The sequence below is a fragment of the Balaenoptera musculus genome, chromosome 19 (genome assembly GCF_009873245.2).
Source record: "Balaenoptera musculus isolate JJ_BM4_2016_0621 chromosome 19, mBalMus1.pri.v3, whole genome shotgun sequence".
NCBI lineage: Eukaryota > Metazoa > Chordata > Mammalia > Artiodactyla > Balaenopteridae > Balaenoptera > Balaenoptera musculus.
This window is the reverse complement of record NC_045803.1, coordinates 6,471,376-6,607,286: the sequence shown is the minus strand read 5'-3', so window position 1 is coordinate 6,607,286 and position 135,911 is coordinate 6,471,376. Positions and strand designations below refer to the sequence as shown.

At 50.4% G+C, this 135,911-nt stretch overlaps 11 protein-coding genes, 1 non-coding gene and 1 pseudogene across 18 annotated transcripts in view; 1 reads left to right on the top strand and 12 right to left on the bottom strand.

The window, feature by feature from the left end:
* Positions 1-8,742: 8,742 nt before the first annotated feature.
* KLK1 (kallikrein 1) lies at positions 8,743-13,358 on the bottom strand. The gene is made up of 5 exons (XM_036833503.1): positions 13,271-13,358; positions 11,337-11,496; positions 9,811-10,097; positions 9,528-9,664; positions 8,743-8,938 (listed from the first exon to the last, which is right to left on the bottom strand). The coding sequence occupies exons 1-5, from the start codon at positions 13,314-13,316 to the stop codon at positions 8,783-8,785; spliced, it is 786 nt and encodes a 261-aa protein (XP_036689398.1). The 5' UTR covers positions 13,317-13,358; the 3' UTR covers positions 8,743-8,782.
* Positions 13,359-14,852: 1,494 nt separating this feature from the next.
* Positions 14,853-20,509, bottom strand: KLK15 (kallikrein related peptidase 15). The gene is made up of 7 exons (XM_036834044.1): positions 20,423-20,509; positions 19,935-20,006; positions 16,649-16,797; positions 16,355-16,358; positions 16,095-16,290; positions 15,837-15,973; positions 14,853-15,187 (listed from the first exon to the last, which is right to left on the bottom strand). The coding sequence occupies exons 1-7, from the start codon at positions 20,507-20,509 to the stop codon at positions 15,035-15,037; spliced, it is 798 nt and encodes a 265-aa protein (XP_036689939.1). The 3' UTR covers positions 14,853-15,034.
* Positions 20,510-26,497: 5,988 nt separating this feature from the next.
* On the bottom strand, positions 26,498-29,945 carry KLK4 (kallikrein related peptidase 4). Its single transcript, XM_036833551.1, is given in 8 exon segments — positions 26,498-26,970; positions 26,973-26,991; positions 27,613-27,749; positions 27,837-27,914; positions 27,917-28,086; positions 28,510-28,537; positions 28,540-28,671; positions 29,885-29,945. Coding segments are annotated over 8 exon segments (756 nt in total). The 3' UTR covers positions 26,498-26,839.
* A 21,062-nt stretch (positions 29,946-51,007) lies between these two features.
* KLK5 (kallikrein related peptidase 5) lies at positions 51,008-57,247 on the bottom strand. Its single transcript, XM_036834043.1, is given in 6 exon segments — positions 51,008-51,510; positions 54,498-54,631; positions 54,764-54,790; positions 54,793-55,017; positions 56,230-56,564; positions 57,228-57,247. Coding segments are annotated over 6 exon segments (897 nt in total). The 3' UTR covers positions 51,008-51,354.
* A 3,999-nt stretch (positions 57,248-61,246) lies between these two features.
* On the top strand, positions 61,247-61,319 carry TRNAG-CCC. The gene has a single exon. It is a non-coding gene; the product is annotated as a tRNA-Gly (tRNA).
* Positions 61,320-63,843: 2,524 nt separating this feature from the next.
* On the bottom strand, positions 63,844-71,780 carry KLK6 (kallikrein related peptidase 6). Of its 6 annotated transcripts, none has more exons than XM_036833511.1 (7): positions 71,697-71,780; positions 70,536-70,664; positions 70,086-70,133; positions 69,453-69,609; positions 66,490-66,737; positions 65,258-65,394; positions 63,844-64,476 (listed from the first exon to the last, which is right to left on the bottom strand). In XM_036833511.1, the coding sequence occupies exons 3-7, from the start codon at positions 70,129-70,131 to the stop codon at positions 64,324-64,326; spliced, it is 741 nt and encodes a 246-aa protein (XP_036689406.1). In that variant the 5' UTR covers positions 70,132-70,133; positions 70,536-70,664; positions 71,697-71,780; the 3' UTR covers positions 63,844-64,323. The 6 variants fall into 6 exon arrangements, with proteins under 6 accessions (XP_036689406.1, XP_036689407.1, XP_036689408.1 ...); XM_036833512.1 differs by having other exon boundaries at positions 70,536-70,566; XM_036833513.1 differs by lacking the exon at positions 71,697-71,780 and adding an exon at positions 71,587-71,687 and having other exon boundaries at positions 70,536-70,566.
* A 4,495-nt stretch (positions 71,781-76,275) lies between these two features.
* On the bottom strand, positions 76,276-79,669 carry KLK7 (kallikrein related peptidase 7). The gene is given in 6 exon segments (XM_036834041.1): positions 76,276-76,431; positions 78,112-78,248; positions 78,474-78,563; positions 78,566-78,705; positions 78,966-79,122; positions 79,597-79,669. Coding segments are annotated over 6 exon segments (753 nt in total).
* Positions 79,670-88,070: 8,401 nt separating this feature from the next.
* LOC118885405 (kallikrein-8-like) lies at positions 88,071-94,462 on the bottom strand. The gene is given in 9 exon segments (XM_036834040.1): positions 88,071-88,223; positions 89,357-89,490; positions 91,374-91,633; positions 91,838-91,997; positions 92,481-92,526; positions 92,529-92,560; positions 93,806-93,879; positions 94,110-94,241; positions 94,323-94,462. Coding segments are annotated over 9 exon segments (1,131 nt in total).
* Positions 93,543-101,940, bottom strand: LOC118885126 (kallikrein-9). Its single transcript, XM_036833516.1, has 5 exons — positions 100,071-101,940; positions 99,733-99,889; positions 96,518-96,783; positions 95,288-95,424; positions 93,543-94,874 (listed from the first exon to the last, which is right to left on the bottom strand). The coding sequence occupies exons 1-5, from the start codon at positions 100,111-100,113 to the stop codon at positions 94,722-94,724; spliced, it is 756 nt and encodes a 251-aa protein (XP_036689411.1). The 5' UTR covers positions 100,114-101,940; the 3' UTR covers positions 93,543-94,721.
* Positions 101,941-104,426: 2,486 nt separating this feature from the next.
* LOC118885119 (kallikrein-10-like) lies at positions 104,427-108,508 on the bottom strand. Of its 2 annotated transcripts, none has more exons than XM_036833497.1 (6): positions 108,371-108,508; positions 107,831-107,935; positions 106,947-107,130; positions 105,957-106,231; positions 105,636-105,769; positions 104,427-105,067 (listed from the first exon to the last, which is right to left on the bottom strand). In XM_036833497.1, exons 2-6 carry the CDS (start codon positions 107,919-107,921, stop codon positions 104,915-104,917), a joined length of 837 nt encoding a protein of 278 aa, XP_036689392.1. In that variant the 5' UTR covers positions 107,922-107,935; positions 108,371-108,508; the 3' UTR covers positions 104,427-104,914. The 2 variants fall into 2 exon arrangements, with proteins under 2 accessions (XP_036689392.1, XP_036689393.1); XM_036833498.1 differs by lacking the exon at positions 108,371-108,508 and adding an exon at positions 108,228-108,369.
* Positions 108,509-110,777: 2,269 nt separating this feature from the next.
* On the bottom strand, positions 110,778-114,794 carry LOC118885147 (annotated as a pseudogene).
* LOC118885128 (kallikrein-12-like) lies at positions 112,227-121,189 on the bottom strand. The gene is given in 8 exon segments (XM_036833519.1): positions 112,227-112,359; positions 114,805-116,150; positions 117,083-117,216; positions 118,095-118,354; positions 119,220-119,278; positions 119,281-119,384; positions 120,527-120,582; positions 120,772-121,189. Coding segments are annotated over 6 exon segments (750 nt in total). The 5' UTR covers positions 120,564-120,582; positions 120,772-121,189; the 3' UTR covers positions 112,227-112,359; positions 114,805-115,994.
* An 11,238-nt stretch (positions 121,190-132,427) lies between these two features.
* KLK13 (kallikrein related peptidase 13) overlaps positions 132,428-135,911 on the bottom strand; it is a 7,606-nt gene continuing 4,122 nt past the window's right edge. Inside the window, 2 exon segments of the mRNA XM_036833494.1 lie at positions 132,428-132,819; positions 134,387-134,523. Coding sequence (XP_036689389.1) covers positions 132,655-132,819; positions 134,387-134,523 — 302 coding nt within the window. The 3' untranslated portion in view covers positions 132,428-132,654.

Below are 135,911 nucleotides of genomic sequence, written 5' to 3'. Positions count from 1 at the left end.
AAAATTAAAAAATCTGGTATTGGGGAGAGAAGGCAGACCCAGCTACAGCTCAAGAAGGGCTCAGGAGAGGTCAGCAAGGGTGCAAGCATCCCAGAGAGTGTATGCTGCCTTTCCAGTCAGAAGTGGGGATTTTCCGAACTGTTGTCTCCTTCATCCTCTCCTTTGGCTTTAGTGATGATCTTTTGGAAAAAATAAAACCCCGTAAACTTTTATGTCTTTAATTACATGAATATCCATTTAACTGCTCTGTACCTCTGTTTCCTCATCTGTGAGAGGAGACAATGATACTTCAGAGGGTTGTTACAAGGATGAGATGGGTTGATCACATGCAAAAGGGCTCAGAACCCATTGTAAGAAAAACCTGTTGAATTTTTACATTTCATGGGTATTGATTCAGTCCTAAAAGTTTCTTTCTCCATCTCCCAAGCTCCTTCCTGAGTTCCAGACTCAGAGACCCAACTTCCTCTGAAATCCACGTTGATATGTACCTCAGAAGAAGAGAAGGGAATGACTATTACTGGGTATCACTAATGCATCCATCCCTTCATTCATTAATTCATGCATTCATTTATTATTCTTTTTAGTTAACAAAGAGCAAAGGCTCTGTACCAGGCAATAGGGATGCAGCGGGAAATAGAAGAGATTGGTTCCCTACCCTCATGGAAGACTGGCAGGGAAATAAATAGTGAAATAATAAATCCCAAGTCTAAGGTGTGCACGTACGAGAGAATTGCACATTGTACTGTGAGAGTGTTTAATGGGCAACCTGGCTAAGAATTGAGCCTGGGGGTGGGGTAGGGCTCAGGAAAGGAGATGTGGAGGAAGTGATATTGGAGGTGAGAGTGATTGGGGCAGTCGGGCCAAGGTGGAAGACTAGTGCCCCAGGTAGAGGGAGGAGCATGAATCAGTGCATGAACTCAGGGTGTAGAGGCCCCAAGGTAGCCTCTTGGTGTGCGGGAGGGACCCTGTGAAGTCCAGCGTAGCTGGAGGTAAGTGAGCAGTGCGGGGTCAGGGTCCCTGCCAGCTGGAAGGTTGGCAGATCACAGCCCTTGGTGAATGTCGGGTGCACCACCCGTGTTCACTCTTTGGGCACCATGGGTCTTGGCCTCGTGAACACACTTTGGAACCTGTGTCATAGCTGTCTGTGTCCCGGGTTGGGATATGTGACAGGGATGGAGAGAAGGGGATGATGTTGAGAGTGGAGATGGAGCTGGGCTTTGCGGAATAGGGAGCAGAGGAGGAGGTCGGAGACAAAACAAGTAGGTCTGGGTTTAGGATGGGTAGTGGGTGGGAGAGGAGACGTGCATTAGGGCTAGAGATGGGAATGGAGTTGTGTTCGGGGTTTAGGACAGGGAGAATATTGCGGATGGCACGGGGTTGTGGATGGTGCTGGGATGGCACAGGAAACAAGAGATGGGGATGAAATTGGGATTGGGGTTTGGGTGGGGATGGGAAGATGGCTGTGGGTGGAAGGGGATTGAGAATGGGGTAAAAGGCAAGGTTAGGGTGGGGGTGGAGACGTGGCTGTGTTCGAAGATGGAGACTAGGACGCAACCGAGTGATGCAGGCAGAGCCAGGCCTCCAGAACTCTATTCTTTCCCAGCGGAACAAGCCTCTGCCTGGGAGGAGGACCGCAAGTTTGTCCTGCGGGGCTGGTGTCTTGTCTTCAACATCCTGGCGACCCTGATGCTGTTCGGCATGTTGGATGGGCGTATGGCCTACCTGCAGGGCTCCTACACTGCCTACCTGGGCTTCTGGACCAACTGCGGGAAGCACAAGTGCGCCAGCCTGGGCCAAGTCACCCGTCAGTAGGAGCCTGGGCAGGCTTTGGGATGCTCTGGGGGCGGGGTGGTCTCTGGAGATGATCCGGGGAGACAACCTCTGGGGGAATCTCTTTGGGTGTTCTTGGTTGGGGGGGGGGGAATCTTTAGAATTCTTGAGAGGGTCTCTGGAGATCCTCTGAAGGCCTTATGAGGGAGCTACCTGGAGATATATGTGGGCTTATGAGGAAACAGGACTGTCATTGCTCATGGGAAAAAGAGCGTTACACTTGGCCAGAACCCAATCTGCCTCATGACTAGATGGCTAGACACCTTCATTCTCTCTCTCACTCTTTTTAAAATAGTGTGTGTTTTTTTTTTAAGATAACAAGAGCCTTCCAGCTCCTTCGGAAACATTTTGCCTCCTTGTAGGTCTCCGCGTTTCCAGTGCTTTCGAGCATTGCCCCAGAGGCAGCCCAGACCCTGGAGCCAGAGCTCTGGGTTTGAATCCTGCCTCAGACGCTTGGTAGCTGGGTGATCCTGGGCATATTACGTCACCCCTGTGTGCCTCAGTTTCCTCGTTTCTGTAATGTCAGTGATAGTAGTACCAATTCATGGGCTGTTTGAGGAATACGTGAGTTAAAACACGTAAAGGAATTAGAACAGTGCCTGGCACATAGTAAGTGCTACCCCCAGATTTCTTCTTATTATTATAAGGATCCGCCACCCCACCAGCCAATGCACCTACCTTCATTTCAGATCTCAAATAAGTGCTCATAAAACTTCCAGAATATTGTGTGGTATTAATCTTATTTATTTATTTTGAGTTATCTCTTTCTCTTATACCTCTCAAACTCAAGCTGGTTTCAAGTTATGGAAAAGTCTGCAGGCATAAATTGTCCCTGCTTCGGGATCCAGGTGTTCAAAAGGTATCTGTCTCTTGCCATCTCTCCTTGAAGGATTCTTTTGTGTTGGGCCCTCAGGCAAGCTGTGCTCATACAGTGGCAATGGGGCTCTCAGCAGCTCCCGGGTCCCATTTTTTTCCTGTAAGCAACGATGAAGAAAAGAGAATACGTTTTCTTCTGTGGCCCTCACACAAAGGTCTCAGGATTAGCTCCGATGGGATCAGATTAACTACCCTGGGATTTCTCACTCCTCCCTGAATCATTTGCTGTGGTCAGGAGGACGTCATGCTGTGTCTGGCTGGGTCTGAATCACATGCTTTTCTTAAGAGTCAACGGAGGGGGTCATTTCTGTCAGAATCACAAGGACAGAGGGTGGGCAGAGAGTTCCTCTGAACAATATCAAGTTGCTCTTCCCAAAAGAATGGGAATGGATGCTGGGTAGGCAAAAGCAACTGTGCACAATTTCCCCCTCTATTTACATTACTTTCTTTGAGCATGACTCCTTTTGGGGGATGTATTCCCAAGAGCAGAATAGCAGTGCTTCAAAAGGGCTGAGGAAATTTTGTAGGGCTTTGATATACACTCCCCATATGGAAGTCAGGATTCTCATGACAAGCAGCAGAAGCCAATTCAAGCTGGTTTAAGCAGAAAATAGACTTACACAGGATATTGCGGAGCTTATAGACTCTCTGTGAGGCCAGGGAACTGGGCTCCAGGGACTGACTGAGTGATGAAGACTGTGCCGAAAGAGTCCTGAGGACTGGCTGACTGGTCACACACACTGTAGCCTGACGTGTGGACCCCAGTCTCTCCAGGCCTGGACTCCACTGGGGAACCTCTTTCTCTGCTGCCCCAGGACCCCGGAGGTAGTTGCAGCCACCCCGACTAGAACAGAGTTCACGGTTATTTCTCCTGGCTGCTGATTCCAAGTTTAGCGTGGCTCTATTTTATTGGTGGAACCTGGTCACATGCTGAGGTCCTAGCAGTAAGAGGCTGGTTTCCTTGCTGGGAAGTGTGGATACAAACATTGGGAAATTCCCCAAACATAGGACTGGTGTTCAAAGGTGCTGGGAAGACAAAAAAGAATGGCGAATATTCATCACTTTCCTCATTTGTTCTAAAATGTTAACTCTGTGTGATTTTATTTGATTTTACTGTATTTTATTTGATTTTACTTTAGTTTACTTTATTTTATTTTATTTTTTGGCTGCACCACGCGGCTTTTGGGATCTTAGTTCCCCCACCAGGGATTGAACCCTGGGCCCTTGGCAGTGAAAGCGCAGAGTCCTAAGCACTGGACCGCCAGGGAATCCCTCTGTGTGATTTAAAAATTTTTCCTTCTTTTAAAATTTAAATGACTTTTATTTTATTTGAACAGGTAATACATTTACGTGGTTCAACATTTTAAAAAATGCAAAAGTCTCCCTCTCATTTTTGTCCCCCGTCCCTCCCAGCTCCCCTTCCTGGGGGCAACCGATGTTACGAAGCCATTTTTAAGCTCTTGTGTGTTCTGCTAGTCAAAGTCTCTGCATATATGAGAAAATGGCTATGGTTATATACACATAAGACTATATATACATACACACACATATATAGGTATGTATTTATTTATATTTCATTTAAAAACACACATGGCAGTGTTACAGTTCTCGTTTAAAGGTAAATCACCATTTATTGAATGCTAAGAATATACAAAGCTTTGTGGTTGGCATAAAGAAATAACAAATAGGTTGTGAAGGTTTTAATTATTTTTTAGGTGCAGAAATTTAGGATTTTTATGTAGTCTAAATTCTCCACCTTTGCCTCTGTGACTTTACCAACTGCTCCTCAGCTTTGGGGAGTTCTTCTCCTTCTAGATTTTTGGTGAACATTCAATTATGGTTTTATGTGTGTGTGTGTGTGTGTGTGTGTTTTAGGGTTTGACTGTGATTTTGGTGGGTGGTATTCAGGCAGTACTGAATCCTGTGCTCCTTGCCAGGAGCCTACAGAAGGGACCTGAATCAGTCATAAGTCTTTGGATCACAGGTGGTAGAAACTCTAACTTGAACTAGCTTGAGTGAAGGAATTTACAGGTTCACCTAAGTGAAAAAGTATGGGGGTAGAAATGCTTTCAGATATGGCTGCATTCAGCGGTCCAAGGGACTGCATCAGACATTACTGTCTGTCTGTTTCTTGGTTACTTACTTGAGTGGGCTTCATTCTCAAGGCTCCATGTAGTGGCAAGGCAGGATCCAGTTAGGAAAAAAAAATCATTCTAGGTGCTTCAGAGGGAAGTAAATATAGGGAATTGGTTTCATGGGTAATAGAAGAGCTGAGAAGCCGAGTAGGAATGGTGAGGCAAATCAGGGATTAGCAACTCAGGAAGCTGCTAGGCCCCTACGCCAGAAGGACACAGGGAAGAAGTAGTATTACTGGAGCCTGGAAGTCGGAGCCATCTGGAAGGCACAGACTCATGCTGGGATTTGCTTAGAGGTGGCTACAGTCACAGAAGAAACGCATCGATGGCTGAAGACACCAACTGAGGCAGAGAGAGAGGAGAATAAAGACCCTGGCTTGTCCCCTCCCGCTAGAGCCAGTCTTCTGCCAGTGCCTCCCGTGAGCCAAACAGAGATAAGTCAGTGAGCAAGGGAGGCTGGGAAATGTAGTCCTTGTAATGCAGAACAGAGAAGGGTGGGGAATGAACCTGAAAGCAGACACACAGAAGAATGACTGGCAGAACTGCTAACAACTCAGACCTCAGGTCCGGCAGGAAAAAAAAGTGCAGAAATTTCCTGCAAAAGTCCTGTGTGACTGGGTCACAAGGTACCCCCAAACCAAGCATGGTGGCTAGAGCAATGCAACGTACTGACTGGCTTATAACTGGGACTCCAAGTGAGGAACGGCAGGAAGGCGAAATGCATGGTGCGGAGGTAAGCTGCAAATGCCCATCCCTTCTGACCAAACCACAAAGTGGGCTTGTCTCTGGGATGACAAGAGCCAGGGACTTGAGTGTCATCCCAACTCTCTTTCTCTCCTTCTCTTGCCTGCTTTTTCTTCTTAGTTTTACTCTCTCAGTTCTCCTGTCACCTAGGAGGCTGGGTCCAAGGCTCAGGCAGCTCCAAGCTCATAATCCTCTTGATTAGAGAAGAAAGAGCTGGCCCCTGACAGCTTCAGTTAGAAAAAGTCCCTGGGAAGAGCTTGATTGGTTGGCTTTGGTCATGTGCCCATGTTTGAGCCAATCACCACTGTCTGGGTCACGGGGCACTGTGATTGGCTCAGCCAGAGTCACATGACTACCTCTGTGGCCCCAGAGGGCAGGGTATGTCATGAAAAACTCTCAACCAGGATTATGTGATTGATCCTGAGAGCACTATTGCTATTTTGTAATATGTGCAGTTTGCCAGAAACAAAGCAAATGGAGTCTTAGCTCATTTGGCTGAAATAGTCTTGTACTGTTCAAAAGCAGGCAAAGTAGGAAAGGGCTAAAAGGGAGAGATGTAATTCTCAGAAGGAGCCGAAACTCTTGTCATACTGAAATGCAAATTGGATAAATATCAATCTTAAACTGAGTGTGATTACGTCTTTTAGGTACTTTGGTTTTAGAGTATTTGGAAATTTTCTTGTGTGTACATCTGTGTGTGTGCTCTGGGGGATGTCAGGAGGGTGATTTGGCAAATGTCTGTGAGGGGCTCTAGGGTGTGAACGGGGGTGACATTGGGATACCTGGGGAGGTCTGGGGGTGTGAGTGGGGTCATTAGGGAAACTTGGGGTAAGAGTGGGAGAGAAGTAGCGTGACTTTAGAGGTGATTAAAGTGACTAAGGGTGCTATTGGGAGTGCCTGGGATTGGTATGGAAGGTATTAATGTGATTTGCTGTGGGGCATCTTTTGGGAGAATGAATAACTTTAGGGGTGACTGTGGGGATGACTCTAGAAATAATAGAGATGATTCTGTGGGGTGAACTTGAGGATGTGAGTGGGGGTGACTCAGGGGTCATCTGTGGGGTGACCTTGGAGGTATGTGTGGAGTTGATTATGAGAGTGTCTAGGATTGACTTTGGGGTAAGAGAGGGTGGTTTGGGACAACTTTGAGGGTGCAAGTGGCGATGACATTTTTCAAAATTGAGATATAGTTGACTTATAGTATTATATAAGTTTCAGGTGTACAACATAGTGATTCACAATTTTTAAAGAAAGTGGGTTTTTAAAGACTTTGGGTTAACTTTATGGGTACGTGGGGTTGACTTTGTGAGAGTGGGAGTCATTTTGGGGTTTCAAGGAGGTGACTTTGGCGAGGGCAGTGGGGGTGATTTTGAGGATGTCTGTAGCTAAACTTTGGGGGTGTCTGTTGGGGATGTTGCTCAGGGCTGTCAGTGGGGATGAGCTGGGAGGGTGACCTTGGAGAGTATCCGGGGGTGACTCTGGGGCATTTCCCCCTTCCCTTCCAGTTCTCATCCACATGAGCATGGGCTTCATGATCGTGGCCCTCATCCTGTGTCTACTCCTCCTCCTGGCCACGGGCTTCTCCTTCCGGCCAGTGTTCCGCCAAGTCGGGGTGAGTGTGCTGGGCCTCTCACTCTCTTCCTGTTTCCCCCTCTTTCTTTCCGCCCCCTCCTGGCATCTTTGTGTGTGTGTTTGCGCGCGCGCCCTTGTCATGGAGGGTGGGAGAGGATGTCTCTCTTTTCTCTTTCTGGGGGCCTCGGGGTCCCTGTCCAGCCTCGTGTCCATCTCTGGCCCCACCCCAGTGCAGGGCTCCTGGTTGTCCTCAGCCTGACGCTCTTTGTAGCCAACTGCGAGACGCTCCAACCGAGGCCACAGGTATCCTACCTGGTGACCACCTACCTGTGCTGGGGCGCCGGCGCCTTGACGCTGTGGGCCGGTGAGGGCGGGGCCTCGGGAGGAAGGGGCGGGGTCTCGGCAGGGGGCGGCACCCGGGGAGAATACCAGGCAGGGCTTCTGGCCAGATTGGGGCGGACCCCCGGGGAGGTCAGCCTCGAGGGAGAGGGCGGGGCCTAGGGCGGGGCCTAGGGCGGGGTTCGGAGTCCAGCAGCCCATCTGGCCCCCACCCCCAGGAACCCTGAGCTACTTAAACTACGTGGGCATGTGGGGCAAAAGGGGGCCCTCCACGGAGCTGCGGGTGAGCCGCCGCCGGTGCGTCTCGCAGCAGAGCACCCTGAAGTCCGAGTCCGAACAGCAGCAGTCAGACCCGGACTCCAAGAGCACCGAGGAAGAGCCCACGTCACTTCCCCCCCAAGAACCCCCGTCTAAGCCTCTCTAAGCAATTGCACCCGAGCTTCTCAGGACACTGACGCCTAACCGCCGCCAGGTGCCGGGCCCACCCATTTCATCTTGGCCACGCGCCCGAGATTAGACTTCCCTGGAGGTCCCACGCCCTAAGAACCCTCCGAGAACAGGTGGCAAAGCCCCACCCCTCGAGCCAGGGCCCTCCCTTTGCGGCTCTGTTCCCGCCCAGAGTCCTCCCCCTGCCCCCACCCCGGAAGTCCAACACCGCCCCCTCCAGTTCCGCCCTCCGCCCGTGCTGAGTGGCCTGTTGGTGTGGCCCCGCCCCCGAGCCCAGCTAGGCCCCGCCCCCAGGCGTCCAGCCCTCGCTGGCCGTGGCCCGAAGCCGCACTTCATCATAGGAGTTCCTACCCCTCCGAGGGCCAGCACCGCCCCAGGATGTCCAGTCTTGCCCGGGGCCGACACGACACTGCCCAGCATTTGATGTAGCCCCGCTCCTCGGCGGAACAGACCCCGCCCCAGGGAGGCGTGGCTTGCAATTACACCCCCCGCCCCTCCCTGGCTTCCCTGCCACAATAAAACGTGGGCCCTATCTCTCTGAGTCCGAGCCTCCGTTCCGTGCTCTCCCCCAGGGCAGAGTGGGGCTCAGAGTTCTTGCCTTGTCCTTTGGGGTCTGAGCCTTTCTCTGCCTCTTTGTCCACACCTGCCTCTGACCCTTCCTTTCCCCCCTGATCATAACTGCACATCTCCCGCCGAGAGAGACCGGGAGGGCTGGGGAGGCTCTAGTCTGGGCCGGATGGGTCCCGAGTTCCCAGGTGTCTAGCGTCTGGAAGGGCAAATGACACCAGGAGTTGATGCATATTCGATTTTACTGGGGGTAAGGGACAGGGCGGGGGCATTCAGGGGTTGTCAGCCATGGTCTTCTTGATCCAATCCACATACAAAATCACTTTGGTGTAGACGGAGGGCTTATTGGGGGCACCACACGGGATGTGGCCCCATGACGTGATTCCCTGAAACATACCCTCGCAGATCAGCGGGCCCCCTGAGTCACCCTACAGCACAAGGGGGAGGGGGAGAGTGTGAGAGAGGTTAGCTGGGCCTGGGGGGCTCCAGCACTTGGACCTGGGTGCACAGATCCAGACAGCGACTCCCCATCTCTGGGGAAAGAGACAATTGTCTCCAGAGTCCCCTCCCAGAAGAACATCAGCGGGGATTCCAACAGAGGGGACAGTGGCTTGAGTCCTGCCAATGGGGATGGGACCTCAGGGTCCAGTTTCTTCCCCGGGGTTGGGGGGGGAGGGAGGATCCAGGAGGAGGATGGTTCCTGCAGACAGATCAGTGGGGAGGAGGAGCGGGACCCATCTATAGGACACTCCCGCCCTCAGGGCTCGTCTCAGATGTCACCTCTCCGGAGAAGCTTTCTCTGACCGGAGAGTAAGCATGTGTTAGAGGAACAGGCGAATTAGGATGTGCAGGAGGGAGATACCCAGGATGCCGGGATGGGGATACAGGAAGGAAAGGGGGCAGAGGGCTACAGCTGCGAAGCTATGGAGACAGGTGCCTGCTTAGCTCTGAACCCCAGTCCAGAACCTGAGTCCCCTCCCCCAGCACTGCAAGGCTCCGGGGGACAGACTGGCTCACCACGCAGGTGTCCTTGCCGCCCTCCAGGTGTCCAGCACACAGCATGAACTCTGTCACCTTCTGGGGGTGGGCACTGGCACACATCTCATTGGGCAGGACAGTAAGGTCCACACACTGGAGGTCATCTGGGTAAGTGACTACGGGCCAGGGAGAAACACGGCTGTGGCCAGACCCCACCCCCTCAGCCCTCCTCCCCCAGACTCCGGAGTCCAGGTCCCCAGCCCCCTCCTCCCTTACACCCAGGTGCCTGGGCTCCAGGCTGCAGGGTGTGGCCCTGGCATACACTTATCTGGTTCGATGCTGCCCCAGCCAGAGGCATAGCAGGTGCTCTCCAGCTGGGGTTCCTCGGTGGGCAGCTCCAGGACCTGCACGTCCTCTGTGATCTGGACGGGCTCCTCCAGGCGGAGCAGCATGAGGTCATGGCTGTAGTCCTCCCCTGGGGGGAGGGTGTCGTTCTTCAGGAGGCTCAGGTCGAAATTGGGGTGTGGAAAGTCCTTACTGACATGGGCAAACTGGGCTGTGTCTTCGTCCTCAAACAGGTTGTGGCGACCCAGCCAGAGCTGGTAATTGCTGGTGAAGGAGAAGATGGAGACGATGAGAATGAGAGAGGAGGTAGAAAGGGAGGGCGTGAGGAAGGGTCCAAAATGAGAAAGAGAAACAAGAAGGGGGGGGGGGAGAGGGAGAGAGAGAGAGAGACCGAGGAAAGATACAGAGTCACAGAAAACAAAGAGACTGCGAGTAAATAGATGAAAGAATGTGACAATGTCACAGACAGAGACAGACTGAAATGGAGTCAAAGAAGAGCTTGGAACAGTAGAGAGGATGGGAAAGATGGAGGGGAGACGGTGCGATAGAGGGAGCACATAGTGGGCAGGAGGAGGAAGAGACAGAGACCGTGAGGAACAGACTAAAGAAAGAGGAAAAGAGGGAAAGGACAGAGCGAGGCAGGAGAGTGAGAAACGGACCAGGTGAGGAAGGGAGGAGGAAGGAAGAAGAGAGAATGAGAAATAGAGACAGAGGAGGCAAAGGGGTGAGAGAGTGAGAGAGAAAACGGAGGAGCACGGGAGGGGGGGGAGGGGAGGGGAGGGGGCGGGGCGACCAGCTCAGCCGCAGCTGGGGCTGCGGGGCTGGTTCCCCAGCAGGCGGGTGACCTGGCCCCCAGCCCAAGGTCGGCGTCCCCTTCCTGCCCCAGCTCCCTCTCTCCTCTTCTCCTTCCTCCTTCCCTCCACTGCCCCCACTAGACCTTCTCTGTGTCCCCCTGGAGTGGATGATTGGCGTGGAGGGAGGGGCTGCCCAGGGATGGATAATCTCTTCCATTTCTCTGGGGTGGAGGTGCGCTCAGTAGTGATGGGAGAGGGAGTGAGGCAGAGACCCAGAGAGAGACAGAGAGACAGGGCAGAGAGTTGGAGGATGAGACATAGGTGACAGAGATGGCAGCAGAGACTTGAGATAGGCAGAGACAGGGAGAGACACAGAGAAATGGAGACAGAAGAGAGAGGGAGAGAGAGACCAATCATAGTCACACAGAGAGACCCACAGCAGAACCAGTTACTGAGACACACACAGAGATAGGACAGAGGCAGACAGAAAGAGAGACAACAGGACTGACCCAAGAGACCCAGGCAACCATGGAGAGGGCTTCCCTGGGGTCCTCCAGTCCCAGCCCTGCCCCTCTCCTTGTGACCCTGGACCACAACCTTCCCTCTCTGCCTCAGGTCCCCCAGCCTCCCCTGAGGTTATCCGAGGGGACAGTGCTGGCTGCTTGATCCTGTGTGTGCCCCCCTCTCCAGATCCCCTGCCCCTACTCACTCACTCCTGCAGTGAGCAGCTGTGAGCACCCACTGGGGGTCCACCAGGACACCGCCACACTGGAAGCTGCTGAAACGGTACAGAGCCACCTGCCAGGGCTGGGAATGCTTCTTACACTCGTGGCCTCCTATGATCCGGGACTGGATAAGGGGCACTGCACCTGTGGATGGGGGTGCTGGGTCAGGTCGGGTGGAGTTAGCAATGGGGCTAAGAGACGGGGCTAGGAGAGGGAGCTGAGCTGTGTGATTGGAGGTTCATGGGGGTAGAGGACCAGAGCTGGGGGTCTGAACATGGGCCAGGGGTGTTGGGAAGGGCCTGGAATTCTGGAGCCATCCCTGGGATTGTGGGGTGGTGGCTGGTCCTGGGTGTGGAGAATAGGCTGAGTGCAGAGCTGACCCCCGGGATTAGGGTAGGGAACAACAAGACAGCATCTGGAGCAGGCATCTGGTGAGGGGGTTGGGTGATTTGGGTTCTTGGACTGCGGGACAGGAGGCTATGGGTTCTGAGAGGGGAAACCAAGGATAAAGGCACCAAGAGACGAGGTCAGAGGCTGCAGGAGGAAGGATTTGGAGGATTAAGGGGCTCTCAGGCTGATGAAATGGTTAGGGCTTGGGTTGAGCTTTTGGGCTTCTGGAAAGAACGCAGATTTGGGCAATTAGGTTAGAGGGGCCAAGAAGAGCATCTGGGGAACTTGGGGGTTCCTGGAATGGAGCTGGGAGATTTGAGAGAATTTGGGGTTCCAGATCAAAGAATGAATGAAAGGATTAGGCTGGGAAAGGGGGTCCTGTGATGTAGCAATGGCATTCTAACAAGAGTGAGGGCCCCGGGACCAGGTTGGGGTCAGACTGGGAGGGAGCTCAGGAGAAGGGAGAGCGGAATAACAGTCATTCTGGGATCGGGTGATTCTCATGGGGTTGGGGTTCATGGGCTGAGGCTACTGGAGGGATCTGGGGTTTTCTTGGGAGCAGTGCCAGGACAGGAATGGAGGAGGAGGCATATCAGGGGCCAAACAGCTGTGGGAACACAGAGAGAACTCACTTGATGTGGGGTTTTAGAATCAGATGTTGGGGTACCTAGGGCAGGACGGCTGGGCTGGGAAGGTACGTGTTGGGATCCTGGTGGGCGGGTTCCCAGAAAACCAGAGCTGCGCAGGAGGGATTCCGGTTGGTAAAGGGCTGGAACTTGGGGAAGGATGGAAATTCTCCAAGGAAAGGAGCATGTGATTGTGGGTTCTGGATATTTTTCCTGGGGGGAAAAGGCTGGGGTTGCGGGATGTGGGGTTCTGGAGCAAAGAGATGAGGAAGAGACATTTGCAGAACCCACCCCCGATACCAGATGGGAGGCCTACTTAGTCACAGACCAGAAAGTCTGTTTTTGAAGAAGTATAGGTGTCTAGTGAAATTTGGGGTCCTGGGGGGATGGCGGGGGACCAGATGTCAGGACTGAAGGAGCTAGTTGAGAGCTGACAGCTGGATGGGGAAAATCACCAGGGTGTGGTAGGATTTGGGGCCTCAAGAGCCGGACCACTGGGCCATAGAGAACTAGGGATAGGAGGGGGTGATTAGGGTCCCAGCATCTGATGGGACTGGGGGGGCTCCGTGGAAGAGACAGACAGAGATGGCCCAGGATCTGCCCCTTTAGTAAGGTGGGTGGGGGCAGGGATCTGAGAGGGGAAGAGGAGAAAAGTCTGGTTATTCCCGAGGGAGCAGGGACCTAGTGCAAGCAAGGTGACACTGAGGAGGGGCCAGGTTGGATTTTAGGGTGGGGCTGGGAGAGATAAGAGAGAGCCTGGTGTCCTGGTCTGGGCTAGACGGGGTCGCAGGGGTGCAAGCTGCGGTGCCATGTGGGAGGGGAGGGACTCATGGAGCGGGGCCGGGGGGGCAGCATGAGAACCGGGGCCCGACCGCCCTCCCACATCTTTCCCACTGTCTCACCAGTCCCTGCCAGGGACAGGGCAAGGCACAGAACCGGGAAGCACATGATGACAGAGGTGTCCAGGGGCAGGCAGGCTGTGAGCTTGGAGCTGGGGAGCCCTCCCCGAGGAGCCTTTTATAGCCCTCATCCCCCCAGGGCCCCACCCCTGCCCTGCTGGCACCCAGATGCTGGCCAAGGCCCTGCCCCTGCTTCCTGGGGGCCGGACAACCCTCTCCCATCCCCAGCGCTTGTGGAAGGGGCGGGAGAGCCAGCAGCTGTTGTTCTGCAGGCCCTCGGTCGCACTGGAAGCCTTCCTGGGGCCTGAAGCCAGACAGGGCAGGGCCTGGAGCTCCTGGGACCTTGCTCTTGGGGACAGAGCCAGCGAGGGGAGGTGGAGGTGGGGCAAGAGGAAGCAGAAACAGCAAGGTGGGAGAACCATTGACCTCCAACACAAAACCCCATATACCTTAACCCCACGTAAGGCTATGTACCCCCAAGACCCAATATACCCTCAAATACCAGCAGTGGGGCTCTGATTCCTTTCTCCCTGCACCACTTCTAGCCAAAGATACCAGCTTCTCAGCTTCTAGAACCCCCTGAAATGTAAGCCTTTGCTTTCAGAATGCCCTGACTCTTGCACTCCTAGATTTGGGATCCAGGCCCCTAAATCTACTCTTCCTTTCATAATACAATCTTAGGCACCTCCCCTCACCAAATCCTAGCATCCCCAGATGCAGGAATATGAAGTTTCAATGGTTCCCAGGGTAAATTTCCTAGCATTTCAAAATCTAATGCCCCCCCAAACAATGTTGGGACCTAATACCTACCTCCTCCTTGTTCCCCAAATCTGGATGCTCAAGGTCATGTCCTCCAAAGTCCCAAAGATCCTGGACTCCTGCCTTGCAGGGTCAAGAGATCATCTCTGCAAATTCCAATCCACCCTCCCCTCCATAAACTATTTAGGTCTTAGGAGCCAGGTTCCTGTGCCTTGACGTTCAGTGACCTTGAAACATCACATTTTTGGGGTCAGGAACTAGATTCCTGCAGCCTCAATGATAAACCCAATCCATTTCTAAGGTTCCCAACCCATTCTCTTGGCTCTTCAGTAAAATCAAAGCAGCTCATGGGGGCCCAACCTCTGCTGTAGGTCAGGAACCTGCCTAAGGAAAAGAGAGTTTTTGCCTTTTTGCCATGGCTACCAGGAAGCCTAGAACTAAATCTTGAAGAAAATGAAGTCATTCTTGAGCATCTAGTGTGTGCTGCGTTCTTTCACTGGGGTCCAGAAATACAGAGTATTTTCTCAGTGCCAGGCACTATTCAAATCAGTTCATATGAATCACCTCATTTAATCCTCACAGCAACCCTCTGAGGAAAGCAATATGAGATGGGGGAAACCCAGGCTGACTGAGGTTGGGTCTTTTGCTCAAGATCAAATAGCTGATCCTAGGTGCTGAATGAACGTCAGGGCAGTGGGTGAAAAGGAACAGTATATAGTGGCTGTGAGTTCCCCACCCAGTCTGTGGCCCCCATTTCCCTTCATCCCCAGAAGTAAGTTGCAGAAACTTCCACAGAGAAACTTGCATCAGTGTTTTCTGTTATTCTGGTATCAAACAGGTGACCTGGAGCACCAGCTCTGGTCTCAGATGGGCAAGTCCTTGGCTAACCTCTGGGTCTTGGACAGGGTCTTGGGGGATGGCCCAGTTCTGTTCCAGGTCAAGATGGGGCTGCTGGCCAGCCATGGGGGCTTCTGTGTAGTCAGGGACACAGGTGGTAGGTCAGAATAGTCAGTTCCTCTTCATGGTTTCCTTGATCCACTCCAAGTAGCTGCAGACCTTGGTATAGACACTGGGCTTGGTGGTTGTGTCGCAGGGGACATCACCCCAGGACACAATGCCCTGCAGGACATCCCCACAGACCAGGGGTCCCCCGAAGTCACCCTGTAGGGAGAAGGGGAAGATTGAGTGGGAACCTTCTGGATCCAGTGCCCCCATCCCCATCCTAAACACCATTCAGAATCTCAATCAAAACCCAATCCAACCCCACCCCAGGCCAACCCACCCCAACTCAACTCAATACAACCCAGTTTAATCTAAATCAATCCATCCTCACCTCAACCCAACACAGCTCAATACAACCCACATCCAATCCCACCTTCCCACAACCACAACCCAACCTGACCCCCACATCTTTCCTATTCAGAATCTAACCTAACCGAGGCCCATTCTCATTCCAACACAACCCAGCCCCGATCGTCATGTCTCTTGCCCCCCAAACAAAATTTACCCCCATCCCCAGTTCAACCCTGACATATTTCCCATCTGAGATCAAACCAAACTCATATCCATTCTCAACGCCAGCCCATGCCGTCCCAAACCTCATTGCCTCCCCAAACACAACCCAAACCCATTGCCTCTCTAACCCCAACTCCAACCTCACCCCCATTCTAACTGCCCTTCCTCCTCCATCCCCAAAAACGCTCCTTAACATCTTCTCTGGCCCAAAGCAAGCAAAACCCTGCCCCATTCCAACTCCCAGACCTGTTCCCCTCTCTTCCCCCTCCTTCCATGGCTCCCTGTCAGCTCTGGCCTCACGGGAGTCCGTGCCTCTGCCCTCCACGCCCGCACACACCGTGGTGTTCACCAGGCGCCCTGCATAGTCCTTGTTACAAGATGTGGTCCAGATAATGCTGATGTTGGCCCAATGCAATGTATCTGGGAGTCTCACTGGGGAGGACAGTAGAGTCGGAGCGATTCCATAACATTTCAGGCCCTCGTTCCCTCCGCCCAAGAGCCCTGGACAATACGGTCCTCGAGCCCTGACATCCAGTTCCATGTTTCCACGCACCTTGTGACACGGGGCTCCCTGTGGCCCCAGGCTTGTTGTCGGACACCAAGCCCCAGCCAGACACCACACAGGCTTCGCTGGGCTGGGGGCAGCGCGTGGGCAGCGGGACCCGGGGCACTTTAGTAGAGACGCGCGCGGGCCGGGTTAGACGCAGTAACGGGATATCATGACGGTGGCTCTGCGCTTCGTAACGCGCCTGTGGGACAGTGAGAGAAACAGCCCGCAGTTGCTCCGGGCCATCGCGCTGGCGCAGCTCTCACGGAGCTGTGCGGGCGAGTGGTTAGCCGTAAGCGGGGTGCGGAGCAGACAGAAAGATCAAAGAGTGGGCAACTTTGGGTCCCCTGACCCTTTGGGAATCTGGAGATCCCATCAGCCTTTCCGCAAGGCCCCCGAAGCCAATAGTTTCAGCCTCTGCCTCTCAGAGACCAAGGTGCCAAAGTCATGCGCACACCTGGAACTCAGTCCCCAGGCTCCGGCTCTTTTCCTCAGAATCCGTGATTCTCAGATCCCTAGACCCTCCCGCCACGCCCCCTCAGGACCCCAAGCCTTCATACCGAGATTGGCAATGGGCTGCAGAGAGCACCCAGCGCGGGGAGATGAGGGAACCACCGCAGTTACAGCGTCCATGCTCGAAGAGGGCCACCTGCCATGGCTGGGAGTGGGGCTCACACTTATCACCCCTCAGCACCTTGTCACTGTCGTCCTGGGCCACTGACAGAGGAGACAGAGGAAGACCCCCTAGGACAGGGTCCTTTCCCTTGCACCCTACGCCTTCCTTGTACCCTGTCCTCACTACACATTTTCCACCTGTGGCCTTTCCCCAACTTCTTAAGATGTCCCTGCTGTTGATTTTTAAGCACCGCCTTCTCTCTAGCTTTTACAACCGCTGCTTGTTTTCTCCAGAACTGTCCCTCTGCCCTCGGCCCCCACTCGTTTGCTACAGGACTCCGGGAGAGAGAGGACAGGGAGAGGACCAGAGGGCAGGAAGTCCTCTGGGATTGGGAGTAGAGACAAGGACAGTGGATACAGGTCTGGACAGATGGTCACTTGGAACCAGCCATTCAAGGTCACCGAGCTGTCACAGACACCAAAAGGGTGTGGCCACTCGATCTGTGTGGCACACATTCTTGGCTCCAGAGTCTGGACATCTCAGCCAAATGCAGTATCTTACAAGGACACAGATGTAGCCACAAAAGGTCATGGGCAAACATAAAGGCACAACCAGTCTTCCAAACTTAGGAACTGATATGGACAGCACTTTCAGCTGAAATTCATTTGCATGTACATGGGTTGCAGCTTCAAGAATCACAGCACAGGGCTTCCCTGGTGGCGCAGTGGTTGGGAGTCTGCCTGCCAATGCAGGGGACACGGGTTCGAGCCCTGGTCTGGGAAGATCCCACATGCCGCAGAGCAACTGGGCCCGTGAGCCACAACTACTGAGCCTGCGCGTCTGGAGCCCGTGCTCCGCAACAAGAGAGGCCGCGATAGTGAGAGGCCCGCGCACCGCAATGAAGAGTGGCCCCCGCTTGCCACAACTAGAGAAAGCCCTCGCACAGAAACGAAGACCCAACACAGCCAAAAATAAATTAAAAAAAAAAAAAAAAAAAGAATCACAGCACAGAACTTCATATGTGTATGTGAATAAGGATAGTTAAGGCATGAGCATGTGTGTGTATATGTGTGCACACACACGCATTCACAGACACAGGTTTGGACATAGAAGCTCAGACCTAAATTTACAGTCTCCAGTGTGGATCTGCATATACTAGGCCACAGACTTGCAGACTTGCACACGGGGTCTGAACAACAAGGTGAGGTCCTTAATAAGGGTACACAGGGAGAGACACCGATACACACTCAGGTCCCAAAAGACTTGTCACCAACATGGGTCTATAGTGTAGTGGTTAAATCTGAAGTGATAGAGTAAAAAATCCTGGATCCAAACATATTATCTGTGAGACTTTGAGCAAACGGACTTTTCTGTGCCTCTATTTCCTCATCTGTATAATGGGATTGTTGTAAGAATTAAATGCGAAAGAGAGCAAGAGAGAGAGAGAGTGAGAGAGTGTGTGTATGATGTCTGGCATATTGTAACTGCTTTAAAAATATTAGCTATTTTAAACAAAGAGCATATAGATTTATTTATGTAGACATATGTGTGGATGTTCAGGTTGTGGACACAAATTTAGCCAAAGTAAGCCAGACGTACGTGCAGACCCAGATAAAGATTGTCAAGGTCAAAACTGTTATTCATTCCCAAGTCACTTTGTGGAGATTCAAAGTTATAAAACCGACCCAGAGGGCCAGAGCTCAGATGTGGACCCACTAGATCAGACCCAGGGAAACATGGGACACAAAGGTGGCATTCAAGGTCAAAGACACATTGCTCAAGACACAGGCAGCCAGGTCAGGACATACTTATCCATCTCTAGATCAGCCCCCAAGTCACTCACTTGGTGTTCAGGGTCACTAATTGAGTTTCACAGTTGGGGACCTGGTTCTGACATGTGGGCAGGATGTAGACACAAAGGACTTTGCACACACACACGCCCCTTACCCACACTGCACCATGCACGAGGACATGCACAGGGATGCGTCAAGATCATAGGACATGACCCCCTACACTGGGCAATGTGGATATGTCCCCTCAAGGTCACAGCCAGGCACACAGACACCCGCACTGGGGCAAGATTTGCACAGCCACTCCAAATGCCCACACTCTACCTGCCAAGGTCAGGAACTGGGCCAAGGGCCCTGGCAAGGCGGGGGGAATGCGGATGTGGTGGACAAGGGGCTTAACAAGGGAAGGGTGGGGTCGTCCTACAGAGAAGGACAGAGGGCACGGGTTGAACAGCTGGGCACTGAGGCCGCCCTTGGCCAGTCCAAGCTGGAGGAGGGCGGAGGCCCTAGCTGGGTGCAGCGGGCAGGTGGGGGGCAGGGAGGAGAGAGCACAGAGAGAGCCTGAAGGGAGGCTGGCAGCAGGGGGGAGGTCTGAGGGGCCCCCAGAAGTGACGGTCATGCGGGGGAGGGGGGCGGTTAATAAAAGTCCACCTTCAACTTCTCCAGGGTAGAGGTATCAGGTTACAGTTAATTTCTCCACGGGTCGTGGCTGAACATAGTCTGGAGCTCTCCTGCCACCTGGGGTCACCTTGACCTAGTGGCTGCCCCTCTCTGAGCCACAGAGGACGAGATGAGTGCTGGGCGCTCTGCCTGGAATATACCAAGTGCCCAGCAAGGCTAACACACCTTGACGGGGCGGTACCCCGGGCCGGGACCACATTTAATCCTCACAACAACCCTGTGAGGGAGCATCTGTTGTTATCTCCATGGTACAGTTAGGGAACCTGAGTCACAGAGACGTTAAGTAACTAGAAAGTGGCAGAGGCAGGATTTGAACCCAGAGTCTGTGTTCTTGAGCTTCCCAGCATGTATTTAATGCTTAGTATAAGCTTTACCTACATCGTGCTATTGAGCCCTTACCATTATTGTTGCAGGTAGGTGCTGTCTTCTAAAGAAGGCGCTTAAGGACCAGAAAGGTGAAGTAATTTCCTCAAGGTCACACAGCAAGGAAGGGGCAGCCCCAGAACTCGAACTCAGGTCTGTGTCACCCAAGGGCCATGTTCATTGTCATGGAGACTCCAGAGCAGCCCCAGGCCCCTGACAGCTCTTGGGGTAGGGTGAGGACCCAGGGGTGTCAGCATGTGGCGGGGGTGGGTGTGGGGGAAGGATCCTCAGATGGTCCCCAAGTGAGGGAGGCGCTGGCAGACTGCAGGACCCAGATAGGCTGGGGGGATTAGGTGGTACTACACTCCCACAGACCCGGACCTGACCTGGGCCCACCTCACCTGCACATGTCAGCAGGAAGGAGAAGGTGAGGAGAAGCCACGTTGCGAAGGAGGGACCAGGGCTCTGCTGATATATGGGGAGGGGAGAGAGCGAGCGGGTGTGAGGTTGGACCCTCCTGCCCCCACCTGGATCCCTCCAGACACAAACTCATCCCACCTGCTCTTAAGAACCCCCTTTTCACCATCCTTGTTCCCCACCCCAACCTGCTCTTCCTCCCGGGCTCCCCATCTCCCAAGGGTCTGCTGTTTCTCCAGGCACTGGGACAGACTCCCAGGTACACCCACAGCCTGGCAGAGCCCAACACCATCCACTTATCCCAGAGCTTTGGCTCAGGATACATGCTTTCCCCAAACCCCATACCAGCCTCCTATCCGGCCTCTTGGGTCCTCCTCTCTAAGCCCGTCCCTCCACTCAAGTCCCACTCCCCTCACAGCCTGTACCCCTACCTGGCTCTACAGGACCCCCCTACACCCGGAGCTGACCAGGTCCCTTTTCCACTCACAGCTCTCGCAGACCCCTGGCACCCCCAGGATAAAGTCCCGGTCCCCCAGCCTCACTTGCGAGGCCATGAGTGGCTTCTCCCCTTCTAGCCCCTCCGGCCGGGTCTCTCCTGACCTTGCTCGTCTAGGCTATTTCTTCCCATTTTCCTTCTTGCAATTTCATGCCTCCACACTTCTGTTCAGGCTGTTCCTCCTCCCAGGTATCCCGGTCCCTTCAAGGTCCACTTCCTCCTGGAGGCCTCTTCTGACCTCCCTGAGTCAGTGGTGTCTGCTTCCCCTTCCAGACCAAGAACTCCCTGAAGGCAAGCCTAACCTGACTGGACTCTGGACCCCAGCACTGCCCAGAGCTAGGCAAGCTTTGGGCTTGAATTAAAGCCCTTTTCCCCCGCATCTTCCAAATTCCTATTTGTCCTCTGAGGCTCAGCCCCCACCTCTTCCGGGAGACCCTGATACCTAACAGGTATCTCTTCTGGGGCCTATAGTGCCTGTTCTGGTTCCATCCCCAGGAATGCTCAGGTCAGGTCCTCTCCGTGTCCCCAGCACTGCCCAGCCAGGGGCCCGGCACACAGGAGGCCTCAGGGAGATTGTGCTGAGCTGACCTGCACCCATGATAACTCCTGACCTTGTTCCTGGCTCCGGTACAAGTGCTTTAGAAGACGTCCTCCTGATTTACTCCATCCCCTCCCCCATCTCACCACTGCAGCTCCCTCTTGCATCTCCAGGACATTTTCTTGGTTCAGGTTCAACTCGGTGCCTCAGTAAACAACACATGGACCTACCCAGGTGCCCTTGACATGCAAATCCCTCAGGGCAGTCCATGTCTGCTCCCTGGAACCAGGGCATCCCATGTCTCCCCTAGACCAGCGAAGACCTGTGTCTCTCCTCACTCCAAACCCCCTGCCCCATCTCAAAGATCTCACCCCCTCCAGATCCTCCAGCAACATCTGGGGTAGCTTGGAAGCCAGAAGAAAGCGAGCAGGCACATGAATGCCTGAATTTATAAGCTCCCAGCCCCACCCGGGTCTTGGGGGAGGGGGATAGGGTGAGGTGGGGAGGAAGTGGCTGAGAGGTTTACAGGCAGGGATGCTTAAGTGGCTGGTGGGGTGGGGGACAAGACCTACTGAGCATTTATTAGGCTGAAGCTTTTGTCTGAGTCTGTGAGGAGGAATTTCCCTACCAAGGGCAGTTTGTCAAGGGGGAAGAGACAGTAGGGCAAGAGCAGAAATTTGGAGGAGATCAAAATATAGAACCAGGAGTCTGGAGCATGTAACCTGGAATTTGGGGTCTGGAGTGTAGAAACTGGATTCTAGAGTCATACTTCTTGTGCCTGGATTAGGGGTCTGGATCTTGGATTCTGGAGCTGGACCAGGATCCCCAATTCTGGATCTCTGATTCTGGATTCTGAACCCTCTATTCTGGATTCTGGATCTTGGATCTCTGATTCTGGACAGTGGATTCGGGGTCTAGATATCCAATTCTGGACCTTGGATTCTGGATATATATCCCCAATTCTGGATCTTGGAGTCTGAACCTCCCAATTTTGGATTCTGGATCTTGGATTCTTCATCTTTGATTCTGGATCTCCAATTCTGAATTCTGAGTTTGGGGCCTAGAATCGGGCACTCATGACCTGAAGCCGGGAGTGGATTTTGGAATGTGACTTCTGGAGTTTGGGTCTGGAGTCTGGATCCTGGACTCTGGCCTTTGAGTGACAGGTCTCAGTCTTGGATTCTAGATCCAGGGCCTCTGAATCTAGAGTCCAGACTAAGAATCTGGAGTCTGATGTTTGGAATCTAGGACTTGAGGTTTTGGGGCCTGGAATATGAATGATAGATTTTGGATTTTGAGTTATGGGGCCTGGATTCTAGAGTCTGGGTCTAGACTCTGAGGGTTCATGGATTGACTTTGGAATGTGAAGTATGGAGTTTCAAAGCTGCATTGTGGGGACTTCCCTCGTGGTCCAGTGGGTAAGACTCTGTGCTCCCAATGCAGGGGGCCTAGGTTCGATCCCTGGTCAGGGAACTAGATCCCGTATGCATGCCTCAACTAAGAGTTCGCCTGCTGCAACTAAGACCTGGTGCAGCCAAAAAAACAAAAACAAAGAAACAAAAAAACCCCCAGAAAACTGCATTGTGTATTTAAGCGGCTGGACTAGGAGACAGGGGCCTGGCTTCCATGATTCTGAGATTCCTAGACTCTTGACTCTAGAGCATGACTTTAGAGACTGGGAGACTAGAGTCTTTATTCTGGATCTTGCAGTCTTCATTCTGCATCCTGAGCCTTGAAATCTGGATTCTGTTTTCTGGAGACCAGAGATCATCATTAAGATGACCCAAAGCTTTGGGAATTTCAATTTGTTTTCCAGTGTCTCAGGACCACAGAGGGCCCTGGGAAATTGTCTAGAGTCTATCGTGGCTTGTTTAAATAATGAGGAGGCACAGGTAGAAGGAGATACTGACCTCAGATCACCCAGTGAAAGATGGGACCTATTATAAGCATAGTTTCTCCCTGTTTCTGGAAATCCATCACATATATAGGAAGGGGTTGCATGATTGGGGCTGACTGTTAAGGACATCAGTGGCCAATGCTTAGGGGTCGCTGACCCTTGATTTCCACAGAGATAATATGGGAGAATGATGGTGTCTAAGCCCCCAGATGTCTTTCAGACATTCCAGAACCATAGACCCTTAGTTATTCCAGAATCCTAGGGTCTCAGTCATTCTAGAACCACAGACCTTCAAAATCTCTAGAATACCAGACTTTCAGATTCTAGAATAGAAGGGCCTGAGATATTCTGGAAATCTAGGTCCTCAGATGCTCTAGAACCCAAGATGGTAAAATAGTCTAGAACCACAGATCTCTAGACATTCTAGAACCCTATCATCTTCAGATGTTCTGGGACCCCCAGAATAGCTAGAAGCTATTCTAGAACTACTTTGTCCCTTCATTTTGCCACAAATTCGTGCTCAAAGTCTTTGGACTCACAGTGGGCCACAGCGTCAATTGAGCGGTCTCTGTTTATGGAGTGTTGGCCTTGTATTATCTCATTTATCCTTCTGACAGCCCTGTGAGATGGCTATTATGGATGGCTTCCTCCTTTTTTTTTTTTTTTTTGGCTGTGCCGGCATGTGGGGTCTTAGCGCTGGCACGTGGGATCTTAGTTCCCTGACCATGGATCGAACCTGCGCCCCCTGCGTTGGAAGCACGGAGTCTTAACCACAGGACTGCCAGGGAAGTCCCTCCTCCTCAATATAGAGGAGACTGAGACCCAGAGAGGGGCATCACAGCAAAGGTCACGACAGAGGGCGGGAAGAATCCAGTGTCTGTCTTTGGGAACACCTAGTTGGTCTGTTCATCTCCACCCCTGGAGGCACCTCCCTCTGTTGGAGCTGGGTGGTGGTGAGGGGTAATCGTAACGAGGGCTTCCCGGGCGCCAGGCTAAGCGCTTTCCATCAAGATCACACATGCTCCTCCCACTAGCCCACACAGGCGGGTACTGTAACCGTCTCCGTGACGCAGATGGGACTCTGAACTCAGGCCAGAGCGCAGCCCAGGCTCTTACCTGACTTGTGCGCAGGATCCGCGGGAGGGTGCCGCGCCTCGCCTCGTCCCCGACACGGTGATGTCAACGCCCCTCCCCGCACCGCCCGCCCACTCTGGCCGAGCTAGACTTGGGTGATCAACGTCCTCCTGGGCAACTCCCCAGACGTCCTTCCCCTCCACTAAGGCCTGCGTCCTGCCCTCTTCCTCCTCCTGGGAACACTCCCTAGAGTCTTTCCTTCATCAGCTCCATGGTTCAGCCATCAACCAAGCAGTTCTTCTCCGTCCGACCCTGAATTCCAGCCTCGGGCAGGCGCCTGCTCCTGGGAGGCACCCACCCCGGCCCGGGCTCTCCAGATCCCTCTCACTCACTGTGACCTAACACGTTTCTGTCTTTCCCCAAACTCCCCTCCTCCTTCCTCCCGTGTTTCCCATCCCAGGGGCAGCCCCCACTGTCCACTCAGTCATGTGGCCAGATCCCCGAGGGTGCTGTCTCCACCCCTTCCCTCCCCTCATCCCCTACAGCCCAGCGGTGCCCAGCCCTGTCCCGCTTCTCTGTCCCCTCGGTGTGGCTCAGGTGCTCCCCTCTATTCCTGGACCCTCATCCCAGCCTCCACCGCGGCCTCCCACCCTCCAGTCTGTCCCCTCCTGCCCATCACCAGTTGGCTTCAGAGGGTCTCTCTATACACTCAGAGCTGACCCTGCCCCTTCCCTGCTCACAGCCCGTCCATGGAGACTCACCATCACCCCTGGGCAGATGCCTTCGGCCTGGTGTTTGAGCCCCTTTGGATCCGCCTGAGGGAACAAGCCTCATCTGGAACTCCTGCCCCAGGGAGACAGTCACTGCATCCTGCCCACCCCGGGAGGCGGATTGGCCCCCTTTTTTTTTTTTTTAATTTATTTATTTTATTTATTTTTAAATTTTTTGGCTGCATTGGGTCTTCGTTGTTGTGCGCGGGCTTTCTCTAGTTGCGGCGAGCGGGGGCTACTCTTGGTTGCCGTGCGAGGGCTTCTCACTGCGGTGGCTTCTCTTGTTGCGGAGCATGGGCTCTAAGCGTGCGGGCTTCAGTAGTTGTGGCCCATGGGCTTAGTTGCTCCGCGGCATGTGGGATCTTCCCGGACCAGGGCTCAAACCTGTGTCCCCTGCGTTAGCAGGCAGGTTCTTAACCACTGCACCACCAGGGAAGCCCGGGACTGGACTCCTGATGCCCCAGGGAACTCCTCATGTAGTGTCGGCCCTCCTCTAATTTCATCTCACCACAACTCCCCCTCCCCCTTCATTATGGAACCAGTCAAAAGTGGAGTTTCAGGGTCCTGGGCTCAGACCCCTGCTCCACTACTTGCTGTTTTGGAAATTCTGGTAAGTGCTTTCAGTTTCTCATCCTTAAAATCAGATAATTTTATTTAATAATAATCAGATAAAGCCACAGAATTTTGCAAGGAGTAAGAGTTAGTGCGTAAGGAGCTAAGAGCACACAGTAAGCAATTCCACACTCACGAGCAGACGGTGGGGAGGAGAGAGCAGGCAGTGGGGAGGAGAGAGCAGACAGTGGGGAGGAGAGATGCTCAAGCTCATCCAGGCTGCAGAAGTCTGGGGGGAGGGACAAGAGAATGGTCCGGGAAGTCCTGTGGCTCCTTGGGTGTGAAACATCACCTCTCTGGTTATCAGTGTGCACCTGTGATGGGGTCTTAGAGTGGGGGAGGAGTGGAAATGGGTGGGGTTGGACGAGGTAATATGCACAGAGCAGGTGCGTAAATCAAAATTAGGCCGGTGCGTGAAAGACGGGTTAACACAGGATGTGATTCAGACGCGGACTCTGGCTCCGGGCAGCCAGGTTCGAATCCTGCCTCCAACACATAATGTTGTGTGTCTTTAGGCAAGCCACTTGGCCTTCCTGTGTCTCCGTTTCCTCATCTGTAAGATGAGAATAATAATTGTTTCTGCCTCGTAGGAGTGTTTTGAGGCATCAGTGCCTGAAATTCGTGCCTGGCACTTAATCAGTGCTGAGTAATCCCAGGCCATTATCAGTCCTGTTTTCCCAGAATGCTGGGGTGGGGTGGTTGTGGGGTCTTTCTCAGAGGACACAGTCAGGCAGCTGTAGATCAGGACTTGACGAAGCGAGGGCTCTCCACCTCTCAGTTTTGGCATCTCTCTCTGAAACCCCTTTATCAAGACCCCTGTTTTACAAATGGGGAAACTGAGGCCCAGGGAGAGGAAACAGATGTGTGAGGCCCCAGCTTGAGAGTGTGACATCGAGTCCCAAATGCATGCACCCAGGTAACTCTCAATCTTGTCAAATTGTAAAAAATTTCAGCCTACTGTATAGCACCGGGAACTCTACTCAATACTCTGTAATGACCTGTATGGGAAAAGAACTTTAAAAAGAGTGGATATATGTTTATGTATAACTGAATCACTTTGCTGTAAGCAGAAACTAACACAAATTTGTAAATCAACTATACTCCAATAAAAATTAAAAAAAAATTTTTGGTCATGGGGAAACTGAGGCACAAGGAGGGAAAGCTATTTGCTGGAATCCCTTGGATGGGAGGGGAAGTGAAGAGGAGAGTCTGAGCCGAGCCCGTGCTTCTCTTAGACTTTATTTCTGGGCTTAGAGGAAGGGACAAATGACGGTGAAAAACCAACTTTCTCTACTAATGGTAAGGCGGGGTTAACACTGTGCCACTAGGGGGCACTGTGTACAGGAAGATATTCTTAGCAGAACTGGACTACTGGGGATGGGGGAGGGGGTCTAGACTCCTGGGTCTGAAGGAGGAAGGCACTGGGAACCCAGATTCCTGAATTCCTTCAGCAGCTTATATTTGGGGGTTCAGTTTCATGGGTCCCAGTTCCTGGAGTTAACTGGCCTGGATGGTTTTCTGTATCCAGTCTGTGAACTTGCAGAGGTTGGTGTAGACGCTTGGCACGTTGGGCTGGTCACACGGGGATTGTCCAAAGGACACAAGGCCCTGCAGGGACCTGTTGCAGACAGGGGGCCCCCAGAGTCACCCTGTTGTGGAGAGACAGAGAATGAGAATCCAAAACACAGAGAGATGGAGATAGATGTGAGATCAGAAAGGAACCAAATGAGTAGAAGCAATGGCAGGAGAGGGGGAAAAAAGATAGCAACGTATTCCTTAAACGTTCCATTCTAGAGCCCTGACCGCACCAATTCTGCTCCTCTACATCCTAACAGCTGGTAGATTCTCTTGGGTTTATTACTGTTCTGTCTCTGTTTGTGTCCCTCCTTCTTTTTCTCCCCCTGTAGCTTATTTCTCTGTCTCAACGACTCCTGGAGTCTCTGTGCCTCTCTGCATCTCTTTATATATTTTACTTTTGTTTTTTTTCCTATTTCACTTGGCATTTCATCTCTATGCGTCTGTGTATCTGTTTCTCTCTGGGTGTGCGTGTGTGCATGTGTGTTTCTGCCTTACTGAATCTGTCTTTCTCTATTTCTGTTTCTGTCTTTCTTTGCTTCTCTTTATTCCCGTGTCGATTTCTCTCTTTCAGTCTCTCTCCCCGTTCGTCACACTATCTTCCCGTATCTCTGTTTCTCACCACGGGTCCCTGTCCCCTCCCTTCTCCATCTCTCCCTGGATCTTCTCCCCTCTTCCCTTCTCCCATCTCTCACATGGCAGGAGTCCTTTTGGTCCTGGGCTCCGCCAGCGCAGAACATGCTGGGGTGGTACACGGGGGCGTAGAGTTCACTGCAGATCTCCTCCGACACCACTGAGATATTCACGCACTGGAGCACTTTGGGCAGTCGGCCTGAGACGCAGAGCATCGGATCAGCCTCTCCGGCTGGGCAGAGAACCCCCTCAGAGAGGCCGGACACACCCACACTCCCGAGCTCACCATTGGCTAGCCGACCCCAGCCGGAAACGAGGCAAGAATCCCCAGCGGTCGGGCACTGTGAGGCGACGCTGACGTGCTGATGGTGTCAGACTGGGGCACCAGTTCTTCCAACTTGATGAGCATGAGGTCGTTGGCAAGAGATGGTCTGTTGTACTCGGGGTGCTGGATGGAGAGGTGAGCCGCCATCATCCGACCGCCTGGCTCTTGGTCGTCCTCGAGACTGTGCAGGCCCAGCCCGATGGTACAGGAACTGAGGGCCGCAGGGTCGGGGTGGGGTGGGGACGGAATAGCTTTGTGGCTCCTACACCGTTATCTCCATTCTCGCCTTCAAGCACAACCCCACCTCCAGCCCCTTACCCTGGCCCCATCTTCCTTGCTAAGCGCCGCGCTAAGAGCTACCCAACCTAAGGCACGATCAATAATCCAGGGACAAGAACTTGCCTTAAGTCCCTAGTAAGTCAGCAGTTGAGCTGGGATTTCAACCCAGGACTCTTGAGTCCTTCCAAAGCAACACATAGCTCCCGCCTCCCTCGCAGAGCCTTCCTTCACGCCGGTTTTCACTTTTAGTGCCCAGAGATTGAACCTATTAAGCGCTTCCCCGCAGCTCACCATACATCCGGGTCCTCCCTAGGACCCAGGCCCCGCCCCCGTCCCCGCCCCGCCCTGCACTCACTTCTGGAAACAGTGCGCGGCTGACAGCACCATTGAGGAGGCACCAGGACGCCCCCGCAGAAAAATTCCTTTTCCAACAACAGTGCCGCCTGCCAAGGCTGCGAGTGCGGGTGGCAGTCCTCGCCGTTTATGATGTGGCTGCCGCCACCCCAGGCGAGGGATCCTGAGGGCGGAGTCAGGGCTGGGGGCGGGGCTCGGTGCAGGGGCGTGGTCAGGCCTGGGGAAAAGGCCCAGAAGGCTGGACACTTACTCCTGGGGGCGTGGTCACGGCTTTTGGGGGGCGTGGCCACAGTGCAGGGGCGTGGCCACGGTGCAGGGGCTCGATCAGGGCTTCCGAGGTCAGGGGGATGGGCTCAGGGTGGAACCAGGGCTTGTGAGAGCTTGGTGGTAGGGGGTGGGGGGAACCTCGGTCCAGGGGGGCGTGGTCAGGGCTGGGGGACAGACTCAGGAGGCAGGACTAGGCCACTTGGGGGCGGGGTCACAGTGCAGGCGGTGTGGTCAGAACCGCAGGGATGGAGTCAATTCCTTGGGGTGGGTTAGGATTCAAGAGGCGGAGATCAGGGTATAGGAGGTAGGGTCACTTGTCAAGAGGAGATTTTCAGCTGTGTGTCACATCGATCTCTGGGACCCACATGTCACCTCTCTCGCTCTCTCTCTCTCTCTCACACACACACACACACACACACACACACACAAGCGCCACGACAGGCTCGTGCACTACTGGGGCTACCACCCTCCCAGCACACGTAGACCCCCTCACACAAGGTGGCAGAGGCAAGGGCGACACAGCCAGATACTCGAGGCAGTGCCACACTCTATGGCCCTCAGAGTCTCTCCTTCCCTGGCTCAGCCTCCCCCATAGCAGCAAAAAGCCGGCTCACACAGAAACCCTATCACACCGTCCCATGATGTGGCTGGCTGGGGGCCCAAGGATCGGAGACCCAGGAAGCAGGCACAGACTGCCAGCGATGGGTGACTCCCCCAGAAACACCATCTCCCTTTTAGCGGCACCCCAGGCTCCCCAGGTCCTCACAGCATTGCCACTCTGCAGGATATTCAGAGGCACAGACTGTCAGAGTTGTTCACCCAATCACGCACCGACTCTCACGGGCATGACCACGCACCCTGTCATACTATGTCACACACAGAGGCATGCAGAGCCACACACACCGAGTACACAGGCGGCACACATGCAAACTCCCTGTGATACAAGGAATCGCAAGTGTGCATCTGGAGAGCAACGGTCACACGGTACTGTCACCCACGCAGCTTCAGGCACATCCAGGAGGACACTGAGTCATGCCTGCGCTGTAACAAACGCTGTGCCTCAGGCACAGACAGAGGCAAAGACCACACACACACACACACACAGATACCTGTGGCACTGAAGAGGAGGTGCCCCAGGAACCAGCCCCAGGGGTTTCCTGCCATGGTCATCCTTCAGCACCTGCATGAGGGTCAGCCTCAGGTGAGTCTGGGGGCCCTGCATCTGTCTCTTTCTTTCTCCATTTCTGCCCTCCCGGGATATTATTGGGCAAACAAGGACCTATACCACCCCTCCCCCGACACACACAGGCCATAGGGTCTGAGATCATGGCCCAGAGACCCACAGCCTAGAGAGAATTAGAGGCTGAGAGAGAAAAAGAGAGAGGGAGAGTGAAGTGGAAAGAGAGAGAGAGAGAGAACTAGGTGGAGAGGAAGGGATGGAGAAGGTGTCTCTCCATCTATAAACTGGGCGAGGTAGGCGGATGGAGGAGACTGGAGTCTCAAGGATGGAGGGAAGAAGGAGCACGTAAGCGAGATCATCAGAGACAGACTGAGAGGCAGAGTCAGGGAGAGAGAGATTCAGGGAAATAGAGAGACCGGGGGAGACAGAGGGAGAACTGGAGAGACACTCCTAACTAGAGACCTGTTTGGAGAAGAGACCTGGAGACACAAGGTCCGGGTGCTGGGTATCACAGGGACACGGAGCTGTAGAGACAGTGGGTCACAAAGACTGCATGCTCTTAGGGGGCGGTGAGTGGGGACCTGGGGGCCACTCACCTGGCTGTCTCTGGGCTCCCAAATCCTGCTTTGGGCTGAGCTCCTGCCTGCTACGTCCGACAGGGGCCCCAGTGGGGCTTATAAGCATCCCCAGCTGGGCCGGCCTGGTCCCCAGGGACACATTCCTGGGGTCAGGTGCTCCCAGCTTCCAGCTCAGCGCTCTCAGGCTGCCTTGTGCCCGGCTGCGGTCAGGGAGCCAGAGGGGCTGGGAGACCCTGGCCTCACTCCCCCCTTCTTTCTTGGTTCTCTGTCAGGTTTCTTCTCTCTCTCTCTCTCACACACACACACATTCTATCTCTCATTTTCTTTTTCTCTTATTCTCTCTCTCATTAAATCTCTCTCATCCTCCCTCCCTTCCTCTCTCCCGACTGTGCTTCCCCAGCAAAACTCCCCGGATTCAAATCCCAGCATCACGTTGTACCTTTGGAACCTTGGGCCGGTGACTGCACCCCTGTGAGCCTCCGTTTTCCCATCTGTAAAATCGGGGTAACCATTTTCCCTCTCTCCCAAAATGCATCCAAAGAGATAATGCAGGGAAAACGCCCGGACAAGGTGCCGGGAGTGTCCTAGGCGCCCAGGCAGTGGGCGCAGGGTGAAGTGTTGGCTCAACAAAGAGCTCCTGTCACGCTCTGCTGTCCGCACTTGAGATTCGGGAAGGGACAAGCAAATTCCGGTGCTGCTGGGGCTCACGTCCCAGCGGGGGAGAATGACGAACAGAAACACTACAGGGACAAGCAAATATCTGGTAGTAATGTGTGTGCAGAGAACGCGGGTGATACTAGAGAGTGACCGGGATTGGGTGGGGTGACTGCAGATGAGGGCGTGGTCGGGGAGTCTCAGAGCAGTCGACTTTGAGGCTGAGAGGCAGTGAGCTTTGCAGGAAAAAGAGAGAAGTTGGAGGAACTCCCTGGAGGTCCAGTGGTTAGGACGTGGCGCTTTCACTGAGGTGGACCCGGTTCAATCCCTGGTCGAGGGAAATAAGATCCCGGAAGCCTGGGGAAGAGGGGGGAGAGAGAGGGAGAGAGAGAGAGAGAGAGAGAGAGAGAGGGAGAGGGAGAGAAGTTGGTGTGTACGAGATAGAGTAAGGCGAGGAACGGGGCAGCCTGTGCAGGGATTTGCATGCCAGGGGAATGAGTTTGGGTTTTCAGTGCAATGGATTTTAAGCACGAGGTAGGAGGGGCACGATCTTATTTATGTTTCAAAAACATCCCGCGTGGAGAATGATTGTAGAGGGTGAGATGGAAGCAGAGAGACCAGGGCGGAGGTGGGAGGTGGCAACAGCCTGGGTGGGGGATGCTGTGGTCTGAGGAGAAGAGAAACACATACGCCCAGGGCTCATGTGGGGGAGGGCCGGGGAAGTCAAGTACCAGCCGGTGGGTGGAAGGTGGGGAGGGAGGGAAAAGGAGGTAAGGATGGTGTCTCGGAGGCTGGGTCTGTTGGCGGCTCCACTTGTGGCGCCATTTGTGCGGAGGAGCGAAGAGGTGTGGGGGGAAGGGCTGAGCTGGAGGCGCCCATCAGGAGGCAAGTGGCTGAATGTGCGAGCACCACGGGGCAGACGGAGGTCAGGGCTGGTGAGAAACGGTGGGGAGTCGTCCTAGGAGACGTTGTGTCTAGAGCCATGGGGTTGGATGAGATCACCTAAGGAGCAGGTGTGGACGGCGCTCATGAGGGGCTGTGGGGACAGATGACGGTGCTGCTGAGGGATGAATGTCTGTGTCTCTCTCTGGCCCTGTTTCTCTCTGATTTCTCTGTCTCTAGCCCTTTCTTAGTGTCTGTCTGGTTCTCTGGCTCGGTCTCCATCTATCTGCCTGCATTCAGTCACCTGGGGGCACAGAGACCCTTGACCTTGCCCTGCTCCTGGGACCTGCAGCTCTGACCATGAAGATGGAGGAGGCCAGGAGGAGGGGTAGGGGTGGGGTGTAGAGTGGGCTCAGGCCTCACAGCCGCCCAGACGTGACTTAGGTCTGGACACTGGGAGGAGGCAGGTTGGGGCCAGAGTGAGGGACAGGGCTGGGGCGGCTGGAATGAGGGAGAAGGGAGTGGACATGGCATTCCTCCACCCTGTTCTGTGGCCTCACCTATGTCTTATGCTGCTCGAGGTTAGGCAGACGTGTCCCAGTTATTTGGGGATGAATCCAAGACAGAGTGTGTGTGTGTGTCACGCCATGGAGATGCTTCCAGCCTGGCAGGTAGGAATGACCCCAGGAGTGGGGATTTGAGGGTGAGAACCCAGGCTGGGGTGGGGGATGGAGAGAGGCAGAGACCAAGAGTTACAGAGATGGGCAAAGAGATTGGGACCAGAGACAGAAATAAAACCACAGAAGGATATAGATAGAGACACAGAGAGAGAAGAGGGAAAAGAGATGAAGACAGAGAGATAAGAGGCAAAGAGAGACACAGAGAGAGAACAGGGCAAAGAGACGAAGACAGAGAGAGATAAGAGACAAGGAGAGACACAGAGAGACAAGAGACAAAGAGAGACAGAGACACAGAGACAAAGAACAGAGACACAGAGGTTGACAGGAAGAAGACAAAGACAGAGAGAGACAGAGACCAAGGGACAGAGACCCAAACTGAGGCAGACACAGACAGACTGGGACACAGAGGGAGACAGGGAGATAGAGACACAGAATAGAGGACAGAGAGATGGGCACAGACAGAGGCAAAGACAAAATGACACACAGAGAGATTATGTAAGCATTCTGGAAGTCATTTTTTATTTTTTATTTATTTTTAAAGTTTTTAAATTATTTGGCTGCATTGGGTCCTTGTTGCTGCGCACGGTGGAGGGTGGCAGCCCGCTTAGGAATGTCATCTGCCCTAAGGCCCAAGGTGGCCCTGACCATGTTTCCAGGGGTGTCTGACCCAGCCCTTAGGGAACTGACCCCTGAGTTCTACCTGGTAAACTCAGGAAATGCCTTCAGGCTGGGTTTGAACAAACTTGAGGCTGGGGGTAGTAGCTGCCCCTATATCACTCAATAACTAAAGCTACTTTGGGATAGATTATATTACCCGAAGAGAAGCGTTTTCTTTCCTTATTAAGGGCAATGGGGATTCAGTAGGAAAACTGCCTACTGAAGGCATGTCCCCTTCCTTCTCCTCTCCCAGGGGATAGAGAGGCCAGCACCAGGGGGTCCGCCCAGAAGCAGTGACAATGGAGAGAAGGACTTGGGGAGGGGTTTTTACTGGAGAGAGAGAGTTGGAGCTTACTCCAGCCTGGAGAACTACAGGGAACACAGTCTGACCACTTGCGAGCTGGGAAAATGGCTGTGGGCTGTGGGGACCACTATGGGGACATCTCCTAGCCACTTAACAGGGTTTGGGGCTGGGGGGAGCCTCAGCAAATATCAAAGGAGCAGAAGTTAGGGTAGTAGACCCCATGGACCAAAGCCCTGGACATTCCCTCTTTTTTTTTTTAGCACCAAGCTGAGTTATGTCATCACCCTGCAGAAGAAGATGGGACCCTCTAAGTGGCAGACAGTTTCCTGTCAGACTGGAGGGGGTGGGGGTGGGGTGGGGAGAGGACCAGTGGATTTGGAGCAGATTAAAATCCACTTAAATCTTCACTGTCCAAACAGCAGAAACCATGGGTGGCTATTGAGCACTTAAAACGTGGCCAGCGTGGTTGAAGAACTGGCTTTTACTATTTAATTTCATCTAAGTTAAATGTAAATACCGACTCTTGATTCAGTTATTGGGAAAGTTTTAAGTTCCTTGCAACCATCTGGGTACCTGAATCTACCTTTTCAACTCTGAGTTTTATAGGCTCTAAAATAAAGGTCAAGAATTCCTGATGAAAATTTAGCATTCTAATGGAGATGCTGCTGGAGGTGTGAAATAGTCACCAGTTTTTTAAGGCTTGGTATTAAAAAAAGTAAACTATCTTTTTAAAAAAAAAATTTTTTTTTTATTTAGTTATTTTGGCTGCGCCGGGTCTTAGTTGCTGCATGCAGGATCTTTAGTTGCGGCATGCAGGCTTCTTAGTTGTAGCATGCAAGCGGGATCTAGTTCCCTGACCAGGGATCAAACCTGGGCCCCCTGCATTGGGAGCGTGGAACCTTACCCACTGGACCACCAGGGAAGTCCCCAAAACAGTAAACTATCTTATTAATAATTTTGTATTGATTACATGTCAGAATGATCATAATTTGAATATATTGGGTTAAAATAAAATATATTACTAAAATTAACATTTTACTTGTTTCTTTTTCCTTTTTTTAATGTGGTGTAAAAAATTAATAAACAGAAATCCCCATTAAATAACGTCGGGAGACCAGAAGGGGGAGCTCTCACCCCCTGTGATGATAGTAGAGCCCAACAGGAAGAAGAAAGACTGCTCTTCTTTCCTGGCAAGGACTCAGCCAATGAAAAGTCAGAGACCCTTTGTTTACTCTAGCCCCTAACTTCCTTTTCCCCTCTATAAAAGCGTGCTCCTTCCCTTGCCGTGGGGGGACTTGCACATGGCTCTCCATGGTGGCCGACTCCAAGTTGCAATTCTCTGCTGATCCTGAGTAAACATATCTTTGTTGGAAAAATATCTGGCAGTCGATTTGTTTCAGGCCAACAGTGGCTACCAGAAAAATTTAAAATACGTATGCAGCTCCTGCTATATTTTGATTGGGCAGTGCTAACGTGGAGGAAATAGGAATCAAAGATTAGCAAAACAAAAAAGCTTAAGTGGTCTTAAGTGGAAACTGCCAGAAGCACTTTGTAAACTGGTGTGGCAGGGGACCAGGGAGGGTACTTTTTTTCCCCCTGCTTCTCTTGGCACCCAGGAGTGTCACTGATCTTGAAAAAGAGCTCTAGAAATAGCAGATCTTTTGTCTGGGCTGATCAGCAAATAGCCTTCAGCTGTAGGAGAGACCTATTTAACATGTAAACCTGATCTGAAAGACTTCTGATCACCTTCAGAGTAGAAATTAGAATCCTCACCATGACCCAAAGGCCCACACACAATCTGTCTCCCTTTGTTCCTGCTTTGACCTCATCTCCCACCCTCTCCCCAGTGATTACTCCAGTCACACCTGCCTCCTTGATGTTTCTTAGATATGTGATGCACGTTCCCACCTCAGGACCTTTGCACTTGCTGCTGTTTCTACCCAGAATGCTCTATGCCCAGATAGCTACATGTCTCAGTCCTTACTCAGGCTTTTTCTTAAATATTCCCTCCTCAGATGAGCCTTCCCTGACTCCTCCTAGCCCCCACCCTCAGTCCCCACCTCCCCATCCTCCCATCTACAGTGGCAGGGCACAACCTTTAAAAGAATGACACAGCCCTTGGTTAGAACCAACTAGGTCCAAGATGGCAGAAGATTCAACTTCCAGTGGACCTTGAGCCTCATTATATTATGCTCCTTGTAATACATTAGCAAATGCTAAATGACACACCCACAGGTGCCATGACAGGTCTGAGGCTGACCATAACAGGCCAAAAAGTGGGCGATGGCCCAATTCCTGGAAATCTCTGCCCCTTCTCCAAAATAGTTGGAATAATCCTCCCACTCTATAGCCCATGAAATTACCCAGCCCATAAAAACTAACCACCCCATATTTTGGGGTCTCTTGCCTTCTGAGATGGCCCACACTCTGTCTGCGGAGTGTGTGTCTCCCAGGGCTGCTCTTGCCGTTTGAGAAGGACCACATTCTGTCTGTGGAATGTGTATCTCTCTAAATAAATTTACTTCTTACCTATCACTTTGTCTCTCACTAAATTCTTTCTGTACTGAGACATAAAGATCCTGAACTTCTCTAGGTCCTGAGACCAGGTGTGTGATTTTAATTAAAAGGTAGTGGGTTCAAGTCCCAATCTGGGTTGGGCGGTTTCAGCTCCATTACTTCATCCTTATTATCAGTATACATACTCTGATTATATATACCCTTATATATTTATTACATATATATGATATATAACCTGATATGTATCCTGATTATCAGTATATATGCTTTGATTATCAGTGAAAAGCTTATTATCAGTATATAAATCTGCATTCACTTCCTATTGCTGCTGTAAGAAATTACCACAAATTTATTGGTTTAAAACAACACAGATTTATTCTACTACAGCTCTGGAGGTCAAAGTCCAAAGTCAGTCTCACTGGGCTGATTCCTTCTGGAGGCTCTTGGGAAGAGTCCATTCCCTTGCCTTTTCAGCTTCTAGAGGCTGCCCACATTCTTTGGCTCATTTTTTAAAAATGGCCACCAGCACTGAAAGATCAGGAGATCTTAAGCATCTCTTGAAAAGGCCATGACATCAGTCAGCAATGCACCTGCATTCTCACATGGCCATAATCCATCCTCAGCTGGCTCTGAGTGGCCACAACCCTGGGGGCATCCTGTGGTTTTCCTAGGCCCACAGCTAGTTGATTTCCCTCATTACCTGCCTGGCCCCAGGAAGCAGAAGACTTTGTGACCCCAAAGAAGAAGAAAAGCGGAGACATGGATGCGGAAAGATGTGGACACAAACAGATCAGAGAAAAAGCAAGTCACAAATAACAATACTATTCATACACCATCATCACTGTCATGAAGAGTACTTACATATAGACTTACTTGTAGACTACATATAGAGCACTTATTTTGTTCCAGATACTATTCTAGGTTCTCCAGAAATGTTAACTCAATTGCCTCAACATCCTATGAAATAGGAAGTATTATCACCCCGACTTTACAGATGAAAAACTGAGGCACACAGAAGCTAAGAGTCATTTACGATTGACCAAGCTGGTAATCGTTAGAGATGGGATTTGCACACCACCTCTCCCAACTCCAACGCTGCCTCTGTGCGCCTAACTACTGTGCAACACTGCCCCCTTGTGGATCCAGAGAAACACACAGGGAGAGAGTTAGAGGTGAAGGGTGAGGGACAAAGGAGGGGCCCCAGGTCCTCTTGGGTCAGACACCCTGGAGGCCTCAGCACCCAGCTCTGGACCCAGATGTGGGAACAGAGGAGGCAGGTGCAACCCGGGCTGGTGACAGGAGCCGGGGTCGCCACCTGAGCTTTGCACTAGGTGAGCTCTGAGCCTTGCACCTGGTGAGCTCAGGTCTTGATCCTGACCTTGGATCTCTCAGGTACTAAAAGGAAGGGCTGAGAATGGGACCTCTGGAGTCAGACCCGTTCCAGTGAGACCTTGGGCGAGGGGCCCAGTGTTTCCAGCCTCAGACCTCAGCCACTGTTATCTCCAATTATTGCCACTAATGTAATGATTTACTAAGTCCGAGAGGTCACCATAATCTCTGTTTATTCTTTTTGTTTTGTTTTGTTTTGTTTTTTGGCCATGCCCTGCATCTTGTGGGATCTTAGTTCCCTGACCAGGGATTGAACCTGGACCCATGGCAGTGAAAGTGCCGAGTCCTAACCACTGGGCCGCCAGGGAATTCCCATCTCTGTGTATTCTTGGATCATGGTGACCTTGGGGGTGTCTTCCAGAACCATCTCCTCTGTGCAACCAGCTACCCCCCCAAATGATCATGCTGATAATAACGATGATAATAGCTCACTCACATGCATTGAGTCGTTATGGTCAGCGTTTCAATTGTGCTATTGTCCTTAATCTCAGGGAATAAAATTATGAGCCTGTCTTTTAAAAAAGCAGAGATAGATTCAGAAATGTGACTTTCCCCATTATAAAAGGAAATCAGTTTTTCTCAGTAAAATCCTCGCTGGCTATATTTGTTAGGGTGGCGGGGGGAGGTGAAAAGAAAGCCCTTTTTTGTTTTTACTTACTCGTGGAGAGAATGTTAACACTAATGGCTAACATATGCTGAGTGCATGCTCTGTAAAATTGTTTTAACGGCTTTACACAGATTAACTTGCTAATATTCCCATTAACCTTGAGAAGTTGCTACTATTGCTATCTCTACTATAAGCAGGGGGAAACCAAGGCAAAGAGAGATTAAAGTCATTTTCCAAGGCTACACAGGAAGAAATAGCTGGGTTTGAACCCAGCAAGAATTGCATGAGAATCTCTGTATGTGTATGTGTGTGTAACATCATTTCTACTTTATTTTTTGAGTACATATTATTTCCACGTGGTACAAAAACAAAGTATGTTTATAAAAAATGTACAGAGTGATAAATCTCCATCATGACCTTGTCCCCCTTCTGTCCTGTCCAACCCCGTCTTCTGAGCATGACAACTAGAATATATTTCTTGGGTCATCTTCAAGGGTTTTGCTGCACATGAACAAGCAAATGCAAAGAGGTGTTCTTATTTTTCTCTTGCCTTTAGCCACCAGGCTGGGCTTCTTGAGAAGTAAGGTGTCTCCTGGTGTTCAAAACATTTGGTGAATTCTTTTTCCTGTTCTAAGCATCAAAGAACCTGTAATGCCTAGTTAGTTTCAAGGTTTGTGAAACACTGTTTAGATAATGACATAAGTTATAAAACAATGGGTATGAACATTACACATGATCCATAATTACATCTATGACTATAAAGCTCTCTGCTGGGAAGGCTTCCGGTGGGAGACATCTCCCCCCAACCCACACCCAAGGGACCTTGTTACTCATTTTGTGGTGATTAGACCTGGCTAGAAAAAGAACATTGAAAATAGAGCAAATAAGATTGAGTGGAAAAGGCACATAGGGATATCTAGGACACTGATAACTGTACACTTCCGATGTAGAAATATCAAATCACTACGTTGTACACCAGGACCTAACACAGTGTTGTAGGTCAATTATACTTCAAAAACAAGCAAACAAAAGAAGAACTCATAGAAAAAGAGATCAGCTGCAACTAAGACCTGGCACAGTGAAAATAAATATAAATAAATAAATAGAAATAAACCTTAAGGACTTCCCTGGTGGCACAGTGGTTAAGAATCTGCCTGCCAATGCAGCGGACACGGGCTCGAGCCCTGGTCCGGGAAGATCCCACATGCCGTGGAGCAACTAAGCCCGTGCGCCACAACTACTGAGCCTGCGTGCCACAACTACTGAAGCCTGCACGCCTAGAGCCCGAGCTCCACGACAAGAGAAGCCACCGCAATGAGAAGCCCGCGCACCACAACGAAGAGTAGCCCCTGCTCTCAGCAGATAGAGAAAGCCCGCGTGCAGCAACCAAGACCCAGCACTGCCAAAAAATAATAACAATAATAAATAAATAAATAAATAAATCTTAGAAAGAAAAAGAGATCAGTTTTGTCGTTACCAGAGGCGAGGGTGGGGGCGGTGGGGGAGGGGAAATTGGATGAAGGCAGTCGAAAGGTACAAACTTCCAGTTATAAGATAAATAAGTGCTAGGAGTGTAATATGCAACATGATTAGTCCAATTAGCACTGCTGTCATATATGACAGTTAAGAGAGTAAATCCCAAGGGTTCTCATCACAAGGAAAAAAATGTTTTCTTTTTCTGTTCTTTGGTGTCTACGTGAGATGATGAATATTCACTACTTATTGTCGTCCTCATTTCATGATATATGTAAGTCACATCATTACGCTGTACACCTTAAACTTATACAGTGCTGTGCGGTAAGTCCCCTACCTACGAACGTGTTCCATTCCTAGAGCGTGTTCGTAAGTCCAATTTGTTCATTTAAGTCCAACAAAGTTAGCCTAGGTACCCAACTAACACAGTCAGCTGTGCAGTACCGTACTGTAATAGGTTTATAATACTTTTCACATAAATAAAACATAAAAAACAAACACAAAAAATAAAGAAAACATTTTTAATCTTACAGTACAGTACCTTGAAAAGTACAGTAGTACCCGCTACTTCACTGCTGCTTTTACACTTGCTTCCAGACATCCTGGGCTTGAAATAAAGCTACTGTACTGTACTCTATACAATAGTGTACAGTAAAGTGCACAAAAGCACAACCACTTGTAGAGGATGCACGCACGTGACAGTGTACGCCAGACCCATGAACTAACTTATGTGATTGGACATGTGAACACATGTTCACATCTTTGAAAGCTCGTAACTTGAATGTTCCTATGTAGGGGACTTGTGTATGTCAATTATATCTCAATAAAGTCAGAAGGGAAAAAAAGAACCAAAATGGATGGATGAATGGATGAACAAAATGTGGTATATCCATAAAATGGAATATTATTCAGCTTTAAAAAGGAAGGATAGTCCGACATACTACAACATGGATGAAGCTTGAGGACATTATGTGAAGTGAAATAAACACTTATACACATACACACATTCACACATACTCTCTCATGCTCACTCACACATTAATGCTGACACACTCACTCTCATGCACACAAAATCACTCCCACACATCCATACACACCCATGCTCTCTTTCACACTCACACACACAAAGACCCACAGCTTTCAGAACCAAGATCAGCTTTTAATTCAAGAGTAGAATCAACCCACCTCTTCCTTCTGTCCTATTTCCAGAGGTCTCCAGGATTACACCTGGGCTGAATGTTCATTTCCTTTCGCCCCTAAGGAAATAGAACACTGTAAGCTTCAAGTGCACTTCAAGCTTCAGCCTAAATTGCGATGAAAGAAAACCTCAGGCCACATGGTATCATGGGACCTAATGAGAACATTTAGGAAGAAAAAGATGACACAAGTGCCTCTGAGAATACACAGCCCTGATGTGGGCGTCCTCCTTTGTGGAAAAGATAAGGCAGACAGTTAAAAAAATATATTCCAATCAGTTATAAAGGTTTGAAGAAAAACAGCAGCAGCAAAACAACACTAATTTTGCCCAGTGGGACAAAGTCCCCGGTTAAGCCAAGTGTATTCATCTCCAGTGACTTAACTCCTGGATAGTTTCTCTGCTTGAACCTCTGCAGGTTCTTTATTATCACCTATAAAATGTGAACCCTTAGTGAAGATGATGGTTATGCAAACTCTGTTCACACGTTTGTTCTGGGTAACTACAGCTGTTCGAGTGATCATTTTAGAATATTTCATGTCTTCTGAAAGTTAAAAGCTACATCTTTAGCTAGCAAGCAGGTGGAGAAGGGCTCAAAATCATTAACGATTTGAGAAACGCAGGTTGAATATGGCAGGGTATTATTTTACACCTGTTCGATTGCCATGGAAAGCTGAGTAATGTTAAGCAGCAGCAGCAACGTGAACTGCAGGAATCCTCAGGTTTTGCTGGTGGGCTGAGGGGGGTGCAGCCGTTCCGGAGAGTGACCTGCCTCTCTTGGTCAAATTAACCATAACCCACATTATCATCCAGCGGGTCCATCCCCATCACCGAACTCCACGGCAAGCTCTACTCAGCCTAACAATCCACGCTGCTGATCTGCAGGAAGAAAAGCACCTCCTTCCCTGCAAAGCAGCGCTCACCCTCCTCTGTTTGCTGTGATGAAGGGCAGAACAGGGCAAAAGCGAACGCAGAGACCAGTGCAGGGAAGCAGAGAGGAGTTTACAACAGTCCAGTGCGTCTGTGTCTGCGTCAGCCACGCATTCTGGAGCCTTCTGTATCCTTTCCGTGACTCCCTCCCTCACTGTTTCTGGGCTGTGATCTGAGTTACCTCTCTTGTGCAGCTGATGGAAAATAAACCCCCCTCCCAAGTACTCTCTGTCTTCTTACACTGCTTTATTCACCTTCATAGCATTTAATGTCCTCACTGAAATAGCACATATTTATACATGTTTGTTGTCTCTCTCCTCCTCTAGGGGAAAAAAAAAAAAAAAGCTACATCAAACAGACTTTCTCTGACTTGTTCAATGCTATGGTCTGGGAACATAGAACAGTGCCTGGTACATCATAGGTGCTCAGTAAGGATTTGTTGAATGAATGAATGTTTAGGAAAGAGTGGTTAGCAACTTTGGCTAAGGTGGTGGCACTAAAGATGGGGAAGAACACAGCTACTGCAACTGACACAGGTCCTACTTTCCCCCCAACGTTTTTATTATGAACATTCTCAAACATACAGCAAAGTTAAAAGAAATTCACAGCAAATGCCCATTTACCTGCTACCTAGATTCCACCATTCACAATTCACCATACTTGCTTTATCACGTCTGTTGACCTTCCACCCATCCATCCATCCGTCCATCCATCCACCTGTCTTGTTATTGATGCGTTTCATGGTAAGTCACAGACATCTGTACACTTCATCCTAAACCCTCAAATATATATGTATGTCATTTACTATAAGTTAAACTCTGTTTATGTTTCTTTTCTAAGGGAAAATTCACATACAATGAAATGCACAAAACTTAAGCTGTACTTTTCAGGGAGCGTTGACAAATGCACACACCTGTGTGACTCAAACCCCTATCAGTATGTAGAACATTTATCATCACCTCATGCCAGTTCCCAGTCAGTCCCCACCTCCACCCAAGAGGCAAGCAGCATTCTGATTTCTTTCTACCATAGGTTAGTTTTGCTTTTTCTTCATATAAATGGAGATATAGGTATGTACCGTATGTGTGAGGCTTTTTTCACCCTGAGATTCACTTAGGTAGCAGTAATTTGTTCTCTTTAATTACTGAGGCATATCCACAGTTTGTTTATCCTTTCTCCTGTTGCTGGACACCTGGGCTGCTTCCAGTCTGGGACCGCTACAAATAAAGCTGCTATGAACATCTGTCTGATGGTGGTTTTAAGTTGCATTTCTCTCATGATTAAAGATGTCGAGATCTTTTCATGTTCTTATTGGCCATTTGTGTATCTTCTGTTGTAAAGTAGACCTACCGCTGATTTCTTCCTCTCAGGAAAAGGGATCTTGATATATTTTCTAATGCCCTTATCTAACTTCCATAGACGATCAACCTTCCCGTGTGTATTCATTTTCCAGGGCTGCTGTAATAAAGTTCCAAAAACTGGGTGGCTTAAAACAACAGAAATCAGTTCTGAAGGGCTAGAAGTCCGAAGTCAAGGTGTCTGCAAGGCTGTGCTCCCTCTGAGATTCTGGGTAGAATCTTTCCTTGCCTCTCCCAGCTTCTGCTGGTGGCCGGCAATCTTTGGCGTTCCCCGGCTTGCAGCTGCATCACTCCAACATCTGCCTCCGTCTTCACATGGCATTCTCCTCTGTGTGTCTGTCTTTACATCATCTTCTCTCTTCTTATAAAGACACAGTTATATTGGATTAGGGTCCACCCTACATCGGTTTGAACTCATCTTTACTAATTACAGCTGCAATGACCCTATTTCCAAATATGGTCACATTCTGAGGTACTGGGGATTAGGACCTCGACATATCTTTTGGGGGGGACACAATTTAACCCTAATACTATGGATTCAGTGGCCTGCCTCCTAAATTACGTCTAGGCTCTGTCTTGGAAACAGGGATGCATCCTCAAAGTGGTAGAACAATTTTTTCTGCACCAACTCTGGGGCAGGCACTGTGCAAAAGGTGGAATTGTCATCTCGGTGTTACACGTAAGAAGTTTGATCCATCCACGGCTCAGACAGGTCGAGTAAATTGCTCAAAGTTAGCCCAGGAACTGGCACCCAGGGTGGTGGGACTCCAAATGTCCTGCCACGTTCACGGCTTTCCCGAGTCAGTTCTTCAATGGGCCTCAAGGTGGTGCTAACTTGCAACTCCTGATTCAGTTGGTCTGAGGAGGGGCCAGGATGGACTTGAGGACACGGGGAGGGGGAAGGGTAAGCTGGGACAAAGTGAGAGAGTGGCATGGACATATATACACTACCAAATGTAAAACCGATAGCTAGTGGGAAGCAGCCGCATAGCACAGGGAGATCAGCTCGGTGCTTTGTGTCCACCTAGAGGGGTGGGATAGGGAGGGTGGGAGGGAGACGCAAGAAAGTGGAAATATGGGGATATGTGTATATGTATAGCAGATTCACTTTGTTATAAAGCAGAAACTAACACACCATTGGAGAGCAATTATACTCCAATAAAGATGTTATAAAAAAAATTTTACTCTTAGAAAGCACCCAGGGGATGCTGGTAGGCGTGGGCTTAAGTATCAATGACTGTCTTCTCGCAATTGTGCGGGCAGCTTAGGGAACTCCAAGACAACAGTAATAATGTTCATAATCATTACAGAAACGACTGTTTTTACATGCTCCTTCTGTGCCAGGCTCTTTGCACTTGTCTTTATGTGCATTCTCTCCTTTAACGCTCATGGTAGCCCTATGAGATAGTCCCACGGGTACAGAACAGGAAGCAGATGCAGATCTGCAACATCCGTCACCTCTTTCCTACGGGACGGACACTACCCACGGGGTACTCAGCCCAGGGCCTGGGGGAAAAGAGGTGGGGGCTCTGGAGGTCTGGTGGCAAGGCCACAGGGTTCGGGGGGCACTTAGGCATCTGGAAGTGCAGGGCGAGCTAGATCAGGGTCAGCAAAGGAAATCCGGGGTCCAGGATTGCCCCCCCCCTTAAAACTCTCACTGTAGGAATACTTCCTGCCTTTCTTTCTGTCTCTGTCTCTTTGTGTGTGTCTCTATCTCTTTCCTCTAACTAACCATCATCTGTCTGTCAATCTATTGTCTATCTATCCACCATCTATCTACCTACCTATCTATCTATCTATCTATCTATCTATCTATCTGTCTCTATCTTGCTGAGACCGTCTCTCCATCTCCCTAAGTCCTTCTTCAGGACTTTTCTCTGTAGTTCTGTTTTAGTCTCTATTTAAGGTTCCCCAAAGGGCTGGCTTCTCTCTCTCTCTCCTCTTTAACCTGTGTATATCTGTCTTTAAATCTCTTCTAGCCTCTCTTTCTTTAAAGCTCTCAGTCTCTCCCTCCTCCTCTCTTTCTCTGCCCCGCCCCCCGTCCAGTTTCCTCCCTCCCCCCTGCCATCATCACACTTCTCCCTTGCTTTGGCCCTATGTCCCTCTGCTTTTGTTGGCTCAAGGGCATTGAGGTTTCAGGCATCACCTTAGGACTCCTACTCCCTTGATTCACATCCTGGCTCTGCCAGGTACCAGCTGCAGAAATTGAGCCAAATTCATCCAACCTCACTGCCCCTCAGCCTCCTGACGTGTTGAGCGCCTCCCGACTTGTTGAGAACCTCCCTCCTGAGAGGCTGCTGTCAGAACCGGATAGACAAGGCATGCAATGAATGCAGTGAGGTGTCTGGTGCTCAATAAATAGTAGCTGTCATCATTATCATTATTATTACTAATAAAAGGTAACCCACTGCCAGCCTCTCTGTAGCCAACAATTAGATGCTTATCTGGTGTGTGGAATCCTCCCACCACCAAAATTGGGGCCACTCCCTGACCTCGGTTTCTAGCCAAGTTCAAGCACCTCAAGAGTGAGGACACCGGGTGGAGGACACACCGGCTTTCTGAGACACACCCGATGGCACTTTTCGCCCTTAGTCTCGGCCTCTCCGATATCCTGAGCCAATCCTGTGCATTTGGTGTGTGTGTTGGGGGGGGTGATCAAGCAAGAATCAGCCATGCCGGGTTAGATAAAGCATCTGATTTGACAAGTTAGGGATATACAATAATATCAGAAGGTGGCCACAGTGAGTAGAAACACACAACACACACACAGAGCTTCCCTAGCCTTGCAGAAGGGGCTCTGCCCCTGGGCAGTGTTCATGCAAGATGTGGCTTGCCAATCTGACAAGGTTATTTTTTACTCCCTTTAGACCTTAGGTCGGAGGTTGAACATCATCTATGCACCATTATCAACATTATCATCACTGGTTTGTACAGAGTCCCTCTTTTGTCCTTCCTTCTTCCCTTCCTTCCTTCCTTCGCATCCCCCCTTTCTTCTTCCCACCCCCCCCCCTTCCTTCTTGCCACCCTCCCTCAGTCTTACAAAACATACAGTGTGGTTTTTATGTGTGTGTAATTTTAATGTATGTAATCGGCCCTGGATCACACATCTCATTCTCTTCCAAGTTGCTTTTCAAACAAGCACCGTGTTTTTAAGACCCATCCATGCTGTTTGTGTTCATACATCTGCCCCACTGCAGGAACTCCATGGAGGGTGTCCACACATTCACCCAACAACCTCCCTCGGTATGGACACTCCGTGGCTACCAACTCCCAGACACCGCAAAGAACACTGCAAGTCATATCCTTGTATGTGTCCACTTGTGGGTGTGTAAGAATTTCTTTGGAATGTATAACCAGGAGAGAGATGGCGGAGTCATCGGGTGTGTGTATACTTAATTTGATGAAGTAGTGCCAGACCCTTCCTCAGAATTGAAAGCACCACCCTTACCCAAGTAGCACCTGAACATTCTAATATGTGTACACCCCTAACAACACTTGACGCTATCCATTCTTCTAATTTTCTCCACCCTAATGGGTGTAGAGCAGTTCTCCTTGTTTCAATTTACATTTCTCGGGTAACTAATGAGTTTTGAACAACCCTCTCATATGCATAGCTTTTCTACAAATTGCCTATTCATACCCTTTACCCATTTTCCCCAAACGGTGTCCATCTTTTTTCTTATCATTTCACAGGTGCTTCTTGCCTATTACAGGTATTGGTCCCTTGTCCATTTTTGATATTACAAATAATTTTTCCCATTCTGACAAATGCCTATTAATGGTCTGTCTTACCTTCCTTTAAACCTAAATTCTTAGTTTTGACATAATGAACCTAATCAATGTTTTGTCCTATGATCTGTGATTTTGAAGTCTTAAGAAGTCGTTCCCTGTCACAGAGATTCAAAAATATTTTCCTTGATTTTTTTTTTCTATTAACCTTATAAGTGTATCTTTCCCATATTGGTTTTTAATACTTCCAGAGTCCACTTTCATGTGTGGTGTCAGATAGGAATCTGCATTTAGTTTTCTCCTCACAGTGAGCCAGTTTTCTTTCTTTCTTTCTTCCTTCCTTCCTTTTTTTCTTTCTTCCTTTCTCTCTCTCTCTTTCTTTCTTTCCTTCTTTCTTCCTTTTGCAGCTCACCAGCTCCTTAGTTGCGGCACGTGGGCTCCTTCATTGTGGCTCAAGGGCTCCTTAGTTGTGGCTCACTGGCTCCTTAGTTGTGGCATGTGAACTCTTAGTGGCGGCATGCATGTGGGAGCTAGTTCCCTGGCCAGGGATCGAACCCCGACCCCTGCCTTAGGAGCTCAGAGTCTTAACCACTGCGCCACCAGGGAAGTCCCATGAGCCAGTTTTCTTAACACCATTTATTAAGTGTACCTTCTTTCCCCCATTAATTTGAGTTGCTACTTTAACATATTTTATATAGAGTATATAAAATTACATTGAGTTCCCATGGGCCTCTTTCTGAGCTCTTGCTCTGTGTCTCTGATCCATTTGTCTGTTCTTGCACTAATACCTCACTTTAAAAAATACATTAAGTTTGTTTTGTAGTATGTCTTAATGTCTAGTAGGGCAAGAAGCTTATTTCTTGCACCACCACAGCCCTATTCTCACCGCTTACATCACCGTGTGGGAAACACACTGATCCTCTCCACCCTTGTTGGAAACTGTTTACTGACATCTGTCCCATCCTGGTTCTGGAGCCAGCCTCCTCATGGGAAAAGACACATCCTCATCCAGGAAGGGAAAGTCAAACCTGCCAAGGAAAATTTGCACAGTGTCTTAGCTCAGCATTTAGTTCCTAGAAACGTTATTTCCCCCACCATTTCCTCTGTATCAGCATACTGAAAACCAGCTCCAGTAGCCCAGACACTTGAGGTTTTATTCTCTCTGTTTCCAGCCCAGATATTGGAAGTCCATGCCTGGAGCAGGTACTTAAGTAAGTCGCCAACAATGCAGGTTTCCTCTTGCTTCTTGCAATCGAATCTTTTTTTTTTTTTTTTAAATAAGTTTATTTATTTTATTTATTTATTTTTGGCTGCACTGGGTCTTTGGTGATGTGAGTGGGTTTCTCTAGTTGCAGTGAGCGGGGGCTATTCTTCGTTGCGGTGTGTGGGCTTCTCATTGCAGTGGCTTCTCTTGTTGCAGAGCACGGGCTCTAGGCATGCGGGCTTCAGTAACTGTGGCACGTGGGCTCAGTAGTTGTGGCTTGCTGGCTCTAGAGCGCAGGCTCAGTAGTTGTGGCTCACGGGCTTAGTTGCTACGTGGCATGTGGGATCTTCCCGGACCAGGGCTCGAACCCGTGTCCCCTGCATTGGCAGGCGGATTCTTAACCACTGCACCGCCAGGGAAATCCCGCAATCGAATCTTTATTTGTGGCTTTTATCCTCATAGTGGCTGGTCTACCTCCGGGCACCTCCATGCCAGGTGAGAAGAGAGGGAAGGACCAAACATAATGCTCTCCCTTTTATCAGCAAAACAAAAGCCTCCCAGGAAAACCCAGCTGCTAGGTTTCAGCTTATGTCTTTTTTTTTTTTTAAAACACTGATCCATGCATGACCCTCTTTTATTTTACTTATTCATTCATTCATTTCAACAAATAATAAATATCTGTGAACCCAACATCCAGGCCAAGAACTAGAACACTGACTATTGTTGACATGTATCTTTACGTTCCTCCCCAGTCTGTCCTCCTGTCTATAGCTCCATCCCAAGTTATCTATCATACTTCAGCTCATGTCTTACTGCTTAGAACTGGCTCACGTGGCCACCCGGTGAACCTCTTTATTTAGGTCACGTGCCACCCCGAGCAACAGATGGTCCCAGGTGGTAATGCAGTGCAGAGAATGATGACTACGTCTCAGTTTTGCCCAGCTTGCCCTGTGCTGAGTCAGACAAGTTCACAATCCACAATTTCTGCCTCCTGGCCCACACACTTCCCTTCTCATCTCCTGCTCACCCTTGAGCCTGAACCCGATCCAGGATGCTTCTGGGTTCTGTCATCAGGGGGAATAAGCATGGGAATGGGGTGGTTGGACAATCAAAGTACACTGCTTCTCCTAAACTCTTTTCACCAACGCTTTAGCAAACGTTACATTAGGAAAAAGTCAAATGGTTTAAAACCGTTGAAGAAACTAGAAACTATTCAAATGCTTATGCACAGTTAAAATGGGTAACTAAATTGAAGTACGTTTACAAAATAATATACTTGGCCACAGTGAGAAGGAAATGTTTACAACTATAGATAAAAGTCTGGGTGAACCAAACAAATATAACATTGACATCTGGATGCTGAAGACTAAATCTCGTGTCTCCGGATGTGTCCTTTTCCCTGACAGCCCGCTGCTGCTGCGGAAAGGGTTACTGGAGGGTCCACCTGCACCAGGCGGCCCCACCCCCTTGGCCATAGCTGACTGGATCCGGAGTCAGCACCTCCCGTGAGCATCCAATCAGGTTTTTTCTCTCCCTCGACTGTGAACTCAGACTAGCCAATCGCTGGAGCCAGTTATCAGGGGGATGATGGGAAAACAGAGGATGCCCCTTGCAGGAAATGAGAAGAGAGAGACCGTGAAAGCAAGGTCACGTGGGGGAAGAGTGAGGGATCCCAGAGGCAGCTGCTTCTGTCCTGAGACTTTCCAACTGCAAGTCATGGACAGTCTGTTGCTAACGCACCTTCCCTTTTCAGCTCTGGCCAATAAGCAGCTCCATTTTGTTCTCCACCAACAGCCAGAATGATCTTCTTAGCGCACGTCACCATCTGGCTTTAAAACCTCTGGTGGCTTCCCAAACTTTTAGGAAAACAAACCAACCAGCTTCCAGGTATACTGGTCTTCTTTGCGTTCTGAGAAATGCCCAGACTGTCCCCATCTCAGAGCCTTTGCACTTGTCCTCCCATCTGGAACACCAGACATTCACGGGGCTATAATCCCTTTTCATCCCAGACGTCTCAGCTCAAATGACACCTCCTCTGAGAAGCCCTTCATGTTAGTTTCCTGTTGCTGCTGTAACAAATGATCACAAATGCAGTGGCTTACAACACAAATGTACTCTCTTATTGTTCTGGAGGTCAGACGTCCAAAATGTTGTCTCACTGGGCTAAAATCAAGGCATTGACGGGCAGGGCTGAATTCCTTCTGGGGACTCTAGGGGATAATCCATCTCTGTGCCTTTTTCATTGCCTAGAGGTCACCTACATGCCTAGGCTCATGGCCCCTTCCTTCATCTTCAAAGCCATCAGCATAACATCATCCAATCTCTCTCTCATTTTGACCCCCTATCCTGCCTCCTTCTTATAAGGACCCTTTGGATTCTACTGGTCTCTCCCTCTCAAGATCCTTAATCACAGCTGCAAAGTCCCTTTGCCATATAAAGTCACATATTCACAGGTTCCAGGGATTAGGATGTGGACATCTTGGGGTGAGGGTGGGGGTCAGAGTAGCTACTGCTCTCCCGCACCCTTCGGACCTCCCAGTGTAAATACACATCCCCCCAACGTTCCTTCTCTTTCCTCATGCCCTGTTCTCCTTTTATTCATATCACATACTTATTATAGTATATATTTGTCTATCTTTTTATCGTCTGTCTTCCCCTACTACAGGCGGAGCTTCACGCAGCAGGAATTCTTCTCTGCTTTGCCCGTTGCAATATCCCCGGCATCTGGACACATTTCTGGCAGTCAATCAATATTTATGAATAAAATGAAAAGCAGATCGAGTGAATCTGTTTCCTGCAACTGAAATAACCTAATAGAGTACACACAGCAGTGCCGAGGGGTGAGTGACTTGTTCCTGGCTTCCCGGCTATTCAGGAAGAGACCACACACAGAGCCCACTTCTCAGACGTTTTATTTCTGGGACCAAATTTGGGTCATGGCTGCAGAGAAGGTGGACTCTGGACCCGAGGAAGGAACCACTGGGGAGACAGAGGTGCAGTGCAACTCTCGCCCCGGTCATTATGGGAACTGTCTTCAGGATCTGACCAGAAGGACGTGTCCATCCACTGTCCGGGAAAGGGGAGGACCTTGATTCCAGGAGACTGGGGGCGGGGCCCTGGAGAGATGAACCACCTCAACATTCTGGGGAAGGAAGTGGTGTCTGGAAGGAGTGCTGGGGTCCCTGCAGGGGTGGGGACTTGCAGGGGACGAGGGAGGCCAGAATGCCGGGTCCTAGGACGACTCATGAATTAGACTGCATAGTGTCCTGGGTCCACTTGGAGAACCGGCGGAGGTTGGTGTAGACGCCGGGTCTGTTGGGCTGAGTGCAGGGAAGGTCCCCCCAGGACACAAGGCCCTGGAGGGAACCACTGCAGACCACGGGGCCTCCGGAATCACCCTGTGGAGGAGAGAGAGGGGCACAGAGAGGCAGCGATGTGGGGAGGTGAGGGAGGGAGTCATATAGATGAGGAAGGGCCAGGACAGCAAGAATAGAGACACGGGTGGGAAAAGTAGAGAGATGAGGAGACACAGACAATGACAGAGAGGGAGACACAGGTAAAAAGAGACACACAGAGAATATTAATATTTCACCCCACGTTCACCCTTTAGAAACCCCCTTTGTCCCTCTCTACCCAGCCCCCAACCTCCTTTCTGTCTGTCTCCCTCATTGTGTGTCTCTGTGCTTCCTTCTATTTCTCTCTCACTCTCCCCTCCAACCTTTGAATATTGTGTTTCTCCTACTGGACACCCCTTCCTTTCCCTTGCTCACCCTTCACCCGTCCTTGACACCAATCCGCCTTGTGCGTATACCTCACTTTTGCAGAGAGGCAATTCTCAGCCCCTGGGTGAGGGGTTCTCAACCTGGGCACCGCCGACATTGGGACCAGACGATTCTTTGCTACGGGAGGGTGTCCTGTGCCTTGTAAGGCATTTGGCAGCACCCCTCTACCCACTACATGCTAGGAAACCCCTCCCTCCCCAGCAGACAGCTGTAACGATGACGAAAAGCATCTCCAGGCATTGCCATACATGCCCTGGGGGGTCAGAATTACCCTGGGGTTGAGAATCACTCCCTTGGACTAATTTAGGTTGCCTGTGCTTAATCCCCCATAGCTCCCCGTAATTACCCTTCTGTAATAATATTCAGCACTCTTTACTGTCATTTCTTATTTATGTTTACGCAAAATACCTACAACCTGGCTTCTTTCCCCATTATAATGCAGACGCTCTTTCCCAGGCAAAAAAAGCTTAGCTGCCCCGATCGCTAAATTTCAACTTTCTTGTGGTTTGATTTCTCTCATCATTTTTTGTTCGCCCTTGTTTAACATCCCTACAGAGCTTCTTTTGCTTGGCAGTTAACTGCTCTGAGCCTTGGCTCCTCGTCTGTAAAATAGAGTTAATAATAAAGCTTAAATGAGTAAATTGAGCTGATGCATCTGAAACACTTAAACGAGTGTCTGGCAATTAGTTAACTGCTATTAGTGTTATAGTATTAGTATTATTGTTATTATTTCTTGCTTTTAGCGGCCACACCCAGACCACATTCTGGTATGAAAAAGACACTCGAGGTCTAGGGAAAAAATAGCAAGGTACTACCCTTGGCTACAGAAAGGCTAAGTGGTTTACAATGTTGACATCCAAATTAGATGTGTTTTCTTCTGATAAAAACCCCTCCACCCATCCCTCTCTCCAGATGTGGGTGCTTCCAGTGTTAAGTGAGGACAGAGATTAAATTGGCAGATCTGGGGAGTTGCTGCAACTGTCACATTTGTAAGATTTGCGGGGGTGGGTGAGGTGGGTGGGGAGATTTTCCCAGCCATCAGAAGGGGACTGGAGTGCTGTCTGAGCCCACAGCTTACTAAACACCAATATTACTGAAACATACATCCTGCCAGCAGAGAGCTTGTTAATTTACATTCCTCTAGACCCTTTGGGGACCTGAATACAGGGAAGGGTCCTGAGCTGTAACAGTTTAATTTCTGTCATCCTCAACAAATAAAGCTCCCATGAGAATATAAAGAAGCTCTGTACTGGGGATGAAGAAATGTTTGCTGAACATTGGGTCCCACTCATCTCTCCAGCCTCAACCCCTGTCCCCCAAACATGCTGGCTCTTTTTTTATTCTTTGAATCAGCTGAACTCCTCCCTGCCTCAGGGCCTTTGCACATGCTTTTCTTGCCCTTAACCTCTGCGAGGCTGGCTCCTTTGTGTCATTCAATCTCCGCTCCAATGCCACCTCTTTGAGGCCTTCCCAATCACCCTTCCAAATACTGCCCCCCCATCACTTGCTTTCATAAAACTATGTTTTATTTCCTGCACAGCCCTTACCACTCTCTGAAATTACCCTGTTTATGCAGTTTCCTGACCATAAGATTTTCTTTAACCTTTTTGCTATTCTAACAACTTTGTGATCAATCCTCTCTGTTAAATATTTTCTTTTAAAAATACCTACCATGGGTTTCTGTTTTCCTTCTTTAAGACATTTTACTAGCCTTTGTCAGAAAACTTTCATACGACAGATTTTATGGGAACGAGACACTTAAGACTGCATCTGCCTGAAATATGCCAAAATAAATAAGACAAAACTGTGATGTATATTGTCTGAAGGGTGGCCCTTAGATGTGATATCTTTATTCAGGGCACATCCTGCCCTTCTATACAACACAGCCTTGAGCTCTCCCTTGAGACCTGTGCTAATACAGTGGCCATTAGCTATATGGGGCCCTTGAGCACTTGAAACATGGCTAGTCCAGATTGAGATATGCTGTCAGTGTAAAAATACTCACTGGCACAAACAAACCAAAAACAAACAAACAAGGAAAAAATAGAAAAAAAAGAAAAAACAAATAAAACAAAAAACAAACCAAAAAAATACACACTGGCTTTCAAAGACTTACTGTGAGAATAAAAGAATGTAAAACATTCCATTCATAATTCTTTTATATTAATTACCATTTGAAATGATGGTACTTGGGATACATGGGATTAAATAGGGTATATTATTATAATAGTCAATTTCAGCTGTTTTTTACTTTTTTTACATGTAGCTACTGGAATGTTTAACATTACATGTAAGGACTTTCCTGGCGGTCCAGTGGTTAAGACTCCATGCTTCCACAGCAGGGGGCACAGGTTCGATCCCTGGTCATGGAACTAAGATCCCACATGCTGCACAGTGAGGGGAAAAAAACCCCCACAAAAACCAAATAAAATTACTCGTAAGGCTCACATTATATTTTTACTAGACAGCACTGCTCCAGAATATGAGCTCGGTTGAGCACCGATTTGATCATCGCAGGGTCCCCAGCACATAGCAAGGTTCCGGGTTACATGGCTGGTTTCAGTGTGTATCTGCTGAATGAACGGAGAAGTCTCTAGCCTTACCTTGCAGGAGTCTCTGCCGGCCTGGTCACCAGCACACAACATAGTGTCACCTATCTGATTTGGATAGGCCGTCTTGCACCTGTCATCACTTAGCACAGTGATGTTCAAGCACTGGAGGACTCTGGGGAAGGTAGCTGTCAAACAGAGAAATGCAGAGCAGGGCCACAGTGAGCGGCGGAGGAAGATGGGAACGGGCAGAGTGCTAAGAGACAGAGAGGGGGAGAAGGCAGACACAGGTGGGTATCGAAAGAGACCTGGACACTCACCCTGGGGACTGCTGGTTGTTTCCCACCAGACACCAAGCAGCTGGTCCCAGCAGATGGACAATGGGAGGAGATGCTGATGGGCCTGACATGCAGAGTCTCACGGATTCTTTTGTTCAGTTTGATGAGCGTGAGGTCGCTGGAGTGGCCGGGGTGGGAACAGCCGGGGTGGGGGATGGATTTGATCCCCTGAAACAGCTGTTGCCCGGATTCACATATGCGTGACAGGCAATGGTGGCCAAGATGGATTCTGAAAACTCTGAGGAAGACGGAGCTGATCACGACCAACTCTGACCCTCATCCCCATATCCAATGTCAACCCCAACGCCAAACCAACTCGCAACCCCAATCTCACCCCTATCCACAAATCCATCCCCAACACCATCTTTATCTTCAACCCCATGCCTATCCCCGCCCCAGTCACAACTCCAAACCCATCTCCATCCCGTCCCCCGCGCTAACCCTAATCCTTTCCCCACACAGAAACCACCCACATATGCAGTCTCAACCCCAACTCTATCTAACCATGCCCAACCTCAAAGCCAACCATCTCCAACCCCACCCATAACTCTAATCCAAAGCCCATCTTCAATCCTACATCTATTCCGAAGCCCCACCCTATCCCAATTCCATTTTTATCTCCACTCCATCCCAATCTCCACCCACCTCTAATTCTAGAGCCAAACCTAATGCTATCTTCATCCCAAACCATCAGCCTATGACCAAACCCAAATCCAACTCATTCTCGACCCCAAACCCAACCCTAACTCCAGGCCCAATCTTTTACCCACCTCCAAATCATCAACATATGCATTTCCAACTTCAAATTCAGCCATCTCCAATCCCACTCCTGTCTCTAACCCAACACCATCTTCATCCTGTCCCATCCCACCTCCGATTCTAAAGCCAAACCAAGTCACATCTCTACTCCTAACCATCCAACATTTGCATTCGTAGCCCCAAATCCAATTCATCCCTAACTCCCAGCCAGTACCACAAGCCCCTCCCCTATCTAACCCCATCCCCACCCCAACTCTCCTCCCCAACTCTATTCTTTTTTTTAAATTTTATTTATTTATTTATTTACTTTTTATTTATGGCTGTGTTGGGTCTTCGTTTCTGTGTGAGGGCTTTCTCTAGTTGTGGCAAGCGGGGGCCACTCTTCATCGCGGTGAGCGGGCCTCTCACTATCGCGGGCTCTCTTGTTGCGGAGCACAGGCTCCAGACGCGCAGGCTCAGTAGTTGTGGCTCACGGGCCTAGTTGCTCCGCGGCACGTGGGATCTTCCCAGACCAGGGCTCGAACCCGTGTCCCCTGCATTAGCAGGCAGACTCTCAACCACTGCGCCACCAGGGAAGCCCCCCAGCTCTATTCTAAATCCCATCCCCAGCTCTACCCGCTCCTGCTCCCTCATCCCCGTCCCATCCCCCGCACCTCCATGCCCCACCCCCCTCAGCCCTCCTCTCGAGCCCCCCACTCCCTGCTTTCGGCAGCGGGCGGCCGTGAGCAGCCACGGCGAGTCCCCCAACACGGCCCCGCAGTAGAGCTTGTTGGGTCCCGGCAACAGCGCACCCTGCCGCGGCCGGCTGTGCCTCTCGCAGTCGGTCCCATTCACGAGGCGGCTGCTGGTGCCGTCGGCCGCCCGGGTGTTCTCCGCGGCCCCAGGTCCGAGGCCCTGGGTGCTCCCGGAGGGCCCGACGGCAGAGGAGTTGTCGCAGGAAGCAACGCCATTTGCGAGAACAGGCTCTGGGGGCAGAAAACGGGGGGGGGGGGCGGGGGGCGGGAAATGGAGCTCGGGGGCGGGGCTTGGACTCGGGGGCGGGGCTTATAATCAAGAGGCGAGACCAGCCAGAGGACTTCTGACCTCCGAGGGCCGTTTTTGTTGCGGGGGGTTGGGGGGGCGGGGGCGGGCGGGCAGGGCTCTAGGGGCGGGACCTGGTTTTAAGAAGTGAGGGGTGGGGTCAAGCCTTAGCGAATGGGGTCTGGGCTAGAGTCGGCAGAGCCTGAGGTGTGGGAGGGGCTTGAAATCGACTTGGGCAGGGCCAAGGCCAGGGTCCCGCGGAGGAGTCGATCCTATAAAGAGCCCTGACTTTGGGAGAACAAGGAGGGGCTGGGTTCTAGGAACTGTGGTCAGGACCGGAGGTGGAGCCCGGCCCAAAGGAGGAGAGCCAAAGAGGCTGGGCCTTTCTTGGGGTCGGGGCACAGCTCAAGGATCCCTGACTGTAGATAAAGTCTGGACTTGGGGTATGGATGGGGAAAAGGGGCAGAGTCAGAGCTTGTGGGCTGGGCCAGAGTTGGAGCAGCAGAACCAGGAAAAGTGCTCAGACTGGGGTGGGGCTCCCGTGGGGTGGGGGGATGGAGAGCAGAGCTATTTTGCGAATTCTCGAACACAAATGTGCCTCCTGAATTATCCTGCTAATACCCTTCTCCCTCACACAAACCTGCAGATAGGGGCATAGATATCCTACCGCATCACCGGTTCCCCCATCGTCTGTTCACGCGTTCACTTGCTTATATTCTTGCTGAGGACCCAGACAAGTGAAGCCCTTGTTGCTGTCTTCATTTATGCACACAGTCCAAGAAACAGGCACACAACGGCTGTCACAGACGTGCACACGCACAGTTACACAGGGAGACGTGCGTCGTCTCCATAGGGACAGTTACACACATAGCTCTGCCTCGTGGTACACACGCTTCCCAGGTACACACATTCGGGGGCAGCCTTACATGATCTCACTCACTCACACACAGTGTTTTAGTCACCTGTGTATATATGCCTCGTGTGCAGACAGGTAGAGACTGCCACTCACTTCTGCACACAGCATGGTGACATGGTGACAAGGTTAGACTCAGTGGACCAAACATGACACAGGGCAAGTCACCTAGCATCATCCGCCTTCACACAGCCACTGTCTCGTGGTGACAGCCTCTTCTGCACACTCAGTCTGTCACAGGAGAGATGGGCACTCCACACACACACACAGCGCTGCACCATCACACATACAGCCCCCTACAGTCACACAGTCACCTGCAGTCACCCACACGTAGACCCTCAAGCAGTCACATGTTTGCAAAGATAGCCACACATAATCTTGCACCCAACCACAATCACACAATCACAAACGGCTACCCGAAGGCACCTAGCCACACATTGTCATGGTGCCAAGCACTTTTGTCACACACAATCCTGTCACACAGGGACAGAGACCTGCAGTTATACATACACAGAGCCAAGCAGCCACACACAGTAACACTCACAGTCAATGATACACACACAGCATCCTAAATGCACAAACACTCAGTCACACAATCACATCTACAGCCTCAAAGAGTAGGCACACCTGTCACAGACGGTCACTCAGTATGCGAAAAGGCACCACACACACACACACACACACACACACACGGTAGCAGTCACACAGCCACACACAATCACAAATAAAGACAGACTCACATTCACCCAGCCTTGGAGCCATAACTAGTCACACGTGTTCCCCCAGTGCCACACAGAGTCACTGACAGCCCCACGATGCAGTTAGCCTGCGTGCACACACTGGGATTCTGGGTACCTGTCACCCCCAGAATCAGTGCTGTGATCAGTGCACCGACCATCCGCGCCCAGGGGTCCAGCTGTAGCCAAGGTCATTGCACCTGGCGGGGGTGGGGCAGGGAGGAAAAGAGAGTGGGGAGGCCCAGGTGATTCTGGGAACCCTTATCCCACCCCCACCTTCTTCCCTCCCCTGTTTCTCAGAGCAGAGAGGGACCACGAGGACATGGCCCACCCAGAGCGCTGAGGTGAGTTGAGACTCAGGGCTTATAGACTTCAGAGGAATCAACATCCAGCATCCTTCAGTCTCCGAGAGAGGATGGAGAGAGGATGGGGGATGCATCCCAGACCAGAGCCAACGCAAAGACATCTCTCCCTTCCTATGCCCCACCCCCCAGCCCTCACCTGCCACGTCCCCCAGGTAGGGGGTGGGAACCCGCTCCCAGCTCAGTCGCAGACTCTCAGGCCCGCGCCGCCGCCGCCGTCCTGCAGCCGCCTATTCCTCTGCTTCCGGCACCCGGCCTGGGTTGTAACGACCCACTGATCCCTGCGGCGCATTCCCGGGTAGTGAGGCGCCCTGCCGGGCCTTAGCAACCACTCCCCCGGCCTCCCCCCATCTCCACCCCCAGAGCACCCCCCACCCAGTCCCGAAGGCCACTCCCTACCTCCCTGGCCCCGGGATGGGGAGGGGTCTCCGGAGGTCTGGCGTCTCACCAGCTCTGGAGCGCCCTTAGCGCAAGTGTTTTTCTGTTTTCCCCGTGCCTTCACTCATTCTAGCTCCCTCCGCCCCCCTTCTCCTCATCTTTCCTTCTACCCTTTCTTCTCTCTGTGTTCCGCTTCGCTCGGAATCTTCCTGAGTCTCTCTCAGTATAAGGCGCCCACCCACTGTCTCTTTCTGCTGTATTTTTTTTTTTTTGCAACTTTATTGTGGTAAAACTGAGGTACAATAAATATACCATATTTAATGTGTACAATGTGATGAGTTTTGACCCACACACTTCCAACCATCACCCCAGTCAAGATAATGAACTATCACCCCAAAAGTTTCCTCAGGCCCCTTTATGTGTTTCTGTGATTCTCAATTCATCTCTCTTTCTCTACACCCCTGGGTCTCTCTCTGTATCTTTTCTTTTCTGTTATCTCTCTTTTCTCTGTGACACTACCCTTCTCTGTCTCCCTATTCTCTGTTTCTATCTCTGCATCATCTTCTTCTCTTTCCTCTTCTTCTCCTTCTCCTCCTCCTCCTTCTCCTCCACCCCCCCTTTGTCACTGGCTCTGAGTATGTGTATCTTTGTGTCTTTCTCTTCCTCTATCTCCCTCACCCTCCATTTGGGCCAGGAAGACTCTGGCCACTTTGCTGAGGGACCACCCTCAACCCCTTCTCTGCCCCTCACCCTGTGACCAGGGCCACCGGACAGAAAGGGGTGGGGATCCAGTCTAGGCCCCCCTCAGGTGACTTACACAGTCTGCCTGGCACAGCCAGGCGTGGGTGAGATTTGGGCAGGGCCACCTGTCAATGGGGAAAGAGGCCAAGAGGCCAGGATAGGGGGTGGGTGGCTCCCGGCCTCTTGGGAAATGGGGCACTGGGTAGGGAACTCAAAAGGTACCTCCTCCCTCCCCGGTTCCTGGGCCATCCAGGGCTGCCTCTTCTGACCTCTTATCCCTTCCAGCTCTTCTTTCTGTCTGCCCCCAACTCTATGCATCCATCTCTAACTGTGTCTCCAAGTCTCTGTCTCCGCTAGGACATAAGAGCCAAAGACTCATCTGATACCTATTTACTGAGCATCTACAGTGTGCCAGACTCAGATCGGTCTGTGAAGAAAAATAGACAAAGATGCCTGGAGATGCTGCCTTTGCAGCTCTCACATTCCTTGAGGGCAAAAACAAAGCTGTCTTGTTCACTTCTGTAATCCAGCACCTGTTGAACGGGAGGTTTTAGAGCCCTGAGACTCGTTTCAGTGTATAGGGAAAAAAACTTAAAAACAAAATTCTGAGGTTTGTTTTGGCTATTGCAATGAATATTTCATGCATTAAGGTGACAAATCCAGCAGCCTACCTCTTTTAAGCCTACAGTCTTTTAAGTTTAGCTTACAAACCTTTTTATTCCAAATATGTGTTTTGATTACAGGAAGGGTTTTGTTGTTGGTTTTTGTTTTCATTTTGCATTTTAATTTTTTAAATTGAAGTATAGTTGATTTACAAAGTTGTGTTAATTTCTGCTGTACAGCAAATCGTACCAATGTTTTCTTTTTTTATTTTTATAAGGATATGGCTGAGTCTTTTTTTAAAATTTATTTATTTTCTTTATTATTTATTTTTGGCTGCATTGGGTCTTCATTGCTGCGCGCGGGCTTTCTCTGGTTTCGGCGAGCGGGGGCTACTCTTCATTGCAGTGCCCACAGTCTTCTCACTGCGGTGGTTTCTCTTGCTGCAGAGCATGGGCTCTAGGCGCGCGGGCTTCAGTAGTTGTGGCACGCGGGCTCAGTAGTTGTGGCTTGCGGGCTCTAGAGCACAGGCTCAGTAGTTGTGGCACATGGGCTTAGTTGCTCCGCGGCGTGTGGGATCTTCCCGGACCAGGGCTCGAACCCGTGTCCCCTGCACTGGCAGGCGGATTCTTAGCCACTGAGCCACCGGGGAAGCCCCCAATGTTTTCTTAGGTCAGTCTCCCAAGGCAATAGAAATAAAAACAAAAATAAACAAATGGGACCTAATCAAACTTAAAAACTTTTGCATAGCAAATGAGGTAAGTCTTTATAATAGTGTTGGGCCCCATTTACAAACTAAGTTAATTAAATATCTTCAAACATTTAAAAACTACATTTCTAAAACCAACTCCATCTCTTCTGGAAGTCCTTCAGTTTTTAGGCAAACGTTCCAGAGCATGTAAATAAATTTATACATCTATGTATATTTTACTTATAAATATGATCAACTGGGACTTCGCTGGTGGTCCAGTGGTTAAGACTCTGCACTCCCAATGCAGGGGGCCCAGGTTCGATCCCTGGTCAGCGAACTAGATCCCACATGCCGCAATCAAGAGCCTGCATGCTGCAGCTAAAGATCCTGCGTGCCGCAACTAAGATCCTGCGTGCCGCAACTAAGACCCGGCACAGCCAAATAAATAAGTATATAAATAAATAAATATTTAAAAAAATATGATCAACATTGCATTCTTTCAAGTATCCCAACACTGGGATGACTCTAACTTAAAAATCACACAGCAATGACCCATTCCAAGCTGAAGTCACAAGACTATCCCCACAGTAGATAAAATTCTAGTAGACATACAGACACCTTAAACACCAAATGTGCAGAGATTCTGCTTCCAACAATATTCATGTTAAGGGTTGGGCCTTCAAACACTTCTATGCTCATTTTGAAAACATATCAGAATTGGAAGAAGATGTTCATATAGGAGAGCAGTTAGGAACCCAGACTCTGGCACCAGCCCCCCCTGGCATTCAATTCTGACTTGACCACCTACTGTCTTCGAGACTTTGGGCAAACCATGTTACCTCTCTGTTTGATATTATTGTTAGTATCCATTAAGGAAGATGATTTCCTCTCAGTTAACTGAAGTTGATTTTGGTCTGGACATTCATGGATTGGGTTCTTCCTGGTGATCCCAGTGAATTTCATGCCCCTATTTATTGTTCATAACTTCTAAAAGGGGTTGGTCAAGGTGGGCCCGGGGCCATCACGTGACTTAATATTTTCATGTACTCATAAAAAGTCAATTACTCCCTCCCATCGCAAAAATTTCACCTTTGGTAAATTTCACCTTGATAAAATTTCACCTTTCTTTGGTTCTTGAGACATCTAAGTGTGCTTTTTCTCAAATCTAAAGATCTTTAGAATGGAGAGACACTGTTCTTTTCATATATTGCCTCTGTCTTTGGACCACATAACTCTTCTATCATAAGATGACACATGGGGCTTCCCTGGTGGCACAGCAGTTGAGAATCTGCCTGCCAATGCAGGGGACACGGGTTCGAGCCCTGGTCTGGGAAGATCCCACATGCCGCGGAGCAACTAGGCCCGTGAGCCACAACTGCTGAGCCTGCGCGTCTGGAGCCTGTGCTCCGCCACAAGAGAGGCCACGATAGTGAGAGGCCTGCGCACCGCGATGAAGAGTGGCCCCCGCTTGCCGTAACTGGAGAAAGCCCTCGCACAGAAATGAAGACCCAACACAGCCAAAAATAAATATAAATAAATAAAAATTAAAAAAAAAAAGACACATGACTGACTTTGAATATATCCTACGGTGTGGCCGCTCTGTGTAACAATTTCCAACTTCATTCTACTCTATGCTGGGCAAACATAAGGTTGCGATAAATGTTTGTGAAGCAAATGGACCATTGTGTCTGATTCTCCCTCTGTTCCTAAATATTTCTCTGCTCGAAACTTCAGCTCCCTTGTTGGACCCTCTTTTCCCTTTCTCTGGGGAGCCACTTACCATCCCATTCGTCTTCCTGGGAGGATGCCTGGCTTAGATGTCTTTTTGTCTTTCTTGGAGCTGGTGCAGCGGGGGGTCAAGAGAGGAAGGCCTCTCTGAGGACAGGGACAGACCTGGGGCTTGGGGATAGGGGTGCATGCATCAGTGTGGGATCACGCGCGGTGCATGTGGGTGGAAGAACCCCAGAAAGCATGTAGAAGCCTGGGTCCTCACCCAGTTCTGCCTGTCTGCCCCCCTCATTTCGGGGAGGGCCTCCAGTCTCTACACCTCCCTGCCCATCCCCCTCTCCTCAAATGGACTGCAATGAGATCTTTCAAATACCCACATCTGACCCTGTCCTTCCTTTTCTCAAGGCCCTCAGGATCAAGGTCAAGTTCTTCTGCCTTGCACTCAGGGCCCAGCACCATCTTCCAGTGACCTACTTTCCCAGCCACGTCACCCATTTCTCTGGCCTCAAACCCCAGCCCCCACCAACCTGGATGATTTGCCATCTCTGGAACACACCAGGTGTTCCCACACTCCCAGACTTTTCTGCAGGTCATTAGCATCTTGAGTATGTCACCCACCCAAACTTCTCCACACGGTGAACTCATATGCAGCCTCCCTCTCCAGCTCTCCCAGCCCCAGCCCCTGCCCAGCCCTCATCTTCTCTCCCTGCACCATCACTTCTACTCCTCCCTGGCCTCTGGTCTCTCCTTTCCGGTCCATTCTGCACATGGCCGCAGAGCTGCTTCAGCTCACATCCCTTCCATGGCTCCCCACTGCCCTCAGGAGAAGCCCTAGCCTCTCAACCTGGGGTCTGAGGTCTTTTGGGATCTGGTCCCTGCTCTCTTTATCTCCCATCACTCTTACCCACACACAGTGGCCTCCCAGCCCTCTCATCTCCCTGCTTTTGCTGCTACAAGGGGAGTTTAGTGGAGAAAGCCACCCCTCAGGTCTAGCTAGGTGGAAGAGACAAGGATGTCTTCCCAGGGAGGAGAAAAATCAAGTTGGGCTGTAAAAGGGAACTAAGGATATCTGGGCTTGAGAGGCAGAGGTGGAATAAGAGCAAAAAGTACCACTAATAATAAAATTCACTCTTTATTGTTCACACGGGTGTGCCAGGCACTGCTGTATGTGTTTCACATGTTTACAGCCTTGAATCTCCCCAACAACATAGCCACCGCCTTATGAGGGATATACGATTATTATCCTTATTTTAGAGATGAGAAAATCTACACACTGAAGGAAGGCACTTCCCGCGGTTGCACGGCTAAGCAAGTGGCGGAGCTGGGAGCCCAACTCAGGTTTGGCCAGACTTGGGACCACTTCTCTGTAGGAAGAAGTCGAGCCCATGGAATAATTGGGGAGGGGGAGATGCTTGGAAGGGATTTTCCTGTATTCTCTTAGTGGCAGGGTTGAGACCTTAGCTGGTTTTCCCATCACTCCTAGTGATGCAAGGATGGGGCTGGGGTAAAATCAGGGAGGATTTGTGCTGTGGTGTCACCGCTTTTATTAAGCATTAAGGGTCGGGTCTGGGCAGGTGGGGGGAAGGTCAAGAGGTGGAGGTCACACATCAGGATCAGTTGGCCTGAATGGTTTTTCGGATCCAGTGGCCGTATCTGCAGACGTCGGTGTAGACGCCTGGCTTCTCCTTGGATCCGCAGGGGATGTTACCCCATGACACAAGGCCTCGGAGACGGTCGCCACACACTAACGGACCCCCAGAATCACCCTGTGGTTAAAGACGGAGAGAGTCAGATACAGACTCGCAGAGAAGGAAAGACAGACAGAAGGAGACACAGAGACATGTAGAGAGGGGGAAAGACACTCAGAGATGGAGAGAAAGACACACATACAGAGAGAGACAGACAGACAGACACAAAGTCACAGAGAGGGAAATAGAAGAGACTGAGGGAGACTCAGAAACACAGAGATCTCTAAAGAGAGGACAGATGGTCTCAGAAATGGGGCTCACCTGCCTGCCCTTCCTTTGCATCCAACTCACTGTGTATCACTTTTCTCTATCTTTGTCTCTTTCTCCCTCTTGGCTGGTCTCTGCAGATCCTTCAATGCACAGGGTTCAGTTTTGGCATCAAAAGGAGAAATCCAATGGACGATGGTGGCAGAAACCCAAGTTAAAAGTGTTTGGGAGTGGGGATGGAGCCCCTTCTCTCCCCAGCTATGGTCCCCCTTCTGCACAGTGTGGCTATTTCCAAGCAGAACCTGTGGGGATTCTGTTGCAGCAGGGACAGTCTCCTGGCACCATCTGCCTCCCTACTGTGTCTCTGTGGTTCTTGATCTCTTCATCTCCATCCTTGTCTCTGCTGACTGGCTCTTTATCTCTGCCTGTCCCTGATTGTGTTTCTGTGTATCAAATTGAGTCTCTCTCCCTTATCATGCCTCTGATTTTCACCCAGCCTGTCTCTGTAAAGCTCTAGTTTGGTCTGTGTATCGGTCTCTTCCTGCCCATCTCTGTCCTTGGCTATGTAACGGGTGGGTCCTGGCGTCCTCACCTGGCAGGAGTCCTTCCCGTACTTCTCATCCCCGGCACACACCATGTTTGGGGTGATCTGGCCAGGGTAGGCGCGGTCACACTCCTCACGGGGCACCAGGTGGAGGTATGCACACTGGAGGATGTTAGGGAAATCACCTGCAAAGAGAGATGGGCCAGGATCTCTTCACAACCCACCCTTCCCATTGACCCTCCAACACCTATAAATCCTCCATCCCCTATTGGTCGTTATTTCCCAATGGTTCCCTTTTTCCTATTTGTCGCTCATTCTCAAAACCCACTTCCATTGCCTGACTCCTGATTGGTCCCTCTTTCCATCAGTCTTCCCTCACATTGGCCTGTCTTCCTCATTAATTACCCCTTCTCTACCGGTCCTCATTTCCTATTGGTTTTTCCTTCTTTTAGTTCCTGCCTTCGCTTGTCTCTCTTCCATTGGTCCCACCTTCTTCAGTAGTTCAGCTGACCTCTAGACTCTCTTCCTCTATTAGTCCCTCCTCTCTTATAGCCCGTCCTCCTTCATTGGACCCTTCTTGCCCATTGGCTCATCCTGATTGGTCACCACTTGACTTTTGGTCTTTCCTAACTGGTCCCTTCTTTCCCCATTGGTTCTCCCTTCTATTGGCCCTTCATCCAAAGGTCTACTCCCTCCTTGCTTCTTTCCTAAATGGCCTCATTCCCCCCCCCCCCATTGGTTCTCCCTTCCTTTTTTGGCCCTTCACTCACAGGCCTACCCTCAATGGTTCCTGCTGATCTATTGGACTTGTTTCTTCCTCTAGTCTTTCTTCTAGTGACCCCTCTTGACCACTGACTCTTCTCAATTGACCCCTCCCCCATTAGCTTTCTCTACACTGTTCGCTTTCTCAGTTCACATCCTTCAGCTGGCTCCCCTGCTTCTTGCATTAGTCCCTCCTCCGTTTATCCTTTTTTGATCATCAGTGCATCCTGATTGGTCCCTTTTGACAACTGGCCCCCTTCCTGATTAGTATCTCCACAGTGACCCTCCGTCCTCATTGACCCTTCATCTTATGGCCCACATCTCCATACCATGCACCTGTTGGTCTACTTTCTCCATTGGTTGCTCACTCATTGGCCCAACTCCCATATTTGCCCTCCCTCCCCGTTGAACTTTCACCCACTGATACACTACCCCATTGATTCTCACCATTAACCCACCTCCCCATGACCCATCACCCATTGATGATGGGTCACCTGCATCATTCTCCCCCTACTGACCATCTGCCATCTTGCCCCAGCCTAGGATGTGGCAGCTGGTGTGGTTGGCTGAGCAGTCTCTTTCCAGGGACAGGGGCTGTATGTGTGCAGAGAATTTGGCTGGACGTGACAGGCGCAACAGCATGATGTCCTGGTCATGGGTGGCGGCGTTGTAGCCAGGGTGGACCACAGTCCAGACAACAGAGCTCTCCTCCTGGAAACTCTCCCTTTGCTGAAGGTTGTGCTTCCCCAGGTACACCTGAAGATTCCTGGGAAAGAGAAGGGCTGGGTCTCACCTGGAGCCCTTGGGGTGCAGCTGAGACTCCAGAGGGGGCTACGGTGGGAGGCGGGGTAGCCTGGTACACCATGAACCATCTGGTCTTCTCCCCTCACAGTCTTCCCAGCTCAGTAAATGACAACTCCATCCTTCCAGAATAACCCGGAGACTATTCTTGACTCTTTATTTCTTGACTCACCTCCCAGCTGTCCAGAAATCCTTTTGTCTCTCCAAAACATATCCAGAATCTGACCCACCATAATCTCTTACCTGGACTACAGTCTCACTGGACTCCTGGCTTTTACCTTTGCCCCTCTATAGTCTGTCCTCCACAAAGCAACCAGAGCTATTTTAACAGTATAAGCCAGTTTTGTCCCTCCTGTGCTCAGAACACTCCTGTGACTCCCATCTTGCTCAGAATAAAGGCCAAAGTTCTCACTGTGGCCTACAAGGTTCTGCACAATCTGTCCCCATCACCTGTCAGTTATCTCCCACTCTCTCCCTTCTCCTTCTGTTCCAGCCACACCGGCTTCCCTGCCTCTCCTTGAACACAATAGTCATCCTCTCACCCCAGGGCCTTTGCACTGGCTGTTCTCTCTGCCAGCAACTCTTTCCCCCAGATATCTGCATGCCTCCCTCCCTCACCTCCTTCAAATGTCACCTTCTCAGTGAGGCCTTCCCTGGAGACCCAATTAAAATGCAAGTATCCACCTCAACAGGCAAGTCCTAGCTCCCTCTCCTGATTTCCTTTCCACCAGAGAACCTAACATCACCATCTGACACACTATATATGTATTGTTAAATGTTTACTTGTTTTACTGTCTCTCCCTCTGCCACAGCCGTGCTATTCGATAGAAGTTTCTGTAATGATGGAAATATTCTCTATCTGCACTGTTTGAAACAGTGACCACTGGCCACAGGCAGCTACTGAGCCCTTGAAGTGTGGCTAGTGGATTTGGAAATTCGTTTCATTTTTATTAATGTAAATTTAATTGGCCATATGTGGCTAATGGCTACTGTATTAGATGGCACAGCTCTAGAATATCAAGATGGGATTTTTGTTTTCGTCAGATACATCCTCCTCGGTGCCTAGACCAGTGTCTGGCATATGATAGGTGTTCAATAAATATTTGTGAAATGGATCAAAACATTACTCCCTTGCTCAGAAACTTTCCATAGCTCCCCATTACCCTCAGAATAAAGCCCAAGTGCCTTATCCCAGTATCCTCTGACCCTCAGTGAACCAGTAATTTTCTTTTCTTAGAACTCTTCAGATTGTTCCCACTTCTTTTGTCCTTGCATTTCCTCTGCCCTGGATGTTCTGCCCTCTTCTTCATTTGGCTACCCTGTCTCATTTTCCATGCCTCAGTTTGAATTTCATCTCATCAGAAAGTCCTTCCTGACACCTTCTTCCATCTAAAGCAGGTACCTCTGTTCTTTTCTCTCATGGAGCCATCCCTGTTTTTTTGCCTTCATTGGACTTAGAGTAATTTGTAATTGTATGGTTTTTCGAGGATTCTATAACTGTCTTCCTGCACCTTTCTGCTCCTGTGTTCCCGAGGGCAGAGACTCTGGGTATCTCCCCCTCTCAGTCTTTGCTGAATTCCCACTGCCCAGCTCAAATCTGGCTCTTAGTGGGTGCTCTTGTTCAATGTGGGCTGAATGAATGAATGAGGATGGTGGGAGTGATGTCATGTTTACCAGCGCTTGGGGGAGACCACCCTGGGGGGGGTCTTGTGTCCATGACCCTGCAAGGTGAGACCCCTGTTGGGGTCTCTCCCCGCTCCCACTGGGATATGGCACCTGTTGGTTTATCACTTGCTACTTCTCTGAGCTTCAGTTTCCTCAGAAGCAAAGAGTCCCTTATTGTGGGGGATTCCAGGAGAGGTATAGAAACTGCCTACCTGGGTACGTGACCCATAGTTAGCGTTGAAAAAAATGGTGGCTGTTGTTCACCAAACTAGTGGTTATTAGTGCCCTGAGGACTAGTCCTGGGTCCTCTATGGTCCTCTATCTATGCCCACTCTTTGGATGATCCCATCCCATCCTGTTGCTTTAAATACCACCTGTTTGTGGTATTTAAAACCTTAATGTTTACCTCCAGCTCTGACCTCTCCCCTGAGCGCCAGCAGCCAACCCGGCATCCTTCTTGAACATCAAAACAGCCAGTTGTTCAAGTCCCATCCCCGGAAGTCAGCCCTGCTTGTTCTCTTTCTCTCCCATTCCACACCACCAAGTCCTGCTGACCCAGCCTCAGAACTCCTCCCCAGGTTTTCAACTTCCCTCCACCCCCAGGGCCACCATCCTGGTCCATCTCAGGACCATGGCAACGGCCTCCACAGGCATCCCTTCATCTCACGCCCAGTTCACTTTCCAGGGTGCTCCTAAAAATGTAAATCAGGTCACGCTGCTCCCCTGATTAAAACTCTATGTGGCTTCCCCCAGCACTTAGAATTAAATCCATCGCTCCCTACAGGGCCCTGTAGAAGGTCAGTTCATCAAAGCAGCAGTTTTGCTTCTTTTCTTCACTGTGATATCCCCAGGGCCCCAAACACTGCCTGACACATATTTAGTAATCAATTAAATACTGGCCAGTTGAACCTGCTTATCAGATGGCCTCATGATGGGACAGGGGGATGTGCGAAGTCTGCAAGACTCCCGCAGGGTCTAATTGCAACCACTCCTCATTCACAGCGTGGAGACTCACGGTTTTTTGCAGTGGGCAGCGGTGAGGACCCACAGTGGATGAATGACGACCCCCCCACAGAGCAAGTGGCCTGAGGTGTAAAGGGCAGCTTGGTAGGGGTGAGACGTCTGCTCACAGGGTCCACCGTGCAGCACCTTATTCTGTTCCTCTGTCTGGGCTGCGGGAGGGAGGGTCTGAGTCAGAGGGAAGTTCTGGAGACATCAGGCACCTCCTCCAAGGTGAACCCCATTGCCGTCTTAATCATCAAGATCATCTCCATCCCCATGCCCCAAACCAGCCCCTTCCTCAAACTCTTCCTCAAACCCACCCCTTCTTCATCTCAATCCCCATCCCCAAAGCCAAATCCATCCCTAAGCGTTCTTATCTTTAAACCCACCTCCAACCAATTTCCCCATCTCTAACCCCATCTCCCAAACCAACCTCATCCTCAAACCCTTCCCCATTTTCAAGACCACCTCCCGCCCCTTCCCCATCTGCATCCCTCATCCCTAATTTAACCCCTGTGTCTTCCTCATTTTAAACCCACCCCCCCTCCATCCTCATGTGTATCCCCATCCCAGGTCCAACCTCTTCCCCATCAACAACCCCCACCCCATGCCCAAACCGCCCCCTCCCCCTCCCTTTTCTGCTTACCTGCAGCGACCAGAACCAGTGTTACAATCAGCATCTTCATGGCCATTCCTGAGAGGGGAAGCCAAATGCTCCATCAGTCCCAGCCTCAGACTTCACCCAGACCCCTCTCTCTTCTCCCTCCTCATCCTCCCCTTCCTGCCCTGCTCTCCTGACCCTTGACTTCTGTCTTTCCCATTCAGCCTCTTGATTTCTTGTCTCCCCGACCCATGTCTTCCATCTGCGGGTCCCACGAAGGCGGGTGCCAGAGAGGACCCAGAACCACGGACTGCTCACCGTGCACTTCACATTATTTTTCTATTCTCGGCTCTAGTTTGCCTGCTTAGTAACAGGAGGAGGGAGGGCCCCTGACATTCTTCCCTCTCCATGGGATTTCTCCTCCTCCCCTTGGCTCTGTGCTTACCTGTTGCTCAACCCCACAACTGTAGGTTCTGGTGGGAGGTGTGATCTTACCTGCTGGGGGCCGGCTGCCTGGGGGTCGACTCTTGGGTTGGGGGCAGGGACAGTACGTGTCACAGGCAGACAGAAAGGGAGACAGACAGAGAGTCAGAAATGCAGGGAACCGCGGGGAGAGAAGTGAGGCTGAAAACAGAGACGATGCCTCAGAGTCAGAGACGGAGGGCAGAAAGCAGAGAATGTAGGCCTGGCAGACAGACACCCTGAGCTCCCTGGCCCCCCTGGAAGAGGCTGGTCCTGTCCTCAGATGCTCCTGGTGTTTCCTTTTAACCTCTGCCTCCCCAGGTCCCCGAGGCAGGAGGGGGACCCACCCTTTTCCTCCTCACCCAGGCCTCCCACGCATATTCCTCCCACCCTCCCACAGCTCTGCTCCTGATGACCTCCCTGACCTCGGCTTCCAGGGAGGGCAGTGCAGGTCCCTGAGCGCACTGGGGGCCCGGATTCCCAGGTCTGAGGGAGGAGGGGGCTGGGGGCTGAGTATTCTGGACCTTCAAGGAGAAAGGAGCTGGGAGTCTGCACACCTGGATCTAAAGGAAGGAAGGGCAGGAGCTTGTTCTCCTCAGTTCCTAGACTTCTAGGTCCTTGAGCAAGAAAGGATCTGAGGGGCTTCCCTGGTGGCACAGTTGTTAAGAATTCGCCTGCCAATGCAGGGGACACGGGTTTGAGCCCTGGTCTGGGAAGATCCCACATGCCGTGGAGCAACTAAGCCCATGTGCCATAACTACTGAGCCTGCGCTCTAGAGCCCGTGAGCTACAACTACTGAGCCCGCGTGCTACAACTATTGAAGCCCGCGCGCCTAGAGCCTGTGCTCCGCAACAAGAGAAGCCACCGCAATGAGAAGCCCACGCACCACAACGAAGAGCAGCCCCCGCTGGCCACAACTAGAGAAACCCCGCGGGCAGTAACAAAGACCCAGTGCAACCAAAAAATAAATAAATAAAAATAAATTAATTAATTAAAAAAAAAAAAAGAAAGAAAGGATCTGAGGACCCGAATGCCTGCGTCCCAGGCAAACACACAGTATCCCCTGTCCTCCTGGACTCCCACCTCTTCTGTGAGCGCTCTGGGGCTTGCAGGCTGTCACTCCTGGGTTCAGCGCCCTTGGGCACCGGGAACCAGGCCCCACGGGTTTAGTGGGGTTGGGGTGATTCACGCACCTGCCTGTAACTCCCTCTGTGGGTGCTGGAGAAACTCAGTGTCCTCGCAAGACAGAGCAAAACCAGCCAGGAAGAAAGCGTGTGTCACCAAGCTGGTACCCGCCCCTGCCCCAGGCTGTGGTGCAGACCCAGGCACTGCGGTGGGGGGGGGGGGGCGGGAAGAGCCTTCGAACAATCAGGCTTTGTCTGCCCCCAGCACCCAGTGCCATGCTCCTGTCAGTTCCATTTCTCAAGCTCTCTTCCGGGCAGGTGGGTGGGCAGCTGCATCAATAGCTTCCCTTTATCTATCTGACAGTCCTGTTGCTGTCCTTTGATTGTCCGCCCACCTCTGCCTGGATATCAGGACTCTTGACCCTCCCGGTCCCCCTCCTCCAAGTCTCTTGCCGTCCAGCTCTCTCCCTGGCCATGGCGGGGGGGTGCCTCCGTGTCTGTCTCTGTTCGTGTCTCTCCACCCCTCTGCCTCTTTCTCCATAGTTTTCTCTGTATCTCTGTCTTTCTCCTTGATTTTCCAAGTCTCTGTTGACACTCTCTAAATCTCTCTTCTTACCTCTCCTAGGTTCCACCTGCGTTTCCAGGAGAAGCATGTGTATGCACAGAGGGGAGTTGGCTCCTGCAGAAGGGATGGCATGGAAGAGGGCAGCAGGGAAGCTAGTGGGACCCAGGAGGACTTCAGGACTTGTTGATGAGATTTAACGTGTGCAGAGACACACAGAAATAAACAGGAATGCAGGAAAAGTGTGATGAGAAACGGGGGTCCAGGAAGCTATGGGGGGATCCAGGGAGATTTGAAGAGGTGTCTTTAAACTTGGGCTTTTTAGTCAGGAGGAGAGAGGTAGTTAAAGGGTCTGGTGCATGCAGGGAAATGGCAGACTGACAGGAGCTGGAGGAATGGGTGTACGTGCGGCCGCCTGGAGGGAAATGGGTGTGATGATCACAGGGACGAGCAAGATGGAAAATGGAAGCTTTTGGGAAAGTCATTGGGTAATAAGTACAACTGATATGAATAATGTCCACCTCAGCACGAGCTTGGGCCTGGCGCTATGGGTAGCATTTAATTCTTGCATTAAATCTAATTGTTACCACCTTTGCTTGTCCCCTGTCACTCCTGGGATGAAAACCAGTTTGGCATTTGATATATTCTCTGGGGCTGCTCCCCTTGCCCCCCAGTTTCCCCCAGGCCCTTCTCACTCATCTCCCCACTGAACTCAGCATCTTCTTCTCAGGACCCACCATCCTCCCAGGTACCAGGTTGGACCGCTCATGGCCCATTGATCCCCCAAGTCTTATCCCACTGCCTCCTCTCTCCGTGTGGTCCCTTCTCTCCATCCCTATGTCCCTGGTCCCAGCTCAGACCTGCTTCTCTCCCACCTGAACCATTACCCCAAACTCTCCCCCTTCTCTGTATCCTTCACTTGACCTCAGAGGCGTCTTCCTGCGTCAGAGCTGACATTGCCTCTGTCTGGCTCACAGCCCTGGCCTGGGTCCCCCAGCATCTCCAAGACAAAGTCCCAGCCCTTCAGCATCCAGAGCAGCACTGGCCAAAAGAAATATAATGCCAGGTACACATGCACTTTTTTTTTTTAATATAAATTTATTTATTTTATTTATTTTTGGCTGCACTGGGTCTTCGTTGCTGCCCGCGGTCTTTCTTTAACTACGGGGAGCAGGAGCTACTCTTCGCTGCGGTGCACAGGCTTCTCATTGCGGTGGCTTCTCTTGTGGAGCACGGGCTCTAGGCTTGTGGGCTTCAGTAGTTGTGGCACGTGGGCTCAGTAGTTGTGGCTCGCAGGCTCTAGAGCACAGGCTCAGTAGTTGTGGCGCACGGGCTTTGTTTCTCTACGGCATGTGGGATCTTCCCGGACCAGGGCTGGAACCCGTGTCCCCTGCATTGGCAGGCGGATTCTTAACCACTGCGCCACCGGGGAAGTCCCCACATGCACTTTTAAATTTTCTAGTAGCCACAATTTTTTTAAAAAGTAAAAAAAAACAAAAAAAAAAACAAAAAAACCCCCAAAAAACAAGAGTTCATTTTAAAATCTCATTCAGCCCAATACATCCAAAACAATATTATTCCAATGTGAAATCAAAATACAGTTTTATTTTTTATTTTTAAAGATTTATTATTTATTTATTTTATGTATTTTGGCTGCGTTGGGTCTTAGTTGCAGCACACGGGATCTTCATTGAGGCATGCAGGATCTTTCGTTGCGGCACTCGGGCTCTTCGTTTTGGTGCGCGGGCTTCTCTCTAGTTGTGGCGCCCGGGCTCCAGGTCGCATAGGCTCTGTAGTTGTGGTGCGCGGGTTCCAGAGCGCGTGGGGTCTGTAGTTTGCAGCACAGGGCCTCTTGTTGAGGCGCGCGAGCTCAGTAGTTGTGGCCCATGGGCTCAGTTGCCCCGAGGCATGTGGGATACTAGCTCCCTGACCAGAGATCGAACCCACATTCCCTGCATTGCAAGGCGGACTCTTTACCACTGGACCACCAAGGAAGTCCCCAAAATACAGTTTGAAAGAGGTGGTTTGCTTTCTTATTTTTTGCATGAGAAGTGTTTGGAATCCGATGTGTCTTTTACACTTACAGCACAACTCGGAGCTGCCACAGTTCACGAGTCGGGAGCCACCAAGGCGAGTGGCTGCCACAGTCTCAGTGCAGCTCCGCCCACTTGTCTATAGGCTGACCTAGTGCATCTGTGATGTTTTGTTATTTTTAAAATGTTTAGGTTGAATATGGATTTGGGGTGGCTTGCTGGAGAGAGGGGAAGTTGAGGGAGCTTCATGAGGGTGGTGGCCAAATACTCTTGACATTCATTAAACGTGACACAGATCCAGAGGCGGGAGGGGCTGGGGGCCAGGATCCTGGGTCTGAGGGGGGAGGGGCGGGGGGAGGGGACTCCTGGGTCTGAGGGGGGAGGGGCCGGGGGTCTGGATCCTGGGTCTGAGGGGGGAGGGGCGGGGGCGGGGACTCCTGGGTCTGAGGGGGGAGGGGCCGGGGGCCTGGGTCTGAGGGGGGAGGGGTTGGGGGCGGGGACTCTGGGTCTGAGGGGGGAGGGGACTTAGCTTCCTGTGCACAGGGACACCAGAGGAAGTTAAGAAATTCCACGGTGGCTACAGAATTCCTGCACTATGAAGAAGGGTGGGAGAATAGGAGGCTAGGAGAGAGGGGAAGATGGTGGAGCTTCAACAAGAGGAGAATGTTGACCGGTCGAGAATTCTGGGGGAGAAACTGGAAAGACAGGCAGGAGAGGTGAGTCCTGGGCGTCGGAGAGGCTCCTCTGTCAGCACCTTCTCAGGTTTGACTGCCCGGGAGACTTGGATGGCAGGAGCAGGGCCGTGGCCAGGCTGAGTCACTGGGACACCTACCTCCACCCTTTCTGAGGCCCCTTCCCTGCCTTCTTGAGGACAGGAGACCACCTACCTGGGTTCCCAGCCCCCAGCCTCCCCTGGGCCTCCCCTGGCATCCAGGAGGCTGGGGGCTCACTTTTGGCGGGCCCCTGTGGGACCCAGGTGTCCTGTCTTCCTGCCAGCCCTATACTTCCCCCAAACCTTCTCCTAGTTTGTCACCTGTGAAATGCCCAGAAACACTTTCACACCCCTTTCCACCCTGAAGAAGTAGACATATTCTCTCCTCCCTCCCTTTTACTCTCTTTACCTTCCCTTTCCCTCTTTCTCTTCTCCATTTTACCGATGAGGAAGACTGAGACCCAGAAAATGGAGAAAAATATGCCACTGGGCAGGGAGGCAAGGCAAGGGACCAAAAATCAGATACATTTTTCTTTCCTGTCTTCCTCTCTAAGGGTCTCCTCTCCTTCACCTTAGATCTCCAGAGCTTTTCCACTGTCTTTTTTCAGGTTATAAAAGTACATACCTACAGAAAAGTAAATGGAAAGAAGCAGTCTACCTTCCCATGACTACCACTGTATGCAGTTTGGTACACATGATTTCAGGTTTTATTTTGTGAATATTTTCATTTTACATAGCAAAGATCACATACGCATATATTTCTGTATCTTCCTTTTTTCATTTAACATCACATAGCATAAACATCCTTGCATAACACTAACAATCCTGCATAATTATTATCCTTAACAGCTTCATAATATCCTTGTCTCAAGCTAGCCTATTGTTTACTTAAACACTCCACTGACTCTGGGCATATTCAGTGTTTCCACTGTTTTGCTATGATAAATATTGTTGTGATAAATTCAAACCTTGCTCCACATTTTGGATTTTTATTTTTAGTAGTATCTTCCTAGAACTAGAATTACTGGGTCAAAGGTGGAGAACAAGGGTCCTGATTCACATTGCCAAATCAACTTCCATAAAAATCGTATGAATTTACAGTTTCAGTGGCCGAGAGTGTTGGTCTCACTACCTCTTTACCAGCACTGAGGTTTTTGTGTTTCTTGTTTTGGTTTTAAGTCCCTGCTGATTTGATTGACTTACACACATGGCGTATTGTTGAGGTTGTGATATGTCTTTGAGGAAAAGTAAAGTCAAGTGTGACTGTAGATCATCGATGTCCTTATTTCTGTGAATTTCCTGTTCAGGGTGTAGGGATGGAGAGATGGGAGTATGGAGAGATTAGCAATACTTTCTCATGGTGTCGTTTATCCAATCGACGTACTTGCAGACTTGGGTATAGACAGTTGGGTTGCTGGGTTGGCCGCAAGGGAAAACTCCCCAGGACACCAGGCCTTGCAAAGTACCTTTGCACATCAGTGGTCCCCCTGAGTCACCCTGGAGGGGACAAAGCAAATTAGCTTCAGCTTCAGAGTGAAGTCCCGCCCCCACTTCTGTCTCATACACCCCCACGGTTGTCAGTCTTTGTCTTGCCAGACCCTGGACTTCCACCCCGGCCAATGGGGAGAGACTCATTGTCTCTGGGGACCAATAGTAGAGCAGGAATTAGGGCCGTCATGGAGAAGACAAACCACGTTCTCTGAAGACATTGGCTTGAGCCCTGGCCAATGGGACCAATCACAGGGAAGGGGCAGGGCTTCCGGGGGGTCAGAGCCCCATTTCTTCCCCATCTTTGAGGACTCAGCGCCAAGCCCATGGGAGAAGGACCACTGTCTCCAGGGAATGGATACATGGGCGTGAAAGAGGGACAGAGTGGTCTTGGAAATCAGGGGCCTAACCGATGACACAATTCATAAGGCCCAGTGCAAAATGAAAGTGTGGGCTCCCTCGCTCAGAAAGTATTAAGAATTTCAAGAGGGCAACAGGAGTGCTTTAAACCAAGGGTGGGACTCTCCTGAGTGTGGGACCCTGTGTCACTGTACAACTTGCACATTCATGAAGCCGGCCCTCACTAGGGGAAGAGGAGGATACCCCATTCTCTAGGACACACATTCCTGTCCCTTCACCCCACCCCTAACACTTACCCTCCCACCACCCCTGACAGCTGAGGGTGCAGGTGAGAGCAAAAGGAGTGGGGCTACGGGGAGAGAGACAAGGAAAGGGAGAGAGTCACAGAGAAGAGGAAGAGAGGTAAAGCAAAGGATGGAGAAAAGAAAGGTGGAGGAGGAGAAGGAGGACAGAGAAACAGTAGTGTAGGGGCTGGAGAAAGGGGCAGAGAGGTAGGCAAATAAAAAGAGTGACAGAAGCAGACAGTCAATGGGGGCGGGGGTGGGTGGCAACACTGATGGAAAGAATGAAATGAAATTAGGTGTAAAGGGAGATGTGGGAAGGTAATGTTCAGAGACAGGGAGGGGGTTACAAAGAGGAGGGGAGAGACAGTTCTTTGCCCAGGAACAGGACCAGGACCCAAGTGAGGTGAGTGAGACATTAACTTCGGGCACACAGTCTCAGTAATTGCAATAAATAGTATTGTATTGCAATACCTTAAAATTGAATTTAATATGAAAAAGTCCATGATGAACACAGTATCCCAATTTTAGATAAAGGGTCAGTACAGGGCTGTGCTGAGACTTATTGAAGCCTGAGGTAAGTGGGAAATTCAGTAAGACTGATGGCTCTTCATTGAAAATTCTGACATTTTGTTCATCGTGGACTTTTCCATAGATTTTTTTAAAAATATTGCATTAGAATGTGATTTATCTTGATTACTGAGTTTTCTGGGCACCCCCTCCCCTTTAAAGTTTGGGTTTGAAGCCAAGGCTTCACTCGCCTTCCCCTAATCCTGGCCACATGTTGCCCATCCCCAGCCCCTCCCATTCATCCTTCTGCCTCATCCTCAGGGCCATACCGGCCCCCACTGGGCTGCCACTACTGACCTGAGCAGAGAAGGGGGTAGAGAAAGCTAGGAAAGCTGGGCCTAGGGTGGGGCGGGGGGGTGATGAGGGAATGCTCAGTGCCAAGGTCAGGTGCAAAGATTCTGGATAGAGGGGGACGATGGGGCTCTGTGCTGAGATGAAGCAGCCAGGAACCCAGGGCAGGGGAGGAAGCAGGTCTCACGTTGCAGGCATTGGTGCTGGAGTTAGGGATGCCAGCACACAGCATGGAATTTCCCAGCAAGTCCTTGTAAACCTTCCTGCAGTCTCCAGAGGAGATGATGTCGACATTTGTGGACATGAGTTTCTCTGGAAAGGTCGCTGCAAGATGGGGGGGGGGGGGCTTGTCAGTCAGAGGCCTGAGACTGTGGACCCGTGGGTCCTGATGGGGAGAGGATGGGGGTCCAGGATCCTAGACGCTGGAGGAGGAGGGGGCTGGGGTGCTCAACATTAGGATCCTGAAAAAGGACCTGAGTCCTGGTCTCCGGGGTCTGAGGGGGGACGGGTTCAGGGTCTGGGGCTCCTGGGTCACTGAGGGAGCTTCACCAACAGGGCTGGTGGTGGTGCCCCAGCCAGAAACGGTCCATGTGGTCCCAGGGGGTTCACAGCGGGAAGGCAGGTTGACTTTCTTCACAGCCTGGCCCGCCTCTTCAGCTTCACCAGCATGAGGTCATTAACCTGGCTCTGTGTGGAGTAGTCGGGGTGGCGGAATGACATCGTGGCCCCGATCTTCTGGCCTCTTCCCAGGTATTCACTGCCCATGTGCACGTTGTACGAACTGGGAGAAGGGAGCGACATTCATAGAGTCACTGTGAGTGAGAGAGTGGGACAGGGACCTAGAGAGAGAAAAACAGAGATCCTGGGCGGTGGTGGTGGGGGGACGACAGAGACCCAGAGAGTGGGGAGGGCAGAGACGGGGGGCGGTGGACCAGAGCCCCAGAGAGAGGGGCAGAGACCCGGGGCGGGGAACAGAGACTGGGGGGGGGGCAGGGACCCAGAGGGAGAGCTGGAGTGGTCAGAGCACCCCTGCCCACATACCTCATCATGCAGTGGGCAGCAGTGAGTACCCACCACGCGTTGACCAGCGCGCCGCCACAGTGGAGCTGGTTGCTGTTGAGCAGGGCCACCTGCCAGGGCTGGGAGCCTCTTAGACATGGGACTCCATCAATAATCCTCTGGCTGTCGTTACCCTGGGCTGGATAGAGACATGGAGAAAAGCATGGGTAGTAAGCCTCAGAGGAAGGCTGAGTCAGCAGCGGAGGGATTTGGAGACAGAGATGGAGACAGACGGAGAGACAGGGAGAAATGCAGAGGCAGAAATGGAGAACAGCGCAGAGAAAGCAGGAGGTGGAGACAGACGGAGGCAGCCGGCTCAGAAACCCAGGAGGAGCACCTTGTCTGTCTGGGGGTGACGACAGAAGCTGATAGGAGAGACCCTGGGTGCAGAAGACAGGGCCTGGGGGGGGGGCACAGAGACCCCAGGAGTCAGAAGGAAGCAGGAAAAAAGGAGGCAGGAGGCAGAAGAGTCTTGTCTTCTGAGGGAGGAAGCTGCTGCAGCAGGGGGAGGTCCTGACTCAGGGACCCCTTGGAGAGAGGGGCCCTTGAAGAGGGTCACTGGGGATGATGGGCGGTCCAAGGGTTAGGGCAGCCCTCCCAGACTGGCCCTCGCCTTCCTGTGTAGCAGATCCCAGGGCTAAGGACAGCAGTAGGGTCAACGGGGGTGGAAGAAAGAATCCTGCCATGGTGGCTTCTCTGAGTCTCTCAGGGGCTGCCAGGCAGAGGAAGGGTCTCTTCTGCTGGGGCTGAGAAGGACAGAGTTCAGGAAGCCGGAGTCCTGGCCCCCAGCCCCCTCCTCCTTCAGACCCAGGAGTCCTTCCCCTTGGGACCCAGGAATCTGGGCTCCCATCTCTCCCCATCCATAAGTCTGTATCCCTAGCTCCTTTTCCCCTGAGAGACCAAAAATTCCAGACCTCCAGCCCCTCATCTGTCAGAGCCAGGCGTCCAGGCTTCGCACTGCCCCTCCCCTCGGGAACAGGAGTCAGCTGTCCAGTCAACCTCATTCCCTCACCCTAAATGAGGCCCCTTCTCACCTCCGGAGGGTCTGATCTGACGTGGGCCGCAGACTCGGTTGGGAGTCAAGCGTCTCCAGACCTGCGCAGGGCGGCAGTCTTAGACCACGTCCAGCCCCCGCCCCCGCCCTCAGCGCCCTGGGGTGCAGGTGGAAAAAGCTCTGAGGCACCCTCTTCCTGCCTTTGTGGTTATCTCGAGCCCCAGAGGCAGCTAAATCATTTGGCAACACTCTACCTTTTCCACCCTCCCGCCCCTGCGCGTTCGGGGCCCAGCATCCCCGGTAGCTGCTACGGAGACGGAGACGGGAGCCCGGCGCGCTCTGGCTCGAGGGGCCGGAGCAGGGTTCAGGGAGCGTCCGAGCTCAGGAAATGCGCTTTGACTTGGGTCCTCCCTTGGGGCCATTTCCCTGCCCCAGTCCCCTCTCAGGGATGACCTAGAGCCCATAACGTAATTCTGACCATTATTGTGATAATCTGTTCAGGCTGGAACCCAGTCATATCTTTCGAACCTAATATAGGCTATGAGTGAAAAAGAAAACGCTTTCCCTAACTCCACCCTGATAAATGCTTACCGTTATCGATATAGTCTGTGTTCTCGTGTGATACAGAGATTTCTATACATATTATGTATTTATAACAAAAACGTCTGTACTAAACATTATCTAATAGAACCTTTTTCTTTATAAATGACCTTGAACAATTTTTTCCTCCTAGTATATTTATCTATTTAAAAAAATTTTGGAAATATTTATTTATTTGGTTGTGCTGGGTCTTAGTTGCGGCAGGTTGGCTCCTTAGTTGTGGCATGTGAACTTTGAGTTGCGGCATCCGTGTAGGATCTAGTTCCCTGACCAGGGATCGAACCCGGGCCCCCTACGTTGGAAGCTCAGAGTAACCACCAGGGAAGTCCCTCCTCTTAGTGTGTTTAAATGGGTTCTCCTTCCTTCTTAATGGTTGCATAACATTCCATACTATAGTTGTACCCTGATTTATGTAATCTGTTTCAAACTGGAGTATTTTTGGATAGTTTTAAGTATAATAATGCCGGGTGGAACTTCCTTGTACATTCATCTTCGCTAATTGTGTTCATTCAAGAAATATTTACTGAGCATCTATTCTGTGCCAGCAATTATTCTGGTTCCTGGGGACACTGTGGTCAACAAAGCAAACAAAAATTTCTTCATACAGGCTCTTGTTCTAGTTGGTGGAGACTGTGAATACAAAAATAAATATATAAAATATATAGTTTGTTAGATGTTGGTAAGTACTACAGAGAAAAATAAAAGCAGGGAAGAGGGAATTTAAATCAATGCCGCCATTCAGCCATTTAACAATCATTTAATAAATATATTTTATAATTCCTGTGTGCCTGCAACTTACTATTATGCATCAGAAGGTCAAAAAACATCTTTGCTACACCACCAGACTGTATGAGAAAGTAACAGACCTGTATTTATTCCAGAGTCACCTTGCAACTAATAATGAACAGAAAGTAGAACTCTATTCTCAGCATATTTTCAAGGTAAACCAAGCAGTCATCCATGATTATTTTTCACATCTAATCTTTTAGGCAGTATCGACTTGCTTTGTTGCAGTTTGTGCTTTTTCAAAGCAAAAGCTCTGCGTTAAAAATACAAGACTGAGAGAAATGTGCATTGAAAAGGAAAAAAGCAGAAATGTCATGTGGAGAACCTGGGAACAAGAAAGAATATCATGGGGATTGTCTGAGTCATAGTGTACCTTCAAAAGCTGAGTGATAGGTTTAGAGTTGCTCCTGGCTTCTTAATTATCTGGGCACTGTTCTAAACCAAGGATAATTTACTGTATTCTATAAATAAAATTTTAAAAACGAGCAGGGAAGAGGGATAGGGAGTTATTGGTTTCCTCCACTCTCAGGGACCCCTGGGGTTATAGTATTAGGAAGATTCCACATGAAGATGACATTTGAACAAAATCTTAAAGGAGATGGTGGATTGATCCATGTAGCTACTTGGAGGAAGTGAATCCTAGGCAGAGCAAATGGGCAGGTAAGTTAGGCAAGGGGCATGCTTAGAATGTTCTAGCAGGGGAGCCCTTTTGACTGGAGCTGAATGAGAAGGGGACAAGGGCAGGTAATGAGGTCAGAGAGATAATAGGACTAGGATGACATAGGACCTTAAAGATCAGTGTAGGACTTTGGTGTTTACCTTGAGTGAGACGGGAACCATTATACTTGAAGGCAAGTTCCTAAAAGCGGAATTGACCCCAACTTCTAAATCAGATCCCAAAAATGTGATTTGTTCCTCAGCCCTGAGCCCAAATCTTACCTCAATCCTGACCCCTCCCCCAACTCTATTTTTGTCCCATAATTTGGCCCATAATAGACATTATTGTTGCCTACTCAAACATTCATTCCTTCTGTCTTTCTATCAGAACCCCAATTTTGTTTGGATAATCTTTTATCCTCATCATGATTGTAAACTTTACTGCACCAAGCAGAAAAGCCATTTCTGCCTGCCAGGGATTGGTTTAAAAATGAACATATGATGCAGTTCTGTCCAATGAGGAATGAGGGGAAGACCACTGGGGCACTTCTCGGAAAGGCTTTCTTATTTCCAAAAAGAGACACCGGAAGAATTCTCTTTTCTTCTTCAAGATGGTGCCCCTTCTGGATGTAAAATCTGGAATGGTGGAAACCTTCCTGGGACTGGGGAGAGAAGTGGCTGGTGGACCAAGCCAAAACACCACAGATGGTCAAGCAGAGAGATGGAGTGACGTAACAAGATTTGTGTTTTCTGGCTGCTACATGAAGGGGATTTTAAGGGGATGTGGAGACATGAGGAAACTATTGTTATTGTTCAGATGAGAGATGATGACTTGGATAAAGCCATTGGGGAGGTGGAGATGGTAATAAGTGGATAGATTCAAGATGCATTTAGGAGAATCAACAGGGCTTGGTGATGGATTGAATGGAAGTTGTGGTGAGGGAGACAGATGTTAAGGCTTCAAGGTCTCTTGCTTGATGGATGGTGGTACCATTCATTGAGAAGACACGGCTGGATACAATCAAGTGCCTATGAGAGAGTGAAAAAGACCTCACTCTTTTTTAACAGAATGCTGAGGAGGCAGGGGGCTGAAGAGAGAATCCAGGGACTTCATGCATAATTCTAACTCCAATCCTTACTCTGACACAATTCTCAACACCAATCTTTTTTTTTTAATAATTCAATTATTTTATTATAAGCCTGAATATCACCTGACACATATTCCAAAACTAAACAATGTTGTTTGGGAAACAGAATAAATAAGCATATTGAAAGATGGTAGTCTATCTTCTCATCCACCCCTAACGTTGATAAAGGATACAGTCAAATTATAGAAATTTTAAAAGGTAACACATAGGTTTCACTTTGAATTCTGACCAAGTTTGGTATCCGATGGTAGAAGACACATATACTAAAGGTTCAACACCAATATTGATGCAAGCCTGAGTCTTAACCCGAAACCTCAACTCGTACCCAACCCTAACCCTCAATTCTGCTATATCCTTGACCAATTCTAAACTTTTACCTCAACTTGGAATCTAGTTCCTGACCAAGTTCCTGCCTCCATATATCAACTCAGGCTAGATTTCACCCCTCAATCAACCTTAACCCTGACTCTTGACTCAAACCCTGGATCCCTAACCATAACCCAAACTCAACCTTGACCCAAACACTGAATGTCACCATAGCCTCTGTCCCAAACCTGACCACATGCACAACTCAGACTATAGACTTCATCCCTGTCTTATTCCGGGAAGACCACATTGACATCCATCCCATGAACCCATCCCCAGCTCACACCAACACTCTGACTCCAGTCCCGGCCCTACTCTCGTCTACAACCCAAATTCTACATGAAATCCCATCCCACTTCCATGCCAAACTCTTTCCCTCACCCCATCTTCATTTTTCCAACTCCATACCCCACCTGACTCCATACTTCCTTTCACACACACACTCTAAAATAAAGTTCACCAGTTAACACCATACAGTTAATCCCACACTGACTAAGTTCAAGTGAAGTCCCCAAAACTTCTGAGACACTTACTCTCATCAAATCCCCAGAATTCGGACCCCCGACCCCACTAATTCCACACCAGAACCCTGGCCATGAGGGGTGTCAACCCTCTTGACTTGGGCTCCCAAATCAAGTAGGGGCAGATGCTAGGCCACTCGACCTCACAGCACCGTGAGCCAGCAATCTGTATCTTTCCCTCCTGGCTTCCCAAAGAGAGGAATTTTGGCAAGACTTCCAATCTGTTATCTGTTGTCCAAATCTTCATCCCTGGATTCTCTCTTCAGCCCCCTGCCTCCTCAGCATACTGTTAAAAAGAGGAAAGAAGCTACGCTACTCTGGAGCCCTGCTATAGACTCCTAAATCACCAGAATGTCTCTTCTGCTGTGCTTGGCATATATGTCTTTCTTTCTTTTTTTTTTTAAGATTTAATTTTTTATTTATTTTGGCTGCGTTGGGTTTTTGTTGCTGCGTGCAGACTTTCTCTAGTTGTGGCGAGAAGGGGCTACTCTTTGTTGCGGTGCTCAGGCGTCTCATTGCGGTGACTTCTCTTTGTTGTGGAGCATGGACTCTAGGAGCATGGGCTTCAGTAGTTGTGGCATGTGAGCTCAGTAGTTGTGGCGTATGGGCTTAGTTACTCCGCAGCATGTGGGATCTTCCTGGACCAGGGATAGAACCCATGCCCCCTGCGTTGGCAGGCGGATTCTTATCCAGTGTGCCACCAGGGAAGTCCGGCATATCTGTCTTTCTGTTGTTGTGTTTTTTTTTTTTGGTTGTGTTGGGTCTTAGTTGCAGCAGACAGGCTCCTTAGTTGTGGCATGCATGTGAGATCTAGTTCCCAGGCCAGGGATCAAACCTGGGCCCCCTGCATTGGGAGTGTGGAGTCTTAACCATTGCACCACCAGGGAAGTCCCTGTCTTACTGTGTTCTTGACTATTTAATCTGACTTTATTGCTAAACACTGGTCTTCACAAGCAGAGGAAATGTGTCTGGTGTTCAAAGGTGTTTTTATAAGCACCCAGCCCAAACCAGGGAGCATAGGAGGTACTTAAATAAATACTAGTTTGCAAACCACTGTCATCCACAGAGCAGTCAACAACCCAGTCCTTCCTTGTTCCCTGAGCCATTCAGCCACAGGGTGTGATAGGAAGAACTTGACCTCACAGGTCAGACAAACCCAGGTTTGACCAACCCTAGTTGCCCTCCTCGTGATCTCAGGTAAGTGATTTAATTTTTCCAAGCCTCACTTTTTCCCTCTCTAAAGTGGAGGAAAGCAAAATCTACTTCTAAAGGCAAGTGAAAGAATTAAATAATATTGGCTGCCTTACCTCATCCTACCAGGAATGAGGCAGCTTCCATTTCTTATGCATCTACTATGTGATGTGTCGGATGCTCTGCAAACCACATCTCTATTCGTCTCATGGGACCAAGCGAGGACTGTCTTCCCCATTTTATAGATGAAAAAAGGGAAGCTTAAAAGAAGCTAGAACCCTTGTGCAAAATCAACAGCTAAGGAGGCAGAAGGGTCAGAATTCGAATGCTGAGGATTGCCCATAGTCTAACCATTGTACAAACCCACAATCTGAGAAGGAAGTTTCCCTGGGACACTGTCACATATGCTCAGAATCTCTTTTGGCTAAAAATGAACTCGGAACCCCATAGGCTTATTATTAATGAGGCATGCCCCCACGTTGACGAGAGCCTCAAATCCCCAGCCCTCTCGTGCCCTTTGGGTTTAGTCCTGTTCCTAAGTCCCACCCAGACACCCAGCTTCATACTTCCTTTGCACACAGACTTATGTCCTGATCCTTTGCCTGATGACTCATCTTCCAGCTCATGATCACACCTGAGAACTGGTATCTTGCTGTCCTGCAGCTGTGCCTTACCCTGAGGGATCCTGAACATTGCGATTCTGGAACCTCCTGATTCAGCTCCTTGGGTTCTGAAGGCCCATTGTTTCTGACTTCCAGGATTCCATTCCCCCCTTTTTTCAAGAACAGCTCCCACTTCTTTTGGGAATCTGCCCCCTCATTTCATATAGTTCTGGTGAAACTGTCAATCACAGTTTTCCAAACCCTCCCACCCACTGGGATGGACTCACGACCCAGCCAAGCCAACAAGATCATTGTTTCCTCCCTAGAAATAATGATTAATCCAGTGGGTGGGCTCATTTCAAGCTGGACCAATCAGAATTCTTCCCTGGGATTAATATCAAGATGTTGGGAGAAAAGAGATCTTTGTTTCTGCTGGGTTTGCTTAACTGGGCTGCTATGTTCCCTCCATGTGACGAAGTTTGTCTACAGAGGCTAGAATGAGATCCACAGGAGAAGGAAAGAGGCAAGCAGAGATGAGAAAGAGTTCACACATATGAGAGAGAGAAACAGAGACAGAAGCAGGCAGAGTGACAGAGAGAGAAATTGTCACAGAGAGACAGAGATGATTGGCTTAAGTCACCAATACAGGTACTTGAGACTCATACCCATGTCACTTCTTCTAACATTATGAATCATCTCCAAGGCCTTCCTAGGCACCTGCACCAACGAATCCCCTTTTACGCATAAGCCAGTTTGAACTGGGGCTCTGTCACTTGTATACAAAAGCTCCCTGATATAGGTGGGTCCTTCCAGCTTTTGTGCATGACTGGTATTGTGATCTCCTGCCAGACTCCACAATCCATGATTCTATTCCTGAATTTCTGGTTGACCTTGGACAAGTCCTTTCCCCTCCTTGACCTCAGCCGCCCTCCCCCTTCATGCCATAAATTAATCTTCAAATCCTTTCTGGGTTCACATTCCATTGGGGATATTTAAATATCAGTTGGGTATTGGGATGTTAAGTAAAGTGTTTTTTAGGAGGAAAAAAGTACATGTGAATAGACGCCCACAGGCAGGCTCAGAGAAAGAGTCACGCCTTCGTGGTAGTTTAAATCACTTATATGGGGCAGTTTTTCTGAGTTTCCTCTGGCCAATCATCTTGCTTTGTCTGGCTCTGAGTCCATATTTGGTTTAATTCAGGGTCCTCCCCTGTGTGTGTGTGCATCTCTTAGCCAAGATGGAATCCAGCGCACAGACCTGTGGGAAGGTCGACACCACATATTATGGGGTGGCGCCCCCTCCCTTTTCGAACTCTAAGGAGCCTTTCTGTACATGTGTAGTTGGGAGGTCTCCTTGAACTCGAGAATGAGAAATATGTGGTCTCCTTATCTCTTATCTGGGCAGGGCTCAGCTCCTCTCTCCTGCTATTGTCTTCATCTTGGAGTATCTGTCTACAGGGGACAAAATCCAGCGGCTCAGCCTGGGGACCTTCTGTCTCCTGCCTCAGTTTCATGGATGTCCATGGGTACATATTTAAGCTATTTCTATATTTCTTGCACCTTACTCTGCATATCTCACAATTTTTATTTTTTTATTAAAAAATTTTTTTTTGTTAAAGTATCTTTTTTTAAAAATATTTATTTATTTATTTAGGCTGCACTGGGTCTTAGATGAAGCATGTGGACTTTAGTCGCAGCATGTGGACTTCTTAGTTGCAGCATGTGAACTCTTAGTTGTGGCGTTCATGCGGTATCTAGTTCCCTGGCCAGGGATCAAACCTGGGCCCCCTGCATTGGGAGCGTGGAGTCTTACCCACTGGACCACCAGGGAAGTCCCCATATCTCACAGTTTTTAAGGAGAAATCTCCCCCCAAAGCTTAGATACAGTTTAGCTGCTCAGAAAAACTAAACAAAAACCCGTTCAACTATGTCTTTCACAGGCCAGCCCATTGGATATTTGGAAATCCTTATGTCTTCTCTCCTCTGAAATTAACCTCCCATTCCTCCAAGTCCTTCCAGAAAAAAAAGGGGATCACTTTGGCCAGTGGTGATGGCCCGAATGGCCATGCAGGTCCTGATCTCTCTCGATCTCCCATCACACCTCCCAGCAGGGTTCAGACCCTCTGCCCCTCCACCCCTCTCAAGAGGGCCAAAGCACACACAGGCAAGGGGCCAGGCTGATGTTGTGAGTTTATCGAGGGAGATCTAGAGCTCATCTTGGGATCAGCCCTTTCTGCCCATGGTCTTAATCCAGTCCAGATAGTGGCAGATGTTGGTGTACACGCCAGATCTCTCAGGCCGCCCATAGAGGTCTGATCCCCAGGATGTGATGCCCTGGAGAATGCCACCACATACCAGTGAGACCCTGGAATCTCCCTAGAAGGTGAGAATAGAAGACTTTCCCCTAAGATGCCCTGCTGTACCAGTATTAAGTACCAGCTTTGTAACGTGATTGGGTCCCTTGGGATAAGAGCATTGTATCCTGGGATGAATGGTGAGAGAGAGCGGTGGGGCTTCCATGTGCAGGAGATGCAGACAGGATGTCTAAGGGCAGTGGAGGAAATCCTTACCAACGAGGGAAGAGAATGCTGTCTGCAGGGTACAATCCAGAGAGAAGAAAGTAGGAATTACATGGAGGGGACTGAGTTCCTCCATTCCTGGCCAATCTTGAAGAGATCATTGAATCCAGTTACAAAACAGAGGAGAAAGGAGCAGGGTTCTTTTGGATACACACACACCCAAGGGACAGTGGCGGGAGTATTTGGGAAGAAACCACTGTCTCTAGGGAATCCTCCAGAAAGATTAGATTCCATGGCCGGATCACTAATGGAAATGATTCTATTCCTGGCCAATAGGAAAGGAAGCGTTGAAGCATTGTCTTCAGGGACCAATCATAAGCAAAGGGGGTGGGGCTTCCATGAAGGGGACAAATCCAAGGGGAGCCGTGAGGACTGAAGTTGCAACCAATAGGAAAGAGAGTGTTATACCTATGGCAAATCTCCAGATGTGTCACCTTGGGGTTGGGGAGCTCACTGAGGGAGCATTGAAGTCAATGGCGCCATTCCCTGGCCAGCTGGGAAGACAGCATTGTTCCCCAAGGAACCAATCATAGGAGAAAGCAATCATGCTAGGGAACCCAGTCAGGACTCGAAGAAAAATAGCTGACTACCTGATCATCGGTAAAGTCAGCACAAATTCCAGGCACTAACACTGAGAAAGAGGGCAGGGAGCTTGTGTACCCTCTAGACTCAGACTCTCTCCTTCATGGACTTATCCCCTCACTCCCTTTAATCCCCACCCTGCAGGCAAGCGTTCCCAAGAAAGCAACAAGGACAATTCAGTTATTCTGATTCCTGTGCTGTGTAACCTGCAGGGAGAGTGTGCCTTCTCTGAACCAGCTTCCCACTCTGTAGAGGTAGGGGTGCTGACTCTTGGGGAAAATCCCACTGCCAAGCCTCCAGTCTCTACAGGGCGAGTGAGGGAAGAAGAGAGTTTCAGAAGTCACTCACCTGGCGTGTATCAGCCCCACTGCTTTCATTTGCACAGACCATACTATCTGTGACTTGCCCAGGGTAGGCGTCTTCACATTGCTTCTGAGGAATAATTTTTACTTCTGCACAGCTGAGGGTGTCAGGAAAATTCTCTGAGGGGGCAGAGGTTGCAAGTTCCCAGAGACAGCAACACTTTTCCCTCCATCCCTGTCTGTATCTAACCTCCCTTCTGTGTATCCACAGCTGCACAGGGTTTTCTGACACATTTCACAGGGCACATCACTTCTCACCACATGAAACAAAGCCATGGCCCCTGCTGTTTCTTTTTCTCCACCTAAAGAAGGACCTTTGGACCCTACCTTTTGTTTCTTGCCCTGAGTTATTTTCAAATTAAGGATCAGGTGACTGGGGTACATGGATGTGCCCCCTTGGGACACCTCTGACCCTTTCTAATCTGCCCATTCCCAGACCACCAGGTCTTCAATCTCAGCTAAATCCTACTTCTTCCAAATATCACCTCTTCCTAGAAGCCTTCCCTGAATATTCTAATTAAAACAACACATCTCGGGACTTCCCTGGCCGTCCAGTGGTTAAGACTTCTTCCAATGCAGAGGGTGTGGGTTTGATCCCTGGTCGGGGAGCTAAGATCCCACATGCCTCAGGGCCAAAAACACCAAAACATAAAACAGAAGCAATATTGTAACAAATTCAATACAGACTTTTTAAAAAATGGTCCATATCAAAAAAAATCTTAAAAAAACCCCAAAACACCACCTCTCCATCACTCCCTATTCTCTTCCCCTCTATGATATTCCATTATAGCACTTGACTCTACCTAATATTTCATTTTATATGTATTTGTTTATTGTCTATTTCCCCACTTAGCATGCAACTCCATAAGGCTTTGTACACTACAGTACCTGGGGCATATCAGATGCTCACAAAATCAGTGTTGAACTGGTGATTGACAGTGGAATTAATCTTTCTTATTAACCTTTGAAGAATAGACTTGAGAGGGAAAAAATTCTATCTGGTACCTCTATGTGCCAGAAGCTATAGGCCCACAATCTCATTTGACCCTCACAACAGCTCTTTGAAGGAGGGATGCTTTCATTCCTTCATCCATGCATTCTTTCAACAAATGTTTATTGAACACATACTGTATACCAGTCACCACCCTGAACACTAAGAACACACAATGAAGAAAATAGATATAACCTGAGCCCTCATGGAGCTTAAAAATCTATTGGATAATTATCCCAGTTTTGTAGATGAGGAAAGTGAGGTCAAGAGGTGGGAAGGGACTTGCCCAGAGAAAAGGGGCAGAGCCATGGTTTGAAATGAACTGCCTGATTCATGAGCAGCTAGGTTTCCACAGCATGCCATTGTCTTCTTAGGAGTCAGACAGGCAGGGACCTGAATCCTGACTTTGCTTTCCTGGCGAACCACATCACCTCTTTGAGCTGAGCCCCAATGTCTTCATTGTGAAGCAGGGCAAAGGGCTACCTGAACTCTGAAGGCCCAGAGGGAGGACCTCCATGGAGGTCCAGACTTTTGGGTCCAGAGTGAGGAGGGAACTGGGGACCTAGACTGTGAGTCCTGGAGGAGGAAAGACCTGGACTCCTGGGTGTGAGGGGATCTGGGGCGAGGAATCTTGGGTTCAAGAGGGAGAAGAGGGAGCCTGTTTTCCTGGGCCACTGAGGAGCCCATGTATCCCAAGTCTGTTGTGAAGACTATGTAGAATCCTGTACCCATAAAAGGTCTCATAACTCTCCACCTTAAAGGAGGAATGCATTCATTCATCCACTCATTCATTCATCCATCCACTTTTTAGAGCCCTGTTAATGATCTGTTAATTTGTTTCCTTTCTCCCACCACTCCTGTTAATATTCCGGTCTTTAAGGTTTCTAACATGGACCCCTTGTGAACTTGAACATCACAATCACCTTCCCTTCTTTATCTACTCTACAGGCAAAGCTTTGCCAATGGCTTGGGGCCCACTGGGACAACCAACTCCTCCTCTCCCTCCCACTACCTTGAGGGTTGGTGACCGAGCTCCAGCTTGAGATGGTGCACTTCTGGCCAACTTGAGGGCAGTGATCTGCCAGGTTGATGGGCTTCACTTTGGGCCCCAGGGATGCCCGACCACATAGTCGAATGAGCATCAGATCACGGTTGTGGTCTTCGTTGCTGCTGTTGTAGCAGGGGTGTGGGATGGACTGAGCCACAGCCGTTTCTTGTTCTGACCCACCCTTATTCTGCAGACTGTGATCTCCCAGGCGGACTGTGTATTTCCTGTAATGATGGGGGTAGTTTGGGACCCAGGCAGGGATAAGGGCTCCCAGCCCCCTCCTCTCTAAGACCCAGGAGTCCAGGTCCCCTCTTCTCTCAGACCTCCATTCTCGGGGATCCAGTCCCCAGCTCTCGCCTCCTGAGGCAAAGCCCCAGCCCCCTCTTTCCCCAGGCTCCAGCCCACCTCTGCCCCCGGAATCCACTCACAGTTTTTTACGGTGGGCTGCTGTGAGGACGCAGTTGTCATCTATGAGAACATCCCCACATATTAGCCGGACACCCTGGAACAAGGCCGTCTGCCAAGGCTGCTAATGGGGCGTGCACTCCTGGCCCTCCAGCACCTTGGTCTCCTGTGCTCTCAAGTGTCCTGCAGCAGGAGGGAGAGGGTTAGATCACCATCCTCTGGGTCAGTGCAGGGGGCAGGAAAACCACTGTGGTTTCAAACGGACACACACACACACACACACCCTCCGGTGTTTGCCTCGCAGCTTGCACATGCTGCTACGCAGATACACATGTACACTCATGGAAGCCCGCGAGTCATCACACACAGAGTCACACACCTGAGCATGTGCCCACATGCCCCGTGCACTCCTGTGTGTATCTGTGCCCCCTCAGCAGGCAGCCCTGCTGGCTTCGTGCACTCCTGCAATACCAGCAGAACTCAGCGCATTCCTACCTGCCGCCGCGTGCGCCGTCCCTCCGGCCACCCCACAGAAGCTCCCGCACGTAATCGCTTGCTTCCCGTCTCCCCACATGCCACCACGTGCACCCTTTTAGCCACCACCATGGTATTCCCACAGGCTCAGGTGCTCCACCGATGACTTCCGGGCCCCCCCCCGCCCCCCACCTGCCCGGGATTCCAACAGCAAGAGCGGTAACATCCAGACCCAGACTCTGCAGCAGGTGTGGGATGTCCCACGGTGGGGTCTGGGAGACAGAGAGGACAGGGCTGAGCGGAGGAGGAAGGAGACCAAAATCCTAGGGATCCTGGGGTTGGGGAGGAAGCAGAGCTTCTGGAGCAGTTCTTCTGGGTCCCGCTGGAGGAAGGGGCTGGGGACCCAGATTCTTGGGTGTGAAGAAGAACGGGATGGGGCCCCAGATTCCTGAATCCGAGGAGCTGGGAGCTCAGGGGCTGGATTCCTACGTTCCAAGGAAGGAGGGAGTTAGGATCCCCAGACTTCCGGGTCTGAAGGAAAAGGGAACTGGGAGCTGGGACTCCTAAGTCTTGGAGAGCAGGGGCTGGGGCGCTGATTCCTGGGTCTCAAAGGAGGAAGGGATCTGAGGTTGAGGTCCTGGGCCCTGGAGGAGGGGGCTCAGGGGCCTGATGCCTGTGTCTGAGAACTTTGGCATCTCACCTTACAGAATTCAGGGGGCGGGGTCACCTACTGATTCGGATCCAGAGGAAGAACACCCCGCGTACTTCAGCTCTGCCTGCCTGGTACAAGATTCTGGAGCCTTTTAACTGGGACCACCAGCCTCCTGCTCCATCTCCTCCCACTTGGGGGCCAGCGGAGTAGCAGGGAACTGGACCCCTGGTTATGAGTGAGGAGAGGCTCAGGGGCTGAACGGAGAATCTGGAGGGAGGAGGGGTTGGAATCTCTTTTTTTTTTTTTTTTTTTTAATTGGGGTAGAGTTGTTTTACAATGTCTTGTTAATTTCTACTGTACAACGAAGTGGAGTTCCCTGTGCTCTACAGCATGTTCTCATTGGTTATCTATTTTATACATATTAGCATATATATGTCAATCCCAATCTCCCAATTCATCCCACCACCCTCCCCTCTTCCCCCCTTGGTGTCCATGCTTGTCAACTGATACAGCCACTGTGGAATCTCTAACTCTTGAGGTCTGGGAGTGAAGGAGCTTAGTGCTGTGACTCCTGGGTCTGAAGCAGAAACGGCTGGGGGCCCAGACATCCTGGTCCGAGCGAAGAGGGGGTGAGGGCCCCTAACTCCTGGAGCTGAGGGAGGATGGGACTGGGGTCCTGGACTCCTGGCTCTGAGAGAGGGGGGAGGGGGCTGGGGCCCGGGACTGCTGGGTCAGAAGTAGGAGGGGGATGGAGGCCCGGATTTGAGGTCTGAGGGAGAAGGAGCTGGCAGCTGAATTCTTAAGTCTTTGTGGAAGGAGTAATTTGGAGCCTGGGTTTTTGTGGGAAGAGGGGGCTGCCAGTAACCTGGAATGGAAGACAAGCCAGTCTTCTTGGTCCCGACTTCTGAGGGCGGATCGGCCCGGCCCACGGGCTGCCCCCTGAGAGGTCCAGATTCCGGAAAGGCAGGTTTGGGAGGCGCTGTGACCTGGTTTCCCCTTCCCCTGGGGGCGATGGGACCAGCCCAAGCAGAACCCAGGAGCTTTGCTGCAATAGGGCTGATGGAGACAGACTTAGGCAGGACCTGCTCGGGGCTTATGGGGAATTGCAACGCGGTGGTGGTTCCCTCTCTGCTCTCCACCGCCCACCCGGTCCCCATCCTTTAGCTCACAAAACCGGCAGTAGGAAGGCGCGGCTCAGCACGTTTAATGTAAAATCATCCCTTGGAGGATCGGAGGGGACAGAGAATCTCTCCCAACTTCTCCCGGTCGGGCCCCGGCCAGGATTCAAACGCTGGACACGCCTAGAACGGGGCGAGAGCGGGACAGAGACCGACACACTGCCTCAGTTCCACGTGGGGGAAGCTACCCTCTCGTGACGTCACGAGGCTGGATCTATGACGAAGGAGGCGTGGCCACAAGGGGCAGCGTCCAGAGGGCGAATCTCATTGGGCAAAGCGCGGAAGGGAGGAGCTATTGAGTGGAAGTCTTTACTGCGGTAGAACCAAAGGTGATGCCGTTCCATGGGGGCGGTGGCAGTTCTGGTGACGTCATAGATATGGGGCCAAGAGGGGCGGAGGTGTCTCTCCTCTCCTTTTCAAGGGGGCGCGGCTCTATCATTCGCGGGGGCCAGGGTCTGAATATCCAGAAGCTGGGAACTTGAATATCCAGAAGGTGTCTCCAGGCCAGCCGAAGCCAAAGACGGAGACCATTGAGGCTGGAGTCTTGCAAACCCTCCTGCCCTGCGCCCACCCTCCTTTCCTGGTCGTCCAAGGCGCGAGGTCTCAGTTGTTCTCCATGGTTTTTCGAATCCAGTCCAGGTAGTGGCACACACTAGTATAGACGGCAGGGCGCTGGGGTCTGGAGCAGGGCTCTGAGCCCCCGGACACCACACCCGCCAGAGCCCCATTGCAAACCAGGGGGCCCCCAGAGTCACCCTGTGCGCAGAAGAAGAGCAGGGAAACTGTTAGGCCAGTCTACTCAGGACATGACACAAGGCACTTTCTCCCTCTCAGGAAGCTCCCAGTTCCCTCCTCCTACAATACCCAGGAGTCCAGGTCTCCAGTCCCTCCTCCCTCAGACCCAGGAGTAAAAGCTCATAGCCCCCACCTCCCCCTAGGACCTAGCATTGTGGACCCCTCTTCCCCCAGGACATAGAGTCCAACCCCCAGTTCCCTCCTCCTTTAGATCCAGGAATCCTGGCCCTGGTCCCACCCCCTCCCAGGACCCAGGTTTCCCAGCTCCTTCCTTGCTCTGATCCAGTAAGTCTGGGGCCCCAACTCCCTTCTCCCCCAGGACCCTGGAATCCCCACAGGATACCCATCCCTCTCCTTTCCAGAGGAAATCTCACCTGGCAGGAGCCCCGGCCGCCCTCCCAAAGGCCGGCACAGAGCATGTGGTAGAAGATGTGGCCTGGATATGCCCGATGGCAGAGTTTGGTCTCCAGGATCCTGATGTTGGCACACTGCAGCGTGAGTGGGTACTGCGCTGTTGGGGAAGGAGGTCCATAAAAGATCAGCAGCTGTCTCCATCACATTCAGCACCCCCCCCTCCCCACTTTCCTAAGATGGACCCACGGAGCCACAGCATAAGACTCTCAAAGACAGAAACAAGAGAAAGTGACAAAGCAACAGAATCACAGCATGGAAGAGAAACAGATGGATATGATGGGGAGAGAGCCAAAGAGAGAGAGAGAGAGAAAGACGCAGAGAGTCAAGAGACAAGGAGAGATACGTATGTAACTCACACAGAGAAAAAGAGGGACCTTGGCAGGAGACAGAGACCTCTTAAGGGGAAAGAGATTCTCAGAGGAGGAAATGAAGAAATAGGGAGAAACAGACCCAGAGATATCCAGGGAGAAAGCAGTGAGATAAAGGGGAGGAGACATTTATAGGGAGATGGTCATTGACAGAGACAGAGATACAGATTTAGAGAGACCAGATAGAAATAGAGGGAAAGTGGGGGGAGGGGGCCTTGTAGGGAAACAGCAGCCCTTGGGGTGAACTGCAGTGGACCTGTTCACCTGCAGTGGATACAGAACCTGTATCTTGTTTGAAGGGGGCAGCCTCCACTGATTCTGCCCAACAATGGTCATTATTTTAGAAATATGAACCCAGCATTGCCAGTCTTGAATTTTTCAAGCGAATCCAGAAATTTGGCTTTGATGTAAAATCTCTCAGGTTTTAAATGTTGGCAGCAACAAACTGAGGTGTTTTTTTTTTTTTTTTTTTTCAAGACATTTTGAAAACCAGTACTGCTGTGGGAGGCCAAATTTGACTAATGGATTTGCTGATTTGTGATTCTGAGTGACGTAGACCTTATTTCAATTCTAAGATGCATATATTTTCACATTTAAACATCTCTGAAATCAGGATGTGCCTTCCAGTAAATATTGTCATACAAGGATAGATGGCACCTTTTTTTCCTTTTCTCGTTTTTAGCGGGTTGTAGAATAATGATGCATCTTATAATTTATAGCATTTAGATCTGATAAAATATATGGGTAGATAGATAGGTGATAGATAGATAGAACATAGAGATGAAAAAGAGAGGGGATTCAGACCCCTGGCATGGGCTGTACCCTTAGGACTGGATGTGGCCCCCCAGCCTGAGATTAGGCACTGGGTGCCTGGGGAGACGCAGGTCCGGCTGAGGTTGAGGGGCTGCACGGCAGGTCCCAGAAATGCCTTCCTGGACAGACGAATCAGCATGATGTCATCCTTGTGGTCTTGGGCACTGAGGTTCTGGTTGAACCCAGGGTGAGGGAAGAAGTCTGTGGCCCGGAACAGCTGCTCTGGACCCTCCCATTTCCAGAGGTGGTGCTCCCCGAGTCGGACCCACAGATACCTGTTGGACAGGTCCCAGAGGTCAAGGTGGGATAAGGTGAGGTGTCTTCTCAGCCCCTGTCCTCTTTTTTCTGTCCACCAGGATGCTATGTGACTCTCCACAAGCCACACACCCTCTCTGGGCCCCTATCATCTTCATGTGACATAGAGTGCTGTGTGATTTTAAGCAAGGCACACACCCTCTCTGGGCCCCTATCATCTTCATGTGACATAGAGTGCTGTGTGATTTTAAGCAAGGCACACACCCTCTCTGGGCCCCTGCTTCCTACTCCATCTCTTTGTCTGCCTCTAACTTTGTAGCTCTCCCCCAAAGCTCACACCTCTTCCTAGCCCCATGTCAAGTAAACCACCTTCCTCTCTGCCCCACCTGGAGCCTTAGTGGTGACCTGAGTTCCCTGGCACCATGGAGACAGGTGGAGGCTCCACCTACCACCCAAAAACAGCCCCACCCCCTGCCCCCACAGGTCTGGTGGTTTCTGTAGGGAGTGGCTCTGTGTGTTTTGGTGTGTGTGTATGGAAGGGGTGGGATATGGAAAAGCCCCAAGTTGGAGTCATCTGTAGGCTCAGGCTTTTCCTGTCTGCCAAATCCCTCATCTCTCAATGCATTTCTTCCTGAGGTCTAGCCTCAAGCCCTCTCACTGCACGTCCCAGTACACTTGTTCTGCTCTGGGTTCCTGCCCTGGATAGCTGGGGACCCTCAAGGGGTCTATATGTCCATCTCCGAGACTCTGACTCTGACATTAGGGACGAGGCTACTGACTGAGAACTCAGGGTTTGAGGAGTATGAGGTGTTATTTCTACCTTTTCCCTCTCTGTCACCTTGTTGCCTTGGTTCTGTGTCTGGGATGCCAGTCCCAACCCCACCTCCCAGCCCCAACCTGTCCCTGCTCCTGAATCTCTTGTACCTCCATATTTCTGCTTCTCTGCTTTTTTGTCTTTCGGGCTGAAACCTGAACATTGTTTTCCTAGCCTGATGTACAGGCCTGAGCTAAAAGAGGCTCCAGCATAGAGTGATGCATGATGGGAAATTCTCACACAGCATCCTGTATAGCCCCTGTGCTTCATTCCTAGAGGGAAGAATATCAAACAGGGGGGATGGCCCCTTTCCCCAGATAATATAAAAAGGATTTCTGCATCAGGTAGATTCTAGAATTCTGTTAGAATGCCCAGAATCTAAGATTCTGGAATTCTAAGATTCTAACACCTTAGAAATCCACGATTTTAGAATTCTATGAGGCTCAAATTCTAGAATCTTATGAATTTGAGATTCTAATGTTTTCGATTTCTCTGGATCAAAAAGTCCAGGATTTTGGGGACTTCCCTGATGGTCCAGTGGCTAAGACTCCGTACTCACAGTGCAGGGGTCCCGGGTTTGACCCCTGGTCAGGGAACTAGATCCCACGTGCATGCCACAACTAAGAGTTCGCAGGGGCTTCCCTGGTGGCGCAGTGATTGAGAATCTGCCTGCCAATGCAGGGGACACGGGTTCGAGCCCTGGTCTGGGAAGATCCCACATGCCGCGGAGCAACTGGGCCCGTGAGCCACAACTACTGAGCCTGCGCATCTGGAGCCTGTGCTCCGCAACAAGAGAGGCCACGATAGTGAGAGGCCCGCGCACCGCGATGAAGAATGGCCCCCGCTCGCCGCAACTAGAGAAAGCCCTCGCACAGAAACGAAGACCCAACACAGCCAAAAACAAATAAATAAATAATAAAAACCCCCCCCAAAACAAAAAAACAATACTAACAGCCTAAAAAAAAAAAGAAGAGTTCTCATGCTGCAACTAAAAAAATAAAAAACGATCCCTCATGCTGCAACGAAGATCCCGCGTGCCTCAACCAAGACCTGGCTCAGCCAAAATTAAATAAATAAATAAATAAATGCCTAGGATTGTTTAATTATCTGAATTAAATCTAGGAAACAAAGAACCTAGAATTCTAATATTCTGGGATAATAAGACAAGAATTTCTTCATTCTAGAATTCTAGAAAACTTTGATTTTAGAAATGTAAGGATTGGGATTCGAATAGTTTGAAACTCTTGAATTCTCTTGGTTAAAACTCTGGGGATTTTAGAAATCTTGAATGATAGCATGCTGGGATATTAAATCCACCAGATTCTAGACATGTATGAATATAAGCTTCTAGAATTCTCTTGGTTCAAGATTCTAGAATTCTACGAATCACAGTATTCTAGGATACTGTCATTCAGAGATTCTAAGACAATGAGCTTCTATACTCAATGAACCTAGCTAGAACAGTTTGAATCTAAGATTCTAGGGTTGCGCTATCCAACACAACTATTGAGCACTTGAAATGTGGCTAGTCCAAATTGAGCTATGCCATACTTGTAAAATACATGTCTGATTTCGAAGGCTTAGTATAAAAAAAAAGACTAAACTATGTCATTCATAAATATTTAAAAACTGATAATTACATGTTGAAACAATATTTTGAGATGGCAAGTTAAATCTATTATTAAAATTAATTTTACTCATTTCTTTTTTACCTTTTTTAATGTGTCTACTAGAAAACTTAAACTTTCCTGTGTGATGGGGGCTATATTTCCATTCGAAATTCCAGTGGCGCTGCTCCAGGCTTCTCAGAGTCTACCAGTCTCTGAATCTAGGATTCTACAATTTAGTGAAGCTAATGTAACATCTCCTGGATCCAAGATTTTAGGAGTCTACGACTCTGGATTTTTCTGGGTCAGAGTCTAGGCTTCTAAGAGTCTAAGTTGCAAAATTTACACTCTTAGAGACAGATTATTTGGGACGCTAGAATTTGGAGAGTGGACATTTTGTCATTCTAAAGAGTTGAACTTTGGGGAACATAGATAGAGGCTCAGCCCTTCCTGCCTACAGCTCCCTCCCGCCTCTACGAGGCCCCTTGCCCCCTCTCCCTTTCCTGACCTCCAGCTCCTCCCCAGAGGGGCCCGCCCAGGTCACTCACGGCTTGCGGCAGTGAGCAGCTGTGAGCAACCAGCGGTCACTGATGAGGGTCGCCCCGCAGAAGAGGTGGGTGAGGAAGAAGAGCCCAACCTGCCAGGGCTGCGAGTTGGGGCGGCATTCCTCGGCCCCGATGGCTCGGGGGTCTGCCCAGCTTTGCCCTGTGGGGGGGAGGGGGTGGTGGGAGGCAGAAGGGTTGGTGAAGAGCCAGATGGGAGGGCTGGGGACAGATGCTGGGATGCCTAGAGGGCAGGAGTGGACGCCTGGGGGACAAAGAGCATGGCAGAGGGGCGCCGGGGGGCCATGGAGAAGCAGCAGATGGCAGGACGGCAGGAACCTCACCTTCCAGGAGAGAAAGCAGAGCACAGATGAATCCCAGCCTCATGACCTCCAGGGTGCCTTGGTCCTGGAGCCTGCTCTCCAAGTCCGTACTTCTTTACGGTAAACCGTACTATATCCCTCCACCCTGGGGCCGCCCCGGTGATTAATCTGGGTTGGGAAATACTCCAGGGGGAGGGGGAAGCCGAAGAGCCTTGACTGGGGGCCTTGCGCAGGAAGACAGTACAGAGGGACCACTTGTCAGGATGAGCTGGTGGCCTGCAGCATCAGGGAATCCCGCTAAATGGGGGAGGGGCTGAGGGATCCTGCTAAATGGGGGAGGGGCTGAGGGATCCTGCTAAATGGGGGAGGGGCTCAGGGAATCCCGCTAAATGGGGGAGGGGCTCAGGGATCCTGCTAAATGCGGGAGGGGCTCAGGGATCCTGCTAAATGGGGGGGGGGGAGGCTCAGGGATCCTGCTAAATGCGGGAGGGGCTCTGGGTTGTATAGTCCTTCTGGGGTTCACTAGAGGGAGGAGCCCTCAGTAACCCCGACTTCTGGTTACAGCATCTAGATGCAGGATATTCTGTGGCCTGGAGGAGGAAGAGGGAAAGGAGGAGGGTCCGTAAAGTGGAGTCCTGGGGTGGAAGCAAGTTTATCTTGAATGTAGCTGCAGTGGGCTGGGACCAAGGCACTGGGTAGGCTGGAGGGTTGCATAGAAGGACCTCCCAGAAATCAGGCAAGGAGTGGGAGAAAGAGTCAGGACTCAGAGCAAAGAAGGCAAGCAAGAAGGCAGGATGGGGTGAGGCAGGGAAAGAGGGAGAAAGAAAAAAAACAAAACAAAACAGGGAGATAAAGACATTGAAGGATGCAGGATGAGATAAGGAAAGAGAGACAGAAACACTGTCTGGAATGGCAGAGACTACAAAGAGAGCTGCACACGTGTACACACCCACAGAACCCTCCCTGCACTGGGGGCAGAGACTACAAAGAGAGCTGCACATGTGTACACACCCACAGAACCCTCCCTGCACTGGGGATTTGGGCCCCTTTCCGTGAGGACAGAGGCTTCTCCTAGCATGGTTCCAACTGGGTTAACTCATTCTTGTCATAACCTACTTCCTTTTTCACATCCTCACCACTCCAAGGATCCAGGTGCCCAACCTAGGTGGAACTAAGCACTTTTCCCATTCTCTTATTGCCACCATATCTTGGCTAAGTCCTGAGAACATGGTCTTGTTTTTTCCACCCATCTCCTCCCCTCCACTGTCCTTCCCATCACCTCATCTTTCCTGCCTCTCCCCCCATCCCTCCTTCTCACCAGATGGGCAGCCCTTGGAGGGCCAAGCCCGGATCTGACTCATCTCTGTGTCCCTCACATCACCCTGTTCAGGGCTGGGATCATGGGGGGGCCTTAGGAGATGTTAATTGAATGAGTGAATGTCTTTCTCCACGTCTTTCTTTTTCCAGTGAACTCCAACTCATTCTTCAAGATCCAACCTAAATGCCCCTTCCTCCAGGAAGCCTTCTCTGATTTCTCCAGGCAGAGTCCATCTTTTCCAGCCTGGGCACTTCCAGGCTTCTTCCACTTTCTGTTGCTGTAAGCCTGGTTATCAGGCTGGGTCTGGGCTCCCCTTGAATGTGTACAACTCACCGTGATGTAGTGGTTTGGAGCATGGACTCTGGAACTGGACCATGTGGGTCCAAGCCTCAATGCTGGTAATTATTAAGTGTGTGACCTTGGGCAAGTCACTGGACCTCTCTCAGTTGCTCCATCTATTAAGTAGCAATAATAACTGGGGTTGTGGGAGGATTATGTGAATTAACACATATGAAGCACTTACAACTGTGGTAGGCATTCAATAAATATGTTTGTCCCTCACCTACAGAGCCCTGCACTGCCACCATCATAATACATATCCATGGCTGCAGTTGCCTTATACCCTCTGCAGACTGGGAAGTCCTTGAGACCAGGGACTGAATACCCACTATGTGCTAAGTGCCATACTAACTGCTTTATAGAACATTTTGATTGCTAACTTTATTGACTGTTTACTCTGTGCCAGGCAGTTGGCTAAACATTTCATGTATGCTTTCTAATTTAATTCTCACAAGAGTCTAACCAATCTCTGTTTCATAGTGGGGATGATTGTGGTAGAGAGGGCATTCAAGTTTTTTGCTCAAGTCACACAGTGAGTTACAGAAATATATTTTCTTCCTGGTGAACTCCTACTGATCCTTTAAAACCCCATGCATATATCCCCTCACCTGAGAAGCCTTCCCTGATTCCTTCAGGAGGAGTCCTTAGGCCCTCTTGGGGCACCCTATGCCTCCTTCTGTTACAGCACTGATCAATTTGTGTTATTTGTTAATTCAACAATGTGTTGAATGCCTTCTGTGTGTCAGGTATCAGACCAGGTGCTTAGAAAACCACAGTGAATAAATGAGTCCCTGCCGGCATTGACTGGGTGAGGGGAAGTAGGGGACAGACCATTATGGAGTAAACAGATAAATGAGATCATTTTTGCTATAACAAGTGCTGCAAAAGAAATAAACAGAGCAATGGATTAGTGGCCAGGGAGGAGGAGTACAGGGGCAGACCCCTTTAGCCAGGGCAATCCTGGAAGGCCTCCTTGAAGAAGTGACCTTTGAATGGAGACCCGAATGACAAGAATGTAAGACTTCCTGACCTGACTAGCAGCTTCTTGAAGGTAGGGCTCACTCTGAATCATCTCCAGGACCTGGCATAGGACATGGCTCAGTAAACACTTATGATGTGACTAAAGGAATGGGTGAATTGCCTTTAAAAATGAATCGAGTTTTTGAGTTCCTACCTACTTCGCTTCTGATTCTTGCATAATGAACTCAGCTGATATGCCTGATTGATGTTTCCTGGGTGTGCTAATAGGAGTGGGGGGATAGTCAGCGGAAGAGAGCTGTGTAGTCTCTGCTCAAACCCTGTGCCCCAGTCTTCTGTGGGCTCTGTGGGGGCAGGGACCTTGTGGTCACCACTGTGTTCCCGGCGCCCAGCACCGGGCCTGCCATACAACAGGTGCTCAATAAATTGGTGTGGGCTTCCCTGGTGGCGCAGTGGTTAAGAACCCACCTGCCAGTGCAGGGGACACGGGTTCAAGCCTTGGTCTGGGAAGATCCCACATGCCACAGAGCAACTACGCCCGTGCGCCACAACTACTGAGCCTGCACTCTACAGCCTACGTGCCACAACTACTGAGCCCACGAGCCACAACAACTAAAGCCCGCGCGCCTACAGCCCACGCTCCGCAACAAGAGAAGCCACCGCAATGAGAAGCCCGCGCAACGAAGAGTACCCCCTGCTCACCGCAACTAGAGAAAGCCCGCACACAGCAACGAAGACCCAACGCGGCCAAAAATAAATAAATAAATAAATAAATATTTAAAAATAAAAATAATAAAATGAAACTGAAAGACTGTATTTAAAAATAAATAAGTAAATAAATAAATTGGTGTTTGAAAGGGGAAACAGGGAATTCCCTGGTGGTCCAGTGGTTAGGACTCCATGCTCTCACTGCCAAGGGCCCGGGTTTGATCCCTGGTCAGGGAACTAAAACCCCACAAGCCTCGCCAAAAAAAAAAAAGGGCGGGGGGGTAGTGGACAAAACAACCTGTGCTGGATGGAAAATTTCTACTGTGCATATGTTACCGCTCCAAAGTCTGGGCTAAGTGGAGACACTGAAATTTCTGTTAGCTTTGCCTGGATTCTGTGTATAATAGCCCCTAGCACAGGAATATTTACACAGGGACAGTTTCAGGGAGAGAACAAGAACCCCTCCGCCCAATTTTCAGGACAAAATTTCAAAGCCAATTTGGGATGGGGGTGGGGATGGAGTTGGACTTAGGGTGTCTGGGTGTTGGATCAGGGAATGAGAATGGAGATGTGGTAGAGCTGGAATTGGAGCCGGTAGTAGGTGAGGGGATGGGGATGGATCTAACAGAGAAACCAAAAAGTTTCCCCTAAATTTCAGAGGGCTTCTTTGCATAAACTTAGCAACTGAAGTGGGGTGAGGTCCTCTGGTCTTAGAGGCTGAGATGGATGCAGGGTGAGGTCCCTTGAGTTCCAGTGGCCCCAGGAAGGCACAGAAGGTACCAGATGACTCAGAGACAGCCCAGTTCCTCCTGAGACAGGAGGAACAGGTGTTGGGTAGACCCAGACATGGGAAACAGTGGGAGGGAAGAAGGAAGTGGTTAAGAGGTGCTTCATGGAACTTGACAGGAGGGTGAGGAATGCAATTCTCCCATCAGCCCTGAGGGATGGGGATGGGGATGGTATGGGGGGTTGAGATTGTAGGGTACCCCTGTGCTTTTCTCCCCAGGACACAAAATCACACACATTCCCACCAGGACCTGTTGCCATTTAATCAGAACTCACTACCCACTGTGTTAGTACTTTGCATGACAATTACCATAACAATCTACACACATGTTATAGTCTCTTCATAACACGTTTATGAGGTACACGCTTCACTGTTCCCATTTTCCAGGTGTGGAAACTGAGGCTCAGAGAAGATGCTTGGCTTGCCCGAGGTCCCACAGCAGGGAGTGGTGGAGGAAGCCAGGTTGGGTAATTGATAACTTCTCTCAGAGACTAGTGACCACCGGCTTCCTCGTTTCTCATGAACAAAACTTTGCCTCCACTTTCTGCATCTTGGCTTCAAAGCGGGCAGAGGACAGCAGTGGGCAGGAGGCATGAGGGAAGACGAGAGATGTTAATAGGTGTGGATGGGCGACAGAAGTTTGAGTGGGGCGGGGGAGAGTCCAGCTGTCTGCGGGGGAAGGAGGGGAGGAAGGGGGAAGACGGCAGATGGCGAAGCAGTTGCAGGGCCTTTGGGTCAGTTGGAGCGGATGATTTTCTCTATCCAGTCGCGGTATTTGCAGATCTTGGTGTAGACAGCTGGATGCTGACCAGAGACGCAGGGGTAAGCGCCCCATGAAAGGATGCCCTGAAGGGTCCCATCACAGACCAGAGGGCCACCCGAGTCACTCTGGGGGTGGGAGGAAGGAGAGATCAAATAAATACACCAGTGGAAAGGCTGCCACTTGGGGGGTCTGGGGTAGTGATGGGGAAGGGAGGTGTTGGGTAGGGTTGGAGCTGGGTTGGGATAAGGATGAGGCTGGGATGGGGTTGGGGGTGGGATGGGGTGGTGATGGAGTTGGACTTGGGGTTTGGGGGCATTGGGTGGGGGATGAGAATGTTGAGTCGATGGAGCTGGGATTGTAGTTCTTGGTAGGTGAGGGATGGAGCTGGGTCTAGAGATAGGGCTGGGGTAGGGGTTCAGGCATGGCTTGAGGGTGGGAATGTGGTTGAGGATGGGGTGGGAAGGGGGCTGGGAATGGGCTTGAGAGTAGACTTGGGGACAGGGTTGGGCATGAGAAGGTGGACCCAAGGAGGTAGAGTTGGACATGGGGCTGATGTTGGGGTAGGAATGGGATGGTGCTGCACGTGGGGATGAAATTGGGCTGGGAGTGGCTATGGGGTTGGGGATGTCTGTTTTCCCATAACCTCCCTATGCTGTTCCCATGAGTCAGAGACCCTCTCTGGCCAGTTCCTACCAGGCAGGGGTCCTGATCCTTGTTGAGTCCTGCACACATCATGTTGTTGGTGACCACACCAGGATAGAAGACCTCACACTCTTCAGGGCTCAGGATAGTGACCATGGAGCAACTCAGGCCCTTGCTGTACTTCACTGATGGGAGAAAACATCAGGTAATCCTGGGGTCCAGCCCCCAATCCTCCAGGATCCAGGAGCCCAGATACCCAGACTGTTCCCAACCCAGGCCCCAGGCTCCCAACCCCCACTCCCTCAGGCCCAGGAGTCCAGGTCCCTCGTCCTCCTTCCCCAAGATACAGCCCCCAGGGCCCCCAGCTCTTGCCTCTTTGGGAGGTTGTGGTGCCCCAGCCGGTGACCTGGCACTGGTCTCCGGGCTGGGCACAGTGATAGGGCAGGCGTAGAGGCTGGATTCGAGACCCCAGCACAGCGGGCCAGGTCAGACGCAGCAGCATGAGGTCATGTTCATCTGTTCGCCCGGGCAGGAGGGGGCCGGAGCCCTTGCGGTACTTGCGGTGGATAATAGGAAGAGAGGTCCTGCGGAGCTGCTCTCCCTGGAGAAGCAGCAGGTGGTCATCCCCAACTCGAGCCCACAGAGGCCTGGGGAGGGAAGAGTCTTATGGAGGCAAAGCCTTCACTGGGACTGAGACTGAAGCCTGAGTCCCTGGGAAGGAGGGTACAGGCAGTGGGGTGGGGATAGACACTTGGGTCCTGGCAGGGGAGGGGCCTGGGGGCTGGGACTCCTGGGTCTGAGGGAGGAGGGGCTGGGGGCCTAGATTCTTGGATCTGATGGAGGAGAGGGCTGGGGACCCAGACTCCTGGGTCTGAGGGAGGACTGGGTAGGGGAGAAGGGAGCTGGAGACCTGATCTGGGGGCACATGGGGAAGAGTGATCAGGTGTTTGGGTCCCTAAGTTCTGCAGGAATTGAGGGCAGAGGGTCTACCTTGGTAAACCTACCCTTTTCTTCCTCCCTCAGTGGGGACTCATGAGATGAACAATTTCTTTTAGTTCTAAAGTCCTAACCACACCAGATCCTGACTTCTGTCTGCTGCACACAACTATCTACACCTAAATGGAACCCTAGCAGAATCAGCTGGTCAGTGGCTCTGGATGGGCCCAGAAACGCTGAGAAAGACCACACTGCCCCCTCGTGGCCACAGCACAACTCCACCTCTCCTCCTACAGGAAGCCCTCCAGGACCGACCCCACATCGAGCTGGCAGTTCCATACCCTCAAGTGACCCAGCCCTTCCAGCCGCCTCCCCGGGGCCTGCCTCCACAGCCCCTGCGTAGCGTCCCTGAGGAGCTCTCCCTACTTATTGTTCCCGCAGTGCGCAGCCGTGAGCACCCAACTCCTGTCCACCAGGACGCCGGCGCAGTGGAACGAGAAGCCATCGAAGAGGGACACCTGCCAGGGCTGCGAGCTGCGAGGGCAAGTGCCGCCGAAGGCCCAGGAGCGCGAGAGTGTGTCGTTTCCGGGGAGCAGCAGAGCCTCCGCGACTGGAGAAAGAAAGGAGGTGGAGATCAGAGCAGGCAGGACAGCAGGGCAATCAGTGGGCTTGGGATCCCAGTGGGGCCATGGGACGGGGCTTCGGGGGGGCACAGCCTGAACCCGAGGGTGTGTGTGGAAATTGGGGATCCTGAAGGAACCCAATGGAAGTGGGCGGAGAAGAACGGCGTGAAAGGGCAAGGAGGCGGGGATAAGAATGGAGGAAGGAGACCTAACAGGTTGGGTCTGGAGGAGCAGGGGCGCTGCACAGAGCTCGAAGAGGTCAGGAGTGCAACGAGGCGGGGCAGAAGGGGCGGGGCTAAGGCGGGCGGGGCGGAAAGGGGCGGGGATAGAAAGCCTCTCCCGGTGGGTGAAAGTAGGGGTGGGAATAACGCAACTCGCCGGAAGAAGGGGCGAGGGCAGAAGACTCTAAAGCAGGACTTGGGGTAAAATAGGGCGAAGTAAGAAGGGGCGAGGAAAGGACGCGGCGAGGAGAAAGGGGGAGTACGGATCCCGGAAGAGTAAAGGGGGCGGGATACCTAGGGCGGAGCTAGAAGAGGGGCGGGTCCGACTTGGGGCTGGGCTTCTCCGGATCTGTGGGTGAGCGCTGGGGTCCCAAGGGGAGAAGTGTGCGGGGCTTGGTGATAAGAGCCCACTCTGCCATCGCCCCCGGTGTCCGGCGCCTCCCGCCGAGCCCTGCCCCGGCCTCACCCCAGAGTTGCGTCATCAGTAGCGGCAGCAGAAGGTTCTCGAGGCCCCAAGGGCCGGCGGCGGCGGAGAGGTGGAGGTGTGAGGGTCTCATGGCCAGGACCTAGGCTGGGGGGGGGCCGGGGGACGGTTCAAAACACTTGCCGGGTCAGAGACCCCAGCCTGCCACGCCCGTCCGCCCATCCTGGGCCACCCCAGCCCGCGGGGACCCGTTTAACTCGCGGCCGACAAACGCAGGGGTGGGCAGACGGGCGATCGGGGCCTGCACAGGCGTGATGGGCGCAAAGACCCTAATGACGCCGCCCTGGCGTCCTCCTGCTCTCCCTACGCCCGCGGGGAGCGCTCTCCTGGCCGGGGCTGTCCCGGCTGCCAGCCTCTCAGCGCTTCGGCTTTCGCCTACCTTCACAGGTGGGCTGGGGATTCGAGGCTCCGAAGTGCGTCCCGTAGATAAGGAAACTAAGGCTCGAACAAGTCTCCTGCCCGAGGGTCCCCACCTGTGCTCTCGAGACCCACCCCAACCAAGGTGAGGTGCACGCCGCTCACCTGGGAGTCGTGGAGGGGAAGAAGTGCCTCAGTCCTGCCGTGTGGGCCGCCGGAATCCTCTGCCCAGGGACCCCTTCCAGGCCCTCCCTTTTAATCCCGAAGAGCCCGTTTCCCCACCCTGCCCTCAAGGATTCACCTCCTCCCTTTCCCTCTCCCTAATTATGCCCTGGGTGAGGCTGGCACCCAACCTGGGCCCCAGATTCCTGCTCTGGGAGGGGCCTGGGAATACAGGCTTCTCCCAGTGCCCGAAACACCCTTTTTAGAGATGGATTTCATGGAGATTCCCCAGGTCCCTGTTCCAAGAAGTCTTCGCAGATGGGGAAAGAGGGTGCCACATCCCCAGGGGCCGTGGGGGTCGCGGGGATAGTGTCGGAGACAGGTGATTGTAAACGAGAGAGAGGAAAATAAATAAACAGGGACGTGCATACCTAGGGTGGCATAATGAGAAAAGCCAGAATGCTGACCCTGAAAGAGGGAGGCAGAGAGAGAAGATAGATTGAAGGAAAGAGCAGGTGCAAGAGACGCACACAAACACGGGAAAGAAAACACAGAGAGGGAAGAGGCAGATGCAGACCCAGAGGGATGCTTTGTGCTTGAACCCTCATCCACGGTCAGAGCAGCGTCCTGTGTGTCCCAGCGACTAGCCCATGTGTGCTGGGGGAGGTTCCGCATCATGTGTGGTCACTTCACATACTTCCTGCCATCTGCGTGTCTCCAGGTGACACACAGGCCCGTGAATCACAGGAGCCCAAAAGCTACAAGGGGCATCAATGTCACTTCCGCCAGCTCCCTCATTTCAGGAGTCCAGCCTGAACACACAGCAAGTCCATTTAACAACCCAGAGGCCCAGGTCCAGCTCTGGGCTTTTACTGCCCATGCCAACTACCTCCCCTGCAAGGTGAGCAGAACATCAGAAGAGACCCTGAGCCCTGGACTATTTGTGAGCATATTCTCCAGCGAGAAGTCAGTTAACTCTCGAGGTTGTCCAGCACAGCGCCATTCAGTTGAACTTTCCGCCATGATGGAAATGCTCCTTTTGTGCTATCCAACACGGTAGCCACCAGCCACATGTGGCTATAGAGCTTTTGATATGTGGCGAGTGCAACTGAGGAATTACATTTATTTTTTTTAATTAAAAAAATTAAAAAAAAATTTTTTAACATCGTTATTGGAGTTTAGTTGCTTTACAATGTTGTGTTAGTTTCTACTGTATAACAAAGTGAACAGCTATACATATACATATATCCCCATATCCACTCCCTCTTGCGTCTCCCTCCCACCCTCCCTATCCCACCCCTCTAGGCGAAGAATTACATTTCTGATTTTAGGCAATTTTAATTTAAATAGCCATATGTGGTTAGTGGTTACTGTACTGACCTGCACAGGTCTTGATGAACTACCTGTTGCAGAGGTTGGAAAGAAAACAATGATAGCTGCCTTTTATTGGGTCTTAGCTATGTGCAGGCTGACTGACTTTGTGTGCTATCATATTTTTGCATGCACGATTTTACAGATAAGGAAAGGAGTCTTTTTAAAAAAAAATTTTTTTTTTTTATCTATTTATTTTTGGCTGCGTTGGGTCTTCATTGCTGCACGCGGGCTTTTTCCAGTTGCGGCAAGCAAGGTCTACTCTTCACTGTGGTGTGCGGGCTTCTCGTTGCGGTGGCTTCTCTCTCTAGGTGCGCCCGTGTCAGTAGTTGTGGCATGCGGGCTTCAGTAGTTGTGTCGCACGGGCTTAGTTGCTCCACAGCATGTGGGATCTTCTTGGACCAGGGCTCGAACCCGGGCTCAAACCCGTGCCCCCTCCATTGGCAGGCAGATTCTTTATTTTTTTTTTAATTTTTATTTATTTATTTATTTATTTATTTATTTATTTATTTATTTATTTATGGCTGTGTTGGGTCTTCGTTTCTGTGCGAGGGCTTTCTCTAGTTGTGGCAAGTGGGGGCCACTCTTCATCGCGGTGCGCGGGCCTCTCACTGTCGCGGCCTCTCTTGTTGCGGAGCGCAGGCTCAGTAGTTGTGGCTTACGGGCCCAGCTGCTCCGCGGCATGTGGGATCTTCCCAGACCAGGGCTCGAACCCGTGTCCCCTGCATTGGCAGGCAGATTCTCAACCACTGCGCCACCAGGGAAGCCCTAGTAAATATTTATTGAAACCTTGGTGTGTGCCAGGAATTGTGTTTGAGACGGGAGGTACAACAGTGAACCAAACAACTGTTTTCACTCCCAGAGTCACAAGTTAGTATGAGGCAGGAGTAGAACCCAGGTCTCCTAACTCCAAACTCCAAATTGATTATTAAAGTACAGCATCTCTCATAGTCAAGAAGGCCCCCAGAAAAGTACATAAAGGGGTCCTGGCTCAGGCTTCATTATTAACAGAATGAACAGGTACCACAGCACCAAGTAGGGATCAGGGGATTGGGCTGTGATGATCTGGTCCTGGCTAATTGTTCTCTATAGTCTTCTGGATCCAGTCCACATATTTGCAGACCTTTGTGTAAACCCTGGGCTTTCTGCTGACAGCACATGGATCCTGGCCCCAGGAGATGATGCCTTGAAGAGACCCATTATAGACCAGTGGGCCCCCAGAATCACCCTGGAGATGGGGAGGAAGAGAACCAGTCAGAGAGGAGGGGAGGCCTCAGGAGAGGGGAAAGGGTTGGGCATGGTGTTAGGGAGGAGGGGGAAATTGTGTTGGAAGTGAGGTGGAGGTTGAAGATGGGGTTGGCAACGGGATTGAGGATGAGGTTAGAGTTATGGGTGAGAACAAAGATGGGGTTAGGGCCGAAAATTGATTTGGGGATGGTTAGGGTTGGAAATAGGGGTGGGACTCGGAATGGAGCTGGAAACTGTGTTTATGTTAGAAATGGCACCTGGGAGTGGAGATGGATTTGGGGTTGCAGGGGGAAGTGGCGTTGAGGTTGGGGCTGAGATTGTGGGTGTAGATGAAGACACAGTTGAGGTTGGAGGTGGGAATGGAAATGTGATTGGAGACCCAGGCCCTGCCCTCTGACCTGGCAGGAGTCCTTGCCCTCTTCTCGAACGCTGGCACATCCCATGGTGTCCAGGATGTTCCCAGGGTAGGCGTCCTCACACCTCTTGTGCTCGAGGATGGTGACGTTGGCACATCACCAGGTATGGGCAAGGTGCACTGTAGAAATGACATGAGGGGGCACAGAAAATTAGATCCCTTTGGTCCCCTTCCCCACACTGCAGGGCTTGCTCTGAACCCAGCGGAGAACCAGGGACCTTGCTCTGAATCCGGTTCCTGTCCTGCTTGCTTGCAGTCAACTCACCTCTCTGCTTGTAACCGTAACAACGGTAACGCTATCAAGTAAAATTCTTTACGCCAGTTGCTCTATAAACATTATCTCTAATCCAGCTCTAGTAGGTGGATGTGATTATTCTCATTTTATAGAGAAGAAAACCAAGGTTCAGAGAGGTGAAGCCACTTGCCTAAGGACCTACAACTAGCAGGTTGTGGATCTGGAATTGCACATCATGTCTGCCTGAATCCAAGGCCCAAACTTTTGTCTCCACCCTCCCCAGCCCTTACTTTTCCACTCTTCCTTTCAACTTATCCCACTATTGACACCTCCAGGTAACACCCTCTTGTGTCACTATGAATCTCATCTTTGAAGGTTCCTCTGGTTCCCTATTTCCTTCCACAATCATAAACACCTTCCCCCACCCCCCCCATCATGCTCCTCTCTGGAGCCCCTACATTGGGGGCTGGACGTGGTGCCCCAGTCGGAAATGAGGCAGCGGGTGCCAGCAGTGACACAGTGTGATGACACACTGTGGGTCGCACAGCCCAGATGATGAAGGCTGGGGCCGCCATTTTCAGCAGCATGATGTCGTGGCAGCGGGCTTTGTTGCGCAGGCTGCTGTTGAAGTCTGGGTGGGGGAAGGACTCAGTGGCTGCTCGGGTGCGCTCACAGCCATCCCGTCACTGGAGGTTGTGTTCTCCCAGATGAGCTACATATCAGCTGAAGTGAGAGAGATGGTGGTCAGAGATGGAAGGGGAAGGAGAGACAGGAAATGGAGAGTGACATGGTGGGGGGGTGGGGGAAGGGGCGAGATGAAGAGAATGAAGAAACATAGCTCCACTTCCAAACTCATCCCCATCTCCCAGCAAAACCTTATCCCCAGCCCAGCATCCAAGCCCATTCCCAACACCATGCCAGTTCCAACATCGTTCAGCCTTCCATCTTCAATCCCAACCCAATCCCCATCATCAATACCCATCTCTGACCCCACTTTCCCTACCCCATACACATTCTCCCCATCCCCAAGCCCTTCTCTACCCACCTCTCCATCTCCAGCCCCCTCCCAGCCCCGCCCCTGCCCCCGCACCCATGGCTTGTGGCAGTGAGCTGCTGTCAGGAGCCATTTGAGGGTGATGAGGGTCGCCCCACAGAGCAGCCGTGTCTTCTGGAACAAAGCCGCCTGCCAGGGTGGCTGGGAATGAGGAGAGCACTCATAGCCTTTGTTGATCCTGGTCTCTCCCCCTACATGCCCTAGAGAGGGTGAGGGCAAAAGAGGGGGCTCGGGCATGAGACGACTCCCGGAAATGGGGGAGGAGGACCATAGCCATAGAGGGCTGGGAATCCTAGAGATTCGAGAGGGAGACCCCTGCACATCCCCATTCTCCACCGTACCCGTCACCAGAGCAAACATGATTAATTGCAGGATCATCATGGCCTGGAGGCGGGGAGGGCAGGCCCCAGGTTCTTCTGGGAACAAGGAGGGACAAGGGGCCAAATCACTCCATGGGGAGACTTAGGGCTGGTTCATGCCCTCTCTCTCCCCCATGCCTGCTCCGGCTCCACCCCAGGGAGAAACAACCAGGTGTGAGGAATCCCTTGGCTCACACAGCATCCCAACCTCCAAACTTTTAAAATAAATCTTTGGTATGGAGGGTGGCCTTGCAGGGGCCTAATCCCTGTTAGAACCTCTCCTAGCCAAGTTGCTGGGAAGGCATTGCCCAGGGCAAGCTGCAGGCTGGCTCTGTTTAAGTCAGCCACGGGACCTCGTAGGTGCAGTTTGGAGAATGTTTTCCTTCTTGCCCACCTGAGACTTGGGGCCCAGCAACTTGGGGTGGGAGGATAAAGGGTACCAGTCTCCATTCAGTAACCACCCCAGGGTGATGTGAGCCCTTTGAAGGCTACCTGGGGTGCAGTAGGGGCTCAGCCTGGGACATCACTCTGGCCCCCACCCTGCTGAACCCCTGCCCCTTTGAAGAACGGTGAGACAGAGCAGGGCAGGGCTGGTCACTGGAAGGGCCAGTGCCCTTAGCTGCCCTGGCCAGCGGGAGTGGGGCTGGAGGGTTGGACTCAGTGACGGAAGGTGGGGTTGGAGGACACAGAGGTTGGGGGGCAGCTGCTGGAGACGCAGATCAAGGCAGAGAGACACCATCCCCCCACCCCAAGAAGTACAGTGCAGAAGGAGAAACGATGCCAGGGCAGAGGCCTGGCACGCTCAGTAGGGCAGGTCCCTGGAGGGGAGCCTTCCCTTCCCTTCTGGACTCACGGGCTCTGGGGCTGGAGCTCTGGGGGCCTGGCAGTGGTGGCAGACGCGGCAGGCTGGGTCTCGGAGCGGGAGGCACCAGGAAGGCGAGCAGGCAGGGGTGCCCCCTCATCGCCCCCACCCCCCGGCAGGCCCAGGATGACTTATTGCCCTGGGGGTGGGGTGTGTGGGAGCCCTCCCCAGGCCAGCCCTGCCCACCTGCCACTGTCACCTCCCCAAGCCCCTCTTCTCTCTGCTTCTCTGTTTCCCCACACCTCTGTGTCCGTCCGTCTGTCTGCATCCTTCCCTGTCTCTCTTTACCTCTCCCACATTTCTATCATTCTTTGTGGGTATGTGTGTGCGTGTCATTTTTCTTTCTGTTCCTATGTATCTCTGGGCCTTTTTCTCTGTGTCTAACTCTGTTCTTCTCTCCCAGTGTCTCTCTGCACATCTCCTCTAATCCTTTGTATCTTTCTTTGTGTCTCTGTCTCTGCCTGCCTCCATCACTGTCTCTTTCTCTCCCTCCCTTCACTTCTGTGTCTAAATCCCCCTCCATCCTCTTCATCTCCCAGTCTCTCTGTATCTCTTGTCCCAGCCCCTCCCTCCCCACAGCCCGAGCCCAGGTGGGACCCTGGCCCCTTCTGGGCCCCTCCCTTCATCATTCCAAGGAGCGGGGTGGGGGGACTGGGACGTCATACAGGTGGGGCTGCTGCCAGCCGAAGGGGCAGGCAGGAGGGTGGGGCAGGCAGGTTGGGGCCTGTGGGATTCAAGGCCCAGGAAAGGGAAGTCAGCCCTGGGCAGGGACCACAACCCCCAGAGCTCCTCTGGGCTTCGCTTCTCTGCCGACCCTTCCCTCCACTCCCTTCTGCCAGCCTCTTAGGCTGCCAGGAACCCCAGGGTCCTCAGAATCCAACTGTGGCACTTACTTGCTCTGTGACCTAGGTCCGATGACTTCCCAAATCTGTGCCACCTCAATTTCCTCGTCTGCAAAACTCAAGTGACGATCCCTACTTCTCCCAGCTTGTTTGTTATCAGTTAGCTCTCCCTCTGTCTTACCCTCCTCTCTCCCCTAACGAGATGTGAAGCAAGACTATGGGGTAGGCCTGGGTTCTGACAGCAGCCAGCCCTGGCCCCAAACCCTGGCACTACCTCTTCCTACCACAGTGATGTGGGACGAGAGACTCCACCCCGGCGAGGCTCAGTTTCTTCATCTGTGAGATGGGAGTGACAGCCCTGCCTCAGGGGGTTGGGATGAGGACTCCAGGAGAGCCAAGTACAATAGGCAGTCAGCAAAAGCTCCCACAGCTCTCATAGTCTCCCCTCACCCTCTCCCACCTCAAATTTCCCTTCCGTTCATTGGGGAGAAGAAATTCTCTTTCCAACTCCTGGAGAGGCTGTGAAGACAGAACCTGAGAGGTGGGCAGAACTATTTTAAGACCTAGGCTGGGTCCTCTTGCTTTCCAAGGCTGCACCCCACCCTCCATCATTGCAGATGTATTAAAACAAACCCGCACCCCACATTAAATATAATAGGTGCTCAACTCCAGCTGAGCCAAGTTGCAATTGGCTAGTTGGAAGAATGTTACGTTTTATAGACACTTAATTAACTGGTAGTGGATTTTGATTTTGCAGTTTTCATTTGGTATTTTGGAGCCAACAATCCTGTCCGCACACACCCCTGTCCCAGTTCAGCTTATAAGCTCTAGGCAGTGTTCCTGTTGCGGCAGATGGAGAAAAATGACCTTAATTTTTTGCTGTTATAAGTAACTTTCTCTAGTCCATTCCTGTGTGGCCCCTGAGGGAAAACCCTCCCCCTCTCTGATCTCTATTTCTACACCTGTGGGTAGGGTAGCTGATGAGTAACTCTCCCTCCGATCTCAACCAGCAAGGGGATCAAACAGACACAGCCCCTCCTCCAGTTAGATTTATTCCAGATAGTCGCATACTCCCTCCTCCCCCAACCATGGGTCTTAGAAGGGCTGGCTGGAGTTGGAGTTCCAGGAAGAAGATCCCCAGTCCAAGAAGAGTGGGAGCTGGGGGTGATGATGGAGGAGGTATTGGCGCTCTGAGGGTCAAAGTGGCCCCCAAGCTGAGGCATGACGGTGGAGGGAGCAGATCAGTTGTTCCTCATGACCATCCGGATCCAGTCCACGTATTTGCAAATATTGGTGTAGACCCCTGGGATGCCTTCTTGCCCACAAGGCTCCACGGATCCCCAGGGCACCAGACCCTGAAGGACTCCTCCGCATACTAGGGGACCCCCAGAGTCACCCTGGAAGGCAGAGGAGAAGGAGCATGGTCTGAATATGGGAAAAATCCTTTTCCAGTTTTCCTCTCCACAGCCTCCTGCCCCCTCACCCATTCCTGGGCCTAGAGGACCGTGGCTCCAAGCCTCGCCAGCAGAGAAAAAAGCACACACAAGTTCCCAGAGGACAACAGCAATGGCTAACTAATAGAGAAGAACACACTGTCCCTAGGGGCCAACCCCAGGGAAGGAGGGCGGGACTCTATGCTGGGTAGAGCGTTCCCTCAAGGACAATGGGTGGGCCCTGACCAATGGGGGAAGAGAGCACAGGCACCAATGACCAATCCCAGCGAAGGAGGACGGGACTCCGTGTCAAGGAAAATGGCTGGGGCCCTGACCAATGAGGGAGGAGAGCACCGGTACCAGTGACCAATCCTAGAGAAGGAGGGCGGGACTCCTTAAGAGTTCCCTCCAGGACAGTGGCTGGGGCCCTGGCCCGTAGGGAGGGGCAGCCTCCTCTGTGAAGGACCAGGAGGATAAGGTAGCAGAATTACAGGGTGAGAGAGTCCTCCAGCCCCCTTTCCTCCTCCATCCTGGAATCTCTCACTCTTACTTGGGCCAGCACCAACTGGATGGTGTGGGGAAGACTCAGAACTGGAAAGACAGACGGTTACCTGCCTGAGCTCCAAACGCCGCTGCCTCTCTCCCTCCCCCATCGTCTGTCTTTGTCTCTTCCTCTCCCTCCCTTTGTGCCCCACCCGTCTTTCCTTCTCTGTTTCTGCCCTCCCTCTCTCTGTCCTCCACTCCCTGGCTCTCCCTCCCGCATTCTGTGCCTCTCCTTCTTTCTGACCTCATCTCTCTCCCCATCTCCCTTCCCTGACTCGCCTTCTCCCCCTTCCCCACCTCCCCAGTTCTCCCTCCCCTGCTTTCTGTCCTGGGTGTTGCCTGCAGTCGCTCACCTGGCAGGCGTCCTCCCCAGCGACGCCGCCGGCACACACCATGTTGTCCGTGATTCTCCCGGGGAACGCCGCCCGGCAGGTGGCATTAGAGACGATCGAGAGGTTAAGGCATTGGAGTTGGTCTGACAGCTGGTCTGGGGATGGAAGACGGATGCTGCAGGATCCCGCAAAGCTTCCCTCATCTCCCCGAAGAGGCCACATCCCTCTTCGCAAGGAAAGCCAATACAAGTCTATACCCCACCCCCTCCCTATGACCTCCACTACAATCCTCCAAGCTCTAAATTTCAGATTATGACTTGATTACACAGTGGCTCTTGATTTCAATTCATTGGCCCGGTCTCCCTGACCTTTAGCCTACGACTCAGATACAATGAATCCAGACCTGACTTTCTCCTTCAATCCCAGCTACTGTGACCTTTGACCTTCAATCTTATTGCCCTTTGATCCCAACTTGGCCTCATGTCTTCTCTCTGTCTCTTGGCCCCATGTTCCTTGTCTTCACCTTAACCTCCAACCTCAGCTCTGAATCCTCCAAAGTGACCTCTGATCCTAGTATATTTGACTCCAGACTCCATGACCCCTAACCTCTAGCTCCACCCACCAAGCCCTGTGGCTCCCAGTCCCAGACCAGTGATCCTTGATCGAATCCCAGTTTCCATCCTCGGATTGTGGCCAACATCTGGATCCCATGACCTCAACTCTACAATGACTAACATCAGAGTACCTGACCCATGACCCCAAGATCCTATTTACATATGTCTTTTGCTCCAGTCTGAAAACAGCACTCTGACCTCTAACCACATCCCTGACCCATGACTCCTAACTCCATACACAGCCACTTAACCTCTTTAACTCCCAAGACCCCGATGCACCATGATCTGAGACCCCAAAGCATGAATCCTGACGTGTGACGCTTTACCCATCCTTCCTCTGAGATGGCATGACTCCTGACCTCTCACCCTATACCGCAAACTTTTGCCAATCCTGACCCCTGACCCCGGGACCCCCTTACTCCCTGGGTGGTTGGTGGTGCCCCAGCCCGAGATGCGGCACTTGGTGCCAGCCACTGCACAGGTCACGGGCAGGGGCAGGGGCTGGATGCTGCGGGTCAAGAGGACAGGGAAGCCCAGTTGCAGAAGCCGGAGGTCATTGTCATGGTTCTGCAGAGCTGCCTGGTAGCCAGGGTGGGTCACGGAGAGGCCACCGTGCCGGATCTTTTCGGTCCAGTCCAGCTGGCTGAGGCTGTGTTCCCCCAGGCTCAACCAGTACCTGCTGGGGGTCACAGAGGCTCAGCACGTGCAGGGTGGGCTGGCCTGGGGCTCCCAGACCCTCCTGCCTCTCTCTGCTGCTCTGCACCTTGATGACTGTTCATTCCCTTGCTCTCTTTCTCTTTGTCTCTTCCCATCTCTTGGTCTCTATTTCCATTGCCATCTTTCCATTTCCAGTGTTGGTCCTATTTCTCCTCTCCGTGCCACTGCATCTGTGTCACTTTCTGATTCTCTTAGCTGGTGATGCCCATGGGGGCAGGGACATCCATTGTTCCTATTCACTGCCCTGTTCCCACCACCCAGCAGGTGGCCTGGGCCATCAACACTGTCAACTAAATGAATGGGGGAATAATGAGTGGACTCTGTCCTGCTGGTGTCGCCTCCCTGTCCCTGAATCTCTCTGTCTCTCCATGTCTGAAACTTCCCTTTCGGAAAAAAAAAAAATCCAGAGCATCAGACCTACAAAGCCCAATCCCCTCATTTTACAGATGGGAACACTGAGGCCCAGAGAGGTACCAGATGTAACCTTTGAAGCTGCACAAAGAGTTTGGGTCAGACATGGGTCCACAGCTCAGACTGGGTCAGGGGATGCTGGACTGGTGACACCATATAGGAAGGAAGGGGGACATAAGGGAACGTTGGGGGTGGGTGGGCAGATTCCAGGACCCTCCCCTGCCCTCCACCCCACCGATCCCCAGCCAAGTCCACCCCAGGCCCGTTGTGAAGAAGTTCTACTTCTTGTCTAACCTCAGACCCTCTTGTTGCAGGACCATCTCCTTACTCCTGTGAGCCCCCTCCCCCCAGCGCTCCCCTCCCCATCACCCTCCCTTCCCACCCTGAGTAGGGAGGGACCCAAGTGGGGGGCTTACCTGCCGCTGCAGTGAGCAGCTGTGAGAATCCACCTGCGGTCAATGAGGACCCCCCCCACACACAGCGCAGCTGTGTACCTTCATACAGCCCCACCTGCCAAGGCTGAGAGTGAGGGATACACTCTGTGCCTTTAAAAATCTTCTGTGCGTCCTCGCGGCTGAGCCCTGCGGACAATGGCATGGGCCAGAGAGACAGAGTCAGGAACCTAGAGATTGTGGATCCGATAGAAAGAGAGATACAGAAAGAGCAAGAAAGAGGCAAGAGAAAGAAACCGAGAGAGAGAGAGAGAGAGAGAGAGAGAGAGAGAGTGTCACAGGCAGGGAGACACAGACCCAGTGATATATAAAGACACAGTGAAACATCCAAAGGACACAAAGAGGAAGAGAGAGAGATGCTTAAAGAGAAGCGAAACAGAGATTCAGAGAGAGAAAGGACAGAGACATAGTGACAGGGAGAGACGGAGGGGAGGTGGATCATAAGATACAGGGAGAGAGAGGCGCATAGGACCCCTGGAGACGGAGGGGAGGTGGATCATAAGATACAGGGAGAGAGAGGCGCGTAGGACCCCTGGAGACGGAGGGGAGGTGGATCATAAGATACAGGGAGAGAGAGGCGCGTAGGACCCCTGGAGACGGAGGGGAGGTGGATCATAAGATACAGGGAGAGAGAGGCGCGTAGGACCCCTGGAGACGGAGGGGAGGTGGATCATAAGATACAGGGAGAGAGAGGCGCGTAGGACCCCTGGAGACGGAGGGGAGGTGGATCATAAGATACAGGGAGAGAGAGGCGCGTAGGACCCCTGGAGATGGAGGGGAGATGGCTCATAAGATACAGGGAGAGAGAGGCGCGTAGGACCCCTGGAGACGGAGGGGAGATGGCTCATAAGATACAGGGAGAGAGAGGCGCGTAGGACCCCTGGAGACGGAGGGGAGATGGCTCATAAGATACAGGGAGAGAGAGGCGCGTAGGACCCCTGGAGACGGAGGGGAGATGGCTCATAAGATACAGGGAGAGAGAGGCGCGTAGGACCCCTGGAGACGGAGGGGAGATGGCTCATAAGATACAGGGAGAGAGAGGCGCGTAGGACCCCTGGAGACGGAGGGGAGATGGCTCATAAGATACAGGGAGAGAGAGGCGCGTAGGACCCCTGGAGACGGAGGGGAGATGGCTCATAAGATACAGGGAGAGAGAGGCGCGTAGGACCCCTGGAGACGGAGGGGAGTGGAGGCATAGAGTCAGCCTGCCTCCCTCTCCTCCTCAGTGCCAGGCATCCTCATGAGGGTTCCTTGCCTTCTGGGAAACTCACCAATAAAACACAGGAGAAAAAAGGTGCTGGACACCATGGTGGGCCACTTCCAGGTTCTGGGGAAAAGGTGAGGCATCTCAGAGACGGCAGCCGGACCCTCCTTTTCCCTGTCAAGTGGACCCTCCCTTTCTCCTCCCCTTCCACCAGCAATTCCACGAGGAAGGGATGGTCCACAGGCCCATCCCTCTCGGTACCCATCCCCCGAGTGTTACCCCCTCACTGGTGATGGCCTGCCCCCTCCTCACCTTGGTTCTCCGCCTGCCGGCTCCTCCACGTGACTGCTGCAGTCTCAGCCTGTCGGTCGCTCTGCTATCTATCTGTCTGGCCACCTGCCTGCTTGTCTTTTCATCTGCCAGCCACCCCGCCAGTCAACTCTCCTCCGGTTCACCTGGCCTCTCAGCCACCTGTCACGCAGCGCCACCTGTCTTCTTCCTTCCGTCCGTCTGTCCCAGACCAGCAGCTGATACAGCTCTTAACTCTCTTTGTCCCAGCTCATGCGATTTCTGGGTTGAGGGAAGGAGACAAGGTAGACATGGGGCGGGGCACCCTCTAATCCCGTAGAAACTCTTCTTGGCTAATGACACTTAATGAGATTTACAGTTAAATGGACGGGGGGGCGGGGGGCCCAGTATGGCTCTGGAGGGAAGACCCAGGCCCTCTCCTTCTCCCCTGCTCTGCACACCAGCCAGCAGCCCTGAGACCAGTGATTCAAGGTGATCTGGGATCTTCCCCAACTCCAGTAATGAAGCCTCAGGGAGGGCGGGGCAGGTAGATACCTGGCAGTCCTCCCTGAGTGTTGCATGGAAGGGGCAAGAGGGTGGAAGTGAGAGGCAAGGAAACCAGGGGCAGAGAGAGCCTGAGAAAGAAGATGAGGAAAAGGAAGAGGTTTCAAAATAGGGGAGACAGAGGAGTTTCCAAACTGGGATCCAAGGAAGCCTGGTTCTAATTAAAGTTTTTAAATGCACGATCAACTCTGTTGCCTGCTTTCAGAGCACAGGTCTTATTATATATGAGGTCCATTTATCTAACTCCATGAAAGTTTGTTGTTTTTTTTTAAATTATTATTTATTTTTGGCTGTGTTGGGTCTTCGTTTCTGTGCGAGGGCTTTCTCTAGTTGCGGCGAGCGGGGGCCACTCTTCATTACGGTGCGTGGGCCTCTCACTATCGCGGCCTCTCTTGTTGCGGAGCACAGGTTCCAGATGCGCAGGCTCAGTAGTTGTGGCTCACGGGCCTAGTCGCTCCGCGGCATGTGGGATCTTCCCAGACCAGGACTCGAACCCGTGTCCCCTGCCTTGGCAGGCAGATTCCCAACCACTGCGCCACCAGGGAAGCCCCATGAAAGTGTTTTGCATAGGGACTTCCACTGAGAAAGAAAGAGACAGGGGACAGGAAACAGAGAGAGGGAGAGTGAACGAGATTCAGGACAGAATCCCTCTCTTTCTCTTATCTTTTTTTTTTTTGAAGTAAAATTTATATAACATAAAATCCAGCCTTCGAACCATTTTATTTTATTTTATTTATTTATTTTTAAAATAAATTTATTTATTTATTCATTTATTTAATTTTTGGCTGCATTGGGTCTTCGCTGCTGCATGCGGGCTTTCTCTAGTTGTGGTGAGCAGGGGCTACTCTTTGTTGCGGGGCGCAGGCTTCTCATTGTGGTGGCTTCTCTTGTTGCAGAGCACAGGCTCTAGGTGCATGGGCTTCAATAGTTGTGGCACATGGGCTTCAGTAGTTGTGGCTCACGGGCTCTAGAGCGCAGGCTCAGTAGTTGTGGCGCATGGGCTTAGTTGCTCCACGGCATGTGGGATCTTCCTGGATCAGGGCTCAAACCCGTGTCCCCTGCATTGGCAGGCGGATTCTTAACCACTGCGCCACCAGGGAAGCCCTCGAACCATTTTAAAGTCTACCATGCCGTGAATTCCACTGCACTCACAATGTTATGCTACCATCACCACCAACTAATTCCAGAACATTTTCGTCACCCCCAAAGGAGACCCCATACCCGTTAAACCGATGTTTATCAAATGATGAATGGACAAATAAAAAGTGGTCTATCCGTGCTATGGACTATTATTCAGCTATAAAAGGAACAAAGTACTGATGTGTGCTACACATGGATGAACCTTGAAAACACTACGTGTAGTGAAAGAAGCCAGTCACAAAGGCCCACAAACTGTATGATCCCATCTATATGAAATATCCAGAAAAGGCAAATTGGTGGAGACAGAAAGCAGGTTAGTGATTGCCTGGGGCGGCAGGGAGTGGGGATGGGGAATGACTGCTTAGTGGTTCTCTTCTGACACACAGACTTGCAGCTTGTGGCTTCTGGATAAAGTCAATCCCTTTTTGTAGCCGGAGACTCAAAGAGGACAGACCTCCTGCTTTCAGAAAAAGCTCTGAGCACCTTTGCCACCTCATCCAGGGAGGCCCTGGAGCGCTCAGGTCCCTGTACCTCATGCTTTACTCTTGGGCGTCATCATAAGCTCACTATGAAGCCCATTCCCTAAAGACGACTCAGGCACCCCAACACACGGGGTGATGTCTCAGGGCATGGATACCATCATAGGTGTGGAAACTGAGACACAGCTAGATGGAGCCACTTGCCCAAAGTCACACAGCTGGTAAGAGGCAGAACTGGAGTTTGAACTGAGGCAGACTGGCCCCAGAACTTGTACTGTTAATCATTATCCAAATACGTGAATGAGCAAAAGAATGACTGACTGAATGAGTATATGTGTGAATAGATGAACATATAAATGTTGCTCCAGGTTTCAAAGAAAGAGGATAGCTTTTGGAAACATTCAGACTGGGTTTGAAAGCTCAGCTCATCTTGTGATTCACCGGGGGCCACTGGGACACTCTCTTGTTCTGTCCTCGATTTGTTCATCTGAAAAATGGGGCTGGGGCTTCCCTGGTGGCGCAGTGGTTAAGAATCCGCCTGCCAATGCAGGGGACATGGGTTCGAGCCCTGGTCCGGGAATATCCCACATGCCGCGGAGCAACTAAGCCCGTGTGCCACAACTCCTGAGTCTGCGCTCTAGAGCCCGCGAGCCACAACTACTGAGCCCGCGTGCCACAACTACTGAAGCCCGTGTGCCTAGAGCCCGTGCTCCACAACAAGAGAAGCCACCGCAATGAGAAGCCTGTGCACTGTAACCAAGAGTAGCCCCCACTCGACGGAACTAGAGAAAGCCTGCACGCAGCAGCGAAGACCCAATGCAGCCAAAAATAAAAAAATAAAATAAATCAATTTATTAAAAAAACCCAACTCTTGGAATTTCCCGAGTGGTAGGGGAAAGAGGAGCATCTTTTGCTATTCATAATAAATCCCAGTAACCCTATTTGAGTTTATGTTAGTGAAGTGACAGGATGGGGAGGAAATAGGGGCCGGCTGCTAGGGGAACCAACCAATTGATTGGAGGGTTGGAACTTAGAGTCCCACCCTCCGACCTCAGGGCAGGAGAGAGGCACAAAGGTCCCGGCTGGAGATGCACAACCCAGGGCCACTTGAAGGAGGGTCCCATGCCCCGTTCCTGAACACCAACTATGGAAACTTCTGACTTAGGTCTGTTAAATCTACAACAGAGTCTCCTTAGGTCTCAGCAAATATAGCAGCAAGCAGCACAGTTCAAAATGCATGGCCGCGGGGCCAGTGAGCCAGACAGCAAGACGAGAAAGACCTCGGAGGTCGTGGACAAAAAGATGTCACCTGCCATATCAGTAAACAAAGGATGTTGCAGCCGTCAAGCCACCAAGCCACTGCTGCCACCCACGACCATGCACCATGCTGGGATTCAGGATGGAGAAAAACAGGATACTGGCCCTGCATAGCTGAGGTGCATGTCAAAGGAATGATTTCAATGAGCCCAGACTCTGGCATCTTCCCATACATAGAAAAGCATTAAATTCATTAACTGGAGATGTTTGTTTGTTGGCTTTCTTTAATTAACAGTAATCTCTTGATGTTCCTGACTCCCTGGTTTTTGTTGCTAAAGCTCCAGTATATCCTGGTTCCTCCCTCATCTTTGAAGCTCTTCCTCAGAGCTCTCTGAGAGGCTGTCTCCCGGACTCAAGTCCTCAGCGTGTCTGCTGAATAAAACATAATTCCCAACTTTGAGATTGTGCATTTTTTTTTCAGTGGACAAGGTGTTGGTCCTGTCTAGACCCCCACTCACAGCGCCAATTGTGGTCACCCCACAGAGGCAGAAAGGACCCTTGGCTGCAGCTGTGGCATCATTTTGTTTGTTTGATCGTTTGTTTCTTTTGGGTGGGGGGCCGGGGGGCGCACACCGTGCTGCATGTGAGATCTTGGTTCCCTGATCAGGGATCAAACCTGCGCCCCCTGCAGTGAAAGCATGGAGTCCTAACCACTGGACCACCAAGGGAAGTCCCCAGATGGGGCATCACGAATCATGACATCTGAACCAAATCTTGGATGGGGGAGTCCATCCTATTTCTGTGGGACGGCTACATTATCCTTCATTATCCCTTCCTCCAAAAAGCCTGACCTGGGTCTCTGACCTCCTCGACCCTCTCACAGCCTGTCTGCTTCTTTCATCTTAGCATAGAATTTGTTAGAATGGAACTGTGGGCTTATATGCGTATTGTTCCCGTTTGCCTGCTAAGTCCAGCCTCGTCCCTTAAACAAGGGCTCACAAATCGGGCAGTGGCTCAGCAGGGCCTGGACCCTCCTTCCAGACTTGAGGGGCATGTCCCTGAGGGGGTTCTCAGAAGAGAAATACAGGAATGTGTCTCCATCAGCCTGGATGGATTCAGCCCACCGGTGGATTTTCCTTAGTCTAGGTCTGCACTTCTGTAAAATGGGGAGCTGATATTTCCCCAGCCGGGGCCTTGGGGGAATGACATGAAAGGGCTTTATCTGCTGGACCAAAGACAGGAAGTATTGTTATCGCTTTGACGCCTCTCTCTCTCTTTGCTTTGTTCTCTTGCCCAGTCTTCTCACCTCCTCTCTCCCTCCACCAGCCTCCAAATTCCTTCCTGCACAGGATTTTAAAACTCCCCTGGGCAAAAACAGGAAGGAGAGGGCATGTGGCTGCAAAGTCCCTGGAGACGGGAGGGAGGAGGGCGGTCTGAGAAGCCTGTCACCTGGCTGGCCTTCTTGAATTAAGGTCTTGCTGGCAGTCAGAATCTCCAGCTCAGCTACATCATTACTTTCTGTTGCACAGGAAGGATTTGGGTGGTTACCTCTCATTCTCTCAAATGTGCAGCTGCCACCCAAGGTGTCTTGCTCTGGCACTGGGGCCTTGGAGAGAGCGTCATAACAACGGCATCAATAATAAGAACAACAATAATACTAACGACAGCTACCGCTTAGTAAGCATTCGCTCAGTACCACGTGTTCTCCTTAGCGAGTGCTCTCACATGTTAACTCAATCCTCCCCAGAGCCCTCTGAAGTAGGTGCTATTTTTTTTTTAAGTTTATTAATTTACTGAGAGAGTTCTTAATCCTCAGATGGAGGGAACTGCATTCGTTGGTGCCACCTTATCATTGGCACAAGGCGCTTCTTTTTTTTTTTTTTAATTTATTTATTTAATTTATTTATTTTTGGCTGCCTTGGGTCTTCGTTGCTGTGCGCAGGGTTTCTCTAGTTGCAGTGAGCGGGGGCTACTCTTCGTTGCGGTGCGTGGGCTTCTCATTGCGGTGGCTTCTCTTGTTGCGGAGCACGGGCTCTAGGCGCGCAGGCTCAGTAGCTGTGGCACACGGGTTTAGTTGCTCCGCAGCATGTGGAATCTTCCCGGACCAGGGATCAAAGTTGTGTCCCCTGCACTGGCATGCAGATTCTCAACCACTGCGCCACCAGGGAAGCCCAAGGCCCTTCTTTTGTTTTCCTTCTTTATTTTATTTCCTTTTACCCTCATTTCCTTCTGCTGTTGTCTTTATTATTGTATATCTTTTGCTATTATTTCTGTTACTATGTATCTTTTGCCGTTGCTTTTATTATTGTGTATGCTCTGCTATTATCTTTGTGATTGGGTATCCTTTTATTATCTTTATTATTGTGTATCTTTTGCTACTGTATTTATTATCATATAGCTTTTTCAGAAAATTAAGTTGAAATTTACATGCTGTACACTTAACCATTTAAAGTGTATGGTTCAGTGACATTTAGTACATTCATAATGTTGTATATATTTTTTAATTACTGTATGTTCCTACAACTTGTGTATAGTTTTGTGTACAAAACAAATTGTAATTGTTTTATGTACTTTGGGTTTATGTCAATGGTGTTGTGGTACATAGCTTATTCTTTTATTTAATTTTTTAGCTCAGAACTGTGCTTTTTTTCATTTTTAAATAAAATATTATCTATATAAAATAAAATCCATTCATTTTAAGTATTCAGTTTGGTGAATTTTGGAAATTGGATGCAATCATGTAACCACCACCATAACCAAAATATAGAACAGTCCCACTCACTCACCTTCCCCCTATCCTATTTTTTTTTTTTTTTTTGGCTGTGCTGTGCAGCATGTGGGATCTTAGTTCCCTAACCAGGAAACCCGTGCCCCCTGCATTGGAAGCTCAGAGTCGTAACCACTGGATCTCCAGGGAAGTACCCCACCCCCTCAATCCTTAAGCCGCCTTGTGTTTCTTTTGCAAAAACTCCCCTCCCCACCCTAACCTCAAGTAATCACTGATCTACTTTGTGCCACTATAGCTTTGCCTTTTTTAGGACATCATATAAATATTTGGCTTCCCTCACTAGCATAATGCATTTCAGATTCATCCATGTTTTTGCATTTATCTATGAATAGTTCATTCTTTTTTTATTACTGAGCAGTATTCCACAGCCTGGAAATATCACTATTTGTTTATCCATTCAACAATTGTGGGATATCTGGATTGCTTCCAGTTTCTGGCTATTACAAATCATGCCTCTGTGAACATTCATATACAAATCACTGTGTGGACATATGTTTTTAATTTTTCTTGTGCACACACCTAGAAGTGGCATTGCTGGATGGCATATTAGGTGTCTGCTTAACTTTATAAGAAATTACCCCAAAATTTTTAAGTTAGTTGTACCCTTTTGCATTGTCACCAGCAATGTGTTAGTGTTTTAGTTGCCCCACATCTTCACCAGCACTTAGTCTTGTCATTCTTTTTAACTTTCACCATTGTAGTTGGTAGCACTATACCTTTAAGATTCTGTTCGTGTTGTTTTGGGCACATCTAATCTGTTGCTTTTAACTACTGTGTAGTCCTCCATCTTTGTCTCTACCACATCCTACCATCCACAACCCCATTAGTGGGTACCCAGCTTTCCTCTAATTCCCAACATAGCAAACAGATCAGTGATGGACAACTTGTATTTGCCCCTTTATGATGATCATTGCCCTAGGACAGACATCCAGGGTCCTAGGGTGTGCATATATTTAATTTGACCAAGGTGTGCCAAATTACTTTCCAAAATAACTGCACTGATTTACATTCACACCAGTTGTGCACCAGGATTCCTGTGTCTCCAAATCCCTGCCAATGTTTGGGGTTATTTAAAGATTTTTAATCCATCTAATAAATATAAAGTGATATGTTATTTGTCTTTGCATTTCTTCATAACTCATGAGTATGATCATCTTTTCATATGATTTTTGGGGGGGGGTTCCTCCTCTACAAATCTCTTATTCATATCCTCCAACATTTTTCTTAATTATGTGTGGGATTTCTTTGCACGTTTGAGATAGCAATCCCAGATCAATATTGCAGATTGCAAATTTCTCCTCCCAGGTTGTCACCCACTTATTTATTTTGTCCGTATTGTCTTCTGTTGAACAGAAATCCTTAACTTTGATATAACCGAAGTAAACAAGTTTTGCTTGTGATTAGACCTTCTGAAGTTTTAAAAAGTCCTCCCTCATCCCTAAGTCATAAAAATTTTTTTGCTGCCATTATCTTCTATTAACTTTATAGTTTGACCTTTAGCTTTTTGGTCTTTAAGCCATTTGGTGCTAAAGACCATTGTTATACCCCTTTGAGTGATAGGAAGACTGAGGCATGGAGAAGGCAATATACACAGTTAAATAAGTGGCAAAGCTGGCCTTCAAACCCAGGCAGTCTGGCCCCAGAAACAATATTCTTCACTACACTGTGCTGCTTCTCCATCAATGAGGCTCCTTAATTCAGAAGTTGCTGGGTGCAGAGCCTTTAAATGTCAGTCTTTCACTCAATTGACCCAACAGCTCTGCACAGTAGGTCCTATTAGTGTCAGATGAGGAAACTGAGGCTCCTAAAAGATAAAGATCCTTTCATCCAAAACCAGATCCTTTGGACTCCCCCTCTTTTGCTTTTAAACATGAACATACAGTCTCCCCCTGAAGGAACCAGGGATGATGGAAGAGTTGCCCTTGATACGTCCCTCACCTTCACCCCCACGTGTACAGTCGATCCTCGGATTCACGGATTCCGTATTTGCAAACTTGCCTACTCTCTAAAATCTATCGGTAACCCCAAAACCAGTACTTGAGGGGCTTTTGTGGTCATTTGCAGACGCTCCCAGAGTGGTGAAAGTTTGAGTCGCCCAAGTGCACGTTCCCAGCTGGGGCTGAACAAAGTAACACTCTGCCTTCTCCGTTCAGCTCTCACACAATAAACAAGTGTCCTTTTCACTGTCTACTTAGCGCCACATTTTTGCATTTTTCTGCTTTTTCTTGGTGATTTGGCTGTTTAAAACAGCACTGAAGGGCCGGCTGGTTCTCCTGAGTGCAAGAATGCTGTGACATGCCTTGCAGAGAAAATACACGTGTGTTACGTGAGTTTCCTTCAGGCACAAGTTATGGTGCTGTTGGCTGTGAGTTTAATATGAATGAATCAACAATGCATATATTAAATAAAGTGTCTCTAAACAGAAACACACATAAAGCCAGTTGATGTATTGGTTGGTTGACGAAAACATTTTGACCAGAGGCTCATGGGAAACCAACCCTGTACGCCCCTGGGAGCACTGTTTCAGTAGCCCTAATTCAGTGCTCATGGTGACTTTATAAAACATAACTATTATGAATGAGTACCAACTGTATCCACTAGGCTGCTTTGATGTTCCTGCAAACTCTCTTTCCAATCCCTCCACATCCTTTCATCTCTCCCGACCCAAGCCATCGCCTGGCCCTTGCCCACCCGATCACTGCAGTCTGCCCTGGATTCATCTTCCTGCTTCCACACCCCCAAACCCCTTGTCTTCACCACCCACCCCAAAGCCAGAATGATGATGATGAAATAACATTCATATTTTATGGAAAGATGAGAGAAATTTAAACATAAAATTTGTCTCTGCCCACTTGGGCCTCCTCCCTCCCCTTTAGTGTGTGTTGTGCATCTGCATTAACCAGGCCTCCTTAGGAGATAACCTTCCTTCTTAATCTTCTAAGAGGCAGGATGACCCATGACCCACTGCTCTGTACAGTAGATCTGGACTGTGTGAACTGTCAATAATACATCATTTAATGTACAGCCCTCTGTCTCAAAAACTTATATAAATGTGCTTTGACCTCCAATGGGTGGAGTTTTCTGAGAGGCTATTCCAGAGTTATAATCCTCAATTTGGCTTGAATAAAATTTTCCATTTCTTTCTTAGATCAACTGATTAATTTTTTGTCGACATTGGTATGATCTCAGATATGATCTTTCCCATGTTCACCACTCTCAGGGGCTCACCGTCACACTGGAAGAAAGACCAAACTCTGTACCACAGCCTAAGAAGATCCTGCATATGTATTTGACTCTGCTGAATCCTCCAAACTCCTTCCCTACTGAGGCCATTACTCTAAGATCACACTGGCCTCCTTGCAGATCCTGGAATAGGCTAAACTCAGGGACTTTGCCCTGGTGGCTCCCTCTTTCAGGGATAACCCCCCACCCCACCCCATTCTTTGCAAAAATGGCTCTTTCTCACCTTTTAGGATCTTCAGCCAAAACGCCACCTCCTTCAAGAAGCCCTCTCTGACCACCGTACTCAAAATAGCCATCCCCCCTAATTCTTTAACACAAAGCCCTGTTTATAGCCTTCATGGATCACATTTATTACATAAATCATCACAATTTGCCGTTATTTAGTTTGTGTATTTGTTTATTTTCTGTGAATCCGCTGAGGGCCAAGTTTATTGCTGCTTGGCTGTCTAATAAACAGTTTGAAACTAAAACTCCTTACCTTTCCCTGCAAAACTGTTCCCTCAGGTTCCCCCCGCCCCATTTTAGTCAATGGCAGCTCCATCCTTCTCGTTGTTCAGGCCAAAGCCTTGGAGTCATCCTTGACCCTCCTTTTTCTCACACTCTCCAACTGATACCAGCAGACACTGTAACAATCCCTTCAAACAGATCCAGAATCTGACCTCTTAACTCCTCCGAGGATGTCACCCTGATCCAAGCACCGTCACCTCCCACTGGGCTATTGCAGTCACTCCACACCAACCTTTGCACCCTCTTCATTAATCTGATACATTAGGCAGGCTCCTGCCTCAGGGCCTTTGCACTGTCTGTACTTTCCACTTATGGTACTGCTCCCCAGCCAGATATGCACGAGGCTTCCTGTCTCCATCCTTTCAGTCTTTCTTTAAACTTTACCATCTCAATTAGGTCTTCTTCCCAGACCATCCTATTTATTTATTTATTTATTTGGCTGCACCGTGCGGCATGCGGGATCCAAGTTCCCTGACCAGGGATCGAACCCGTGTCCCTTGCAGTGGAAGCGTGGAGTCCTAACCACTGGACTGCCAGGGAAGTCCCTGAATCATCCTATTTAAAATAACAATGCCATCCACTTCCCAAACCCAATACCCTTCATCTCTGCTTAGTTTTTTTGCCATGACATATCACCACCTGACAGTCCTTTTCTTTATTCATCCTTTTTAAATGTGTGCTTCCGCAAAGACTGTATGCTCTACAAAGGCAGAAGTTTTTGTCTGTTTAATTCACTGTCTATTACCTGTGTCTGCAACAGTGCTTGGCTTATGATAGGAACCAATGTTGACTGAATAAATAAACAAAATGGTATTTACCAATACTCAGGAGAGTATTTGCACATGATCAGCACTGAATAAATGTCTGCTGAGAAAAACATTTTAGGCACTATGAATTTGAGAGGTTGTTATTAATAGCCTAAGGAAATATTATATAGGGAGCCATGCAAATAATAATAGTGGTAAGTGCTCAACATTTATACTCATAACAGTGCTATGAGGAAAATTATGAGCCCCATTTTACAGATGAGAAAACAGAGGTTGTGTTTTATGACTTATTCAAAGCAGGGATTCCCATGGCTGGGCATTTAACCACTGCATCTGGGAGTCATAGACAAAGATGTAGCAGCACAGGGTACAGGACAAGGATTGTGGATAAGATAAAAGAACAGAATATTTGGTGAACAATACGGCATGGAGGTCCCTTGGGTTACTCGACCCCAGCACCCTAGAATTTAGAGTGCTGTTGATGTTTAGTGGGCATGGGGATTCAGACACAGGGAATATTGGCAGAATGTAGAAGGTAGGTAGGAATGGGACAATTTGGGAGACCCAGAAATGTCTCCAGGAATTTCCTCAGGTTCATTTGAAAGAATGAACCATTGTGAGGTTCCATTGTTAGCTGTGACGAATCAGAGGTGCATATAATATTGTCAGAGCAGAAGATCCTGCACACAAGAGACTATTTTCAGGAAGAAATGTCTTGGGAGTCTAGGACCCACTTGAGCACAAAACATAGAAGGATCTAGAATATAGGCAGCAAATTGGGGTATAAGATGTTGTCAAGGAAGTTTTGTTCATGGGACACAGAATATTGTTGAGATGGGTTGATGGAGGTATTTAAGTGTTCCACAGATAGAACATTCAGATGGTGATCTAGACGTTAAACAGTTGGGAGATCTGGGACGTTGTCTGGGCTGGGACGTTCAGGGGGCTGGGATGTTTCAGGGGTGCAACGTCTGGGAGACCATGATGCTGAAAGTAACCGAATGCTTTTGAAACATGTGATGTCCGCTGGGATTGGGTATTTTGAAAACATGGGTCACTGGTTCAAGCGGAACACTTTGGGAGGGACAGAGAAGGGCTAGGCAAACCGAGTAAGGAGGCAGGGAAGCCAACCCGCCTTTTACTGTGGGCCCTTCGTCCATTTCTACTCCCGAGTTGTCCGTTTTCGGATTGTTTCTTGGATCCATGTAACACACTGAGAGACTCGGGTGTAGACACCAGGCCGGTTGGGCTGTCCACGTGGGAAGTCTCCCCAGGAGATGATGCCATGGAGTGTTCCATTACAGATCACGGGACCCCTGGAGTCGCCCTGAGTGGGAGAAAGAGAGAGGGAGGGGGCCCTGAACAAAAGGAGAGACACACACGGAGGCAGAGGTAAAGAGAGATAGGAATATGGAGAAAGGGTGAGACAGAGCAACAGAAACAGAGATAAGGAGACAAACACAGAGAGACAGGAAAAGAGAGAAATTGACAGAGATAGACGCTGAGACACATAGAGAGAGACAGACAGACACCTCTGTGTCTCTCCCTGTTTTTCTGTTCCTCAGTCTCATTAAATTGATGGTGGCTTACCTCATAAACCTGTTCTTGGTTCTCTGGCCCCAAATCCCAGCTTGTACCCCTCCCTACCTCCCAACCCTGCCTCAGCTTTATGGTTCCTTGGTGTCGTCTTACTATTGGGTTAATCCAGCCACATTCCTGGTAGGGTAGACAACATACCTGCACTGCCACTTCTCCCTCTGGGCCCAGGGCAGAAATTACTAATTGATGAGGCTCATATCATTAGTTCATTATCATACCCTTTCCCACGAAACCAAAACCCAGTCTAAGAAGCCCCCCTCAATTGGACATACGTTGGGTTTTTTTGCCCGTGTAGTATCCATTTCCCCTTATTTTGATGACAGCCTCTAGATTTTTTTCATTTGGGGAACACCCTCTCAACCACTCTCAATCCATGCAACTTGTCCCTGCCCCTACCCACCCCCACGGCTAGTCACGTGACTCAGACTTGGTCCATCAGAGAATCCCACAGCTCTGGCCAGAGTGGTGGTTCAGGACACAATACAGCTGACCCTTGAACGGCACAAAGGTTAGGGGCACTGACCCTCTGTACAGTGAAACTCCCCCTATAACTTATAACTGGCCCTCTATATACGCTGTTCCTCAGTATCTGAGGTTCTGCGTCCGCAGATTCAATCAGCCTTGAATTGTGTATTTACTGTAGTATTTACTACTGAAAAAAACTCTGTGTTATAAGTGGACCCATGCAGTTCCAACCTGTGTTGTTCAAGGGTCAGTTGTACTTAAGTCAGCCTAGTGAGAATCATGCTCAAAGTGTTTATGTACACAGTTGGAAAAGAGATGTTCTCTCTTTCAAAGATGGTTCCTTAGAGGGTGGGATGTAAGCCCAAAGCTGCTGGGGCCATCTTGCTATGGCATGGGAAAAGTTTAATTGAGAATGAAGCCAAAACTGAAGAGAGAAGAGCTGAGAGTTAGAGAGAGACAGACTCTTAAACATTATGTGTGCACCTGGATCCACCCGTGCCTGAAACAAGACACCCTGGACTTTTCAGTTACAAAAGCCAGGGTTTTGTTTAAGCTGGTTTGTGTTGGGTTTCTGTCACTTGCAACCAAAGGAATCCCAACGTTTATACATCTCAACACAAGGATCTGGGCAGCCACTGTCAGTCAAAGCCCAGGCTTAAGATGAATTCTGTTTGCCAGCCATGGGTGCCCCCTTTTTGTCCTGACCCTCTATGCTAGGAGATATCTCACCTTGCAAAGACTGGTTCGCCCAAGGCTGGAAGCAAATCCTTCTTCCCAAGCATCTGTCCCCACCACGTGGCCTGTGGCAACCCACCACCCCTTGGCCTCACCTCACAGGAGTCATTGCCACCCTCTTTTGTGCTGGCACAAAGCATGTTGGATGTGATCTTCCCCGGGTAGACTTGATGACATTCCTCACCTGAGCATAGTTTGATGTTGGCACATTGGAGGGTTTGGGGGTAACTCACTGAAAAGGAGAGAGAGGAAGGTCTAAGGATGTCTGTTCTGGACAGGCTATGGGGTGGAAGCTGGGTGAGCAGAGAGTTGGTAGAAAATAAAGATGGGAAGAGAAAGATGGGAGAAGAGATTGGATATGTATCTGGGTAAAGGGATGGAAGACAGAAATGTGGAGAGAAATGGGGGGAGAGGTGGAAGAAAAGATGAAAAGTGGAGAGAAAGATGGAGAGGAATGGGACAGGGATAAATAAATATATCTCAGTATGAGATATAAAAGGGGAGGTAGATGAGGAGAGAGGTGAAGCAAGTGATGGGGAAAGACAGAGAGAAGGTGTTGGGAAGAGATAGGAAGGCAAAGGGGTGAGAGAGAATTGGAGATGAGGAAAACACCAGGAGGAGGAGAGATGAAAAGAGATGTGGGAGAGTAGGAAGGAGTGGTAGGAAGAGGAATGGGACATGTTGGGAAGAAAGATATGGTAATGAGACTAGGGGAGAACTAAGGACTGCTCCGGAGATGCAAAGGGCTCTTGTTGCTATAGGGTTCAACTTTATATTCATATATATATATATATATATATATATATATATATATATATATATATATAATTTATATCCAAAAGATATATTTATTTATACTTTATTATATTTAATAAATATAATTGATATAGTAAATTTATTTTCTGAATCATAAATGATAATATTTATATATTTAAATATTATATATATATATATATATATATATATATATATATATATATATATATATATATATATAGGCTGTGCCGCACAGCATGCATTCTTAGTTCCCCGACCAGGAATTGAGCCCTGCAGTGGAAGCGTGGAGTCTTAACCACTGGACCGCCAGGGAAGTCCCACAAATCTATTTAAATAAATACATAAGTATATCGTTTATAGCTTAGGAAATAAATCTAATTTCTATCATTTACGTATTTATATACAGATGTATTATTAGGCACATCCATATAACATGAACATATACTATATAGTATATACTTTTATATATTTATAAATTTATATATATTTTAAAAAGGAAACAATTTTATATATATAACATATTATATGTGATTATAACTTTATATTCATAAATTTATGTATATTTATATAAAGGATATATAACTATATCATATATGATATATAACATATATAACTTTATATTTATACTTATATATGCTATAAAGGATATATAAAATGATACATTATCTATTATATGTAACATTATATAACCTTACTTTTACATATTTATATTTTATATTTACATAAAGGATATATATATAACTTTATATATTATATCTGTGATATCTGACTTATCACATATATAAATAAATCTATTTTTATTTATAAAAACTCCTCTTCCAACCTACCCTCCCCTCTCTGCCC

Coding starts and splice junctions, on each gene's coding strand:
- LOC118885126 (XM_036833516.1), bottom strand. CDS start 100,113: ATGAGGCTGGGATTCATCTGTGCTCTGCTTTCTCTCCTGGAAG. Junction 96,784..99,732: donor GCTGCTCACTGCCGCAAGCC/GTGAGTGACCTG, acceptor CCTGTCCAACAG/GTATCTGTGGGTCCGACTCG. Junction 95,425..96,517: donor GGCCACATCCAGTCCTAAGG/GTACAGCCCATG, acceptor CTTCCCCAACAG/CGCAGTACCCACTCACGCTG.
- KLK1 (XM_036833503.1), bottom strand. CDS start 13,316: ATGTGCTTCCCGGTTCTGTGCCTTGCCCTGTCCCTGGCAGGGACTG. Junction 10,098..11,336: donor GCTGCTCACTGCAGGAGTGA/GTGAGTAGGGGC, acceptor CTCCTTCACCAG/CAATTACCAGCTCTGGCTGG. Junction 9,665..9,810: donor CAGCATCGAACCAGATAAGT/GTATGCCAGGGC, acceptor CCTGGCCCGTAG/TCACTTACCCAGATGACCTC.
- KLK6 (XM_036833510.1), bottom strand. CDS start 70,260: ATGGGAAAGACAGAAGTCAAGG. Junction 65,395..66,489: donor CTGGGGCAAGATGGCAGATG/GTCAGTAGGGGG, acceptor CTCTCTTTGCAG/GTGATTTCCCTAACATCCTC. Junction 64,477..65,257: donor ACGGGAAGGACTCCTGCCAG/GTGAGGACGCCA, acceptor CTTTAACCACAG/GGTGATTCTGGGGGTCCGTT.
- LOC118885119 (XM_036833497.1), bottom strand. CDS start 107,921: ATGAGACCCTCACACCTCCACCTCTCCGCCGCCGCCGGCCCTTGGGGC. Junction 106,232..106,946: donor GCGCACTGCGGGAACAATAA/GTAGGGAGAGCT, acceptor TTCCCTCCCCAG/GCCTCTGTGGGCTCGAGTTG. Junction 105,770..105,956: donor CACCACAACCTCCCAAAGAG/GCAAGAGCTGGG, acceptor TTCTCCCATCAG/TGAAGTACAGCAAGGGCCTG.
- KLK15 (XM_036834044.1), bottom strand. CDS start 20,509: ATGGCCTCGCAAGTGAGGCTGGGGGACCGGGACTTTATCCTGGGGGTG. Junction 16,798..19,934: donor TGCTGACATGTGCAGGTGAG/GTGGGCCCAGGT, acceptor TCAGTGGCCCAG/GACGACAGTGACAAGGTGCT. Junction 15,974..16,094: donor AGGGAGCCCCGTGTCACAAG/GTGCGTGGAAAC, acceptor TGTCCTCCCCAG/TGAGACTCCCAGATACATTG.